The following is a 144,179-nucleotide window of genomic DNA, read 5'->3' on the forward strand; positions in this document are numbered from 1 at the left end:
TGATATGACAATAGAAAGTAAGCCTTTAATGGTGACTCACATATATTATTAAATTCTTACTTTCTATTGTCATATCATTGTCATAGAACTTTATACGTTTCTATGACAAAATTTATACCTTTTAGAAATTAAGATATCCATTGAATATATAAAGATGACACCCACCTCATTAAATTTAGATAAAGGTAATGCATACTAATTCCTTTTTTTGCTGCAAACCATCCATTTACATGTAATTTGTTTCGGCAGACCGATAGCATAATTACTTTATGTTTTCTAGAACTGCCAGGAATAATGTATACATGAAGAAATCATGCTTAAATATTAAATTCAAAGCGTATTTTTTATCCTGTAACTAAATGCTCTACATCAAGTATGTTTTCAGTCATTCCAATGAAATGGAAAAAAACAACAATCAAACAAATCCAAAAACCCAAACAAACACAAAAAAACACAAGAAACGGAGGTAAGAAAAATATCTCTTGAACTGAAATACACTCTAAACCACCGTTATATAACCAAATGTGTGTGCAAATGAACTGAAATACACTCTAAACCACCGTTATATAACCAAATGTGTGTGCAAATGATACGCGTACTATGCTTCATAATGATTTACACACTTATTGACTAATAAAATACGCTTAAACGACCCATAATTTAGCACAAGAAACACACTGGCAGTAACAAAAGTTATCATAAGAACTCCAGGACATATTTTGAGTTATCACAAGAACTCCGTGACATTTGAAAAATCGGGTATAAATTTATTAGCCTGGGCTTTATGTCTGCAACTCTGCATTATAATTATGTAATTATGTATAGCAACGAAGAAGATCACAAATGAAGAGGTCAATATGTACGAATGAGCAAGTAATTTGGAAATTTTACTCAAAACTACCAAATTTTTTTTATAAAAAGGCGATGAAAAATGGAATAAAAGGTTTTTCTGAAACATTATACAATATGTAGGGCAAGCTTAATTATCAAAGTTTAATTTAGCACCTCAAACTCCCCATTTAAAGTTAAAATGACCATTTTTCACGTGATTTCTCCAAGTAAATAGAAAAGTTTTCCACAGAAATCCGTAACGTTTTCCAGGAACTCCGTGACAGTTATCATAAGAACTCCAAACAAGTTATCATAAGAACTCCATCCTTCGTGTAACACTTCCTCCCCCGTGATAATGTTAAATTGAAATGTCCTCAGATAGTTTCCTTGATAAGAAAGAACTTACTGAAGATCCGTGATGTAAAACTAAATAAAGTGTACATATACCGTTGTTAAATAATAAAAAAGAACTTCCATTTATGTGTTAGAATGTCTGGACAGCACCCGCTCCGAAAACAAACTCTTGTAATGCTAAGAAGCCGCTCATGCGACGCGCCATCACACACGGACTCGACAGTGTTGGGAAAGTGTAAAAAGTTATTCTAGAAAATTTATAGGCTACTTACATATAATTCAAGTAATTCTAGACTCTTTTCTAGAGTTATTTTAATTACACTATCCCAACACTGTGTTGAGTCCGTGTGCCAGTGCAGACAGTTAAAATTTAAAAAAGAAATGTCAACAGGGCCTCTCCAATAAGAACTATCCAAGTTACAAATATTATGACTGTTATAAAACGTGACATAATTTATTTGAACTTAAATAATCTTGACTTAATTTTTTTTTTCATTAGTTGTCAAGCTGTGTTTTAATTGAACAATCGCAGGTGAATGGCCGTAGCCAGGTCATTTATACATATTATAGTGCCTACAAATATTATGACTGTTATAAAACGTGACATAATTTATTTGAACTTAGATAATCTTGACTTAATTTTTTTTCATTAGTTATCAAGCTGTGTTTTAATTGAACAATCGCAGGTGAACGGCCGTAGCCAGGTCATTTATACATATTATAGTGCCTACAAACCAATTAACTATTTATGTCTTGTCTAGTCAAAAATATTTTGACATGCTGTAGCAAGATTTCGCGTGTCAATAGGCATGCACGTGGAGGAACTGTTACAGGGTGTGGGGATGGACTTCTTATGATAACTTGTCAACAGTACTTCTGATAACCATGATAACTGTCACGGATTTCGTCAGAAAACTTTTGTATATACCGAAGACACTTTTGTCAAAATTTTTAGAAAGAGAGTTTGGGGTGCTAAATTAAGAAATGATGATTAAGCTTGCTTATCATATTGTATTTTTGTCAGAAAAAAAAAACTTTACAGTATAGTTAATTTTTCATCCTGATCTGTTCTTTTGTGATCTTCTTCCTTGCCTTCTTCCTTGCCTTATTTCTTATAATTACCTAATTATAATGAAAATTGAAAACATAAAGCCCCAGGTAACAAATTTATGTCCAATTTTTCAAATGTCCTAGAATTTTTCTGATAACTCTGAAGATGTCCCAGAGATCTTCTGATAACATTGTTCCTGTCAGTGTGTTTCTTGTTACGGCGCCTTTTAGCGTTTTTGTTTTATTACTCAATAAGGGTGTAAATCGTAATCTAGTACACTCATCCTTTGCACCAAAATATGTTTATATAAAGTTGGCTTCGAGTGTATTTCAGGTCAATATATATATTTTATTCTCACCTCCGTTTCTTGTGCTTTTCTCATTTTAAAGCACCCTTTTCTAACGCAGAGCAGGTCAATAATGTGCGAGTCGAATGAGCAAATAATTTGCAAAATTTTACACAAAACTGCCAGATTTTAAACAAGAGGCAAGAAAAATGGACAATAAAATTTTTTTCTGACAATATTACATTATGTTCATCAACGTTTAATTAAGCACCCCATGATCAAACTCTGTTAGCATTTTTGACGAGTGTTTTTCTTTGGTAGCCTTAGATATCAGGGTCTTTCAAGACCCTGGGTACATAGTAATAGTATTATACACAAGTTTTCCGACCAACTCCGTTACAGTTATCGGAATAAATCATGACAATTTATCATAAGAAGGAATGTCAGTTCCTAATTTTGCGCCTACTGTAGTACACAAAATAGATCTAGCACATTAATTGATCTCCTGTACTTACTGTACTGTATGGTATTTGGTGCATCATCAGTGCATGTATTTGGTTTAATCTTGTCCCTACAGTATGGGGTACTAGTTGTTGACCTTGCTATGCGCTGTACTGCACACCTGTGTTAATTTCTTTTCAAACATACGATATCGCCTTTTAACACTGCAGAACCTAATTTATCATTTTTATGGCCTAATGGAAAAAACGCGGAAGTCCATGTCTCATGTGATCAGTCACATGATCATGGATGACGTCATGCTGTCAAAAGCTGTGATTAACAAATAAAACACAAACAAACCACTAGTGGCAGTTTAATAGCGATTCATTTTGTTGGTTTGTATTTTATATCATATTTAACCTCTGAAAAGCAACACTTCTTCCTATTTTCCTTCTCCATAAATCCACAATCACTTTGAAACTCGCTATTTGTTGTAGAAAAAAGTGGGTGGGGAAATGTTTTATTTTGATCAAAATCGATCCTACAATTATCTACTTAGACTGTGATATCTTTTTACATAGATTTCTTTTCTAAATCTCCTTTTATGTTTTGCTAGGTTAATTTCGATGCTTCTTCCGTATATTTTGGTATACAGGACTATAGGCCTCCAATATGAATTTGCTTCTCATTTCATAATTAAACTGTTAAAATTCATGATTTATATGGTCCTGTTATTTGCTATGGCTTTATAGTTCATTCTGGGACATAATATTACAAGCAACAACTGACTAGATTTAATATAAGCAGTCTTATGAGTTATATTGTTGACCATTTGATGCCTGTATATAAAGTGTCTTAAGGCATATCTACGTACACTACCGTATTATAAAAATATAATATATATGTATAAATTGTCATGAATAATTTAATGACCATTTAAATACTAAAAGATTAAAGTGGCCTAGTGGTTAAGGTGTCAGCCTCGCAACCCAGGGATGATGGGTTCAATCCCTAATTGGTCACAACCATGTTTCTTCATATGTCACCAGTAGCCTAGTGCTTGGTTCCAGGAAGCAGACTCGAAAGTGATTAATATAAGTTGCAAGAACTTGTTTCGCAATTGAGCTTTGATAAATATGTTGAAACCAAACCACTACTAAAAGACTGTCAAAATATTATGCTAGTTGACTTCTTTTCTTTTTATTTACATTGTTTTACCACACAAAAAAAGTGTACCCTTTCACAACGATCAATAAGACAAAAAATTGGTGCATAAGCATAATTAGACAAAAAGATACATATCACCAGTTGCTACTGTAGTTCCGTTGTTTATGTCTGATTTGACTTTCTTGATTTGTTAGGTGTGTCAAAGACAGAATAACAGAAGCAAAGCTTTTTTGCGAGTCATGCATGCATGACTAATGGTGCGTTTAATTTTCAATTTTTGACGCTAAGAAATGTAACATATTAATTTTTATAACATCTACTGCCTTTTTTTATATATATAGTTATATTTAAACTGATCGTTTTCACATACCTCTATCAAGGAAACAGTTTGATATCTCAATATAATTTCTTTCATATGTAAACAGTAAACAAAAATTGATATACAATGTATGCATAAAATGTAGAATAAAAATGGTGATGACCTCTACATTGTAAGAGATATTTGATTATTTCATTGAATAACGTCATTTAATTTGAAAAAAAAAAACACAAACAAACCGCAAGACATACATCCCAGAACAGAAATGAAAAGTAAGGTAATCACCTTATAATGAGCAATTAATTTCAAAAGTGGTCAGTATGAAAATTTATTTTACTATCAACATAATACTGTTGTAGATGATATAGACACCATGTATTTCATTTAATACAAAGTTAACTGATACACTTGCCTCGTGTCAATTTTATTTTCGATGTATTGATGTATCACTGTCATTGACAGTTGTGCCTGATTTGTCATTATAAAATGAACATCTTGATAGAAGATCTATGTACTAAATTGTAAGTTTTGATGAATACTAATTAGCTTTAGGCAAATCTCATTGTTAAAACATGCAGTATTGAAACAATGCCTCTTTTTGTCCTGATATAATTACTTATTGTATGTAACTATGAAATCCATTGTTGCAAAGCAAAGACTTTTTTCCCAATTTTCTTTTCATTCATCACACAGTATTTATTTTGCTTTCAGTTTACTGAAAATTAAAAGGCATATGCAAAGTTGAGGAAAAGTTAAATCATATATGTTTTTGGCAATTTGATTTTAGAAAATGTTTAGATAATCAAACATACATGCAAATTAAAAGCTGATAAGAAAAAAGTGGATTTAAATATATTCTTTTATTGAAAAGTAGAAGGAACAAATAAGAAATATCATGGAGAGAGATATTATTAAAGAATTTAAAATTAAGAAAAATGCTGGCAAAATGAGAAGTGGCAATCCCAATCTAAAGGTAAATGGTATAACTGGAAAGTTTAAAAATTTATTATATACATGTACTTATAAATGAAATATGGCACATATTGATGAAATAAAATGTGTATTTTCATTCTCTGTATTTTCACTGTATACATTTATTTTTTTCACTGCAGTGAAACATTATTTCCATCTTAAATAAATAAGATGTGTAGTTTCATTATAAAACTTCATTTTTCAATGCAGTGAAAAAAAATTCTGTATTTTCACTGGTGTCTTGCCAGACAACTGTCTTTCTAAATTCAGGCAATACACAAAAATTAAGAGAAAGACTTTTGAATTGTAAGATCAAAAAAGTAAATAATAAACAGTATATTCAAGTTTTTCTATAAATACAGGATTTATTTTCATCTTGTCGGTTTGAAATTATCATATTTAACTGGTGGCTACCACCAATCATGAAATATTTATTTTTCATACCACTCTATGGAAATAAAATCCTTTATTTGTATAGAAAACTTGAATATCCTCTATTTATTATATATAATCAGAAGTATTGATGAAGTAAATGTTTATTTTCATAATAAGGCTTTATTTTTCACTGGACTACTTTCTTCTAAATTCAGCCAATACACAAAATTTAAGGGGAAGTCTTTCTGATTGTAATGTCATAAAAAGAGAAAAATGTATATAATAAACAGAAAATTCAAGTTCTTTCTATAAATACAGGATTTATTTTCATCTTGTGTGTTTACACTATTAATAGGACAACTTTAAAACTGTTGTGTGAGCATTATTCTAATACATCAATTTTTTGTTTTGTTCTTTTATATTAAAAATCAATAAAAAAGAATAAAAAATTATGATTTTTTTTTTATCACAAACCAATGCCGCTTTAGCAACTCTGTAAAAATTGCACAGCCAATAAATTATGTTTTGATGTAACATGACGTCTTTTGTATTATACAAACATAGTATTCAAATGGGCTAAATGTTAATGATGGAAAAATGATTTGAGTCGCGTCACGACAAAACCAACATAATGTGTTTGCGACCAGCATGGATCCAGACCAGCCTGCGCATCCGCGCAGTCTGATCAGGATCCATGCTGTTCGCTTACAAACCGTATAGCATGTGGTGAAACTGATAGCGAACAGCATGGATCCTGATCAGACTGCGCGGATGCTCATATATTTTTACTGCAAACAGTTCATATTATTACAGATAAAGGATATTCAAGATTTTTCTATAAATACAGGATTTTATTTCATAGATTGGTATGAAAATAAATATTTCATGAATGGCGGGAGCCACAAGTTAAATATAATAATTTTCATATCACAAGATGAAAACAGATCTTGTATTTTTAGAAAAAAATTGAATTTTTCTGTTCATTATACTTTTTCTCTTTCTTGACATAACAATTCTTAAGACGTCTATTTTAATTTTTATGTATTGGCTGAATTAAGAAGAAAGTAGTCCGGCAAGACAACAGTGAAAATATGGAAAATATGTTTCACTGCACTGAAATATTAAATTTTTGCAGCTTCATTACTAAATTTATTGGACTTGGTGAATAAAATAATAATATTATGCTCCCCAGAGTCTTGAATAACATAATTTTATTCAATCTCTTTAATGATTTCAGTATTGAACTTGACTTTTTAGCTCACCTGTCAAAGTGACAGGGTGAGCTTTTGTGATCGCTTTTCGTCCGGCGTCCGTCCGTCCGTCGTCCGTCATCCGTAAACTTTTTCTTTAAATGACATCTCCTCATAAACCACTAAGCCAATTTCTTCCAAACTTCACAGGAATGTTCCTTTGGTGGTCACCTTTAAAAATTGTTCAAAGAATTTAATTCCATGCAGAACTCTGGTTGCCATGGCAACCGAAAGAAAAAACTTTAAATATCTTCTTTTAAAAAACCATAAGAGCTAGAGCTTAGATATTTGGCATGAAACATCTTCTAGTGAGTGTCTACCAAGTTTGTTCAAATAAAAGCCCTGGGGTCAAAATTGGCCCCGCCCCGGGGGGTCATTGATTTTCCCTATATGCATATAGTAAAAAGTTAAAAAATCTTCTTTTAAAGAACCCAAAGAGCTAGAGCTAAGATATTTAGCATGAAACATGTTCTAATGGGTGTCTATCAAGTTTGTTCAAATAAAAGCCCTGGGGTCAAAATTGGCCCCGCCCCGGGGGGTCATTGATTTTCCCTATATGCATATAGTAAAAACTTAAAAAATCTTCTTTTAAAGAACTCAAAGAGCTATGGCTAAGATATTGAGCATCAAACATGTTCTAATAGGTGTCTACCAAGTTTGTTCAAATAAAAGCCCTGGGGTCAAAATTGGCACCGCCCCAGGGGGTCATTGATTTTCCCTATATGCATATAGTAAAAACTTAAAAAATCTTCTTTTAAAGAACCAAAAGAGTTAGAGCTAAGATATTTAGCATGAAACATGTTCTAATAAGTGTCTACCAAGTTTGTTCAAATAAAAGCCCTGGGGTCAAAATTGGCCCGTCCGGGGGGTCATTGATTTTCCCTATATGCATATAGTAAAAACTTAAAAAATCTTCTTTTAAAGAACTCAAAGAGCTATGGCTAAGATATTTAGCATCAAACATGTTCTAATAGGTGTCTACCAAGTTTGTTCAAATAAAAGCCCTGGGGTCAAAATTGGCACCGCCCAGGGGTCATTGATTTTCCTTATATGTGTATAGCAAAAACTTAAAAAATCTTCTTTGAAAAAACCCAAATAGCTAGAGTTAAGATATTAAGCATGAAAAATCTTCTAGTTAGTGTGTACAAAGTTTGTTCAAATAAAAGCCCTGGGGTCAAAATTGGCCCCACCCCGGGGGTCAATTGATTTTCTTTATATGTGTATAGCAAAAACTTAAAATCTTCTTTGAAAAAACTCAAATAGCTAGAGTTTAGATATTAAGCATGAAACATCTTCTAGTAAGTGTCTACAAAGTTTGTTCAAATAAAAGCCCTGGGGTCAAAACTGGCCCGGCCCCAGGGGTGTCATTGTTTTTAACTAAATGTGTATAGTAAAAACTTTAAAAAAAAATCTTCTTTTAAAAAAGCCCAATGAGCTAGAGCTTAGATGTTTAGCATGAAACATCTTCTTATGGGTGTCTACCAAGTTTGTGCAAATAAAAGCCCTTGGGTTAAATTGGCCCTGCAACATTGGGGGGGGGGGGGTTGGGGGGCCTATATACAGGTGAGCGACCTCAGGGCCATCATGGCCCTCTTGTTTATTTCTTACTTCATGCAGACAAATAAAATCTGGTTCAGAATTTATTTCAATACATGATATACAAGATATCATATCTGAAAATTATCTTGCAATATGGCCATGTACCTAATCATTCATCATAAAATTAAAGTGCATTACATATACATGTATATTTTGACTACAATTGTATAATATATAATTATTCAAAGTAAACAAGTGTCCTCTATGAATTGTAGAAACCAATTGCCATTTGTATTGTTTGCGGTTTAATACAGTAGTATAATATAATTTGAATTTTCATTTATATACACTTGGCTACATTAAACTTCATTTGGTTATATCATCATAAGATAGGCAAATGTTTATGCCTATAACCTTTTGGCTGCTAGCAGGAACTGAATATAACCAGTGCATGTTGCTATTCTGTTGGTACTTACAGTAAACTTCGTTTATAACAATATTCAGGGGTCTGCCAATTTTATATTGTACAGTAAACTTCGTTTATAACAATATTCAGGGGTCTGCTAATTTTATATTGTACAGTAAACTTTGTTTATAACAATATTGTACAGTAAACTTTGTTTATAACAATATTCAGGGGTCTGCCAATTTTATATTGTACAGTAAACTTTGTTTATAACAATATTCAGGGGTCTGCCAATTTTACATTGTACAGTAAACTTTGTTTATAACAATATTCAGGGGTCTGCCAATTTTATATTGTACAGTAAACTTTGTTTATAACAATATTCAGGGGTCTGCCAATTTTATATTGTACAGTAAACTTCGTTTATAACAATATTCAGGGGTCTGCCAATTTTGTATTGTAATATCCAGAAATGGTTATATTTGAGAGGCAACCAGTTTGAAAATAGGAGTCGGGACTATGGCAACAGCATCAATATACGTGTCATAGCGTTAAAAGCGATATCGATATCGTTATATGTAGAGTTTACTGTATTTTGAAATTTTACGTAAAGTGATGAATGGTTTTGTCCAGATTTACAAGTCCATTAAAAATAGTATGATAATATGTAATAATTGCGGACAGACCTCTTAATTAAGGTCAAGTGATCTAGAGCATAGTCATACATTTAAGTCAATAAGATGCATCAATATTAAACTTAATAATACTCGATCAACAAGGAAGCATGCAGGGGAAACAGTATTTAATTGTTTATTACATTGCCATATAATATTTTCAAATTTTTTAGAGATTTTGCATGTTGGGTATGGGACCATTCCCTTAAATACATGTATCTGGGAAAATAACTAAGTATTTTGTAAAGAAGATAAAAAAATCTTAGTATTATTGTTTTAATGTCTAACAAAAGAAAATCATTCTGCAGAATTTGCGGGTCAGTCCCAGCTGTTTTAGTAAAATTAAGTGCATAAGCATTGAGCATTCTGAATTTGAGAGAGTTTAAGCTCAAAACCATGTATGGGTGTAGTGGTTTGAGTACAAACATATTTTAATGTTGTTGAAGAATTGCAAAATATGCGCCTAATGTTCCTAAGGATCATAATAATTTTTATCCTAATAACAGCTTATTTAGACATTAACATGTGATTGAATTTATCTTAAGGTAGTCTTAAGGTTTTCTTACTTTAATGCTTTCCCGCCACAAAATTCTAACATTGGTCAATATCGTAATAAAATCGGTTATTTCCAGAATGTTTTTTTTCACAATCTTCGGTATCAGTTTATAACACAAGTGAAATAATCAGGAAATAACAGATTTCCTATGATATTGGTTGATGTTAGATTTTTTTTGGCGGGAAAGCATTAGAGTAAGACTACCTTAAAAACTATATATAGCGTATTATATTCTAACAAATTAATAGGTTGTTAGTGACAGGGCAGTGTGTCCAAATGGTTAACATGTTAGACTGGTAATTTTAAGGATTGCAGGTCACATAACAGTAATGGAATAATATAAATTGGTATAAACTAAGAATGTTGTGGGATAAAATAATGGGGGTATAAAATTGATTTTAATAGTGCATAGTTAACAATTTATGGTTTCTGCGGATGTTTCAAAATTCAAAATTCTAACAGTTCATGTTTAACTGTTGAATTCTACTTAAGCCAGTGCTAGGGGGCATGGACAGTAGTTTGAACTTTCCAATACTGTGCATGAACAGGCTCAATCAAATCCAGCCGTCAACATTTCTAATTTTGCCGTTTTGGAGTCACTTTAGGGATTCAATTTCTCTCTGTTTTACTGATTTAAAGTTTTTCATTATTTGAACATCAGTCTTCACTATGTCAATTGTATGCTTTATTAATTACATTATAATTTAATAAATTCATATTTTTCGTGGATAGATGAAATGTTATGGGAAGTTCCAAGCTGCTAAAGTAGTTCCTTTCTTGGGGATGGCGGAGTCGGGAAAGTTCGTTGATGAACAGATTTTGTTAGCAACAAGTTTGTGCACATCATTCCCCATACAATAGGAGTCGAATTTCTGATAAAGATGTAACTGTGGACCACAGAAGACGTACACGATGCAGATATGGGACACAGCGGGCCAGGAACGTTTTTAAATCATTAAGGACCACCATTTTATCGTGGAGCAGATTGCTGTTTGCTGACTTTTGCTGTCGATGATATGCAGAGTTTTAAAAATTTATCTATGTGGAAGAAAGAATTTTTATATTACGCAGGATATACAAGATGGTAATAATTTTCCATTTGTGATAATAGGAAATAAAGTTGATGTTGAAAATAGGGCTGCGTAAATGAGGAAATGGTTCGGACGGACTGGTGTAACCAGAACGGCAATTGCCCCGTATTATGAGACAAGTGCAAAAGATTCCACAAATTGTAGAAACTGCTTTTAAGCTGCTGTTGAACGATTGAAAGAAATTGAAGAATTGTTGGATGAAAAACCCCAACATGGAAACACGGTAGATTTGAGTCGGAAACCTAAACAAAGTGGCGGTTGTTGTAATTAATTGAAAAAATCAAAACTGTTAATCAACTAGCCCAACATTCTGTTCTTCTTGATTCCAACAAATGGTTCTTTCATGTTTTAGAGACATATTGTTTTAACTTTCTGTAAAAATGGTGTACATGTTTTTCTTACTGATTTTACTGTTTAATATTTTGTTATAACATGACTGTATTGACTGATATTTTGCCTATAATTATACACTGGTACAAGATAACAGTTGAGGAGTGATAAATGAAAAAACACTGATAAAGGGACGAGCTTTATCAGCAGTTCAAATAATTAATTGTTACCAAGCGCTGATATTTATAATTGTCACCAAATTTTTAACATAACCAATCCTTGATCGAAAAAAAATTTACTGTTGTCGATTGTTCAGAAAAGCATCTGTCTTTTGTTGTTGTTTTGTTGTTGTGGGTTTTTTTATGTTATCTTCATGAACTTCAAACTGTCATCCTGTACCTGTATATTTTTAAAAAAAAAAACTCTTGATAAATTTGTTACTTTAGCTAATGTTAAATGAATGCCAGTGCCAATTGTTGTACATTGTTCAACTGATCTTTGAGAATGAAATTTGAATTTTTGACTCACTTTATTAGCTTGTGTAGGGAGGGTGGAGTTGAGTATGAAACCATAAGTCCTGAGTTAGAACAGTTCTGTGACTGTTTTGCTATGGGCAAGAAAAGTTTTTTAAATTTTAATTTTTTTGGATTTATAAGCTTCTTAATGAATAAAAGCAGGCTAAAAAAAAACTGGTACAGAATTTAACTCTTTAACTTGCAAACCAAACATGATTAACCTTTGCCAAACAGAATACAGCCAGGTCGGTGGGATCTGTACATCACTACATCACTGCCACATGGAACTTTTCAATCTTCAATTTTTAGCTCCACTATTAGCAGAATAATGACGCTTATGCAGTCCACCATGTCGGCGTCAGCGTCCCTGTGGTTACATAGCTCCCATAACTCTGATTTGCTTTTTTTTTCAAAATTATGCGGCACCTTTTTCGACTTAGAATTTCTTGGTTAATTTTTGCAATGTAAGCTGGGTATCTCCCATAAACTTACTGGAAGCGGAATGGATTGAAACTTCCACACACTTGTTTTCTCTGTGTATCTTACATGATTGGCACAAGTCCCACAACTCTTGATCATTTCTTTTTATAATTATGCCCCTTTTTTCGGCTTAGAAATTCTTGGTAAAGGTTTTGCTGTAAGTTGGTATCTCCATAACTACTGGAGGGTTTGTGCCTTTTTTGGGACAAATTTATGCATACATAATAATAGAGCAGTTTGATTTACCGATAAAACATCTTAATAAACAAGCCCTTTGTACCGTTTTGGACAATTTATGTATTCATATAGGTAAGCATTATTGTACACTTGATGCAAACATCCTTGTGACAACTTTACGAATAGTCGAGCGTTTACTGTCCTCGACAGTTCATGTTGTATTATGAAATCAAAATCCTTAAACCTGGATGGACTGTTTCAATTCCAAATTCAAAGCCTGACCGCAAGTCCATTACACAAATTTCAGCAGGGTATTTGCTGTTCTGGTTTTTTTTGCTAAGTACTGCTTTAAATTGATGCTAAAACCTAGGCTGGACAAAAATCATGAAATTTCATTAAATACAACACTCTTAAAAAACAATATATGTTCCTTTCTATGCTTCTGCTTTAAAAAAAATAAAGTAAAAAGATGTTGTTTGTGTTGTATTCATGGACATGTGTATATTTTTCTGATAGATACAGAAGAGAAGAGCTTCATAATACTAAGCAGGTTTTCCATATAAAACAGGTTTTCCGCTTTATCAAATTGAAATTGCTTTTTCCATACAAAATAGCTTTTCCATAAAAGATTTTTTTTAGACTTTAAATACAGTTTTAGTTTCTTTTATCAATAATGTATTTTAAGATACTAGCTGTTTTGGCTCTTGGCCCCGTTCTTTTTACCAAACACTGACTTATTAAGTCAACTTGAACATCAATAGAAGGTTGATGCACTCTAGCCTGGGATTCAGGCGGTTGATATTTTTTTGCATATTCATAAACAAATGCGCTATTTCATACTGGATCGTTTTTTGAAATGTCAATTTGCCGAACAAGAAGCACATGAAATAATTGATAGACAGAAACCAAAGCTTAGTGATCACTATGAATTTTGGTTACTCTAAACTCATCTGAGCACAACATAATCAAATATGAACTGTTGTTTGCGACATTATTTCAATATCTTCTCCAAACCACTGTTTTGATTTGACACCAAACTTTAGCAGAATGATTCTTTTTGGTGATCTCCTTCAAAAGATACAAAAAAATCCAGTCTGTATACAAGATATTTCTCTGATCTTCAGATTTTCACCATTGCGATTTTAAACTTAGAGTGTGTGAAGTTTTACTTTGGATGACCTTGACTGAAACCCAGTGATCTACATACTATTTTGAAAAGGTTATGGGTCTCTTTTCTTATGACCATTTTGATACATGTTTTTTTCTAGAGAGGCTGGTATCAGCTATAGGGCGTTCTTAAGTGATTCCAATATTAAGTTGGACTTTATAGAGGTATTGCATGTTCCTGTTCCTGTCGTTGATCAGAACTTCTATGTGTATTGTCTTCATAATTGGCCACAACAAACCATTTTGGGACAAGACCTTCAAGCAGACCAGACTAAACTTGATCTTCATTCATAAATGTCCTTGACCTTTCAAGGTGAAATTTCTAAATTTTCTTGATTTTTGCTTTTAGTGACTAGACCTTATTATTGTTATTTTAGAATGGATTATCTTGAAACTTTATCACAACAATCTTCTAGGATAGATCTTCAAGTAAACTAGACAGACCTTGAAGGTCAAATTATTGAAAAAAAAATATATTTTGCTGTAACTGTCTATAACTATATTTATTATGAATGGATTGACTTCATTTTAAGATACAACTATTATTTAAGATACGAACCTTCATGTGTACAGAACTCAAATTGGACCCTCTTGGAGTCATTTATAACCTTTTACTTGGAGGTTGAATAACTGAATCTTTCAATGATTTTTGACAGTAACTTGGGTAATTAAATAAATGGATTATCTTCATATTTGACTAAACAAAGTTTTTGAAAAAGGAGCCTTCTTAAAGATAACTGACATTGAGCTTCAAATGACCTTGACCATCAATGGCCAAATTATTAAATTTTGATTAAATTGTCATAATTTTTAGCTCGACTTTTCTATGGAAAAGGGGAGCTATCCTACTCGCCCCGGCGTCGGCATTGGCGTCACACCTTGGTTAAGTTTTTCGTACCACCCCACTTTATTTCAGAAGTATTACAAGTATGGCTTTGAAACTTACCATACTTGTTCACCATCATAACCTCCATCTACAGACAAGAGTACATAACTCTGTCAAGGTTTTTGACAAGAATTATGGCCCTTTTTTGACTTAGAAAGTGTATTGAGCTTGGTTAAGTTTTTTGTACCACCTCACTTTATTTCAAAACCATTGGAGGTATTGCTTTGAAACTGACCATACTTGTTTACCATCACGACCTTCATCAACAGACAAGAGGACATAACTCTCTGTCAAGGTTTTTGACAGAATTATGCCCCTTTTTGACTTAGAAAATACATTGAATATGGGTAAAATCCACTTATTGCCTTAACCCCCTTTGAGATATTGCTTTGAAACTTTTAATGCTTTATTTCACATCATTACCCCCATCTGTACGCAGAGAAGGTAACTCTGTCAAGGATTTGTTTTAAAAAATTAAGGCCTTTTATCGACTTAGTTTTTTTTTTCTTTCTTACCAGCCCTCTTTTGACTTAAACATTTCAAACTTTGCCTGCAGTGTTCAAGGGTATCACACAATTCAGTAAAATAATTCTTCACTAAATATCTTAATGCTCATGGCCATTGTTCACTTTAAAAATACAGAGATTCTTGTATTGCCTTTTACTGCAAAAACTTTTTTTATTGGCAAGCAATAAAAAAGTCGAGCGCGCTGTCTTACGGACAGCTCTTGTTTTATTTATGTACGGATCTGATTTAATCTTGGACAAAACAACTTCAACCAAACAAACATATTGAATAATAAAGATGTGAACCTTGACCTTTAATTGACCTTGACTTCAAGCGTCAAATTTATAAAAATTCTTTAATTTTATCCTAAAGCAATGAGATTTAGACCGTGTGCTTAGTTTTAGATATAAAATTGAACTTTGATATCAGCTGACCTAATTCTTGATGAAGTGACCTACATGTACTTTTAAAACTTGGATATCAGCTGACCTAGATAATTTGATCAAGTGACCTACTTTATTTTCCCTTTGATGTAAAGCTATCAAATTAGACCATATGCACATTTTTAGATGTAAAATTGAACTTTGATTTCAGCTGACCTAGATTTTGATGAAGTGACCTATTTTCTTGGCCTTTGATATACAGCTTTGAAATTTTGACCATGTGCAGTTTTAGATGTAAAATGGAACTTATGGAAATGATTTATATTTGGACAAAATAACAAGTGTGACTATAGACATATCTATTGATTTTTTTAAAAAGGAATAACTTTTTTTTTTAAACCCCGGAATATTTAGTTATTGAACTGTCCGTCCATCCTTTTGTCCGTACGAGGTTAACCTAAAAGGCCAAGTTGGATTTTTCTTGAGTTCATGGTTTCATAATATACACACTCACTTATCAATACAAAGTACATGAGCTGGGCAAGTTATATAACTGTGGCTTCCATATTTACCTATCCAGGACTTTGAAAATGAATATGGTTAACATAAACCGGCAAGTTAGATATATCTTTAGTACTATCTATACTAATGGCTTCATCACTTACTTATCAGTACAAAGTACATGATATTGCCAATTATATAACTGTGCCATCCATTTTTCGGTGTTTTTTTCCCATTTTATCAATTTGAAAATAGGGCTGTGTATGGTTTTAAGCTATTCCAGCAAGTTGATTTTTTTAAAATTCTCCTTATTACTTCATTAAACCAGGTTTTTAACAAAAACTTCTGGTATCTGCTCAATAACTCGAGTTTGCTTTGGCCTTTAACTCATAAATGACCTTGACCTTCAATGTTTTATACTTCTTTAAAAACAAGAGGGCCAAAATCGCTCACCTGACCAATCGACCTCGTCCGAGCAATTACCTAGACAAGCATTCTGACCAAGTTTCATGACAGTCGAGTCAAAAATGTGACCACAAGAGTGTTAACAAGGTTTTTCCATATTTTGACGGTGTGACCTAGTAATGACCCCAGGTGACCCATATTCGAACTTTTCTAAAAATCATCAAAACAAACTTTCAGACCAATATCCAGGATATTTGGATCAAAACTGTTGCCACTAGAGTGTGAATAAGATTTTCTATTTTTCGCTCCTGTGACCTAGATTCATCCAAGATGACCCATGTTCGAACTCATCCGAGCAATTACCTAGACAAGCATCCTGACAAAGTTTGATGATGATTTAGGCAAAATGTGACCACTAGAGTGTTAACGAACAAATGTGGACGGACATTCAACGATCCTAAAAGCTCACCCTGAACAAGCTCAGGTGAGCTAAAAAGCAGAACGGACTTCTACATAAATTAATTCATTATACGTATTTTTCTCTTTGCGTGCAACAGTTTCAATTTTTCCGTTCTAGATCTATGTTCTTCTCTCCAATTTTTTTCTGCACATCAGCGTGGTTTGTGCCGTTTGGAGGCTGTTAAAAGTTGCCTCGTACATACAGTCTGAGATGATATATATCCGATCCTTTAAGACCGTTCATCACGACATAAGGGTTGTGTTTGTGAAGTTTTAAGTTGTTTCTATTTGACTTTTTTTGTATTTTCTGATCGCAGATCAGGAAATACAATGCTGACATTTTATCTCTGGCACAGAATTTCACGACAAACCTAACAAGTACTTCTCAAAACAGGTTAAAACTAGCGATGTAAAAGAAAGAAATATTTTTATTTTGTTACAAGTATCAAACAAATTACAACGCATTCAAAGTTGAAAAGTAGCGTTGGCTTATAGAATTGTCAATAAAAGCGCAATCACAAATTACGCGGATGAAATAAAATGCTATTTTTAGCGATGTCGATTAGCGTAGAATACAAATAAATCTGACTGTCGAGTAGTGGAATATATACATGTCGGACTGTTTTGGCGAGAAGATTTTCGCTGAATTATTGACAACAGGTTTATCGTGAACAAAATACCTCGAAATTGATAAGGATTACAAACCCGAAATGGAAATTCTAGATTTAGAATTGTTTGATTTTATTCAGGATTTCTTCTGTAAATTTCCCCGTATGGGGTAACGCCCTTTAGGGTGCGAGGGGTCGGGGGTTTTTTTTGTTTTTCAAGTTCTTTTTAAGGAAGTACCCCGGGATATGCAAGGATAATGTTTTTGTTTCCCATAAAAAATGAACATAAATGATTTTTTGATGCAACTCTTAGTCATGCAAAATTCCTTATGTATCAAACTCAAACTGTTGTAGTAAAAAATCTAAACGCATTCGCTGCATCTCGGTGCCCTGTAAGATGAATTATGGTATATAAAAATAAACACAGATATACAGTACGATTTAGATTGCTAAGATCAGAAAATACCAAAGAGCTTGCAGCCCTTTGATTTCTTTATGGATGGTATTGAGTAATGTTTAATCACCCGCTTGCTTATTTTTTTAAAATTGTCTCATGACAGCTTGTCTATGATATGCAGGCTTTATAATCTAGCTCTGATCTCCTTTCAAAATTCCTTTTGATTAAATTTTACTCATTTATTATCGTTTAGGACACACGCATCCTTTTAATTAGGGACCATATTCAGTAGGACACAGGCAGTCGGTGCGCTTCGATGTACATGACCACGCCCACTTATTTTTATACATAAAATATTATTTTCACTAATAAAATATTTTTTCACTCATAAAGTTTTTAAAACATCTTATTTTCAATAAAACAACAGAGGTAAGTTGTATTTTAAGATTTCATCCATATATACATGTACTATTGTACTATATAAATATAGTAAAGGTAGAAAGGTATACATGTCCACACGCACCGACTGCTTGTGATATAGGCCCGCTTTTCATTGAATGGCATTAACGTGTCACATGAAGTGTTCCATGATTACCGCCGTATGAATACATCTGCGGATGTTTCTAAATTCAAAATTTTACCATTGTCATGTGAAAATATTGAATTCTGCTCAAGACGGTGCCAGGGAGGGGGCGTAGACGGTAGCTTGCACTTGACAGTACCGACCATGAATAGGAGCCTGCAACATTTTCAATTTTGCTGTTTTGAACGTTCTTCATGGTTTCTTTCTGTCTATTTGAATACGGTTTACAAATATAAACCACATTTGTAACACTGCAATATAGAGGTAGCTGTGGAAGACACGACGTCTGTAAAAACTTCAATAGGTGTCACCCTGCCACCACTGGGAAAAATGGAACATTTAAGATGGCTTCCAAGAAGAACTCCAAAATTAATTATAAAAATTCATCATACTGAACACGACTATAAGTACATATTTAGATGAAATTCACGTATTTAGATGAAATTCACGTCCATTTGTGACATGAATTCTTTTTAAACACTATATATATCACGGTGCATATCCATATCGGTACCCTCTTTGCGAAATATGCTGAAACGGTACCCTATTTGCACATGCACAGGTCATTCTCTGCTAAAAACAAATCAGCGATGGATAACAATCCAGTTAAATTTCATTGTAATAAGGATAGGTTGGATGACACTTAGAAAACATTTATATCACGGAACACTAGAATGTTTTATTTATGTGCTGATTTGTCATGTGCCCGTTTTTCATGTACTGCAACTTCACAATAAGCTACAAAAATCGACATGTCTTGCCTCGTCCATCACCTCGACATACTTTTTGGGCTGCAATGAACCTGTGGCTTGATTATATATACATCATACATATTTAATATGTTCATTTACGTATCATCTTCGGTAAATGGCAGTATATTGTCAAAAATAAATGTAAAATTCATAAAAACACCCTACTTTCGGTTTTGCAGCGGCACGGGCTACCTCTCTTCATTTGAATTTTTATATCGCAGGTACCCACATAGGTACCCTCAAAGCACGACCTATGCTTTTATTTGCGTTAATGGTTCAGTATGTAATATTTACATAAAAGTAAGAAATACTTAACGATTAACGCAAATAACAGCATATGTCGTGCCTTGAGGGTACCTATATGTGTTAAAAAATGAGAGGGTACCTGTGATATAAAAATGAAGTTGCAGTACATGAAAAACGGGCACATGACAAATCAGCACATAAATAAAACATTCTAGTGTTCCGTGGTATACATGTTTTCAAAGTGTCATCCCTCCTTTCCTTATTACAATGAAATTTTACTGGATTGCTATCCATCGCTGGTTTGTTTTTAGCAGAGAATGACCTGTGCATGTGCAAATAGGGTACCATTTCAGCAGATTTCGCAAAGAGGGTACCGATATGGATATGCACCGTGTATATGGTAATTTCGGAAAATACGAAAGTCATCTCCTTTCTGATATGCAGGTCATTTTAAAATGACAGCGGTTTTGGTGGTACTAAACACACATAAACAAATTGTTAAACTTTACAATAATCCCAAAATTACATTACTGTTTCAATCATTCAAAATATAAATTGTCTCGTGCTGTAAACAAATTACATAAAATTACTCTTCTATCAGTTCATTTTCTAGTCTCAGGATTGCGCCCAAAATGGCCAAAATTGAATAAGGTCATTGCGGACTTTTTAATGTACATTTTTAAAGAAGTTTAATTACTTCTAGCAGCAGTTACTTTCATGGAATACTTGTTTGGTATCCGACAAATGTAAAAACAGAAATTGAAATGTTTGAAAGTAAAATGCAATAAGATACTATTAACTGCATTTTATTACATTCCAAGCCGTTATTGGGTCATATTCCCAATTGAAAATAGTATATCATTTCCCCAATCCTCAGAAAACAAGAGCCGGTTGAATCGGGTGATGCTCCCCGAATAGGATGGACACAGGAAGGTATACCTCTTGTAGTGTCAGAGTTATGTCACAGACAAAGTTCAAATTGTAAAAACAACCAAACTGTTGTGCACGACACATTGTCTCAATATGGTGATCATTTCTATGAAATAGTTGTAAAATCTGACTTTAAACAAGAGGGCCATGATGGCCCTGAGTCGCTCACAGGAAACAGCTGCTTTTCAGTGTTGGAATGTCAATATATTCTAATATTAAATTTGAGCATAGAATATATTTAAACAATAATTTGAAGAAATGTCATGACCTGGGGCATTTAAGCTTTAGTTTAAACGGGGCTAATCAAAGTAATATGAGCAAACTTGATAAAAGACTACCTAAGAATGCTACAAAGTTTGGTGATCATCTATCAATTATTTCAGTAGGAAATGATGTTCGAAGGTTTTTTCTATTTTTAGCTTTAGTGGCCCCTAAAAGGGGCTAATCAAATTAATATAAGCAAACCAGATAAAAGAGTACACAAGAATGCTACAGACAAAGTTTGGTGATCATTCATCAATTGGTTCTGAAGTATAAGATGTTTAAAGGTTTTTCTATTTTAAGCTTTAGCGGCCCCTAAAAGGGGCCAATCAAATTGATGTGAACAAACTTGATAAAAGATTACCCAAAAATGCTACAGACAAAGATTGGTGATCATCCATTAATAAGTTCTGTATGAGAAGATGTTTAAACATATTTCTATTTTTAATTATACCCCCGCACAACAAAGTTGTAAGGGGGGTATACTGGAATCAGCTTGTCCGTCCGTCCGGCTGTGTCCGTCCGGCCGTCCGTCCGTCCGGCCGTCCGTCCGTCGGTTTTTTCTTGTCCGCCCAATAACTTAAGATTCCTTTGACCCTTAGTCTTCATATTTGGCATGGAGGTTAGTCATGATTAGTAGATGACCCCTATTGATTTTGAGGTCACTAGGTCAAAGGTCAAGGTCACAGGGGCCTTGACTTCAAAAAGCTTGTCCGCCCAATAACTTAAGATTCCTTTGACCCTTAGTCTTCATATTTGGCATGGAGGTTAGTCATGATTAGTAGATGACCCCTATTGATTTTGAGGTCATTAGGTCAAAGGTCAAGGTCACAGGGGCCTTGACTTCAAAAAAAGCTTGTCCGCCAATAACTTAAGATTCCTTTGACCCTTAGTCTTCATATTTGGCATGGAGGTTAGTCATGATTAGTAGATGACCCCTATTGATTTTGAGGTCACTAGGTCAAAGGTCAAGGTCACAGGGGCCTTGACTTCAAAAAGCTTGTCTGCCCAATAACTTAAGATTCCTTTGACCCTTAGTTTCATATTTGGCATGGAGGTTAGTCATGATTAGTAGATGACCCCTTTGATTTGAGGTCACTAGGTCAAAAGGTCAAGGTCACAGGGGCCTTGACTTCAAAAAGCTTGTCTGCCCAATAACTTAAGATTCATTTGACCCTTAGTCTTCATATTTGGCATGGAGGTTAGTCATGATTAGTAGATGACCCCTATTGATTTTGAGGTCACTAGATCAAAGGTCAAGGTCACAGGGGCCTTGACTTCAAAAAGCTTGTCCGCCCAATAACTTAAGATTCCTTTGACCCTTAGTCTTCATATTTGGCATGGAGGTTAGTCATGATTAGTAGATGACCCCTATTGATTTTGAGGTCACTAGGTCAAAGGTCAAGGTCACAGGGGCCTTGACTTCAAAAAAGCTTGTCCGCCCAATAACTTAAGATTCCTTTGACCCTTAGTCTTCATATTTGGCATGGAGGTTAGTCATGATTAGTAGATGACCCTATTGATTTTGAGGTCACCAGGTCAAAGGTCAAGGTCACAGGGGCCTTGACTTCAAAAAGCTTGTCTGCCCAATAACTTAAGATTCCTTTGACCTACAGTCGTCATATTTGGCATGAGGTTAGTCATGATTAGTAGATGACCCCTATTGATTTTTGAGGTCACAGGTCAAAGGTCAAGGTCACAGGGGCCTTGACTTCAAAAAGCTTGTCTGCCCAATAACTTAAGATTCCTTTGACCTACAGTCGTCATATTTGGCATGGAGGTTAGTCATGATTAGTAGATGACCCCTATTGATTTTGAGGTCACCAGGTCAAAGGTCAAAGTCACAGGGACTTTGACTTCAAAAACTTTGTCTGCCCAATAACTTTAGATTCCTTTGACCCACAGTCTTCATATTTGACATGGATGTTGATCATGATTAGTAGATGACCCCTTTTGATTTTGAGGTCACTGGATCAAAGGTCAATGTCATAGGGACTTTGACTTCAAAAAGTTTGTCCACCCATTAACTTAAGATTCCTTTGACCCACAGTCTTCATATTTGGTATCGATGTTGATCATGACTATAAGGTGACCCCTATTGATTTTGAGGTCACTGGGTCAAAGATCAAGGTCACAGGGACCTTGACAAAAAATGCTTTTCTTCTCAATTGCTAAAGAATGTCCTGTCCGCAATGTATTGATTTTGACATTTTCACATTTGAAGCATGTAGAATACATAACTTAGCAATGCACTGGCTTAGTAACCTCAGATTTGGCAGGGAGGTTGTCCTTGAGCTCTAAATGGCCACTGTTGATTCTGATAAAGTGGTATGCGGGGGTATTCACGCCATGATAGTGGCAGTTCTAGTTTTAACGGCCCCTAAAAGGGGCTAACCAAATAAATATGAGCAAACTTGATAAAAGACTACCCAATAATGCTACAGACAAAGTTTGGTGATCATCAATCAATTGGTTCTGAAGTAGATGTTTAAAGGTTTTTCTATTTTTAGCTTTAGCGGCCCCTAAAAGGGGCCAATCAAATTAATGTGAGCAAACTTAATAAAAGACTACCCAAAAATGCTACAGACAAAGTTTGGTGATCATTCATCAATTAGTTCTGTAGAAGAAGATGTTTAAAGGTTTTTCTATTTTTAGCTCTGCTGACCCCTAAAAGGGGCCAATTGGAATGACATGAGCAAATTCTAGTGTGACTGTCACAAGAATGCTACAGACCAAATTTGAAGTAAATCTGCTTAGTAGTTTCAGAGAAAAAGACGATTGTTGACGCATGACGACGGACGCCGGACGCCGGAGCATCCCCCTTTGATACTAATAGCTCACCCTGAGCCTTCGGCTCTGGTGAGTTAATAACGAAGTTATGGGCCGGACAAGATTTTGCTGCAAGGTCCTGCTGTGACCGTGACCCAAATTTTGCATGCGACACGTCGATTCAATATGGTGATCAGGTCTGTGAAATAGTTGTTAAATCTGACTTAAAGTAACAAAGTTATGGGCCAGACACGATTTTGCTGCAAGGTCATGCTGTGACCTTGACCTCCAAGGTAGCGACCCAAATGTTGCGCACGACACTTCGTCTCAATAAAGTGATCATTTCTGTCATCATTTTCACGATCTAATGTTGAAAAATTGACTATCATAATCGCAATCGATCAATTTAGTAATAATGAAAATCGTTAAAGATGCATGCTTCCAGATGAAATAAAATATTTCAATAAAGTCAAGCATGAGAAAAATGTACTACATTTTTAGGAAAAAGTAAAAAAAAAGATTCAAGCTTCAAGAAATAATTTACATTTTATGTGCGATTAATGGCTGATTTTTCAGTAATAATGTACAGGTATATATTTCTACTGCATACTAACGCAGTAAAGACTTTTTTTGCATAATTTGACCTCTTTTTGTAATTAACATGGGATGTAAGTGCCGTTGATAATGTGCAAATTGTTCCGTTTGCATGGTAACTTCACAATTTTATACTTTATAATTAATTTTGAACTTTTTCATGAAAATCAACATGAATCTGAAGGCGTGCTGCTTTAATGATACCGAATAAAAACGACTTAAATCATAAAGACAGCCCCATTCTCTTTTATCAATACGGTAATGAAAGATTTCGAAATTATGGCTGATTTGCAGTTTCGGCATGTGGTGCCATTTGTTCATAAAATTTGTTTGTTTGTTTTGGGGTTTGTTTGTTTGTTTGTTTGTTTGTTTGTTTTAGTGGCATTTCTTTGACACTGACTAGGTCATATGGCGTCTTTCCAGCTTTACTTGTGAAGGATAGCCTCAGGTGCCCTTTCATACATTTTTTGAATTTATTTCAGGCACAAACAGACACCCGAGTAGAACCTCCGCTGTTACATAAAATAGCTGGATAGCTTCTTCACATAAGAGAATCCCTGGTGGGATTTGAACCCAAAGCGGCAAAGGGCAAGTGGTTCAACGGTTATCATCTAGTCAATGACAATTCTGGTATGACAGAATCCATTCAGAGTAAATTGTAAACCTGTTGTACCATTGGTAAACAAGTTAAATGTTGATGCTGCATATCAAAGACGCCGCCAAATGATGTGAACAGTCAATCAGCATTGAAAATCGTTCTCTATATTAGTTAAATATCCGAAGCACAAATCAATTGTTTCTCCATGTTCTTGGCATGTGCTCGTTGTTTAATAATAAAGTTGTATATTTTGTGAAAAAGTAGAACCTAATGCATAAATTCACAAAATAATGCCAGTTTTGAAATTCTTACATGTTTGTCTGTTGAGACAAAGACTGAAACGTCTGGTCGATTCAAAATAAATTGAATAACAAATAAAATTGAAATGATTGGTATACTTAAAATAAATTCAAGACAATATGTGCCGAGAATATAACCATTTAAATATTGGTACGAATTGCATAATGTTCGAATGATTTTTAGGACAAACTTTTCTGCAATGATCTTCCCTTACATGCAGGCGTTTGTTGTACTTCTTAACGGTTAAGTGAGAACCGCCTCTCTGATAGTGGGCGTGGTTTAGGCTTTGTAACTTGTAATTTAATGATTCGACAAGTGATATTGATCAAAGTTTCTATCCCGTCAACGAAGACTAAATGCTAGCATATGGAGCATAATAACAAATTTAATATGACAATTTAAGGCGGAGCCGAATTTCAACACAGGCGAAGCAAATGAAGTAAGTGACACTGCCTCAGTTGTCACCTCATTCAACGGTTATGTTTTAGAACGATCGACTATAGATTGGCTCATTGACACGTTATTTATTATGTAGATGATAAAAATAATATGATTTTCAAACATGGCACTATATCACTTCAGTTAAACGTTCATTCTAATCTCGTTAAACAAAGTCTTTATTAGTATTATTATTATTAATCCATTAAAGCTCTGTGACATGTTGTACATCATAAAAGCCATTTTTATTAGAAAATTTAAAAACAGTGTAATGTTGTTAAAACAAAAATAAATTACACAAAATCAAGTCTAAAATTTTCCCATTGCTTTATGGACAAATGCATATCTTTCAAGCGGCGTCTAATAATATTACGAATGGAATGTTGGTACTTTTACTATTGGACTCGCCCAGCAATGTTATTAGTTTTAACACCGCGTGTCCCTGTGATGATATAAATTAACACAACGATGTATTGTTAATTTTTGTTTACGTGTTTAAAGGGGGTACCAAAATCATATCCTTTATATTTGTACTTACTGTTGTGCTCATATTAACAAAGAAGTTATATATCCAGCACATGTTTACTATACTGTAGAGGTACATATATAATCTATGAGTACATAGATCATATTTTGTAATTGATCATCAAATGGGAGATTATTGCAACTAATTATATAGAGGATATTTGTTTAGTTCGGTGTAAGATCGGAATATATTTCACCGAGTGAGCACCAAAAGGTATATTTCACGAGTGGCGCAGCCACGAGTGAAATATGAATTTTTGGTGTTCACAAGGTGAAATATATTTCGATCTTACACTAAACTAAACAAATTTCCTTTTTATTACATGCAAAGAAACGTTTTAAAAAGACATAAAACCTAATACTGAATGAAAAGCGCGCCAAATAATAATACAACGTGACGTCATTTACGACGTCAAGTCATTAAGTTGGTACCCAGTACTGTGCACGCTGGTATTTCACTGAAACAACATAAGGGGCTTAAATTCAAAACGGTGAAATTATCAAACTGGTAATTTCACTGTTTCAAACAGTGAAATTACCAGTTTTTTAATCACTGATATATTTCTATAAACCACCGAAAAGCATGTAATAAAATATAACACTATTGAAAACGACAGAAAAAAGCCGAAATGCCTGTTGCTTTTCAGAAAACGGTATACTGTCTCTATTCCGATTTTGTATGATTCATTTGGAGAAAGGCATACGTTACTTTGTAAAGTAGGATTAGCAATATGAAAACGATATGCACATTGCTTGCATTTATTACATAGATAAGTGACAACATGCTTGCGGATGAACATTGGAATGCTTTGTTTTGTTGTTGTTGTTGTTGTTTTCCTTTGTTCTAAAATATTGTGATAAGATTGTGAAGATTTCTGTCGCCCAGTAATTACCAAATGTGCTAAAATTCGGGATATCTGACAAAACAGTCAAAACACGAAAAAAGTTTTCATTGATTTATTCTTTAATTCACCAGGGATAAAGGTTATTGTACTACATCAAGGTTAAGTCTAAAAACCTATCATAAAAACAAACCTTTATGCATAATGAAAAGAAAAAATAAGTACTCAAATGTCTTTTTTGCTAATAGGTCACAATAACTTGCCATATCGCCCAGTCTGTTTATTTTCAAGGCAGTGAATAATTCTGTACGCTGCATTATTTTGACCACATAGCAAACAAAAGACATTTCGGTAAAATTTTGAATAAACTTTAACCTTACATTTCGAACAATCAATAAGTTTGTCAAAAAATACAAATATCATAACGCCATTTAGGATTGCCGGTGACCTGTTAAATCTAAATCGTGTAAGGCCGTTGATATTCTGTCTCAAGTTTTGTTTCTTTTATTTTTAAAGAATTATTTTCTTTTTAAGAACAAATATTAAAAGTAAAACTTATTTCACCAAACTTTCGTTTTTATCTTGACAGACAGATAAGTTTTTCGTTTTACTGTTTATATACGGAGGCATTATTCAGTTGCGTAAACCAGTTAATGTTATAAACATTTATTTCTATGATAACCGGCAAAATCATAAACAAACTAGATCAGTCAGGATTCTAATTATTAATAGGTTTTTATTATTGAAATATACTGTTTTATAAAATATATACTTGCAAACTCCTTCCATGACGTAAGAATGATTTCTTATTTTGAAGATATCAATGAAGCTCATAGCCAATTTGAATAAATTTTACAAGAGGTACAGTTACAATAAAACAGATATTTATACAAATCATTTGCTTTCTTGTGGAATTTAGACTATTTGAATACCAAAACATGTTTGAAATACATATATTATTGTTTTTTACATATATTGTGCGGTCGAAAAAACAACAACCGTGAACTAAACCTATACATATGTGGTTGTGGAAGGCATGCATGATACATGCGCAGTTGGTGTGATTGAAATTGTCCACGTGACTGGCCGATAATGATAAAGGCGCGCAGCGGGTACGACAGCAGCAGCAGCAACCGCCATAAGATCCATGCAAATGATGTCAGCATTCGGATACATACCCGCAGGAACTGTCATCAGTGCATCATAAGTTTTACTTGTCGTAGAGATAGCAGTAGCTGCAGAGGAGGTGGCTATGTATGGAACGATGGCTGTCAGTTTTCTAGACGATGTAGACATTGTTGTCATAGTTGAGGCAACTGTCGTCGTAGTGGATGTTGTTGTAGTTGTTGTTGTTGTGGATGTGGATGTTGTTGTTCTTGTTGAAGTTCGGGTACTAAATACGGTCCGAATGGCATTGGCGCCACCTTCTATAAACAGAAATGCATTACAACTTGTATTGATTTCTCAACGATTAGTTCAGGAACAACATACACGTGAAAAGGACTCCACAGATTTTTTTTAACATGTCGATACTGGAAATTATTTTCCGAGATAAATGTTCATGTTTCATGTAGGAATAGACCCAAAAAATTAGATCACTTGCTCCTATAATTATTCTAATTATGAAAACTGAAAAGCGTTGCAACGCTTTTCACCTTATCTTGCTAAGAACAGCACATAAAAGAAATCAATTTTCAATTTATTTCAGGGTAATTTTTTTTATTCTTTTTTTTCACATCTTTCTGCTATAAGTGTCTCAGCTGATCTATGTAAGAAATTCAAATTTTATGTTTTCAAACTTTTGGACCTCAGTGGAGTTCCTTTAAAGTGTAGACTATAAAACAATTCAAAGAGTTGTTGTTTTAAATATTTTCCCGATAATAATTAAAATAATCATGACAATGGAAAGTTACAGGTTTTTATCCACATAAAAATGCGTAACTTTCAAGATCTCCTTTCATGTTAACGTTGTATTTTTTATTATTATAATGCCAGTAAACAAAAACATGCTCAAAACGATGTTACACATTAAAAAGTGCATAACATATTTTCTCAGAGTCTTTTAATATTTAATATATTAATTTAATATTTTTATATTGTATGAGAATAGAACCACCTTCATTGGAATATTAACATACTGGACGCGACAAAACAGTATTTAAGTCTTTGTCTTCGACCTGCTACGGTTTGCTTCAGAATCTTTAGCTACTTGGTTCCTCTCAAATCAAATCCTTAATAACCATTTCTAGTCTTAAAATTTGTTAAGGTTGTGGTGTTGTAGCTGACCCGGATCACGACAGTAAGCCACTTTGAATTAACAACAGCACAGTTCAGATACCGCATCGTTCCTGGGCAAGTTGTCAAGTAGTTTACCAGTACTAGCTGCCTTCAGTTTTGCAATGAATTTACAACTTCTGTACTTGATAGAGCAGAGGTACAGTAACCGTAGAAATGATTTCATAATCAATCACAATGAAAGTGACCTGCTCTGTTCGAGAATCGAACCCTAGTCTCTCGATTCACAGTCCAACGATTTACCTATTGAGCTAACCAGTCGGCTAAATATGTTTAGAGTACTGTATTATATGTAATAGGAAGAGCATCGAAACACGAGGCTATCTGATTTGTGCGAGGGGTTGTAGCCTCCGAGTATAAATCAGATTGCCGAGTGTTTTGATGTTCTTTCTCTTTTCTAGCTGTTGTCACAATATGAAACCTCAGAAACAGTAATAACCAATGAACGATTATCTGAATGTGATTCTTTTCTCTGTCGTCACAAAAAGTAACCCCCAGAAAAAAATGAGCCAATCAATGGGCGGGTAACTTATACCTGGACTCCAGCACTGTGCATGTATGTGTATATGATTTAATTCTGACACATTTTCAACAGAAAGGTCCCCCAACTATGATACATGACTACTCATACTCACGACAATTCATTTCATCATCACCCATTGGGCAGTCGGGTCGTCCGTTACATTGATCACGAGGGTTGTAACAGTGGATAGCATTCGCAATTCCATAACAAGGTCGTGCCCCTCGGCTGTAGCAATTGGCTGAGAAATATGAAAGGCATAATGAGACATTTTTAACAAAAAAGTATAGTCGGTTAATTAGATAGTAAGGTTGTTTTTAAATCTGATTAAAGTTTGCGAATCACAGTCAAGTTATTTCATTTTTTACAAAGGTAGGTACAATTTACATTTATTAAATATTTATAATAATAATTATAATAATTATAATAATAAACTCTCGGAAATTGTGATGGTAAAAAAATCTCGGAAATTATTACGGTAAAAATCACTCGTTAGCTGTTCAGTATCTGTCAAATACTGTTTAAAAAAGACATTTGACAGAAATAAGAAGAAAGAAAAAACTAGAAAATGTGAGCGTGTTTATCAACTCACACAATCCACGCAAATTTCCTCGACCACGTCCCAAGGTGTTACCATATTGGATATCATTATAGCCATAACCATAACCACCTCTCTTGTTGCTGCTACTGCCCTTGTGACTACCGCCGGATGATTTATGTGCTGAACATGTTCCCAGTATTAAAAGGGCTATGACTAGAAGGTTAGATACGTGCTAAAATATAAACGCATTAATATAAAAAGTATGAAATATAGCATAATATAATATAACATAATATAATAAGTATGTGATTTTGGCCTCTTTTAGAAAGAAAATATTCCCGTTCTTGTAAGATTTTATAGCTTTCGGACCGCAATCGTCATTTCATTTTTAATTTGTCATAATGATAAAAGTATTTCTCTTTTTAAAGACCCATTAAACCACCAAAAGTGTTGTTTTTATTTCATTTAAGTTTACATAAAACTTTAACAGTTCAAAAGTGGTACTAATTAACCATAATTGACGGACCATCTTTTGCTTCTTTGACCATTTCTTAAGTTAAAATGTTCAAATATTTTGCAAGGAAGACAAAATACAATTGTTCACATTTCACTACGTCAATATGACAAATTTATTTCAATTTCAGGACCACTTTTTTCACGTGATAATCATCTACCTTTCTCAAAATCCATTGTAATAATTAAATAAAGCATAAATTATGCTGTCATTTCTTAAGAAGAATATCTGAGGCATGCGCGCCTTTAATGGCGTTATTCAAGTTTAAAGGAAATTGCGACTGTTGAGAGCCTCGAACAAAGATTGATTTATAAATTAATACAAAGCAAATAAAATTCATTACGTACCTTCAACATAGCAGCAGAGCCCATTTTGACATACACTAGTTGCTGTGAAATAGTTTGAAAATTTCCTTCTTTATATAGTGGTTTATATAGACACATGTTTATTTATGGATTTGGTTTTTATTTCCTATCGCCTGTAGGGTAGTAGTTTGCCAGTATTACGTTTGACAAGTAACTGTGGAACTGTTGAAGGAAGTCAGCGGCTAAAATATACTGTTTTATGAAGTTGCGTTAAATATTTTATAGCATTTAATGTGGTTTGTGTTTTGAATAAGATACAAAATATTTGAAAGGATAGCTCAAATGAGCTTCAAATTGGATATTTGAACAAATGTAATATCATGACCATCATTTTTCGAAACATTCTAGTTCTACATATTATACAAGCATCGAAACATTCTAGTTCTACATATTATACAAGCATCGAAACATTCTAGTTCTACATATGATACAAGCATCGAAACATTCTAGTTCTACATATTATACAAGCATCGAAACATTCTAGTTCTACATATGATACAAGCATCGAAACATTATAGTTCTACATGTTATACAAGCATCGAAACATTATAGTTCTACATATAATACAAGCATCGAAACATTATAGTTCTACATGTTATACAAGCATCGAAACATTATAGTTCTACATGTTATACAAGCATTGAAACATTCTAGTTCTACATATTATACAAGCATCGAAACATTCTAGTTCTACATATTATACAAGCATCGAAACATTCTAGTTCTACATATGATACAAGCATCGAAACATTCTAGTTCTACATATTATACAAGCATCGAAACATTCTAGTTCTACATATGATACAAGCATCGAAACATTCTAGTTCTACATATGATATACAAGCATCGAAACATTCTAGTTCTACATGTTATACAAGCATCGAAACATTCTAGTTCTACATATAATACAAGTATCGAAACATTATAGTTCTACATATTATACAAGCATCGAAACATTCTAGTTCTACATATAATACAAGCATCGAAACATTCTAGTTCTACATATTATACAAGCATCGAAACATTCTAGGTCTACAGTTTATAAAAGCATTACATTTTCCTGCTTTATTTTAATTTATATCAGAAAAAAGTTTGTGGAAATATAGCAGAATAGTAATCCAAGGATCACTAGTCGCGTGGGTTCAACCCTGGTCAGGGACAAGCTGTTGTTTCATTGAGCAAGAAACTTTTCAACTCATGGCTCCGTACTGGTTGCTACCCGCAACGGATTCTTGAACTGTTTTTAAGCTACCAGCTTCCTACACAATCGAACTTAAAACATATGTACGAGCTTAAACAGTTATACAAACAAGTGTATTTTAGTAGACGCTTTTCAGTAATAAACCGATTGTAATATTTTTTTTATAAAGTGTCACCAAATTATTTCAATCATTATTTGTTATTCCGTTCTTTTTTCATCAAATGCCTATCACGCCTTAAAATGCTTATTTTGTCATACACCAACAACCGCACAACTAAATTTCTTGCATATCAGACTGGCGTTTCCGTGAGTTTTACCCATGCCGGAAATTTCATCTGGCATGGGGGGTGCCAGATGAGTCGCGTGCTTTACAATAGCACGCTTAGGATGACATCATTTTACCGTTATGAATGAAGTTGTAATTCATTCGCTGTTGTAAGAAAGTAGTTACCACACCGTATTATCTGAAAATTACCGATCGATACAGGTAGGTTATAAATTTGGTTGGTTTAATTATATTACACAAATACGGCCCATTTCATTGCTATAAAACTATTGTCTATTGAATGGAGATACTGTAAGGTAATTTTGGACTCGTTTTTTTCCTGTTTTAAGACTATTTTGAGCAGGTTAAAATTAAGTGACAGCCTCGAAAAAATCCGTGAAAATGTCTGTTTTCTGTTCAAAATATCTCAAGTTATAAGAAAATGGCAGGATTTCCTGTTATCAATATAGACGTTCATCCATTGGGGTCACGCAAGCCAGATATCTACCCCGTGAGTCTTTTCTTGAAAGTTTTACAGACGCTCAATCTTGTCCGGTCGAAGAAAAAATGCTGCCGTTGTAGGCAGATACATATAATAAATGCTGCCGTCGATGGCAGAAATACCATGAAAGTGGCTAACATTCTGACAGAAAATCAAGTTCAATCTTTTATCAATTCCTCTTTTCTTTGCGTCCTTTTAGTCGGAATTGACACGTTAAACTATCATTTCTTATATTTTCTCAAGATAGAAAAGTTATTAATGCGGTATGTGCATCGAAACAAGCTTTTAAGCAACATGCAGTTCCAATAAAAAAGTGATGATTTATTACGACAAAATTGCACTATAAATAGAGAAATGAACATGAAAAACTTCATTTTTCTATATTCATACATGTGTGCTTGATCTGTTGCATGCATACAATACTATATGTATCTTAAGTTTAGCAGCGCACTCCCTTTTTAAGACATAACGCCAATTGCATATTACAGCAAGTAACTTCTGTAAGTGGATATTCATTTGCTAGCATATGCCATTATTTTCTCGAGGTAATAATGTTCATCGCTTTATGACAAATAAAGGCTGAAATATACTTAATCGGCGCAGATTATAAGGTATTAAATTGATGTAATAAAGGGGAGACTATTAACCTCGCAACTGGCATCAGTGTATCATAAAACAATGTATGTTAATGTAAAATGGAAAGATAATATTATTGACAGTTCAAATATTTTCCTATATTATCAAGTTCTTGAAAAACACGACAACGTGGATTCATTTCTTTAAATTTTCATGTTTGTAATAGCGTTTTAGTTTGCCTTTGAATTACATTTACTATGCTAAACTATTAACAACAGTTCTAACATCACGTGCTCCCATTTAACTATAATTTTTTTCATTCATTTTAGTTGTAACCATGACAACTTATAAAGATGAACCTTTCGATGATTCAGACGAGGCAATGGCTCCATTAGATGGCTCGTTTCTTGATGTATCTTTAATAGTGAGATATTAGACTGTGACATTTGTGGAGGTTGCAAGACCAAAGTCTTACTGAAAAGACATCTAAGAAAACATTCCAGCGAGGAAACATTTGAATGCACAAGATGTACACAGTATTGGAGCCATTGCCTCGTCTGAATCATCGTTGAAATGTCAATAATATTATCTTTCCATTTTACATTAACATACATTGTTTTATGAAACACTGATGCCAGTTGCGAGGTTAATAGTCTCCCCTTTATTACATCAATTTAATAACTTAAAATCTGCGCCGATTAAGTAAATTTCAGCCTTTATTTGTCATAAAGCGATGAACATTATTACCTCGAGAAAATAATGTCATATGCTAGCACATGAATATCCACTTACAGAAGTTACTTGTAATTGGCGTTATGTCTTAAAAAGGGAGTGCGCTGCTAAACTTAAGATACATATAGTTTTGTATGCATGTAACTGACAGACACAACAGATCAAGCACACATGCATGAATATAGAAAAATGAAGTTTTTCATGTTCATTTCTCTATTTATAGTGCAATTTTGTCGTACTAAATCATCACTTTTTGTATTGTAACTGCATGTTGTTAAAAAGCTTTTTTCGATGCACATACCGCATTAATAACTTTTCTATCTTGAGAAAATATTAGAAATGATAGTTTAACGTGCCAATTCCGACTAAAAGGACGCAAAGAAAAGAGGAATTGATAAAAGATTGAACTTGATTTTCTGTCAGAATTTTAGCCACTTTCATGGTATTTCTGCCATCGACGGCAGCATTTATAATATGTATCTGCCTACAACGGCAGCATTTTTTCTTCGACCGGACAAGATTGAGCGTCTGTAAAACTTTCAAGAAAAGACTCACGGGGTAGATATCTGGCTTGCGTGACCCCAATGGATGAACGTCTATATTGATAACAGGAAATCCTGCCATTTTCTTAAAACTTGAGATATTTTGAACAGAAAACAGACATTTTCACGGATTTTTCCGAGACTGTCACTTTTAACCTGCTCAAAATAGTCCTAAAACAGGAAAAACGAGTCCAAAATTACCTTACAGTATCTCCATTCAATGGACAATAGTTTTATAGCAATGAAATGGGCCGTATTTGTGTAATATAATTAAACCAACCAAATTAATAACCTACCTGTATCGATCGGTAATTTTCAGATATCTGCCATCACTGCAGTGATCTGCCATCACTGCCGCCGGTAATACGGTGTGACGGTTGTAATGATATAAATTTCCATTGAAATTAAAGATAAAGAATTTAAAATATAACGGAATATGGTAGAATATGCAAGAAAAAATATCTGACATGTGTTTGCGGTTTGGATCGGAATCTCCTTCCCTCGGATATAACACTGGCTGGGCGACATCTCTGGATGTTTCTGCAAAAAAAATGTTTCGGCCTAAAGGCCTCGCCTTTTTTTTAGCACGAACATCCCTTGATGTCGCCCCAGCCAGTGCTATATCCTCTTAATTAACTCGTTTCATGTACTATAACTATTACATATTTTGATAAATTATCTATATAAGATCTATATAAGCGTGACCAAGTGTATTTTAACAATAAGGAATATGCATGCAACTTTGTATGGTAACTATTAAAGACATCACGCGACTCGTATCTACATGTTAACTCGAGGATCATTTTAAACCCAATATGTCCTCCCACCCAATGATCCTTAACAGAGACGTATACACCTTTGAAGTCATTTTCATAACTTTTAATTAAACTAATTGGTCTCAAACGTGAAAGAATGGTCCACCTCTGTAGAATTTCGTGTGCAATAACTTGGCTAAACAATCGACAATCAATGTCTAGCTAGACAATCGACATTCAGCTCAACATTCGATCTGTAATGATAATCAAAGTATTCTTAAATTGAATGTTGAGCTAGACAATCAACAATCAGCTAGACAATAAAAATATGCTTATGTCGAGCTAGACAATCGACATTCAGCCAACATTCTATCTGTAATAATAATCAAAGTATTTTCAAAGTGAATGTTTAGCTAGACAATCAATATTCAGCTAGACATTCAAATTTACTTATTTATATGTCGAGCTAGACGATCTATACTAATGATCGATGTTTTCACTAAGTGAATGTTGAGCTAGACAATCAACAATCAGCTAGACATTCGAAAAGTTCTTATGTCGAGCTAGACAATCAACACTCAGCTCAACATTCGATCTGTAATAATAAAAAAAGAATTATTCAATTGAATGTTGAGCTAGACAATCAACAATCAGCTAGACATTCAAAAATTTTTATGTCGAGCTAGACAATCGACATTCAGCTCAACATTCAATCTATAATAATGATCGAGGTTTATTAAAGTGAATGTTAAGCTAGACAAGCAACAATCAGCTAGATATTCGTCGAGCTAGACAATCGACATTCAGCTCAACATTCGATCTATAATAATGATTGAGGTTTTCTTAAAGTGAATGTTGAGCTAGACAGTCAACAATCAGTTTGACATTCAAAAATTGCTTATAAGAAATTTCTGAATGTCTAGCTGATTGATGATTGTCTTGCGCAACATTCACTTTGAGAAAACTTCGATCATTAGTATAGATTGTCTAGCTCGACATATAAATAAGTAATTTTTGAATGTCTAGCTGAATGTTGATTGTCTAGCTAAACATTCACTTTGAAAATACTTTGAATATTATTACAGATAGAATGTTGGCTGAATGTCGATTGTCTAGCTGATTGTTGATTGTCTTGCGCAACATTCACTTTGAGAAAACTTCGGAATGTTGATTGTCTAGCTAGACATTGAATGTCGTTTGTTGATTGTTCAGCCAAGTTATTGCACATTAGAATTTCAGCTGTTGTAAAAATGTATACACTTGAGTCGTACACCCTTAGGCGTTCGCATATTTCGTTATTTTAGGTTTAACATTACCGATATGATTTACATGTGAATATCAGAAAATATTTCTTTAATAGTCTTCCGTGTGTTTATACAATATTTTTTAGCAAATTATACATCAAGAAAAGTTTCCTCTGGGCCAAAAGGAAATGGTTAACCAAGGATAAAAATAGCAATCAAACCTCCCCTGTCTATATAAAACAACACTTAAGCGTTTTCTTTGCTCACATCTCTGAAGACAGAAAATATGGCGGGGTCGGTGCTACTAAAGGTAAGTCATATTATTAAATGTAACTTTAGTCAAGAAATGTGTAAAACAAGTTTGATGTTTTTCCCAAATTTAACTTTAGAATCTTATTCAAGGTATAAAAATGTAATAAATTTTGGACAAGTAAAAACAATGCTGAAATTAGACAATTATATATTGTTAAATCACTATCAAAAGCATAAGTTTCAATGATCAATTTATTTTCTTACTTCATTTGACTATGTCAAGTGTATCTAAAACATATTTATATCTTGATTTTTTTTCCAGTTATTCAAATACCTTTTCATTCTTTCTTGCTGTTTTTGATTATTTTTTTCTTAATTTCAATTAAGTGATTGTACATACCAATAAAAATCAAGAATTACTTTCGTTTCAGGGAAGTATATTTCTTGTACTAGTACTTCTTATTGTAAGTGGATCACTCGCTAAAGAAAGGAGCAAAAGCAGAAGCAGTAAAAGCGGTAGAGACAAGTGTCGACAAGAACTATGTAAGAGTTACAATTTCACCATTTTCAGATATAAATGTTAGGTCGGTTTAAAAAATGTTTTAGCTCGATTGTAATGAAAGCTGTACCACCTTCGAGTCCCCTCCCTCGAATAAACCATTACTGGTGCCATTTGAAGATACAGGGTCGCAGATAGATAACGACTCCAACAAATGATCCCTTGATGGAGGCACATACACCTCAATAAGGGGTGTAAATGATAGCCATCCAAAGTCAGCGACTCTATGGCATTTCCAATCTAGCCATGTTGGATGTTTTCAGGTGTTCCACTTTATCTAGCTTCATGTCTGTAAAGATTACTTTTTTTTAATTCAACATTCCAAAACATTTATATGAACATGGTTTTAACGACATCATATTTGAATGCATTCGATCTTTTTAACTATTGACAATAATTGTTAAAACTTAAAGCATATCTTAAGTTAAATGGTTAATTAGTATTTTGTAAATATTTAAAAATATTGGAGATTTTGGAAGAATAATGAACGTTTGATGAGAAACACTTAGACTATTTGTTGATTTCATAACCTATGTCCAGCTATTTATAATACTTACTGAATTGAATTGAATTGAATTGCATTGCTCTGAACCTGGATGGGACCGAATAATCAACTAGTATTGTCAAATATATTAGTGCTGTATTTTCAATATTCAGTAAAACATTTTAGCCCAAGTAGGGAAGGAAATTATGATCATGATTGAGGGTTGCCATGCAATTTCTGTTAAAACACGGTTTCTTTTACGCTTTTCCAGCTAACTGTGTGCGAGGCGGAGTCGCCTGCCAAGGTGGAGGATATGATATAAAGTGCATCCCATTTGAGAGACTATGTGACGGAATTGCGGACTGCAGTTGGGGCGAAGATGAGATCTACTGTGGTAAATATTTATCAATAACTTTTGGCACCCAAAATGCTTATATTTACGTTTTGCATAAACGTTTTTGATGGCACGTCATAACTTTCCAAATACATGTAGTATTCATTGTCCATACAGGGGACCCATATTTTACTTCTTTTTCGTTTTTGCAATTAGTGAAGTTTTAGTTATTAAGTAATTTGTATGAAAGTTGAAATACCATTATGTTTATGTTTTCATATCTTAATGACAAATAGTTCCATATTCAGCGCAACGCATTTCCGGTGATGCGCATCTATCAGATTGAAATGCTATCTAAACATTATTAAGCACGTTTTTTTTAAGAATATACATTTTAGAGGCTTTTAAACAAATTCATTAATAAACATGTTGATGTATTAATCACTTTATTTGCCGGAATGACCGTTGTCTCTAGTTTCGACATATATCCGTAGCTTTATAAAAGAATAAAATCCACTACAGTGCGACAAAGACAGGCGGTTTTCGCTTCACCTAAAATGCACGGTGGACATATAGAAAATTTTAATTTTCTTACGAAGTTATAAGATAAAAAAAAAATGCTGGTTCAGAGACCAATTGTTGTAAGCAAACGTTTACAATATTACATTTTTTTTAACGTTTAACGTTTGTAACGTCGCTTTTCATTGGCTAATCGTGACGTTTATGTTATTAGTTATAAAGATTGTTGACGGGTTATATGGCCTTATATAAACGGCTGTTTATAAATATATTGCAAATAGCCGTTTATATACGGCCATATAACCTGTCAACAATCTTTATAACGAATTTATAATACAGCAAGCATCATTATTAGAGAAAAAAAGTAAAATTTCTTCATGAATCGACAGCAGCCGTGTATATAAATATTTATTACCCTTCCAGATTTTCTAGCCCTTTTTGATTGGATATTGATCCGGGGGGTAATATACGCACTAAATTTCCCCGTTGGGGACCCAACGTTGTAAACAACATGCGCTGTGGCGATGCGCGTACAGTTCGATTATCCGCGGTGTAAATTCCAATATACAAGAACGTTTTAACTGCCAAATAAATAATATTTACCCAAATAGAATAATGTTAAATATTCTCATTAATATTGAAAACAAATATGACCTCGTCAAAGCTTGATTTAAATTACCAAAAACAGTCTTCAACAGACTAGTCCTTTTATCTTGTTTCCATTCGTTAGGTACCAAAGAAAATACGTAATGTATTTATGTGACGTCATGTTGTGGTGAAGGGGTACCCTAAAGGGAATCTTATTTAGACGTTTCATTTGAAACAGCAATAATTTATATTGTCATCGTCTTACTAGGCAGGGAAAGGGTAATAAAAGCATTATTTTGGTTTTAGAGTGATATATGTGGATATATTACCTGCCAAGATAAAATATCACCCTCGACTAACGGCTCGGGTGATATTTTATCTTGGCAGGTAATATATTCACATATATCACTCAAAAACCAAAATAACATATAATATAAACGTCACGATTATCCAATGAAAAGCGACGTTACGAACGTGCAGTATTATAAAGTTTTATATACACCGCTTCTGTCATTCTTTAAAGAAATCTCACTTTTAACACATGTACATGCATAGCAATAAATATGTATTCTTTATTTTCCAACAATTGCAATAAATTAAATACTAATTCATTTGTTTCTTACCGTTTCAGCGCCCCCTATTCCACCTGTACCATCAAGATTCAGCACTAGGACTGTAATAAGAACAACCACTACAACAAGAACAAGCACAACGACATCAACTCGTACTTCAACTTCAACTAGCACACTAACTTCAACTTCAATGAGTTCTTCAACAAGCACAATGTCCACTACCTTCACCCCTACATTTACATTGGCTCCCAGCAGCGTCTGGGCCACAAGTGTTGTAGTTACAACACTTCCGGCTAAAATGGTAGCAACAAGGGCGAATCCGAATGGTATTGTAGTGGGTGGATTTACTTGCTCTTTGGGGGCTGTCGCTCCCGCTGATCCTATATTGGCGGCTGATCGCTTTATTGTAAGCGTGTCGTCTACCGTTACTTTTTCTGGGTCCGTCACAGCGTCATGTTCTCCTACTACTACAACAATTTGGTAAATGCATGACCCGTTTGTGTACTGCAGCCAACCACTTTCCGATTCTTAAATATATGCAATTATATTTCCAACAACATATTTCCTTTTCGATTAGAAGATGTAAAAAGATGATAATAAGTTTGTTCTAATGTAAATTTAGTTACTACTTTAAAAATGTTGTGTACATGGTCTAACTTTTAAAATGAAATTAATATAAAATATATCAGTTACAAGTAACCATACATAAGTACATGTATTCGGTAAAAAACTGTTGTTTTTTTTTCTTCATATCTTCTGTTTGCGTTATTTTGGACAAGTACATTGGGTCAGTGTGACATACTAAAACATAATGAATATTGTTGACAAATAAACAAAGAAAATGTAACAAAGTCTTTTTATACGAATGCTTGTTTGCTGTAAACCACATTGAGTGTTTCAATTCATGATATACTGATACATAAATGAGCCGCGTCATGACAAAACCAACATAGTGGGTTTGCGACCAGCATGGATCCAGACCAGCCTGCGCATCCGCGTAGTCTGATCAAGATCCATGCTGTTCGCTATCAGTTTCTCTACTTGTAATAGGGTGTGTAAGCGAACAGGATTGATCCTGATCAGACTGCGCGGATGCGCAGGCTGGTCTGGATCCATGCTGGTCGCAAAACCATTATGTTGGTTTTGTCGTGACACGGCTCATACTAATTTTCAAGCTAAGAAAATCTCTAAACTTCAAACCATTCTATTACTGTAAAAAGACTGAGCATTTACTGCCATTTTCTGTTAAAATGTATTCAAATATGATATGTTATTTTTTTCACAGAAAGAATTGTCATATATATATAATCTTTGATTTTAGAGAGCGACAAAGAAATGTAATATTGTACACTTCAATTGCAGTTGCATATCTGACTTTACTTATTACTAAAGTTATCATGACAAGCCTTATTCTGGGTTACCAGCCATTTTATTATTCGAAGCGTATATTCCGGGAGTACATGTAAATTACACGTGCAATAGCAAAGATTATGTAATGTCCAACTCCATTGTATATCATGTTAAACAACAATTTTATTAAATTTTTCAAAACGAACGGAAACAGGTTTTTTTCTCTCGCTGTTTTTTTTTTAATTGTGTCTGAAAAGATCTGTTCAACGAATTCGAAAGAAAAATACCATTTCTTGACCGTATTGAATACATTATTCACAACATTTCTTTTTAGACCTAAATTAAGTTACAATGCAATGATCGCGACAGGTACACAGCGAGAAATAAAAACATATCTAAACATCATGAACTTATCATAAATCTGAGTCGATATATTAATGAGGTTTTCGTTGGATTTCATGATTTCTTACTTGGTCCCTCATAAAGGTTTGGGCAGAAAGGACAAATACGTTCTACACCACAAACTTGTCTTCTTCGGGCATACTTGTACTTTCCTTGACACAAAATTAACGAATAATATACATAATATACGCGTTTTATGATGATATGATGCAAGTCGTATACCGAATAAATTCAAGCTTCTGGTTGAACTGATAAACAAAATATCTGTAAACGTGTTTTTATATATTTTCAACATGTGTAAAGGGGTATACCTATGAAAGGATAGTTCCTCGATGTTTTATAACTTCCTTTATACTTGATGAATAAAGAGAAAATTAAACGTGCTTGAGTTTTCTTGGTCATTTGACACATAAATCCGCATAATGCCGCAGACAATATTCCATTTTCTTTTGCTTTGTCAAACCAAATTACAACAGTATTCTGTAGAAATATAATTGCTGTAAAATAATTCTGGCGATCAAAGAAAGTGCGAAATAGCTCAGCAGTGTCTGGGTAAATGAAATGCTATAATTTAAGGTTTTTATACGTAAGAAAAATATAAAGACAATGACGAGGCCATTTGGAATGTCTCGACTATTATTTATAATAACCTCGGACATAATCTATACCACGTGGTTGGAGATGTTAACGCCACAATGGCAATTACAGCAGCGTTTTACTGTCTTGTGAACTGGTTAAGGCCTTTTTCAGTTGCGAGAATTAGCGCCGCAAAAAGACTAGACTACAAAAGTAATTTGAAACAAAACACATTTTTTTTTACAAATGATTGCCAAATTTTGATAATTTAACTGATAATCTGCTGTCAGTATCATTAAGTATAAAATTTTTCACAGCGTTATGTCTCTTGAAAATAAAATCTCTGAATTTATAAATTATAAATATATTTTGTTCAGTTATCGTTAAAGGCCCATTATGCCTCAGATCGAAATGCCATCATTTTTATAACTCAGTTTCCAAACAATTACTCTTTTTGCCACATAGTAGAACTATTTGTTGCTACTTTGGCTCTGTCTGTAGGTTGTATAATTATAATGAATAAGTATTTTGTATGGAAGTCAAACTACTACTTTGTTTACATTTTGCTACCTTTATGACACATTACCGCACTTTCAGAGCGACTTATATGCTCTACATCCATTTATAAAACATTATTAAACACATGTTTGACATTCCAAGAGAATTGAAACAAGAAGTATCTTTTACCAAAGTAAAAATGGTTAATTTGCATGTTTTCCATGCCAAGTCATATAGAAATGTTAGCATAGCTTGCATAACAATGACGTTCTAATTTCTTGTATGGTTATTAATCTTGAAAAATTGAACACTTTAAGGTGTATTTGTTTCTAAATAAATCTGTAGTGCTCCGGATAGTGAACTCAATTTCTAACATCTACATCTACACAGTCGGTAAGGCATGTAAATACTTGATTAATATGCAAAAATATATTTGAGCCGCGTCACGACAAAACCAACATAATGGGTTTGCGACCAGCATGGATCCAGACCAGCCTGCGCTTCCGCGCAGTCTGACCAGGATCCATGCTGTTCGCTATCAGTTTCTCTATTTGTATTTTGTAATAGAGTTTTTTAGCGAACAGCGTGGATCCTGATCAGACTGCGCTAGAAAGTTAAAAAAGTTGCTTGTACATTTTACTTTAGAACTATCCTTTACATTTTAGTTTAGAACTACCTTATCATGACAAGAACTATCCCTTGAATTTCATTTTAGAATGACCAATGTGAATCCCATATGTCATTTTTTAATTTTAAGATAACCAATGAAAACTCTTCTTATATTCAGTTCTTCCATGCAAATTTTACCTGAAGTCAAACTGAAAAAAAGACCGGACTTGGGCCGGAAAAATATGGATTTCTGTAGCATATAACATGCCTTTAAAGTACGAGGGGTTCTCCAAAAATCCGTGGACTTTTTAAATATCTTTTGAACGTCAACATGTATTGTAATGAAATTTTATCAGCATACATTGTGGAATATAATCAACACGTTTTGAAACGAACAGTTAACATCGTCAATAAATACTGATTTTATTAAGCACATACACGGCACCCGGCGCACGGTTGAAAAGCGCTGTTAGTAATCGTATATTTTTTTAATTAACGTAGTATCGCATATTTATTGACGTCATTTCCGTTAATTTTTGTTAAAATCGCCAGAAACGCCAGACGACGATATTGTTTACAACGGGAAAACATTTGAAAAAATAACAAAAAAAAAACTAGAACTGTGTCCAAAAGGACACGAATGCCCCTACTGACAACAACTATATTGTATATATAGAGGATATTTGTTTAGTTCAGTGTAAGATCGGAATATATTTCACCGAGTGAGCACCAAAAGGAATATTTCACGAGTGGCGCAGCCACGAGTGAAATATGAACTTTTGGTGTTCACAAGGTGAAATATATTTCAATCTTACACTAAACTAAACAAATTTTCTTTTTATTATATGCAAAGAAACGTTTTAAAAAGACATTTAACCTAATACTGAATGAAAAGCGCGCCAAATAATAATACAACGTGACGTCATTTACGACGTCACGTCATTAAGTTGGTACCCAGTACTGTGCACGCTGGTATTACACTGAAACAACGTAAGGGGCTTAAATTCAAAACAGTGAAATTATCAAAGTGGTAATTTCACTGTTTCAAACAGTGAAATTACCAGTTTTATATCACTGATATATTTCTATAAACCACCGAAAAGCATGTAATAAAGTGAAAAAATCAACAAAGGGCCATAATTCTGTTAAATTTGGTCACAGCGAAAATTCCTTCCTTACTACACATTAAGGTTGTTCATCCCTGGAAGTTTTAGCAAAATCTGCCATCCGGTTTAAGAGGAGTTGCGTTCACAAGATTTCCGGACGTACGGACAGACGTACGTACGTGCCACAAGATTTCGGGACGTACGGACAGACGTACGAACGGACGTACGTGCCACTTAAATGGACTAAGGGGCCATTTCTTTTGTTATTTTCTTGGCATAAAAAAATATTGATGGACATTACTTTCCGATGTTACTTAAAAAAATAAGGTTTTAGAAAAGAGACATCTACGTTAAAAAAATCGTTACAGTCAATTATATTTGAGTTCTTCAAACCCCTCAAAGGGTTTTTATTATCTCGAAACCAAGTGCCTATGATTTTATGGGATTATACTAAACTAACGATGGGAGCAAACTCCTTGACAATCATTAATGAGAGCAATGATGAATTGTTTCCCTTTAATAGCTGCACATGAGACCTTTTGCACTGTACATTAGAAAAATTATCTAACGTAGGATATTATATTTTCAGATGTGTCAACATCGACATATTTTTCGCATTTATACATGTATATATACATATATAATTATTTATAATTAACATCGATTTTCGTTGGATAATCGTGACGTTTATATCAACTATATACAGCTTTTTCATATTGACAGGTTTTTATATCCCAAAATCGACAGGTTTTTTTTATAGGCCTACAGTACCTAAATTGACAGTGAAGTTACAAAAATAGATTTTGGAAAAAATTGGATCCATTTTAGAATAACGGCAGGTAAAAAGGCAAAGATATAAAATGCATGGCTGTTAAGGGTATAAGGGGTAAATACATTGTCGCACAGAACAAAAATTGAAGGTGCATGCAAACTCTATGATGTTCTTAGTTTATAAGTATACCGTACAACCGAAAAAGAAAACATAAGTTCAGAACAAAATCAACAATAACAACAGTAGCAATAGCCATTGAAAGAAGAATTTATAAGACTTAGTCTTCCGTTCTAATCTTTTTCTTGAATATAAAAAAAAATGTTTGATTTGTTTTGTATATGTGTATAATTATGTATATTTTCGGGAAATAGATATGTTTTAACTAAACTAAACTAATAGCAGACGATCAATTTGAGCCGTTCTAAAAAGTAAGTTTAGTGATTTAGTAAATACTTATAAATGAAATATCGAGAAATATTGATGAAATAAAGTGCGTTTTTTCATTTTCCGTATTTTCATAGTAAAATTTTTTTTTCACTGCAGTTAAACATATTTTCCAAATTTAGCAGACGATCAATTTGAGCCGTTCTAAAAAGTAAGTTTAGTGATTTAGTAAATACTTATAAATGAAATATCGAGATATATTGATGAAATAAAGTGCGTTTTTTCATTTTCCGTATTTTCATAGTAAATTTTTTTTTTCACTGCAGTTAAACATATTTTCCAAATTTTCACTGGTGTCTTGCCGGACTACTTTTTTTCTAAATTCTGTCAGTACACAAAATTTAACGGAAATCTGTCAAATTGCATTCTCAAACTCTCTTTTTCAAAGGACCAAAAGACGTCATGATGAAATATGAGAAAAGCTACTTGAAGACTTTAATTTATTGAAATCATGTGAGAAAGACTTCTTCTGAAAAAAGTGGTTGTTGCTGCTATTAAAGTGGTGTGTGGAATGCTGCTATTGAAATGATATATGAAATGCTGCTATTAAAGAAGATAAATGTATATAGCTACAGTCTGTCCAAATAAAAATGGAAATGAACTTTAGCCTGGTATGAATCAACAAACCGAGATCTAATAAAAGAATAAACAATTTTTGTAAATAAAAAAAGTCACCCTCGAGATTTATAATGATACTACTACTGAAATGATGCAAGCAATACTGCTATTGAAATGAGGCAAGCAATACTGCTATTGAAATGAGGCAAGCAAAACTTGCACTGCAATGATGCAAGCAATACCACTACTGAAATGATGCAAGCAATATAACTACTGAAATGATACAACCATTACTGCTACTGAAATGATGCAATCAATACTGCTATTGAAATGATGCAAGCAATACTGCTACTGAAATGATGCAAGCAATACTGCTACTGAAATGATGCAAGCAATACTGCTACTGCAATGATGCAAGCAATACTGCTACTGAAATGATGCAAGCAATGCCACTACTGAAATATTACAAGCAATATAACTACTGAAATGATACAAGCAATACTGCTACTGAAATGATGCAAGCAAAACTTCCACTGCAATGATGCAAGCAATACCACTACTGAAATGATGCAAGCAATATAACTACTGAAATGATACAACCAATACTGCTACTGAAATGATGCAATCAATACTGCTATTGAAATGATGCAAGCAATACTGCTACTGAAATGATGCAAGCAATACTGCTACTGAAATGATGCAAGTAATACTGCTACTGCAATGATGCAAGCAATACTGCTACTGAAATGATGCAAGCAATACTGCTACTGAAATGATGCAAGCAATACTGCTACTGAAATGATGCAAGCAATACTGCTACTGCAATGATGCAAGCAATACTGCTACTGAAATGATGCAAGCAATGCCACTACTGAAATATTACAAGCAATATAACTACTGAAATGATACAAGCAATACTGCTACTGAAATGATGCAATCAATACTGCTATTGAAATGACTCAAGCAATACTGCTACTGCAATGTTGCAAGCAATACTGCCACTGAAATGATGCAAGCAATACTGCTACTGAAATGATGCAAGCAATACTGCTAATGCAATGATGCAAGCAAAACTGCTACTGAAATGATGCAAGCAATACTGCTACTGAAATTATGCAAGCAATACTGTTATTGAATTGATGCAAGCAATACTATTACTAAAATGATGGCAAGCAAAACTTCCACTGCAATGATGCAAGCAATACCACTACTGAAATGATGCAAGCAATATAACTACTGAAATGATACAAGCAATACTGCTACTGAAATGATGCAATCAATACTGCTATTGAAATGATGCAAGCAATACTGCTACTGAAATGATGCAAGCAATACTGCTACTGACATAATGCAAGCAATACTGCTACTGAAATGATGCAAGCAATACTGCTACTGAAATTATGCAAGCAATATAACTACTGAAATGATACAAGCAATACTGCTACTGAAATGATGCAAGCAATATAACTACTGAAATGATGCAAGCAATACTGCTACTGAAATGATGCAAGCAAAACTATTACTTAAATAATGACAAGCAAAACTATTACTAAAATGATGGCAAGCAAAACTTCAACTGCAATGATGCAAGCAATACCACTACTGAAATGATGCAAGCAATATAACTACTGAAATTATACAAGCAATACTGCTACTGAAATGATGCAATCAAAACTGCTATTGAAATGATGCAAGCAATACTGCTTCTGAAATCATGCAAGCAATACTGCTTTTGAAATGATACAAGCAATATTGCTACTGAAATGATGCAATCAAAACTGCTATTGAAATGATGCAAGCAATACTGCTACTGAAATTATGCAAGCAATACTGCTATTGAAGTGATTCAAGCAATACTATTACTAAAATGATGGCAAGCAAAACTTCCACTGCAATGATGCAAGCAATATAACTACTGAAATGATACAACCATTACTGCTACTGAAATGATGCAATCAATACTGCTATTGAAATGATGCAAGCAATACTGCTACTGAAATGATGCAAGCAATACTGCTACTGAAATGATGCAAGTAATACTGCTACTGCAATGATGCAAGCAATACTGCTACTGAAATGATGCAAGCAATGCCACTACTGAAATATTACAAGCAATATAACTACTGAAATGATACAAGCAATACTGCTACTGAAATGATGCAATCAATACTGCTATTGAAATGATGCAAGCAATACTGCTACTGCAATGTTGCAAGCAATACTGCCACTGAAATGATGCAAGCAATACTGCTACTGAAATGATGCCAGCAATACTGCTAATGCAATGATGCAAGCAAAACTGCTACTGAAATGATGCAAGCAATACTGCTACTGAAATTATGCAAGCAATACTGCTATTGAATTGATGCAAGCAATACTATTACTAAAATGATGGCAAGCAAAACTTCCACTGCAATGATGCAAGCAATACCACTATTGAAATGATGCAAGCAATATAACTACTGAAATGATACAAGCAATACTGCTACTGAAATGATGCAATCAATACTGCTATTGAAATGATGCAAGCAATACTGCTACTGAAATGATGCAAGCAATACTGCTACTGAAATAATGCAAGCAATACTGCTACTGAAATGATGCAAGCAATACTGCTACTGAAATTATGCAAGCAATATAACTACTGAAATGATACAAGCAATACTGCTACTGAAATGATGCAATCAAAACTGCTATTGAAATGATGCAAGCAATACTGCTTCTGAAATCATGCAAGCAATACTGCTTTTGAAATGATACAAGCAATATTGCTACTGAAATGATGCAATCAAAACTGCTATTGAAATGATGCAAGCAATACTGCTACTGAAATTATGCAAGCAATACTGCTATTGAAGTGATGCAAGCAATACTATTACTAAAATGATGGCAAGCAAAACTTCCACTGCAATGATGCAAGCAATATAACTACTGAAATGATACAAGCAATACTGCTACTGAAATGATGCAATCAATACTGCAATTGAAATGATGCAAGCAATACTGCTTTTGATATGATACAAGCAATATTGTAACTGAAAGGATGCAAGCAATACTGCTACTGAAATGATGCAAGCAATACTGCTACTGAAATGATGCAGGCAATACTGCCACTGAAATGATGCAATCAATACTGCTACTGAAATGATGCAAGCAATACTGCTACTGAAATGATGCAGGCAATACTGCCACTGAAATGATGCAATCAATACTGCTATTGAAATGATGCAAGCAATACTGCTACTGAAATTATGCAAGCAATACTGCTATTGAAGTGATGTAAGCAATACTATTACTAAAATGATGGCAAGCAAAACTTCCACTGCAATGATGCAAGCAATACCACTACTGAAATGATGCAAGCAATATAACTACTGAAATGATACAAGCAATACTGCTTTTGAAATGATACAAGCAATATTGCTATTGAAAGGATGCAAGCAATACTGCTACTGAAATGATGAAAGCAATACTGCTACTGAAATGATGCAGGCAATACTGTCGCTGAAATGATGCAAGCAATACTGCTAATGAAATTATGCAAGCAATAATGCTAATGGGATGATGCAAGCAATACTGCTTCTGAAATCATGCAAGCAATACTGCTTTTGAAAAGATACAAGCAATATTGCTACTGAAAAGGATGCAAGCAATACTGCTACTAAAATGATGCAAGCAATACTGCTACTGAAATGATGCAGGCAATACTGCCACTGAAATGATGCAAGCAATACTGCTAATGAAATTCTGCAAGCAATAATGCTAATGCGATGATGCAAGCAATACTGCTTCTGAAATCATGCAAGCAATATTGCTGCTGAAAGGATGCAAGCAATGCTGCTATTGAAATGATGCAAGCAATTACTGCTACTGAAATGATGCAAGTAATACTGCTACTGAAATGATGCAAGCAATTCTGCCACTGAAATGATGCAAGCAATAATGCTAATGCGATGATGCAAGCAATACTGCTTCTGAAATCATGCAAGCAATATTGCTGCTGAAAGGATGCAAGCAATGCTGCTATTGAAATGATGCAAGCAAGTACTGCTACTGAAATGATGCAAATAATACTGCTATTGAAATGACGCAAGCACTACTGCTACTTAAATGATGCAAGCAATACTGCTATTGAAATGATGCATTTGTTTGTTTGTTTTATTTTACGCCTTTTCCAACAGTATTTCAGTCATATAGGCGGGTAGTTTCCTAACCATCATTCCTGGAGAGTTATACCAGTACTAGACTACCTTCCTCTTCGCTAAACTACCAAAGCATCTCCCGGGAATCAAACCCACGCCAGAGAGGTAACTGGATTAGAAGTCATCGACTCTAACCCCTCAACCATGAAGGCGGTTTGAAATGATGCAAGCAATACTGCTACTGAAATGATGCAAGCAATACTGCTACTGAAATGATGCAAGCAACACTGCTACTGAAATGATGCAAGCAATACTGCTTCTGAAATGATAGCTGTAAAAATGCTACTGAGATAGAATGATGTTACTGTTTAACTATAAATGTGAAAGCTGCATGCTTCCAGATGAGCCAAAATATTTCAAGAAAATCAAACTTGAAAAAAAATTCCCAAAGATTTTAACGTTAAAAAGAATCAAGACTCAAGTAATAATTTACATGTAATCTGCGATTAAAGACTAATTTTGCAATATTTATCACCATTTTACTGAGTTACTAACGTAGTAAGGGCTATTTTCGCAAATTTTGACCTCTTTTTGGTATTTTATGTAGATTGTATCAGCCGTTTGCAATTGTAAATTACCTTCTTTGTTCACTTTATAAAATATTACTTTTAAATAATTTTTCAGAATTTTCATGATAAAATTTGCATAAATCTGGAGGCATGGTGCTTTAAGCATAATTTGAATGATCAGCTATGAAAATGATTATTTTTATTTCTTTTATCACATTCTATTTATCATGTTATTGGTTTATGTTCTCTAATTAAGAGCCTACCGCAACGTTTCAGCTTTACTGGTGGAGGAAGACCTCAGGTGCCTCTCCGTGCATCATTTCAGGCACAAACAAGCACCTGAGTAGAACCACCAATGTTACGTAGGCTAGCTGGATAGCTTCCTCACATGAAAGAATCCAAAGTCCCTATCAGGATTCCAACCCACAGAGGTGAGGGGCAAGTGGTTTGAAGTCAACAACTGTAACCACTTGGTCACGGACGCCCCTTGAAAGTGAAAGTGTGAAAAATAATATTCCAAGAATTGACTGATTAATAACTATATTGCCGGACGTTAGAATTTTTTTGGAGGGAAAGCATTGCAGTAAGACTACATTAAGACATCACTATCTTAATAATCAATTTCTATAACACAAGACGGTTCGAAACAAACCAAATAAACTGTCAAAAGTCCCCTTTGTAACATCTAATAATCTTAAGGACTCTTCATTCACTAGTAAATATGGAAATACTATGGCGGTTTGACTTTAATCAAAAGATCTTCCTTTACAAGCAAATTTGGGAACACTATGGTAATTTGACTTTTATCCAAATGTTTTCCTTAAGGTTGTTGCCTTCAAACCACTTGACCTTCACTGCTGTGAGTTCCAATCGTGACAGGGAATTTGGATTCATTCATGTAAGGAAGCCATCCAGCTAGCTTACAGAACGCCTTTTGCACAACTCAGGTGTCCGTTCACGTCTGAAATAATGCACGGATGGGGGACTAGAGGTCTTCCTTTACCAGTAAATTTGGAAATACTTTGCTGGTTTGACTAAAACCCAAAGTTCTTACTTAACCAGTAAATTTGGAAATAAAATGCTGGTTTGACTAAAATCTAAAGTTCTTCCTTAACCAGTAAATTCGGAAATACTATTCTGGTTTGACTGAAATCTAAAGTTCTTCCTTTACCAGAAAATGTGATTATGCAATGCTGGTTTGATTTTATCATGATAACCTCAAAAGGTTTAAATGTAACAATCAATTGTATAATACATAGAATATAAAACCAAACTTTTGGGTGGCTTATTTGAATCTATTTATTCAATATTCTGAGATCATTGAAATATTTTCATGGCTTGCAAATCAGACAAATACAATAACAAATAAAATATACAATAAACTATACATTAAGCACCAATAGGCATGTCATAACATAGCATTTCTTTAAAGACATATCTCAATATATTGTCTTATTCTAGAACACCAGGTCTAGAAACAGTACAGTCACACCTGGGTTAAAAACTCTGAATAAAGACCATCCTGTAAATAAAGACCACTCTTTGACAAAGTTTCACTCATAAAAATACAGCTAAGTAAACCTCAAATAAAGACCACCTGTCTTTAAAGGTCAAATATTGTCACTCCTTTGGATGGCCTTTTTTCACAGGTTTGTCTGTACAAGATAATTACAAATCAATATCTTTGATACAGATTAACATAGTTTAAATAAGGATCCTAATATTTTCCTCATAATGTATAATTATACAAAGCTATACATGTTATTTATAATTAGTAGTATCAGGCAAATTTTAGTCAAGTTCACATAAAAGTAAGCATTGTTTAGTCTTTAATCTTTTTTTAAAAAAAACTTGAGGATTAAAATATATTTTTTTAATAAATCATCACATAATTTTATGTCATTAAAAAAATAAATAAAACAAAAACAATTATGTCAAATAAGACTCTCATACAAGCACATGCTATAACAGTATGATAATTTGTATCAATTTCATATACAAGTAACATATACAAGTAACATAATATTATACAAGTAACATATACAAGTAACTCCAGAAATTAAGAAATCTTTCAAAAAAAGAAAATGTCATCCAGAAAATTATGACAATTAAAACAAAATGTATAAACACATGTAATTAGCACTATAATATATTCTAATATTTTTTGCATATTTTGCCATTTCTAACACATTTTACATATGGCAATCCGGTTCCTTGATAAATAATGTATAAAGAAAATGTTAATTTTACAAGTGAAATATTGTCTTTCTATATATTACATCAAATAAACTGGTATTCTTCCTTCAACATTCTAATTTGTTCTATAATATTATCTCTTGTGTTTTTGATAGTTTTCTGTCCATACAGTTTCCATTTATCGCTTCTGTTAAAACATAGCAGCAACTTCAAGTTTCTCCTAGATGGCTTACAGGTAAGACCTAGAAATGAAAAAAAATACAATAAACTGAAAATGTTGAAAGTATATATAAGATAAATCTGTTCAAAAGATTTATTTTTCTTTCTGTGCAAGCTTTACTATTATCTTTATAGGCATATGTAATTTTTACAATTTAAAACCTTTATTTGTGCACTTAAAGAAAATGGCGATTTTCCAGAATGTTTAAAAAATTATCTCTAAAAAATGACATAAATTATTCAAAACATTGTACATATAAAAAAATTTCCACTGGGTATAATAATCAGTTACCTGCAGTATATGTCTGGTTTAATAGCAGTTTTATTTCTGAAGGTATTGATTAGTCTCCCCTTTGTTTAATTAAATTGCAAATACATAGGATTTTAATTAGAAATACTATGCCATTCCCTTTCTCTTTTTTCTTTATCAAGATAAAGCTGTAACTAAGGGAGATGATGGGAAATGGGAAACCAGAAGAAGAAAAAATCAATCCACTGTCAAATAAAATAAAGATAAGTTTTTTTTTAAAACATCTCCAGACAGACTTCATTTTGAGACTAGAATTGCTAACATGTGATTAAAAAAAACTGATTTTTTTTCAGATTATGTTTCCTAAGTTTCCCTTTTTTTTCTTGTCTTGATATATAATACATGTACGTTCTTTATTTCAAAACAATTTGGGTGGCAAAATAAGTTTTGTATAGAATGCACATCTTCATTCACATTTTTATACACTTGAAGTGGTTTGAATTTTTATCATAAAACAATAAAAAAACCAAGTTTGCATACCTGACTTGGTGTCCCTGTCAACCAACTCACTGTTAGTATGGGAGCCTACTAGGAGGTCAATTGGTGTCATTCTCCACTAAAAGCCCCACTGAAAATAAAAAGAAAATAAACATAAAATTTTAGATCAAGTATTCTGAAACTTCAGAAATTTATAAAATTGATATTCTTCTTCTGAAAAATTGAATTGTCAGACTATTGTCAGATTATTGCCAGTTTATTGTCGGTTTATGACTGACAAAATTCACGATAAATTTTTACTCCTTTACTATGATATTAAAAAGAGTTTCTTTAAAATTAATTTCTAAACTTTCAAATTTCAATGTCAGGGGGTCAAACTGCTGAACTTACGATGTTGGTCAAAGTTTGTCTTTAATTATAAATTATAAAATTAATGACAACAGGATTTAAGAAAATATTTAAATTCCGGTTAAACAGCAGGTAGACAGTGATAAGGCACATCAATATGTAATTAGTCAAGATATATAGTTATCCTCGACTTATTATCAGCTTTTGAAATAGAGAGGAATTTCCTCAAAACTGAGATATCGCAGTTGCAGGTATGAGTCAAATTCACCTAGCTGTATATACAAGAAGTTTATGGCAATGTTGCAGTAATCGCTGCTGAAACTGCTTAAAATCCATAATCATAGTATTCCAGACACAAATTATCATCAAAAATGAAGGAAAAACATAAAATTGTGTGTTTATAATTTGCGTAAAATTTATCTTATCTGTAAAGTATTGAATATATCACATGGGACAACTCATTTGTAAATATACATGACTGATTTACATTCTTGTTACCTTTTGCGACTGTGATCTTCCCGCGACCCTCTGCTGGTTCCAGTCATATTGCATATCCCTGTGTCCCGGCAATGTTGAGGTGCTCATGGAATGGCTTTGTAATGACACATTTTAGCGTACTAACTTGAACAAGTCACTGATTTTTTCAACAGCTTTGACCTTTTTGTGTTTATTTGCCATGTCAATTGACAAACAATTTCTTTTTTAATCTTGTAACATTCAAGTTTTTTATAACAAGATCAATATGACATCTGATATGTTGTCATTAATATAAAACATGTTTTAACACTTTGGTACATTTTGCGGAGAAATATTCTGATAAATTATTATCACAGATTATTAGCTAGATTTACGTGCAATATCGTCACAAAATTTCCTCGGACTGTATCGTGTAGCTTCCAGAAGTCGTAGTAGAGCAATTATCATCATCGTCTCTATGTAACATTACTACTGGTGTTTTGTCGAAAAATGAATGAAGAGCCGAATCTCCCGTATAATCCATCGGTCCTAACCCACCGTAATAAGCACTGCCAAATGATGATCGATTCTGACTCATATTGTTGTACAGACTCGGAATTTGGTCTAAATTTACCGAGCGTTGAATGTTTAAATTTCTGTTTAAAGCAAGGTGACTGTGACTAGATTTGTAGTCTTTGTGTGCTAAGTGGGGTTTACGAGTCCATGGCTGTTTAATATATGAACTGGCGGGCTGGTTGTATGAATCCAGCTGTACATTGTGGTAACTGTGCTGTGACTCGGGACTAGATATTTCAAATAATTTTGGATCATCTGAAAAAGAAATTGAAGAAAATGATTATAAAAGATTTAAAGTTTAAAGTATATAAATTTGAAAACTGTCAATTTTTTTTATTTATAAGATTTTTAGCTTTATTCTTGTTCTTATAAAAAAAGAAATTATATAAAAAAGAAATATCTAAGAAAATAAAAACCAAAGGTTTATATTAAAACAACATGGTGACACTATTTTACATGTTATCAAATCTTTGAAAAGGAAGTAGGTAAAAAATAACTCACCAGCAGATGGAGTACTGAACACATCATCTTCTTCACTACATCCTCGACCACTGTCGCTACCAATTGTCTCCCCTGAACCATCGCTATGGTGATCTTCGTGAACTATGGCTCCATACTGCAAATATTCAAATGGTTACAATATTACAATTATGCTTAAAAATATATTCTCTTTCTCTTGTTTTAAGAATGAAAATGTATTAATATAAAACTGAAAGATGATCTTAATTTATGAATAATTCAACGGAAACTTTTATATTATTACCATAATGTCAAAACTTAATGATTAATAATAAAAAAACCACAAATTTTAAGTTTACCTGTTGCTGTTGCTGCACCCATTGTTTTGCTCGACTCTGAAGCATTATTTGTTGTAACTTGATTGTTTGTAACTGGGCATTAGCCTCGTTTTGGAGTTCTCTAGTGTCAAGGACATTTTGCTGCATTTTCATTGGCTGTTGTTGAGTGCCAGCCTCACTTTGAAAGTCTTGTGAATGAAAGGTACCATGAGACAAGTCAGTGTGGGTAGAGTATCGTAAGGATGACTGAAAACAAAAAGTACATTTGTATTATATATTTGAAAAAAAAATACAAGAAAAAAACCCTAGTATACAAGTACAACATGTACATATAATATAAAGATCTTAAGTTACCTGGTTAGCATGGCGTATGATACAATTTCTCTGTATCAAATGCTAAACTTTCAATTTATTTATCTTCCTATGCTTTAAGATAAAGCACTTTAATTTCATCTCTATCTTTTGTTTACATATGATTCAGTATACATGTTTTTGACAGATCCTTTCAAATTATAAAATTACAAAACCTAAAAATTTGAATGTTCATGTGAGAAAATTGCTGTACATTATTAAGAAATGTATGACAAACTATACAGTATATTTGGGGTAGGGAGTCTGGCTGCCGTAATCACACAATACCAAGCTTATCAGATCATTCAACGGTCTATAAATTTTCTTTTCAGTTTGCGTATCGCTAAATAAAATTAAAAAAATCAAAGGGAAAAAAATTATTGCCTAAATTTTTTTTTCTGTAGATATAATCGAAAAGAATTTATCTCACGAGATCAGAGATTTCTGTTTAAATGTCTTAATTTTCCCTTTGTATTGGCGGGTATAATGTATAAAATATACTCCTGAATTATGAAACCAAATATTTTTACACTGATTACAAAGATTATGAACTATTAAAACCATGCACATTTCACTCCATTATACCTTTAGAAACTCATCTGCTAATTGGACCAAATTATGGCCAATTTAGAAAGAATGGTACAAGTTAATACACCAAATTTCATTCATCATGATTAAGTGCCAGCCCGAGTTAGTATCAGCAAAGAAAGAAAAGTGAGAGTAGCGTCAAAATGACCCTTTATGTGCTTTATTCAAAATTAAAACAGCACAATTATCGGGTTCATCAAAACTGAGCCTCCATTTTTTTTTCACCATTATAAACCTCCATTTCATTTCGAGATATTTCACGAAATAAAATTCGATATTCAACTGCAATTTGAAAACAGCGTGAAATGTATAACTCCTATTGTGAGACGTACTTGATTGTAATTTTAGACACCACATTATCTAAAGTTTGTTGGATAACACTCCTATTCATATATGCTTTTTTCAGGTGCAATTCATATGCTAATAATTAACTATTTAATATGGAAAGCTTCCCAACAAAAAAATTAATGCAAGCTTTTATCATTCTGTAATATGTTTTGTCGGTCCTTTTGAAAACGCTGCATAAATTAAGATTTAAATTACCATTTCTTGTACTGATATCCTGGTATATTTATTAGTTAGGCGTTATTTTTTTTTTCTTCAACTTTTAATTAAGTCCAGAATTGGTTACAAGCATTGAAACTAAACAAATAAGATAAGTTTATTGCTTGACACATAATCTTACACCCATTTACATTTGTACAATAAAAACCTGTTATTCAGGGAATTGATTTTCAGTAAGTAAATACAAAAGATGTACTCAAGAAATGAAAGCTATTATTCAATGTAAATATTATTAAGAGTTACTGACATTATTTGAATTTGTTTCCAAATTGTAGTTTCTAAAAATATTTACATTTATGTAGAAATTATTGTATAATTGTCAAATAGTCAAACTCTTTATACAAGTTAAGTTTACTTATTACAATTGTTGATTGTTTTGTTTAAACTTGCAATTTATTTTATTCAAATTATATGTCTTGAAAATTTTTGGACAATTCAGATATCAATTTAATGTTAATGAATAAGATCTTGTTCACATGATACTCAATAGGTGGCATGGCCAAGTGGTTAACATGTTGGACTAGTAATAAAATGATCGCAAGCTACATGGGTTCAAACACTGTCTGGGGCAAGTTGTTGTTTCCTTGAGCAAGAAACTTTATTCTCATTCCTCAGTACTGGTTGGTTCCAGAAACAGATTCGAAAGTGTGTTTATAAGTGTGTCAATCAAGCTAAAATTAATTTTGTATAAACCAAATGATACTCATTTATGTGTAGTGTAATATACAGAAAAAAATATATACATACCTTTGATGGTTTATCATTTGATGACATTGAAGTATTCCCCATTTGATACTGCTGATGGTAACTGAACGAATCATTGTTGTCGAGGACGAAGCTCACTTCCTTCTTTTTGATAAGGTCTTGACCTTCACCAGAACCGGATGATAGGGTATCGGCAGACAGAATAGTATGGTTTTGTGTAACTTGGCTGAATCCAAAATCAGAATCAATAGTATTTGTTGAATCGTCTGCTTCTTTCATTTTACGCTTTCTGTCCAAGGTACGCAGGACAAGGATTACTGCAATTATGGCACCGGATATCACCAAGGTCACAATCACCACGGCAACAGAAATTATGATGTATTTAGAATTGCTTGAAGCATCGTCAGGTCCGAGGAAAGTAGCATTAGTGTACTGTAGATTGATTTCAAGATTGGTAACAGTCTCAAGTGGAGGCTCCCCTTTGTCAGATACAGCGATGTCAAGACGCATTTCTCTGTTGGAACCGATATCAATTTGATCGGCAAAATGTAAAGCACCAGTATCTTTGTTGATTTTGAAGATACCAAGTTCATTTCCAGCCCTTATTGAATACTGAAGATCCTTGTTAATCCCATCATCAAGATCGTAAGCTTCAATGGTTGTTATATATTCGCTAATGAAATCGGGATACATTGCCGTTACGCTTTTATTTGTAGGTTTCGGAAATGTAACAATTGGGCGATTGTCATTTGTATCTTCAACAACAATAGTTACATGAGCCATACTGCTTTGCTGAACTTCACCGTGATCTGTCACAACAACAACAAAATCATATCTACTCTTTTCTTCTCTATCAAGCTGTTTGTTTGCTTTTAAGAGTCCATCAGAAAAGAGAACAAACGGGACATTGTCAAGGTATTCAGATTCAATGGAAAAGTCAAATTCTGCATTCACACCATCATCTAAATCAAAGGCTTTCAACATTGCTACATCAGTTCCAGTCGGCTGGTTTTCAGGAATTTTAAATCCATGAACTGTCTTGTTGAACATTGGGGGGTTATCATTCATATCTGTCAAGGTAAGAGTAACTGTAGCAGTGCCAGTAAGGGAAGTTGGAACTCCGTCATCAATAGCTAGAACTCGGAATATAACTATTGGTTCCTTTTCTCTGTCAAATATAGCATTGACCTTAACAACACCAGTGTTGCTATCCACAATGAATCGTCCCATAGCATCCTCATGCATGGTGTAATGAATAATGGCGTTTCTTCCTTCATCAGGATCAGTGGCAGAAACTTTCATCAATTCTTCATTGCCTTTGTTGTTTTCAGTTAACTTTGCATTATATTTTGGCTGAACGAAACTTGGTCTATTGTCGTTATAGTCTGAGATACGGACAATGAAATGAGTGCTTCCACTCATGACTGGTGTACCCTTATCGTAGCAAATTACTGTCAGATTGTATGCGTTTAGTACTTCTCTGTCTAAAATAGCATTCACCACAACTTTAAATCCTTTGTCCATGGGAACAACTGAGAAGTGACTGTTTGATATTTCACAGTTTACTTCTCCATTTAAACCACTGTCTTGATCTTCAACATTAACGTGAGCAACGAAACTTGTATTTTTAGCATTTTCCGAAATATTAACAAAGCCCGTATTTCCCGGTGAGATAAAACTAATGCTGACCATTGGAGCATTGTTTCCGTAGTCTTCAATATGAATTTCTACCTCAGCTTGAGAAAATAATGGCACTGCACCATGGTCCACAGCCTCCACGATAAATCTGTATGTCTGCCCAGCAACTGTTGATAGGTCGGATTTCACTTTAAGTTCACCACTTGTTTCATCAATTATAAAATATTCATCAAGAACATCTCTGTCTTTCTGGAACTCACCAATTCTATATGTTACCCTTCCATTTTCTCCAAGGTCACTGTCATTTGCTTGAAGGGTAAGAACCGTTTCCATCACGGCTAAATTTTCTTTGATAGAAACATTGTAAACAGTTTTTGTAAATTCTGGTGTATTGTCATTAATATCTAAGACATGAACAACCACTTTTAAAGTTCCTGTATTTGGGGTACTTCCACCATCTTTGGCGACAATTTCCAGTGTGTAAGTTTCTTTCTGTTCTCTGTCGAGGACCTTTTGCAAGACAAGCTTAAGCATAAAAGTTCCAACGTGATTTTTACTCACGATGAGTTCAAAGTAACCTTGAGATTCTTGACTAAGAAGGAGATGGTAGGATTGGATAGAGTTATTCCCGCCTAAATCTTTATCCACGGCTGGAAGAATATTGTATGATCCGGAACTGGTGCCTTCAGTAATATTTAAATGGTAAACGTCCATGGAAAACATTGGAGAATTATCATTTTTGTCTTCAATGAATACCTGAACGGTAACAATTTGAAAGTAATCATTATCCTTAGATTTCACCGCCACATCAAACACGATCTTGCAGATGACGTCATATTCACAAACACTTTCCCTATCAATCACAACCGAGGTAAATATATCTCCACTATCATCGTTAATACTAAATAACATGCTGGCATCGGTGGGCGGCAAAAAGGTATACAGTAAAATCGAGGTCGTGTGGTTAATGAATGACTTGCTTTCATCTGCGATATTTCCAACCCGTCTTCCACTTGGCAGTTCCTCTTCAATGGTGAACTTTATCATTGGGTTCTCGGCAGCATTCACTATGATGAAACTTGGTATGATGAATGTGATGAAGATTATGGCAAAACAAGCCATGGTTATGATGATTCTCCGCAACTGTCGCTGTTATTTCATGAGCAAATCGGGTTCACAACTCTTCTGAAAAAAATACAAGAAAAAGAAACAACATTAAAAACAGTGTTTTATAACTATTTTTCTCCTAAAAATTTTAAATACTCATGTAAGCATTAAATGTATGGTACAGTAGGCAACAATGCTTCAATAATTCCATACTAGTAAGTGTTATTTCTTTTCCACTTAAAACATGCTCTAAAATCATCTTAAAATACCATATAAACTTTATTGTAAACTTGAAACTACTCTAAAATTCAACCCTCTTTCTTTAAAACTTTAAAATATAATTAAGAAATTTGTGAGTTGATTTGAATGGTTTGTTTATACCAATTTGTTTAATTTAAAATCATCGAAACACATGCAAAATCTCGAACAATCAATATAAACCATTTACACTGCTTTTAGTTTCCCGTCAAAACTCATCACTTGTACTCGATTAGCATTCACTTCAGGTTTTACTAACTTTGTATTCAGAACCCAATTTCAATGTTTTAATAAAATCCATTACCACAAAATCACTAATGGTAAAAAATTCTTTTACCTCTTTTTTTTTTCTTTTCAAATAGATTTACTCCTTAAAAGTTAATTCATTTTTTTTTCTTCATTTCTGTACTGAAGTATTTTGTTTAATCCACTGAACAAATGCACCAATGAATTTATTTTGAATGTAACTGATGACTTAATCGGATGAAAATTTATAACAAAGTTTATAGCATAGTGTGTCTTACAAAGCACGTGTTTTTGAGACCAACATCTAAATCAGTGAATAAATACAGAAGTTTATTTAAACAGTTTCTCAGTTGGTCCTTACCTAATATTTTTATTCAATAAACACTATCCCTATTCTTAAATCCCCTTAAGTGTTTCTTGCAAAGTACACATACTATATTGTAATGGAATTAATTGTCCGCTGTGTCAAGTTTAAAATGCATATTTACAGAATTTGTATCCACTTTTATTCTCATTTTCACCAAACAATTCCCGCTGATGGTTTCATTAAAGCATACAGGCTTGAGTATATTTAAACAAGAATTTGTTCCTGTCTTGTTCAAAGAGCCCTCAGGGTAAAATGATAAATGCCGAACCTGATTCTTCAGTTAGAGAACTAAACCAAAAGGATCCAAACGAAAATCCAGATTATGCAATATGAGACAATATTTTCAAAGTGTGGCTTAAGGAACAAAGATTTAGTGCAAGCTCTCTGTAAAGAGGGTATTTCAATAGGTAAAACATTATTTCTAGACATAAAGATAGTAGAGGGATAAATATATTGATACCCATAATCCTGAATTCAATTTACACCTTGTGCGATGAAAGAATTTTACAATTTACTGATAAAAACATTGAAAATTTTCAGATAACATGTCGAAATCATTGAATGCTTGCTATTGCATAATATTAACATTATTTCTAAAGAAAGATTTTCATCATAAATGATTTAGACTGTCAAATTAAATAGATAAAAATAAAAGTAAATAACATATACAAATAAATGAATTTAAAAAAAAGTGAATATTTACCATTATCTAGAAAGAATTCCAAAGTTCATTAATTTTATTAAAATCATTAACTCCAAAATTAACTTAATTTCATGTTAACTAAACACCTTTAACCACTGGTTGTATTTAAGAACACGTTCCATTATATAATGACGCTGATAAAATTAATCAAGTGCACTTCAATCCCCACTTATGGTAATGTGACTCAAAATAAATTTAAACCATAGCGTGTGTGAGCAAAAGCTATATTATCCTCCAATGGTAGATTTTCTGTGGATGCGATGAAGCGTATCGCACGAAAACCAATACAGTCTCTAAAACCCCTTATGATTTGGAATAAAGAGAAATATTATTGACTTCTATAAATTGAACCACCTCCTTCCTTTTCAATTCTTCGTTGCTCCAAAAGGATTTTCTTAAATACCTGCGTAAATTTAGTTTTTGGATCAAAGACAGGTGTTTTCAGCGTCACTCTATCTTACACTACCTAATATCATTTTGTCATAAAAACTCAAAACAGCATGTAATTTATTACCAGTATTTACTGAAGGAAAAGACACAATCTTTATAAACTTGATGAATATTTAATTACTGAATATATTCAAGGACTATCACTGCAAAATAAAAAAAAACTTTCAAAAAGTTTAAACTAGGTTCCGTTATTGACAAAAAATCTTTAGAATTTAGTACATGTACACACACCAAATATTGTGTAAAAAAAAAAAATAAATAAATAAAATAAAGAAGCAGCAGTTATTATATAGTAATACATATTTACATTTTTTCAATTATTTTTCTATATATAAAATTATACAGTAAAAAATAGTGACATTTTTTTAAATCAATTTTTTTATAACATAAATTGAGTAAAAATGACTTACCAATAATTTTATCATGAAAATTTATTATACTATTTTATAAACAGTTTTTTCCAAATAAGTATAATAGTATACAATAAAATATAATATTTATTTTATCCAACAGAAATTTTAATTTTCTATCTATACATTTATTTGTTTTCAATTTATTGTACATCCAAACAGATGACTTGTTGTAAAGTACAATGTTTTAAAACTATCAAAACGTTTTTATTTATACTAAGCAAGAAAGACACAGGAAATTAACAAAAAGGTCATGCTTTAACACTTTTCCTTATCATGGGAAATCAATTGTTTTTCAATAATTATACCACCTTATCTACATGTTGTTTTACAAATTGATTTCCTGCATAGACTACTGTTGTTATATCTAATTAAGAATTATACACTGTGCTAATTAAATTAAATTGAATTACAAACATGTGACCAAAATTAGCAACATCCTGATTTTCATATCATAATTATAAAATCATTCAAGCTACCAAAAAAAACCTTTTTAATATTTAATAAATGACTAAGCATTTTTTTTTTGAAAAATTATCATATTAGTTCATATTTGAACATATAAATACAAGAATAAAGATAATAAAATTTAAAATATGCTATAATATTATTTTTTGGGGTTAAATTCAAATATTTTTTTTATTGTGTAGTATAAATCAATATATAAAAATAATAGAAATAAAGCAAAAATCATACAAAATACAATACATGTACATACCATAAATTATATTCCAATATACTTCAACTACTAGATATATTAAGTACTTTCAAACAGTCTCTCATTTGAATCAAAATAATTTCCACAATATTGCCTTAATTGTTGTAATGTTCCTTTTTCACACACTTAAGTTTTTATTCTTAATCAAAATAAGAATAACTGATCATCAAAGTCAAAGCAACAACTTTATATCTAGCATCATTCTTTAATCACTTTAATTATGTTAATATTGATTGACTTTAATCAAACAATCATGAACAATTTCAGCAAAATCTTTCAACATTTGCTCATCAGTGTCACAAAATCTTTTATGAGTCAAAATGTTCAACAACATTGATTAATATAGCATCGTTTTTTTATTTTTCAACATTATTTCTTTAAAATCTTTTTTGAGTGAATAAAATTTGATAGTATCTCCATTGATCTTGATCATTTGAGTGATTAAAATCTATGAACATGCTTCTGAATGATCCAGATGATTATCATAATTGTTCTTTTGAAATTGTTTGTTTATTTATCCACATCTGTTGACAATAGGTCTTAATCCTAAGACTTGATTTGTTTGTTTACGGAAATTATTCTTTGATGTTTATAAAACTATAACAGTTTGTCTTTGATTGGTGGTATTTATATCAAAAGACTTTATGGTTAATATCTTCATTAGTAATCAAGAGGACTTTATTTATTGTTATACCCTTTTTATATATATTTAGAAATTAGGGACCTAATAAAAAATAATCTTATTTAGTACTTAACCCACCAAAAGTATATTCTAATTGACCAAAGAAATCTAAAAATCAAATTATTAATGAATTGAAAGGTTTTTGTATAAAGATAAACCATTATAATTATGCTATTAGTTAAAAAGCATAAATAATGGATTTTAAGCAATACACTAAGTATTGAAAACTTCAAAGAAAATCAGATTAGGTAAATTGCAATTAAGGATATGTCTGGGGATAATTCATTCAAAGATTATAATAAATCTTAACAAGAAATTAAGTAAATATTTAGAATATACATACAAGGCCATGGATTCTCACCAAAACCTGTATGTTTGACAATGCATTTCAATGCAAAATAAATACAGGAATATGTAAAAAAAATCTATTTTCAGCATTGGTGACCTTGACCCAAGTGATTGCAGTCCATCCAAGGTATAACCTGCTAAATATGGAAGAGTTTGGTCTATAATATGAGTTACCTTAGAGGAACTATAGGAAAACACAATCAAACACCGAACTACGCAAAGACAGAGCCGCTACTTTATGTGTTTGGAAATCTATTTGGGGGAATGGGGGGTAAAAACTTAAAATTATCGTAAATCTAGTACTTTTGTAATATTCATACCGTAATAAATATTTCATTTCTTTTTGATAAAGCATTAAGAAACGTCAAAAAGAAAGATACAACAATCATGCCCCATGAATTTTTGTATTGTTTACTTGTGAAATTGTATTAATTTTGTCTCTTTCATAAGATTTGAAAATTACATATAAATTACATCAAAACGTTATTTCCATCTGCATACCTTATTATTTTCCTATCAATTTCTAAGACGAAGCAACAATTTTCTGTTTACTCAGGGAATTAGCATTGATCAATGAAATCAAAATTATTAATTTTCTTATCACCATATTGTACATGATGAAAGGTAAAGTATAGGGATGTACTTAATCTACCAGCAAGATAAAGTGACATTATGAAGGTCAAAGAACAACCAAAGAAAAAGAACTTCAAAGTTTGCAAATTTACCGTTGCATTTACCCCAATTTACCCAAATGTCTGGCAAATTTTGTTCAACACCTTGGACCTGGCCACGAAAATGAGAAATATCATTGTTACGTGGGTATATTAAAAACTGTAACGTAAATCATCAATTTGCAAATATGAAAAACTGTTATAAAAAATAAAACAGTTGATTTACCTTGTAACATGTTCAACATCAGGTTTTATCACTAATTCCTTTAATACAATACAGTCGCAACGCAAAGAATAACAAGCCGAGTGTTCCAAACTAACTCTCGATTTGTTACAATACGAACCAAACAGTTTGCCCTCTTAACCGAAATTCTGTATTAACGTTTGACAAAAATCCCTTACGCTGACATAAAAGTCACTTGAGACTTATCTTAATGCAAAGAAAACACAACTTTAAACAGATGTTTTGAAAAAAACATTTCGTAACGTAACACTCTCGTTAATATGGAAGACTGCAGTATCACATTATCATCGACATTAAGCGAAAAAAATCTTCAACAATAGATATCGGTAATATCATTTTCAAAATTTATTCAGGAGATAATTAAATCTGTCATCAATTCACGTAACACTTCCATTTGTAAGGAGACTCCCCCACTGCGGTACAGTGTAAACGATGACACTGTAGGCATTGTAAACGATATTTGTTTTCTGTTATTTGATGCGCTGCTGTTCACGTAATTTTTCTATAGGTAATATGGTAAACTAAAAATAACGTTTTTATAAAGCCGAAAATTATATTCTTCTGAATAAACAAAAACGGTAAACCAAAAAACTGTTATTGAATAAAAGTTCCTCTTATAGTATCAGTTCACACTATTATACTAATATTATAATCAGATAAAAGTATTTTTTATATTTGAAACATGTAACTGAGAAACTGCTTTGAAAAATAAATTTAAAGAAAATCTACTAGAAAAGTAAAGAGAAATACTGAAATAATAAAATATCTGTTTAAAATTGTTAACTTAAATGTACACATTAAATATCTAGTTATTCATATTATAATTAAATTATTACCTTCATCTAAAATCCATTATATTTATTCCAATAAGTATATTACTTTTGTTACCCTTTTTTTTAAAAAAATTCAGAATAAATTAACCTATGAAATGAATGATCTTTACACTTTAACTAAGACTTACAAACCTTCATACATTTTATATATATAGCTTTAAAAATACAAAATTCAAAACAAATTGATTACCTCAAAACAAAGTCTATATTTCCCCTGTCAATTTCTATATGCACATGTATTTCACACTTCAAATCTGTTTGTTGACAATTCTTAATTTAAGAATGACTGCCAATAAAATTGTCAAAGTTTGCCAAGGACGGACGTGTGAACGACAGTATCACAGCCAGACAAGATACAGTCCTGTCATCCGATGTACAGCTGATGGAACTGATTGTATGCTTTTAAAGTAAGACATAAACATCCAATGGTCTATTATATCAACAAACTGGAAATCAGGTACTATTCTGTATTCTCTAAAACTGCCAATGGACAATGAATTTCTGGCATCAAGATTAACCGTATAATAACAGACAAAAATATTAGTGTCAATTTGATTATAATATCTAATTTTATAGAGATTGATACCTAATTTTCACTTATTAAAGGTTTGCTTTATGTAATATACATATGACTTAGGCAATATTACATCCATTTTCACAAGCAATGCATCCTGCCCCTTTGATATCAATTGCAATTGTGCCCCAATTTTATCCTCATTAACACACCATGGCTTTCCTGCTAGAATCTAATATTGATGTCAACCAATACTGGAACAGTGTTATTATGATGTAACTAAAGTTGTAACACCATTATCACTTTTTCGCAAGCGCAAAGAAGAAAAAGGCGGGAAGGAAAAATCCACTAAGCGTCAAAATTTTCAAATTGGTTGAGCATGATGTGACAATATTATGATAGGCCTGCTGTGACAGTGATAGAAACCTGTTACAATAAAACTTCCTTTTCCTTTTTTAATATCTGGGTAATAATAAAATTCAAAATATAAATACGTTTAAACTTTTGGAGACATTCAGTGCGAAAAGAAAAACTGTTGAGATAAGTGTGTGCCAGAGCAAATCGTAATTCAAAACACTAATGTTTAACTTTAATTTAATAATCATTAAAATAATATATACATATTCAGTAACAAATTTACACATGTGACTGAAATCTACACCAAACGGGAGATACAGCAGACGCATAAATAATTTGCGGAACCCTGGCTTCAAATTATCAACAAGGAAACAATTCCTTCCGCTAAAATGCACAATAAGTTCTGGTTTACGCAGATGCATGGATAGAACTACAATTTCTTTCTTTGATTACATCATAAATTATCCTTTTAATATTTAGCGGTCACTTAAACCTACCACTTTCTGTCAAGCAAGCAGATGTTTAAATATATCATTATTATATAATATTTCATAACATAATATGTCAGTGGATATGAAAGTTGACAATTTTCAAATAAGTAGCTGAAAATGATCTGTTTATTAACGTTTTATATGAAATAAAAATCTTTAATTATCAGTTATTGTGTAGTGCTGAAATTTTAGCTTGCATGGGAAAAGCTTGGTAAATTTCTGGAAAATTAAATAACGAAGTAATAAAAGAATAATACTAAAATTATAGTATTCCATACTGAATAAAATTGAATTCCAATAAAATAACATGATGATGTTTTCCCAGGTCTTTTTTTAACTTACTCGAGACGTTCTCAAAATATTTGATAAGATTAAAAAAATTATAAATTTCATTATGTGATTTAGAAAATTAAAGATTTTGATAAAAAAAGTTACAAAAAAATGATAAAACCTCTAAACCAATTGTCAAACCATACCTTAATCAGTCATTACTTTGATAAATGCCCACATTAAAGGGTTCTGAGGTGGTTATTTTCCACCTAGGCCCCATCCTGCCCATTGCCAAAAGGAGCAAATAAATCAAGCCAAAAGTCACCGACGTGTGACAAATTTTTGCACATTTTGACCATTAACTAACCACAGGGCCCAATTCTAACAGTAGTTATTATTTAAGCATTAAATACTATGATTAACAATAACAGTCAAGAATTGAAGGCCCAAAGGGTTTCAGAGTTAGGTACAAGAATGAAAGATGTTTCAGTCATAACAAGGCTATGGGAAGAACTCTAACATTCTTGTTAAATGATGCAAAATGAACAGAATCGTAACCTGTCCATAACCTGTCCCAAGACTCGTCCACATCCTTCTACACGATTCAATTGAGCTGCTTTATATATTTGAGCTGTTTCACAGCAAAACCAACATAGTGTGTTTGTGACCAGCATGGATCCAGACCAGCCTGCGCATCCACGCAGTCTGATCAGGATCCATGCTGTACGCTTACCAACTTTATTACAAGTAGAGAAACTCAGATAGCGAACAGCAATATTAGACCCTGATGTGACTGCGCGGATGCGCAGGCTGGTCTGGATCCATGCTGGTCGCAAACCTACTATGTTGGTTTTGTCGTGAGGCGGCTCATATTTAGTTTTAACAGGAGACAAACAGAAGAACAGAACATTCCTTATCATCAACACAACTAGAACAGTTTTCTGTCATTTGAACATTACGATTATAACAGTTTCAGCTTAAACTTTAAAAGTATTTTTTGTCGGCATAACTGACTAGCAAAGCAGTTGATTGGCTTATTTTGCTCAACAACTCAGAACACACCAATAACAGATTCATACTTAAATAACTTTTGTCATTCTAATAAAGTAAATAATAATCTAAGAAAAATATGATTCACAAGCATAAATTTGGTTCCAGAGATCAGCATAAAGTCAAAAACTTGTTCATACTCATTACTAACTTCTACAAGTCACACTTTCCATACACATGCAATATTCATTTTATATTTTCATAATTTGTTTTGTAAATTATTACTTCTTTTTTTTCAGTCATACGTCACTCATAAATAATCCGTCTTTATAATAGAAACTGACATTCCCGTAACCATGCAAAACTTTCGTTGGTGATTTATAGATCACTTTTATTACCAAATCATAATTATTTTTGGTATAATTTAGAATTTTTTATATAATTAATTTTAGCATAAATCAAAATACTTTCAAGAAAGAAAACAAATATTATTAAGATATCATTACCAATTTCCCCTATCAAAACAATGAATTTTGCCATCAATATTCCATCTTCCAAATTTAGTACGACTAAAATTAAGCCCTACATGAATATTTAATTCCCTTGCCTTTTGTTAACAAGAAAGGACTGACAGAGAAAAAACACAACAACTTTATGACTATGTTATCTTAACAAAGGCAATTAAAAAAAAAATCCTTGTTACAGAATTAGAATCAGGGTATATTGACAATATCATTCCCCTAAATCAGTAATATTTTGGTGACAACTCCATTATTACTGACATAATGAAAGGTGATGAAAGAGTTATGGCCCTTAATATTGCTGGGGACAATAGATATTGACAGTTATCTTTATGCTCTATGGGTAACATCAGATAACCTGTGCCCATTAAGGGCTGTAAGATTGACAGCTTCCAAAAAAAGGGCTGACAGTTTATGTCCTGTGAACATGTGTACAGAATAGAGATGTGAACATCATTAAAATATTAGCTGTCAGAATTAAAATTGCAATGTTGCAATAGAATGAATTAATAACATAAGTTTAATCATATACATGTATAGAGAGATATTCAACTTTTCACAAATATAAGAGATAATTTTACTCATTGCAATTAGGGGTTATAAACCTGTCACTTCTAGTTGTTGTTTTTATTGTTGTTGTTTTTTCTTCAATTTGATTTGATTGAAATAATTATATATACATGTACATGATTGTATATACTGGTTATAAATATATTGGAATGCAAACATCATTGTTTAAATCAAGGCATGAATTTCATATTTGTAAAAAGAGTATGGAAACCCCGAAATAGCAACACTGAAAACATTTTATAAACATAAAAAATAGGGGAAAAATACTTTCAATAATGCAACCAACGTTATGCAGATCAACACTCGGAGAAAAAAATATCATTACAAAAAATGTTGTCAAATATCACATTAGGATAATGGTAATGGGCCTTTAATGAACATTGAAACATTAACACATTAACACATCATGTACTCTAAACATGCTATTCTTACATTCTTTGACCATTAACAATGACCACAGCTGGCCTTTTTTGTACAGTACAGAATGGCAACATTTACATATTGAGTATTATAGAAAATTACTAAAAAACATGGTTTGCTCTTCACATGTCCATTAGCTTAAGTAGATTCTGTTTTTGCCTTAATTTGTTTTCGTTCATAAAGACAAATGGAAATGCAAATTAGTTTTCCCACAATTTATTGCTTTGCTTTTTGTACAAAAAAAAACAAAAAAACACAAAAAACTGATACCTAATAATTATAATAGTCTGCATTGAAGCAATTTGAAACAATTTCAATGCAGATAAAATATTGTGTATGCAACATATCAAAACAGAAAAAAAACTTTTCAGTTTATATATATTCTTATTTTCTTCTTCAAATTTCTTTTAAAGTGAATATTGTCTTTGATATCTATCCAGATAAAACCCACTGAAGTTAAAATTTTGTACTTAATTGTAACATGATCTGTCCACGGAGAGCACGCTCAACTTTTCTCAGCACAGAATAGTTAAATAAAGGCAATCGAAAAAGGGGCATAACTTTCCAAAAAAAATTTCTTATGATTAGCTATACCTTTTTGAAATGTTTTTCTTTTATGACAATAAACATTTATAAAACGTTTGAAGTGAATAGCTTTATAAGTTTTTTGAGAAAAAGGACCTTCATAAAAAGATTTACGATTGCCGCCACCGACAAGAGAAGGTCATGACAATCACTCCACTTATTGTTTTTTCAAAAAGTGGAGCTAAAAAGAAATGGAACACTATTTCTGTCACCAACTATGTTTTTTACCTCCTCAGTGAAAATTTCCTCAAATATACATCATAATTAAGCCCCTTTAGATTAATTAATATTGAAACTAACATTATTCTGTCACACAGATGCCAATATCATTAATTCCCTTTACCTACCACTTTCCCTAATCCCTGTATTACCTAATCCAAACACAGCAGTGAAGAGCACTTGACAGAAACAACACAAACGGCCCACGATGCCCTATCTAACCATTGTTTACTCTGAGGAAAGCCCTTGTCGAAATTAAAGCCATGTTTCACTGATATATCACAAACTTCTTAATAAATAATCATGTTTGTTTAACCATTATACGGTAGCTAAGGTTTAGGTGGTGAGCCAACTGTTCTTTATCTAAATCTTCGGATGTAGAAAGCTAAATAGAAAACAGTGTGTTCACCATCATTTATCATACAAGTCAACATTTTTCACCTTACATTTTTCTTTATGGGAAGTGGACACATTAAAATTGAAAGAATGGAATGTAGAAAATTTTTGCACAGTATTATTTTAGTCTGAATACTATTTGATGCATTAAAACGTTATTTTCTCTCTTTAAAGTACTGTGAAAATCATATTAAATTATTTTGACTTCCTAATCTTTTCTTAAAAAATAAACAACAACATTTTTTTCAAGAAAAAACAAAAACAAAATAAAAACAACATCTTAACATTTTAAATTACAACAATATTCCATTTCTTCTTCTGTTTCATCTTCAAATTCATGACATTTCTTAAAAAAAAAATTTTTTTTCTATCTAAAAATCATGCCCATAAAGAAACAATCAGCAACTAATTTACAGTAGATACTTCTAAAACTACTCCGCAATTTATAAAAAAAATCAAACTTACCATAAAAGTGTAAATTATTCCCTATCAACTTTGGAACAAATATATGACTATTACACACCAACATGTAAAAGTATCCTTTCTGTCTATATTTCAGATATATATATATTACAAATGTCACATTTTCCGAATACAAAATCTTTAAATGACTTTTCCTTGTAGTACAATGTTACAGTATGAATGTCGGACAATTCAGTGTGTCCATCTACGACATTGGCTCATTTATAACCCTTTACTCCAGCTGTCCAAAAAATAATCACTTTCGCTTTAATACCAGACACTGTGACTATACACCAGTGGACCAACTTTTTAAATACAAGTTTACATCTATCTCTTACATTCATTTATCTGTAAAATCTCATTTCTTGATCTTTTTCACTTGATTTCTCATTTTTCTCATTTATCTTTTAAACTTTCTAGATCAGTGTTACATAAGAGGGAGCCTAAATCTTTTCAAAGATTACATCACCATTATTCCACCCCCTAATTGATTTCTGTCCACAGTGAAATTAAATCTACAATTGAACAATTTTGACTTAAAAGACCGCCTCTCTTTGATCTAGATCAGAATCATCTGTATCTTAAATGTAATCAAGGTTACATCTTCAACAAATTTATGGTTATCAACTATAAACACCTTATCTTTTATATCTTGAACTTTTAATTGCCTAAAGCAGTAACTTAAGTTAAGCTTTAAAAGTCAATTTAATTCTTAAATACAACTTAACAACTGACTTTTCACTCATGTACAGTTTTTATTTCTTCAAAGTAAAGTGTATAATTTTTTAAAATTTTGAATTTGAAAATTATTGCCATTTTCACTGGGTTTTGTAATTTTCGGCCAAAAAAAAAACCCCTGAAAAAATGTCAAATATTAAAGGGCTCAGATATTAAAAGGAAAGGTTAAATTTGATGACACTCAATTGCATCATTAAATAGTTAAAACAATTTCAATAATCCATGACAAAATTTAACCTGTAACCGTCCGCCTACTTGGTGTCACCAAATGTACTAAAGCCACTAGTGTCGACATATTAGTGCCATCTGATCAAAAACTGCACTGTTTAGCATTCTGTCCTATATATTTTCCCCCTCAAAATGATAAATGCTTTTTGATTAAAAGACTTAAATTCATTTTAGATATTTAGCTCTTTTTATAAATAAAATTTTATTGTCTTTGTATAATATGGTAGTCTGTCATTTTTGGGACAATCTGATACAAAAGATTCAAGTTTTCAACTAAAGATATCATACTTTTAAGATTCATCTATAAAGTTTAGTGGCGGCGTGGCCAAATGGTCAAAACCTTGGACTAGTAATCTTATGATTGCTGGCAGCATAGGTTCAAACCCTTGTCAGGAGCAAGCCATTGTTTCCAAGAGCATGAAACTTTACATTCATTGCTAAGTACTCCAATTGGTTCCAGGAACAGATCTGAGAGTGTATCAAAAAGCTTATCACAATCAAACTAAAATAATTCAGTAAAAACAATAAAGCTGTTTTTGAGCTATAGCTATTTAAGGCAAAGTATTTTTTCTAAGTTGAAAAGTTACTGAAATAATACTAATCAATAATTATATAAAGTAATATCCATGTATCAAGAAATCTTATTTTTGCAGTTTGTACAAAAATGGACTGTATAAAGAAAATGTGCAGTCTATGAAATTTGTAAAATTGTTAAAAACGTTTCTTATTTTGCTCTATATTGCATTTCCAGTATTATAACAATCATGTTAAATATTTCACTAAATTTCAAACAGGAGAGAAAAAAAACTACATGGCACCTTACTTTTACTTGTGTATTTTTTCTTTAAATATTAAGGGTATTTCAATAAACTTTTATAGACTAAAACTTTTTATCAAAAACAAAATTTACACACAATATATTTTGTGAGCGTAAGCAAACATTGGGCAATTTTCTCATATAAAATCATTTAAATTTATAATTGGTGAGAAAAAAAAAATCTTTAAACATTATGGGAATAATAAAATTATCATAAATTATATCATAGATGTATATGTGAGATAACATAGATAATAAAATATAGATGATAGGTGAAAACATTTATATAGCCTATAGCCAGTTACTGTTCTCACATTTTTTCTTTTCAAAGTTTGAAAAATATGTTCCTTAAACTCCATGGCAACAATATTTCTAGACAGCATTTTTGCAGAATTATGGAAATTTTAACATTTTTGACATTCTTCATCATTATTTCTGCAATTTTGACTTTTTTTTATTAAAATAACTTCCCCAGTCTCTAATGTCTTTCTTGACAGAGTATAGCACAGAACTATATTTTATATGAGCCGCGTCATGACAAAACCAACATAATGCGTTTGCGACCAGCATGGATCCAGACCAGCCTGCACATCCATGCAGTCTGATCAGGATCCATGCTGTTCGCTTACAAACCCTATTACAAGTAGAGAAACTGATAGCGAACAGCATGGATCCTGATCAGACTGCGCGAATGCGCAGGCTGGTCTGGATCCATGCTGGTCGCAAACCCATTATGTTGGTTTTGTCGTGACGCGGCTCATATCTACTTGTGCAAAGCCGGCAGTCCAAGAGGAGCTGATCAAAATAAGTGATGAACATGGACAGTGTAATCCCCATCAATGTATAAAAGGGGTGTGGTGAGATAATTTTAAGGGGCCAATCTGATGAAATCAAGAATCAAGAAACTTCCCTATCTCAATCTCCTGTCATCATATAAGATGCCCCTCACAAAAAAAATCTTGGTATTGTTCATCCTGATCCCTATCTAGCAAAGATGGGGTGTGGTAGGATGAAAATTAAGGGTCAAAATGATAGACTGATATATCAACATTACATTATCTGCATCTATACTGATGAAAATCTTATTTTTTGGGGGAAGTGATAATTTCTGGGGGACATTAGAATGACTGGAGCCAAAATTATGGATACATTGTGATAATGTTAGAAGTTTTGACAGAATTTTGCCTTAATGGTGTTAGATAAGTTGAGTAATTAATTTTGCACTGTTGTAAGAGTAGAGTCATAGTGTCTTAATAAGTTTAAGATAATCATCACAAAATAATTATGGTAAGTATATTACCATAATGTACCATCTGAATGCAAATCAGGTATTTCCTGCTGTATTTAATATAACTATCCACACAAAAAAACATTTGAGCCACCATTTGAACGACAAAACCAACATAGTACGTTTGCGACCAGCATGGATCCAGACCAGCCTGAGCATCCGTGCAGTCTGATCAGGATCCATGCTGTTCGCTATCAGTTTCTCTACTTGTAAAAAGGTTGGTAAGCGAACAGCATGGATCCTGATCAGACTGCACAGATGCGCAGACTGGTCTGGATCTATGCTGGTCGCAAACGCACTATGTTGGTTTTGTCGTGACGCAGCTCATTTTTCATTTAAGAGTGAACTAATATTATAAAGGAGATTATACAATGAGTACAGAATATCAACTTCTCACGAATATGAATATTACTTCTCATGAATATTTCAATGAAAAAAAAATTCTCTATTTCATCATAGACAATAAAGTAGCAATTTGTACAATTCACATTTGAAGCTCTTGTGAAACAGTCAAATATGACAACTTTTGTTTAAAGAAAGTTCACTAACTTACCATGTGGACAAAAAGGCCAAAAAAACCCCACTATTCCTTAAATCATACAAAGTTCATTTCCCTCCCTTATAAAGAAATATTCAAAACCGAAACATTAACAATACACAATGTTTATACCTTAATGACTTTTTTATTGACTTTAGTCTATTACTAAATATCTAAAACAATTACCCTGTCACAGGATTCAATTAGCCAATTAAGAAGGAAAGTGTCACAAAACGTTTTAACTGACAGAAATCGTGTTTTCCTTAAACCAGATCAGTTTGTTGGGTAAGTGACACGTACATTATAGAAAGTAAAAGAAAATGGTTAAGTAGATAATTGTAGTCATGATTGAATACAATTCATTCATCATATCAGGCAGCCATGAAATATGGGTATTTATTTACGCTAGTAATAAGTATCATTTTTATGTTTACGCAAAATTATACAAGTTTATTAATAAGTAAAAAAGTAAATTAGGTCAACATTAACATTCAATCCCTTCTTTTTTGAAGTTTTAAGTACAGTTTGTAAACCAGTCTAAAAATGCAGCAGTTTCATTGGTTAAGTTTGAATAGAATCATTGAATTAGCCAATCAGATGCAAGAATTAAGGACTGGTTCCTTCAATACCAACAGCTGCAAAAGATAGCTGGAATGAAGTAGTATACTGTATACAACAACTTCTCAGTAACATTTCAATTAAAATTTTCAACAACAGACCTTTTTAAAACACAGACAAAGTTTATAAAAACGTTTTGTCTTCATCAACTTAAATTGACAATTGATGAAATAAGAAATCAATATATCTTTTGTAACAGCACTTCAACCCCAACCAAAGAAAATCTTATCAACTGAAAATATAATTATGTGAATGCGCAAATTTCATAAATCACGAATTTATTAACACTATAAATAAACAATGATTTGTATTCACACCTAACAGCCAGGAGACTCAAATAAATAAATTCAAAAGGATGCACAATTTTTTTTTAAATGATGATCACCTGCTTGTGTTTTAATTGGCTTTTTACTGTACATTTGGAGCTGTTTGTGATATATTTTATTTATCTTAACACTGATGTGGGGAAAAAAGAGTACACCAAACTGGCAGTGACGGTCCTAGGAAGTATCAAAGACATTGCAATCTCTTATTAGAGGTGGTCTTTTAGTACCAGTTATATAGATTATAGCTTAAATGAGAAAAAATTAAAAGGCACAAAAAATTTACATAATTTACAGTAATGCTTCAATATTTTGCACCTGGCTTATTATTATTGGTATTAAAGCAAAAACGTTTTTGCCGTCTGTCTTCAAAAACAGCAAAAAATGGCAGAGCATGTACCATTAAACATGTATTCAGCAATTAAATTTTAATTATTGTCAATGCCATGTTTATCTGAAGTAAGAAACAATAACCCATTTACACAGTTCGTCAAAGTCCCGTTTTTGTATATAACCCATTTCATTTGGACTGAATACTTCCTATTATATTACAGAAAAAACCCCAAAACGTTAGGTCTTCAGTTACGTTTGTTTCATTTATACGAATTAAATTTTATCTTTGATTAATCTATGAGTCAGTGAGCAATTACTAACAATACAGTCTGTGACAGGTGATGTCAGTGCATGTATTTTAATCCCCGATATGTTTCGTCATGACCGCCAAAAAAAATAAAAAAATCACAATCATTAAAACATAATCAATCGACACTGGGACCAAAAATTGACCAATGTATAATTTTATAATCCATTTTGATTTTTGATACATAAAATATATTTGAATATAAAAAGTCATTAAAAGCATCCCATGAGTTTTATTAACCCCAAATGATTTAACAGATATAGAATCATACTTTTCCTAATGAAATGTTCTTTATATGTACAAAAAGCTCATATTAAAATGTCACATAATTTATAAGACTCACATTCAGTTAATCCAGCAAAATTCATTTCCACAGTTTTTTAATTAAATGTGAAAATGTTTCATGGGAGTGGCTAAGTGGTCAAGGTATCTGTATTGTCCTCAATCTAGAGATCATGGGCTTGAGCCCAACTTTGACCACCACCTCCTTTTATTGGTTTGATATGTAATAGACCCTTATACTATTTAATTTAATTTGAAAGAGCATGTTTCATATATATTGTTTAATCTCAAATGTTTTATCATGATAAATTTTCAATAGGATTGAAGGTTCAATTGAATGAAATAAAATGTTTTTCAGTATATTTATAATACAAATCAGGAAACAGGTAGCTTTACAGATTTGGCTATAAGCCGATGATTTCTAGACATACTGACTTTAGCTAATATATAACTTCCAGGCTGTCGGAAACCTTAACCGAAAACTGGCAAACCCAGGTCAGGCTATGACGCTATATTCTACACTGTAACTCTTAAAAACCATTAACTTCAAATATAAAGTCCGCCAAAATTAGATATCTTATACACCAGTGGGTGGGACATAAGATACCATACTTTACCCACAACATCGGTTTAAAACGCAATCCCTAATTAAACACAACGGAAGACACATTGTTTATCTATTGATAACTCGAGACAAATAACAATTTTTCTGGTCATGATTTTAAAAAGAACATCGGAGATGACTTTTAAAAGGAGACGAATGGACTTGACTGATAATGTACACCGTAGTTTGGGCATATGATAGTTTTATTTGTCATGGGGTGATGACTAAATAAAGAGACGTTTATATGGTGTATGAAAAATTAAGATTTAATCGACTGATATTAACTCCCAAGACAAAGATCTTGTTCAGATAGTCATCATAACCTGCTTGAGTAGTAATTTGAAAACAATTTTACAAGAACAATTCTTAAATGTAATGATAAATCATTTTGAAATAAATCAAACAAAGAATAATAGGCCTACAACTTTGATATTATTGACTGTTTTAACATAGTGAACAAATGAAAATGGTCATTAAAGAAATAACATCTTTTATGCTTTTCATCAAAACACTGCCTGTTACATAAGTCAGTGTTCAATTATTCAAATAAAAAAATAAGTTGTGAATAAATGTCAATCAATTTATAATTTGAAAAGTTCACTATAAAGAAGTCAAATAAGCTAAATTTATGTACAATTGACAGGCTCCAAAGAATACGACTAAAATATTGGTATACATAGTATAAAATCCATATTAAACACAAATTATTAATTCCCAAGAAAGAAAAATGACCTCTGATAATATTTAAACATGATCATATTATAACTTAATGTGAAAACCCATTTTTTGTGTAATTGTATGGTTTTTTGTGATGTTTTTTTTAGTCTCATTTATAATCATTAATAACTTATCCAATCTAATAAAATTTACACAGAAATCCATTATGGAAATCCTACTACAACAAACATCAACAACAACAATAACAACAACATCATCATACTAGATTAAACAAGAAAATCACTTACAAATATTTCTACATTTAAGTCCACTTGTTGTTAAAGTTCTAATACATTTAAAAAGTTGTCTCTTCAAACAGTTTCATAACAATGATTTGAAATATATTCTTAAATCTGGTATATAAATAAAACAAAAATTGCCCATTTCTACCATTTAAGGTCATATAACTGCCACCTTGATGTAATGGCAAACTTGAAAACCTTAATTAGACAGATAAGGGGCAAAGATCTCTTTCAGGTTAATGCAAAGAAAATTGATGACTTTATGGCATTTTGGCCCATTACACTGATTTTATATAAGATACAATTGTAATTTAAAAAACATTTAAGTGTAAGAATGATGTCATTTGACAGGGATTTGAAAGCATATATTAAAGATTAAAGTAATAAAACATCTCATTACAACACCGTAAAATTGTCACAGAAGTGTTAATATGGTAATCAGTTTCTATCCTTGGAAAAAGTGTTTTATGGGAACTGTTTAAGTGGACTTTTGCCATCTATACAAACTCTTAAAATGGAGAAATATTTCCATGACATAATATATAGAGCCATTTTAATCTATTAATTGTTAAGTTGTTAAAAGTTTAAATATTTCCACTGCTGTTGTTTTTCTTTTATGAAAAAAGAACCAACTGAGGTTTTTTGACATAAAACATAGTATATTTATTCAAGATTTTTATAAAATTTTATAAATATCCATACTAATATCAAGACTTAGTGTGCAAATTTTCAAACTTTTCGCTCGCTTAATTTTTTCCAGAATAATAATTTTTGAAGTGCAAAATGGCCTGAGAATGTAAAATATCTATAGTTTATTTATGCTTTCAGCTCAAACTGGACTAAGAATGGCACTAAACATCAATTTTCAATTAATTCTGAGTATATTTCTTTATAATTACGTTTATTAAATTTTTCTATTTCAAGTGCCCCGGATGATCTATGTAATAGATGTATTTCCAGGCTTTTGGACTTCAGTAAAACTCTTTATTTACTTCTTTTTTCTTAAATGTACAAATAATTTCAGTTTATTTAAAAGAGTCTTCATGATTATAATATATTTTGAACAGTATTCAATATGAATATATTATATTTCATTAATTAAATTGTCTGGTCATTTAGTAATTACTTTCTTTTTGCTTGAAAGAAATAAATCAATTATTCAAAACCTAAAGAAAAACTTTTTACTATCTTTAAATATTTATGAAACAGAAAGGTGAGTTTTGTCTTTTAATTTTATTATATAGAAGCAAGAGGGTAAAGACAAAACAACTGAAAATTCATTTTTAGCAATAATGCTATCAATGGTTTTCTATTAACTTTATATTTCTAGGAAAACCTTAAAAATCTTCATTTATCAAAGATACAGTCTTAATAAACCACAGTTTAATTATACCATAAAAATCAGACCTAAACCCTAAGGGGCCAGATATTTCTATTGATAAACTTTGATTTTTACAATAAAACTTGTCAGATCTATCAATAACAGTGTTCAAGATTTCCCAAGAGTCAATGGGAAGTCCTTTATTTTATTGACTTCATCAAAATACTCTTCAATGACGGAGGTCATCAATACTCTTCAATGACAGAGGTCAATAACATGTATTTTTAAGTAATTATTGTTATTATTTTGTATGACAAGTGGCTACTGAATGACTGATCCATGTTTTCACTACCCTCGTAACAGTATTGTTCAGCCTGACATTGTACATGGTGTCATCAAAAACAATATTTAAACTTACATGGATGGATAGACAATATACCTCCGAAAATATATACTAGTTTATGCAAATAATACACGTAGGAAGTTTTCTAAAAATAGAAAATCAAAATATTGTAAGGAGAGCATGATAATATAATGAAAACTAGTTCATGTATTAATTGAAACTTTGAATCTTTTTCACTAATACACCAATCAAAATTTTCATTAAAATTATATTTTCATTATGATTATTTAATCATTTTAACAAACAAACTATTTCCTGCAAAAAAAAAGAGTTATACAGTGAAAGTTGAGAAAACCGGACGGCTCTCGGACCGAGGGTTTTGTCCGGTTTTCTCAGCGGTCCGGTATTCTCAATGTCCCCCACAGCTGTTCAGGATCATATAAACCGAGCAATGACTTACAAAGGATGCTGAACGTATATTTGCATTTTCATGATTATGAGTAAGTATATTGCTAAATAAAGAAATGATAAAAATACTATACAATATGTTTTAATTGTTTTTGTCCCAATTATTGCATACAAATACATTTAAACGAACAGCAGTTACCTCATAACGATAAAGTCCGATTACACCCGCATATGTTTACATTTGGATAATGGATAATAATGTAACAAACATACATGTAGTTTACCTAGTTTGTTCATAATAATGCCCCAATAGTAAATATTGCCTATAACATATTTGTCAGATAAAGATTTTTAAAGTAAGTCTTGGCAAAGTTTCACTGTCTTTAATTAATTTAAATTTGTCACTTATAGACAGTTCTCGTCAACTGATTTTAACTTATCAATGCCTCGTGCATTTTGGCATTTATATAAAACGGTAACATCTATACCTTAAAATAATTCAAACTGTGAAATGAGACATAATTAAACAAATCAGACAATCATTGTTCTGCTACCGCTCAGTTAGCGTATTAGACACGTACACAAGGTTATTCACACCTTCGTTGTCCGGTATTGTCAGGGTAATTGTCTATATAATTGACTTTGTAGTCCCCTATCAACCGTCCGATATTCGGTTTTTACAGATTCCGGTATTGTCAATGTTTAATACAATAGTTTAAAGAAGGGAAAATTTGGGACTGAATTATTCGTCCAGTATTTAGAGAGTTCCGATTTTCTCAGCGTCCGGTTTTCTCAAATTTCACTGTATATATCTTTTGTCGAAGGGTGCCTGAGTATTAACTGCTCTTTACAAACTTTTTACCCCTACCCCATCCAATGTCAACAGTCCAGTGCAAAATGTTCCTACTCAATTTTAGCATAGGTATATAAATATTATTATAAAACCTTCTGACTTGGCTTAAATTCTCTGTAGATTCTTCATTAATTGCTCGAATATTGCCAAAATACATTTTTTCTCATAAAAAATGAACAGTTACAAGAAAAATTGCATTGGTGGTGGTGTTGGTAGTTTTCCCGAATTACAACAGTAAGCCACATTGAATTTACCAGAGCACAGTTCAACCACCACATCGTTCCTGGGCAGGCTGTCAAGCAGTTTACCAGTACTAGTTGCCTTCACTTTCGAAAGGAACTGAAACTTCTGTACATGTCAGAGCAGAGGTACAGTGTGAATGACCGTAGAAAGAATTTCATGATCAATCACAACGAAAGTGACCTGCACTGTCCGGGAATCGAACCGGGGTTGCCCGATTCACAGTCCAACACTCTACCTATTGAGCTAACAGTACGGCTGGGAAAATTGCATTTCTTTTTTCTCTAAATTATAAAGTACAAATTACAGTACAAAATCATATTAAATATCTGCCACATTTTAAATCATGCATGTCTAATAGAGACAAATAAACCAACTTAACTATGTTGAAATTGAAGTTGTTGTTATAATTTGTATAGGAAATAAAGAGCAAAGGTGTTGATATTATCTGGGATAAAAAAAAAACCCTCATAAAATAACACCATCACTGTTCTGCTAAACAAGAAAATTGATGTGCAAATTATTGGCTTTTTTTCAGGTTTTATATTTTGTCGTTTAAATATTTTATCAGCTATTAAATATGTCCATTATCAAGACAGTGGCACAGCTTCGGAAGCCGCGTCAAAATTCCGAGAGATACTCATCTACATGCATGAACAGTAATTCGAAGCTAACAGCTGTTTTAAAACAACCTTTGATGCTCATTTTAAATATCAAACATCGTTAAACAAATGGTTGATGATTTACTTAATATTGTCATCAGTATGGTGAATGTTTCAAATCAAAGCTTCATATTGCACACAGTATGGTGAATGCTTTTAAATGACAGGTTGCATTTAACTTTTCATGAAACTCATGATTTTATGTATATAACATACATGTAATACAATTCTGTTAAAACTTTCTCTTTAAAGACAATTTTGATGAAAAATCAAATTGAAATGTTACCATTGCTTAATTTTAAAGTATTATAGCCAATCTCAGGCTTCTACTAGAATTTAAAGCTTTTAACTGTTTTTACAACATTTAACAATCATTTTGACAGTTTAAAAAGCTTATGGCAATAGACTTAGTGGTTACCTGTTAAATTATAAGTGAAAGTCTTTATTTCAAGAAGGGAGCCACTTCTGACAGAAAATATTGCCCCAACAAAATGAAAGTTATTGACTCTTTTTCACATATTTCATAGAGACCTTATCACTAAAACCTTATGTTTAAACTTGATCTCAATTCATCAAATAGGTTTTTAAGTGCATCACCAGGTCCACTTCAGGCTCATAATGCAAATTTATTGAAAAGCTAATTGAAACTTCTTATCACTTTGTCAAAAAGAAATGACAATTTATTGTCCCCTAATTTATGGGCAGTGGACACCATGGGATCATTTTTCAACCCCCTTCTGTCAAAAGGGACACGCACAGCCAGTCTTTCTGGCTACAGTGAGGGCACTGTTGACCAGTATTTAATGGCAGGGTCATTATTTACACACTGGCAGGGGATGAATTGTTAAAATATGAAGTGATTTTTGAAAAGTTACAATTATGATTTTCTATTTAGTACATCTGACACAGAAAAGTTTTCCAATGTTTGTGTTTTCTTTTTCTATTGTCATCATAATTAAAGGGGCATAGGACATCATGCTACGTAGATACAACAACCTAAGGATGTGTTCCAAACCTTTTTACAAGAGCCTGTATTCATAAACATTTTAGGTCAAAACTTTGAACCCTTTCCTACCATGCTAAATATCTTAAAAAGACTGGTCCATCTTTCAATCTAGACAAAACCATTCATAATATCTTGGTAAAATTTCATATTTCTGGATAGAGAACAGTGCAGACCATGTTCAGACAACACAGATTTGCTGACAGATAGATACTTTTTGTTCCTCCAATATTGAAGATCATACTTGATGATCTTGGCCTGCACTGGTCACATGGGTAGAATGACTAGAATCTGTTGCTGCCCACAGGCCAAGGGTTCAAGTTGAACCATTTTTTTTTCTACTTAAAATAAATACAGTGGTTACAGAATAAGGGAAATAGTAGAAAAAGCAGAAAATAGATTTCAGCAATAGTAGTAACAACAAGGTAAATTTCCTCAATCACAAAAGTAATCAAAATAAACCACATCTTTATCCACAATTACGTTTGAATAAGTTTTATAGACTTATAAAATATGGAGTTTTCTATAAAATAAAACTTTACATTCATAAATATGTACTGAAAACTTTTGTGTTATTTAAAATCAAGGATGTATATTAGATTTCCCCTGCTTCTTGACCCTTAACCTGCTGCGGTTTGCAACAAATTCTACCTATAAAACCAGTGAAGACACTGTGCTGCTGCACTGTTTGCTATTCGATCAGTACATATTTTGAAAATTTCCCTTAAAATGATGAATGGTTTAGTACAGATTGAAAGATGGACATGAAGATTTAAGATATTCAATGTAGAAAGGGAGGTTCAAAATACAAAATGAAAAGCATCACCATCAGGCATTATAACTACAAACAACCGTACCTCTTTTTTTCCTCTCTAATCTTGCTGTCACAGCCTCATTTAGAATTGTCATCCACACTTGCTGTCCTACGTCCATCAGAACTATCCAAATACTGCAGACAAATTAATATCATAACAACAAAATATTTTCATAAAGAATTAAACAAGTCAAACTGTATCATATTTGCACTTTTGAAGTTATCAAGTCCAATTAAACATTTTACATTGTATCTGTAGGTATAAAATTAAGTTATTCTCTTCCATTTTGCTATAAAATCAATGTTTCTCAAAACATGTTTCCGCGTACAAAGGCGCAAATATTGTCATTGCACATTTAATTTTCAAGTGATTATTACATTTGTATTTAGTACTATTTACACAATTAACACTAATTGTAAGTATTCCTTATATAAAGTTTTGTTTGCATGTACTTTTCAATTCCACCACTGATGTTTATTTAATGCAAAGTTCCGTAACTATCAAATACCAGAATAGTTCAACATTTATTTGACGAATAACGATCAAATCTATGAGTACAAAATTAAAGCCATGATCTTACTAAAGTAAAACCACCCACAGTTTTTTTTCGGTTCAGAAAAGAAAGCACTAAGTAATCTAAAAATCAAACTTTAGAAACCACTTTGTTCCTGTATTGTTTCATTAAAAATTTGATAGCATCCATGCATTAAATAAGCTTCCATATCCATAGTATGTTTGCAAGGAAAATAATACAAAACGGGTTTGATATTACATGTTGTGAGCCCGAACGATTTGTTCAAACTTAAAAGGAAGAAACTAATACCTTGATAGCCGATTGTCAGGGAAGACGGCCATTTTTTCTGCAGGTACAGAACAGTTGCTACGGTAACATAATCCAGTAATGAATCGGTTTCTTGCAATAACAAGTTATTTTTTTATCGTACATCATTCTGAAATTGCGAACCAAGTACAAATTATGTCATGATTTAGCATCAAGATCACTCAGGCCTATAATCACAATTTTCAATTAATTCTGCTGATATAAATATTTTATGAAAATGCTGAAATTTCTAAAGGGATGCATACATCATTAATATCACAAGATGAAATCTGGATAAAAGATTACATTCTGTTATTTATTGAGAAATATCTAAACTCGAAGCCATTATCAAATGTAATTTATTTCTCTCATTAAACTCTTAAACTGAGAATTCCCAATATATTCTTGGGCATGTTATCAGACATTTTTATTTACATTACTCTATGAAAACATTCATATGGAGTTACATGTGACAATAGTCAAAATATATTGATGTGCCAAAGCTAGATTCTGAGATATTTTTGTTCTGGGTCAGAATCTCGCTTCAAGAGGAGATATTGCCCATACACAAAAAAGCACAATATCACAATGCCTAGTACAATTTGTTGGTCTACATGTGACAAGTATGCAAATGTGCCAATTTTTACTTATTCAGGGGCTATAACTCTGCTAAACTCAAATGACAAATTATCAAGGGGCTTAAATTCAAATGATGAAAGTTCCAAGACTAAAACAATTTGGATTTTCACGCTAATTTGAAATCTGTGTAATGGACATGGAAGCCTCTTTATTCTACTGTTTTGGCAGGTACAGACGGACAGCCTGGCAGTAGGATTGTGACAGCATACAGACAGATGGACAAGGACTTATCTATATGTTACCTCCTTGTATTGGGTGCAAATACAAAAGAATAATCTCTGTCCAACAAATGATTCCTTCCAAGTGTTCACCACTTACAACACATTCCTAATATCTCTGTATCTATTTGTTGAAAATGTACATGTTTCAACACAAAGTCAATGTTCTTTGTCAGTTTTAAAGTCAAAGTGATCCAGGTTAATGTTATTTACATTATAAGGCAGATCTGATTTTGGTAAAGTTTCAGGTTATCTTACCATTTTGAAGTCTCAGTCCCTGATTTTTTGAGACAAAAATAAAATTCAATAACACTTCAGTTCCTCATCATCTGTCAAGGTGACCTTGGGTCATTGTTTTAGCAGTTATTTCTTGGAGCCATCAGTCAGATCACCTGAAAAATATAAAATGATGTGAAAAAATGTTAAACTCTTAGGAAATGTTACAAATGTATAATGATGGTCTAACAATACATGTACATTGTTTTGGGTTTTTTTGGAAAATTTTGAAATTGTAAATCACTCTATAACTCAAGTTCTTGAAATACACATACACTTAACAGATCTTAAAAGTGTGTATATATAAATGGTCCCATACAATTGTGTCAATTTTGGTACTATAATGCTGAAATTTTCACCTCATTATACCAATTAAGCAGTAAGCAGTTGTATTGCAGCTACTGTGTAGCAGGAGACACAAAAATCATTAACAGGTCAAAACACATTTTTTATTCAAGGGTCAAATGGACAGACAAATGACTGAGAAAAGATCCCTATATGTTGCAGCTTCTCTGTAGCTTGTGTGACATAAAAATGCAAACCGACAGATCATCACAGGGACACGCGTAAATACACAAAACCAACTTTAGAGCTACCAATAAAACTACTAAATGGTAAAAAATTTTGTTTTACTAAGACCAGTTGTTTTCTACTGTCCTTTGTTACATTTAAGAAATAAATAATCAGATTAACCAAACTGTTGTTCTTGGTGAACGTACTAAAACTTCCACACATTTTCACATGCCATCTTCACAATAAGTACCCTTTATTTCACAATTTGTTCTACAAGAAGTGATAATCACCAATATATCGCCTTCTTATCACTAATTATTCTTCCATAATTTGGTTCCTACACATTCTTTTATGATGTTTTTAGTACTTGTATCATAAAAATGTTCATTACTTCTAAACAAAGGACCGCAACCATTGACAGAAACTTAATGAATTGAACGTTATGACTTCACAAGTAGTGGTTGTTTTATGTTTGTTTCCCAGAAATTTTCAACAAATTATGCAAATAATTGTCATTGTCTCATATGGTATACACAGACAATATAGGTCTTAAAACCTACTCATTAAACACCCTTGAAACAAAAGAAATTGATACTATTGTTGTATTGTTGTGAGTAAATTTCTCACTTCCAGTCATCCAAAATTATGGGCTATTACGTAATACAATAGCTGTAAAAAAGTTTGTTGTAACTATGCAACTTTAACTTTCAGATGGTAATGCAAGAACTGACCCCTAACCTAATGCTGGGTTTCTAATGTGGACTTGTTTGGCTACCAAAATTTTGGAGATATGAAAATGGAAATTTTATGAACTGGTCAGCCAACAGTTTAGAGTCTGATCAGACTGTACAGTAATTAACTGTTGTTTTTAACATGTAATCTTACAAATAGAAAATATTTTAATAGATTCATTTGCATCATTAGATTAACTGATTTAACTAATTAAAATTTTTCATTATATTGGATTTTTAGCCGTAATGAGGATCTTTGTCATTGGACAATATGAAGACAACTACTCTTCAGTGGTGGTGTTGGAAGTTACCCTCCAGTTCACTGCAACAAGCAACCTGAATTCACCAGAGCAAAATTCAGCCATCATATTATTCCTGGGCATGTGGTCAAGCAGTTTAGCAGTTGAAGCGCCTTCACTTTCACATTGAACTGATATTACATCAGTCTGTATATGCCAGAGCAGAGACAAACAGTGTGAATGACCAAAGAAAGGTTTCTATGATGAATCACAATGAAAGTGATCTACACCATCTGGGAATCAAACCTGGGTCACCTGATTCAAGGTTCACCGCTTTACCAACTGAGTTTACCAGGCGATGCCTAACTGCTCTTTTTCAAGCAAACTGAAATTTATCCTTTAACTAGCCCTCTTAATTAACATTAAAACAAAACAAGATGCAGTAAAAATTTGTGATACTGGTAAACAAATATAAAAATATGACAAATCCCTAATTTATTTGGGGTTAATTCTGTCAATAGTAATGAAAAACTAAAATTTTCCAAATACTTCCTTACTATGAAAGCAGCTACATACATGTATTCAAAAAAAAATTTCTCTTTAATCATCAGAAAAATAGCATTCATCTTTTTTCAACTCTTTTTAAGAAGCTGGTATTTCGGATAATTTTTTGACATGTATCAATGGGGGTAATTAAGTCATTGTACAAAACACAATGTTAGTGCCTCTTCACTGACCACAATAATACCAGGGCACGCTTGAGGACATACTCTTAAATTAGAAACGTCTTTATGTAATCCCTCAGCAGGGACACCATTCATGGTCAAGCACCTATTCGAAAGCTCTTGTCCCCTCGGCCATTGTGACTTCTGAGCTTGTAGCCAATTAATCAACAATCCTACTAAATAACGCAATCTATTTCTTAAAGGAAATGGTCATTACACGCTGACATTACCTAAAGGGAGAATGACTTTCCCCTCTTCAATTGCATTGATTGGACTGGGACACTATTATAGGACTGGTAACCTATAATTTTCACAACTTTAGAACCAGTCCAAAGCAGAAGGGTACACCATAATTATAGCCTGCTGAGCAGACTGGTTTTAAAGGCCCTAAAATGGCGGGTGGCTCAATTTTTGCAATTGAAAGTAAAGATATAAACATGAAATTGTATCATAAACACTTGGTTTTTAGTGCTGCTTATGTAATTGTTATGTATCAAATGGGCCAAAAAGGCTAAATTTACTAATGAAATGTCATGAAAATGGGCAATAATTCAAATAAAGCTGTGTCAGCTTTGAAACTTTAAATATACAAGTGTGTACTAAGATAAATTTGAATTTGTAAGTTAACCATGTCATTTTGACATTGCAAAACAATTTTCAAAAAACAGAAAACAAATTTAATGATAAAAGAAACATCAAAAAATCTATTTCAATATACAAATATAGGTTCAAAGAATTTGAAATTGCTAGAAAATTCTATCATAATTGTTCAGTTTAATTCATTTTAGAATATAAAAGGTACCAAAAGCCTGAAAACATACAACTTTATTTTTTTTTACATTCATCAGACTGCAGGGAACATAAACGCAAAAGACGTGTAAAAGGTATTAAACAAATAAAAACACATATTTAGAATTTACTGAAAATGTATTTTGTGCAATTCTTAGCCCCATTTTAGTTCATTGGGTCATTTTTATAATGAAAACAATTATTCAAGAAAAAAAAACTGATTAGACCACAACGCAAGCATTGAGCATGTAACATTACAGTTGTAAATGCATCTTTTATAATCACTTGAATGTATAAAAGTTCTCAAAACAGCTTTTTCTCTTGCAAAAAGTTTTGAAATTGAATTGGAAAGGCGTGGAAGTTTGCTTTTCTGTGTTTTCAGCCAATAGGTCTCCAAGTAATACAATGGTGTCAAATATTCAATATCTTTTATGCCATTTATATGTTGACTGCATTAGAAATAATTAATTCTTCCCCTCCACATGTAAAACTTCAAATTATAGCAATATTTGTTATATCAGGTAATTTCTTTTTTTTTCTCTAACGTCCTGTATTCATGTCGATTTTACCTTGATCCTCATTAGCTGGAAACATGATTGAACGATTTCCGACATTCCTGCCGTTATTTCTGTTGCCGTTTAATGAGTCGAAAAGGGTACTAGGTAAAGCAACGTAAACCATGAATGAATGCAAGTGTCATCTATAAAAGAATATCCCTAGCATATAAAATTGATTCAAATTACCTGCCCACATGTCCAACGTCCACTTAATAAAAATATTAATACAAGGAAGGCGTCCAAGTTTAGCCCAGTTTGAACCCTTAAGCCGCGATTTCCTTTCCATCTCAAATAGGTGACGAAAATTGAGTTTAAAAGGTGACAACAACTAACGGCTAAAGCTTTTTATGGCGATCTAATACACTGTAAAATCAACTTAAAGTCAATGGACAATTCATCCCTCCCAAGTTATTAATTTTCATGCCCATCTTTTCATTTTCTGTCAAAAAAGACCAACTGCTCGATTAAGATTGCCGATACATGTTATTTTCTCTCCTATCAAATGTATTGCATGTCAAACGCCCATTAACGGCCAAAATCCCTAATATGCAGAATTATTGTACACTGAATCATAAAGAAACCATTTACTGAATTAAAACCATCATTAAATAAATATTAAGTTTCACAGGCAAATGGACATTAGGAAATTATTGATAAAATATTTTTGCACTATAAAATTTTTGTAATTATTTTTGGATCAAAGAGGTCAGCTCGCGTTGTGAACTGGCATGCAACTGCGGTCAGATATCATCAATGTGGTATTTTACTCCATTTCATGAATGACGATACTTTTATAAATGAAGTATTTGTTTCTATGTTTACAAAATACAAACAAATACTGGCCATTGTGAGAATGTAAAACATTCTATTTGTAGAATGTATAAAAAAAAATTTGTTTTGTTATGATCAAAATTAAAATGACCTTAAAAAATGTTAACACTGTACAAAAGAAATCAGCTTTTTTTATTATAATATTTATTTATTAATAACTAAGATAATACTGGCTTGAAATTGTGTACAGGTCTTGCATAATATGTAATAATTTGTTTTTCTGTTGTCCTTTTATGCCACTTTCAACACATGTTTGTCATATCTTGGTGTCAGATCCACCTTAAACCGGCTTCAATGGATAACTAACCAGTAATTACCAGTTTCTCTGAAAGTGACCAACTATTTATCCACATAATAAATGGTCATTCGATTCAATGTCCAAGATCAACTGTTACAGAGAAATTACACTTTGCCAGAGGATTGCACCTGAGCAAGCCCCGGGTTAATTATCCGATGCTCTCTCTACAGAACTATACAGTTAGACTAATTTGAGATAAAGAACATACCGGAACTTCAAAGAACATATTCAGCAGCCAAGGGTATAAAGACAATGGGAGCAAGAAGACTTGGAAAAAGAAATTGGCAAAAAATACTGTTTTCATCTCTGAATAGCCTTCTCAATACATGTTGTTTGTTGAAAGAACAAATTTCAGAGAAAACTTCAGTACACATAATGCCACCTTAGTGTAGTAACGGAATAAGTCCTTCTAGATTTAATAGAAGTTAATCAGTTATTGCACTAATGGGATAGGAGGTTATTAACTTTCTAAAAAAGCTATTCCTACCTTAGAATTGTAATAGCTGAATTTTAGAGAAATTCTACATGTATGTCATGCAGATGATGATGCCAGTGTGGTGCATTAAGCTTCCATGTATATTAAAATTAGAAACACATGCAATAAAATGCAGTCCTATATCAAAAAATCAAAAGGTTAAGACAAACCTGAAAACAGGTGAACAATCAATCTATATTTTCTCTTGTTTCTCATATAAGGAAAAGGTCATAGTCATAAAAACCTCTGTTCAATCAAATTATCAAAACATGCACAGGTTTTTAGGTCAGAAACCACTAAATTAATACATGAAAACCTCATATTGTAATCACATTATAGTGTCATGTTGCCTATCAATTGTTTTATGATAAATGAGATTTTAATTTATTGTACATCAGTCTCCATTTCCCTCAAAAAGCAGTGAGTAAAACACATAGAATGGAGTATTATATAGTTGTTTATCATTTTTTTATGCATTTTTTATCATAATTTAGATCTATCATTAGAAATGACTCTTTAATTGCTACTTTGATGTTGGCCAAATGTATCATTTCATATAATGTTCTAATATCTTTTTTTTTAATTTTAAATACCAAGGTATTCAAAATCATGTGAACTGGTAAATGTAAAATTCTTTGATTATTTTCAGCATCTAATCAACTTGTTTCTACTTAGTTTTCATGTTGTTTTTCACTTATTTTCAAGATAAAATGCAATGTTTATACACCAAAACAAAATGTTATACATATACATAAGTATTTTGTTATCTTTAGCATGATAAATTTTTAGCAGTTTCATTTAGGAACAGATTTACCACAAACTCAACATCAAGTAACAGCTTAAATTTGGATAAATTAAACGTAATGGTCACTATTAAAGGAGTCAGAAAACCCATCGCAGTCTGAAAAGATTCTACTGTTTAGTACCTAATCAACTTGTTTGAAGTTATCAGCTCCTTGTGAAAGGATTGTACTGTTTTGATTTATGGAAAAATTAACCTACCATATAGGCAAGTCATTAGATATTGAAAACTTCTAAAACTACAGATACTGTTAAAAATTCAAAAACAAAACAAGTTCTATACACAAATTTAGCTGTGTAAGTCAGTCCTTTCACAAATTTTCCCACTTCATTTAGGAATAAGTCCTTAAACTTATGTTACAGTATAACCTCTATGGAGCAACTTCCTTTGGGAGACATTTATTTTATATTTTGGTTGTTATTTAGAGGTGTTGCTCTATACAGAGGTAATATGTAGATGGGAAGAAATAATTTATAATTGTTGTTGTAAAGAGGTGGTTGCTGTACAGAGCGCTCTACAGTGATTATACTATACTTTACTTGGCATGTTTGTACAGGTATTCTTATAGAGCTAGATTGCATCTATTATAATAATCTCTGGTAGTGTAACATTCAATAGCTAACTAGATATAGCATCATAACAAAATTGACATTCAAAGAATGGCATGTATTCAAACATGACATTAAGTTGCTTGTTCTATAACAAAACTAGGTATTAAGGGTCAATTTCTACATATTTTAGGAGACCGTCTGGTTAGCTCAACAGGTGAGCCTTTGACTGTGAATCTGGCAACCCAGGTTGAATTCCCAGACAGTTCAGATCACTTTTGTTGTGATTGATCATGGAATCCTTTCTACATTCATTTCCAAAGTACCTTTCCTCTTGCATGTACTGAAGTTATCAGTTCCTTGTGAAAGTGAAGGCAACTTGTACTGGTCAACTGCTTGACATCCTATCCAGGAATGATGCGGTGGCTGAAGTGTGCTCTGGTGAATTTAAGCTGGCTAAATACTGCTGTGACTCAGAGGGTAAATTACCAACAACCCATACTTTTTAAGAGAAAAAATACTTTACATTTAAAATAACTCCAGTTATCATACTAATGCTCTTTTATTGATAGAATTATACAAATTGCACCTAAGCATGGACACATAATTTACCAAAATATAGCAAATTAAATCATTATAAATATCAAGGAAAGATAAATTTACAACTGTTATTTCTAAAAATAGACCATTTCAATATTCTTTTATTAAACAAAAAATTTCCTTCTCAATTTCCTATTCTTAACCTCTGAACATTGAAATTAAGTTATCCTAAAAATCTAATCTGTGTGGATCTAAGAATCTTTATTTTGACAAAAAAAAATTAACAGCAGTTACGTTACTCTCAGGAAGTGCAAATTGTGACGATCACATCTCTATTTCAGATGTTACGGACTTTTCAAATGATTAACAAAGGGGTTTGAAATAATACCTGTACAATGCAAACGTAAATTTGTTTCAAATTCATGTACCTCCCTGTGTAACAAACTAATTAGATCTTAAATTCGATTAAATGCACCCTAGTTCATTAAATTTGAGTCCTTATTTGTATGAAAATATACACTACCTTGTGGTCGATTAAAACGTACTGCGGTATACCGAAATAACAGAAATGCTACTTGATTCAGTTGTTCAAAAGGAGTGATTTGTATACATTTTACAAACTATTTACAAATTTTGTTTGTAAAATAAAAGTACATTTCTGTCATCTTCTTTTCTTTCAAACATTAGTCATAAAAAACTGAATGCGGCATTGTTGTTTATTGTGTTTTTTTGTTGTTTTTTTAAATAAACTAAGACAAAACAAAAAAAAGGATATCTATATTTATATCTCCCTGTTTTTATTTACAGTGGTTAAGATAAATTATATGTTCTTAAAAAAAAGCTCCCTTGATTTTTTTATTACAAAGGTAAAGAAAAGTAAGTAACACAAAAAGATATCAGTAGAAAAAGGAAACGCTAGATATAAAACTGTTTTTTGTCGCACAACTTCACCCTCATAAAATCTTGATTTTTATTCACGTTAATGCTCTTAAGTGAAACAATTATAAAGTTAACAATCATATCAGCTTATCATATCTAGGACCCCCTTCATTATCGGACAACCTGTATGTTAATAGGTGTCAGATTCTTGGCGACCGGACCGAACTTACGCCAGAAACCCGACACCGTAACATTTTTATACCTTTTTCACACTAAACCTTCTACAAGTTCACTCATAATTAAAACAAATTTATTACCGCGATGAGTTTTTAATATGTAAATTAAAATGCCATAAGCTATGAAATATACAGTAGTCCACGATAAAAATGGAAAACCGTTGTTAAAAAGTACAAAATGAAACTTACTGGTCTTAATAAAACATGAATTAATCATAGTCAATAAATAAAATGTTAATTTTATGGACAGTAATAATTTAGAAGGAAACATCTTCCATTGACCATCCCATTGTAATGTTTCACTTTTACACTAGTATATCTCCTTCATTAGCATACATAGAAAATAAAACAAAGATGGTTGAGTGACAGAGAAACTGATAAATGCTTCTGAACTGCATCTTTTATATGAAATAAATGAAATTTAACTGCAAAAGATTTTGTCAAAGTAGATTGCAAAAAAGATATAACAAACAAATAAAGAACAAACAGGCTATTGTTACTTTTGTCTGTTTTCAGTAGCTCTTTCATCTTTCAAAAGTGTCATCTTATAAGTCATTTACAACAAAAAAATGACCTAAAAAAAAAAAGATTTATCTAATTCATAAATGTTATTTTGAAAGTGATATGTTTTTAAACATAATTTTGCGTTTGAAATTTAAAAAAAAATACAAAGAAGTGACTTTTTGAAATATTTTAAATGCAACAGCTGAGCTATTAGTAGGACAGCAATATGCTTGACTATTCCTAGTGCTTGGAAGTATGTTCAATTTTCAAAGTTAAAAAAAGGGCCATCATTCTGTCTAAACCAATGTTAGAGTTATTGACCTAAGACAATTACCTCCCAAAGAAGTGTGTGAATTTTCAAACCATTCCCTTTAGTAGTTTTTGAAATACCAACTTGAAAACAAAAACTAAACCAAAGTGTGACTCCTGGGTGAGTACAACAGCTCTCCCTATTCTTCAAATAGTCAAACTAAAATTTTCAATGGGGGTGGGGAGAGACTCAATCAATCTGGCCCATACAAACTATGAGTTGTGGTCATCTAGGAGAGCCAAATGCAGACGGACAGACAAACTGTCTCCTAAAAATACCCTTAAACCTTCGTTTGTTGGAGTATAACAACCTTAGAAATCTTCATAATTGAGCCGTGTCACGACAAAACCAACATAGTGCGTTTGCGACCAGCATGGATCATGTGCCTGTAATCCAGCTAAGACAATCGGCAGACTGTCCTCGTACAAACTATAAATAGATTTTATGACAACCCAATCATGTTATCGACACTGATCAAATTTAGAAATATTATATCAATATTATTGCAGATAATGATCAAATCACCCAGTAAACAATTGGTCAATATAAACAATGATGAAAATTATACTCAAAACATTAATATTAATTTCCATAAATTTTGCAATTTGTAATATAAAGTTAGCATTGTTTACGTTTGGATTATGTTAGGCATAAGAGATTTACAGGTGCTGACAGTACTGCCACTTTGCTATTGTTTATTATTACCCAACATATGGTGGTCCTTAATTACCCGAGTTTTTTTATTTCTTTTTTTTAAAGTCTTATACAATACAAAGTCATTCATATGCAACAGGCCTTGGTGATTTTGAAGAATAAAATGTTTGGGAAAGAGCCCAAGATTCTGTTAGTTCTCATGCTACTTCATCTAATGTGTCACAGTTCAGAACAGTTCATTATTTCGGGGAGAAGATGTGTAAGCCGCCGGGTAGCTCAGTTGGTAGAGCAGGGGAACGGTATTCTGGGGGTCCCGGGTTTGAGTCCCCGTCAGACTGCACATTTTTCTCACCCTATGACAAGACATTAAACCAAGACCCCCTGGATAAGTATTTATGGAAAAGAACCAAAGATTTATGGTAAAAAAACAAAGATTACTTCTGTATTTGGGAATCTTTGTACTCCTTACACTATTCCATTCAAAAGTTAAAAGGAGCTAGTTCAATATCAAAAGACAAAAGATTAAGCTGCCAAATGTATAGAGCCTCATCAAATGTAGGTATTCTTTGAGGAAATAAAACTTACTTAAAATCAAATTTACTAAAATAAAAGAAATGGTGACTGTAAAACCAGGAGTTCTTTAACCCTTATCATGCTAAATATGCTAAATGGACTTGTCTTCTGACTGAATCTGAACACTTGTTTGTTTTGTATTTGTTTTACTGGGTTTTAAGTCACACCGACACAGTATATAAGTCATATGGCGATGTTCAAGCTTTACTGGTGGAGGAAGACCTCAGGTGCCCTTCCACCCTTCCATAATTTCAGGCACCAGCGGGTACCTAAGAAGAACCACTGATGTTCCGTAAGCTAGCTTGATAGCTGCCTCACATGAAAGAATTCAAAGTCCCTGTCAGGATTCAAACCCTAAGTGGTGAGGGGCAAGTGGTTTGAAGACAACGACCTTAAACCTTAACCACTCGGTCACAGACACAACCATTTATCATTTTCATGGAAATTTTCAAGAAATGTGATGACAGAATAGCAAACAGTGCAGACCATGATCAGATGGCACAGGTGTGTTGACTGATCTTCAGGTCTGCACTAGTCACATTTGTAGAAATGCCACCTGGCGGCATAATATTAAACACTTAAACAAAGTCATATTATTATCTAAAGGTATTTAAATAAAATAAAAAGATCAAAACATCTTTTATAACAGGTTTCAAAATTCAGGAGAAAAAAAGGAGAAAAACAAGCTACTTTGTAAAGTCTATTCAGTGGTAAACGGCAAGAAAATAAAGAACTGTTATTTTCCATCTCATATTTCAAATAAAGGCAGGTTTATATTCAATTTAGCAATTACCAGAAAGACATGCATGCATTTACAACTACTCATTAAAAACGTACAAACGAACACTTTATAAATTGATTTCTTAACCTGTATCGGCAAACATTGACGAAAGGTCAGTCATTAATTCAACTATCAACCAATTGTGCTCAAGCCAGTACACACAGATGCTTGAAAACAAAGGTCTATTTTATGTTTAAAAGATTATACTAAAATGGTATACCCTACAATCAAAGAGTGCAGTACAGTAATTTAGTTGATGCAGTTAGTGAGTTTGAAAGAAGTTTTATATTAAATTAAGGTTAAGGTTATTTGGTAATTGTGTATATTTTGAACAAACTAATTACTGTATATATGAGAGAGGACCATTATTTCAAACTATTGCAGGATCAAGCATATTTAATCCAGAATAATGCTATACCTTGTTCAAGACATTGTTATTGTCTTCCTGCTCATCATCGTTATCATTACCATCATCGCTCATCTTATTTTGTTGCAATTTTGCATTTCTTCTGCACTATAGTCGTCATCTTATCTAACCATCATCTCTTGCTCTTTCTCCATGGATCTTTATCAACCATCAACAATTTACTTTTCACATTACTCTCTTTATCATCTAAAATTTAAACAAAATGATAATTATCATCTTTGTCATCATTTATGCATCAACATTATTATCATCAACACCAACAACTACATCATCATAATTATCATCATCATCATAATTTTCATCATCATCATCATCATAATTATCATCATAATTATCATCATCATAAAAATCATCATCATCATCATCATCATCCCAGACACCAATTAGTGTGACATGCAATTCAATAGAATTTATCAATCTTTTTAAAAGTTATAAAAACCCTTTGATAGATTTGACTATACTTCAATGACACACCATATAAAGGGAAGTAAGTACATTTTGAGACAATAAGACCACACAAGTTCTCCCTCTTTGATAATAGCATCACACTAGTTAACTAAAAATTCTGCTGAATACAAATAAATAAATTTCTCTTTATGAGGAATCCCCTAGTGGTTAAGTGGAGCCTTTCAACCCAGTGATCACAGATTCAAGTCTAACTAGGGTCACTACCATGTTTCCTCATAGCACAACAGCACTGGGTAGTTTGTTTTTGTTGTTGTTTTTTTGTTGTTGTTGTTGTTTTAAAGTAATTTTTATAAGTTGCAAAAATCTTGTTTTGAACAAATATGTTTAAACTAAAGGAATCTCTGAATACTTTATCTTTACTTAATACATTCAGATGAAAATACATTACATTAAAATACTTGATCATCTCGGATCAGGTGGCAATTCAAACTATTAAACTATTTAGAAAATACTAAAAACATGTATACAATGCTTAACCAAGGCTAAATTAAATAAATAATAAAGCAGCACAACAAAAGACTCATTATTTTACCATTAAGCTAGTAGAATATTTTATACATATAGAAACAAAGAACTTGACTTGTCCGGCATTGTCAACAAAGATTTAAATGAAAGAAGGGAGGTAACCTGGCAAAAAATGTCAAAATGAGAATGGACAGAGTTTTCTTACCTTGCATTTATAAAGTAAAGTATCAGTTTTATAAGTAAAGTGTATAGCTGTTTTTTAATATAATATTTCGTGTAATTAGGAAAATTGTACATTATCTAGACCAGTTTAAGAAAAGTTGCATAGAGGAAAATCATTGTGTTTGATCATGGTATATAGAGAAAGAGATTGAATCTTTCCATTTCATTTCTAGGAGGTCTTTAGCAATAGTGTGACTGAATTAATTTTCAGCTCAATGATTGTAAAAACACTGTGCACTTACTTCTGAGAATGATTGAACCTTAAGCCTTCTGGCAGCAGCAACCGATTCAACCTAAGTGACCACTGTAGATCAACAACAGAACTGTGACATCTGATCATGGTCTGTACATATTTTTAGATTTTCCCTAAAAATGATGAATGGTTTAGTCCATATTTACAGTTGGCAAGTCCATATATGATATTTAGCATGGTTAAATATATTTAATTACCAGAAAAATTAATGAAATATATATATATATATAATTTGTATAAAATTCATATCAAAATTAATGGATTTGGAAAACTTACCCTTGTCAGTCTTCTTTTTCAGTGCTGTAGCCAGGTCCTTAACCTTCTTAGAACTTCCCTGGTGCACTCTGGGCTATTTCAACAGGTATTTTACTGCAAGAAAAACATCGTATTGCACCTTATGTACAATTCCGCTTCAGCTACAAAGGGTGTAAATTGTTTAAAGGGAGGTAACTTAAAACATTATTATCACGGTAATGTGCAAAAAATTTGGTAGTGTGGCAGACACAATTTTTGTTATTGTGCTCTAGTTCTGATTTGATCTAAACTTTGAGAGACTGATCATTGGCACTTAGTTTTGAGATCATGAAGACCCTTTTGACCATAGAACTTAAATGTATCAAAAATTTATTTTTAAAGTAACATAAAGCTCGTTTTTTCATACCCGTCATCATGAACATTAATTATTTGTAATTAAGTTCCATGCCATCACAATCCTTTGTCAAATTGATATTATTTACTAATGATTTGTCAAAAAGGCCTCCCCCCCCCCCCCCCCCCCCAGAACTCGTAGGCCAGAATCCTGTCAGGGACTTTGGATTTTTAATATCAAACAACAACAAAAAAGCAACGGAACCAAGTGCCTGACTTATCTATCGAAAATTAACATAGGCAATCAACATCTGATTTGTATTTCGTAGAATTTTTCACCAGTAATTTTAAATACAACAAACATATCATATGTAAAACTTGTATATCTAGAATAAAGGGAGGTAAAAACGTAAGAACATTTAATTTTTTTTTTAAGTAATTACTTCCCTTTGTTTAAGAAATTGTTAAGATAAAGGGAGTTAAAAATGTAAAGTTTAAAGAAGTGCACATTACTTCCCCTTAACAGGAAAATTTGGCCAATACTGAAATGTTGCTGTTTGAAGCACTATGTTGTAATGATTTGACTAACTATATAGTCTCTGGATTTGACACACTGCCCTTTAAGTTGTAAATTGTACCAAATTTTTAATGAAACTATTATAAAATAAAATCTTACCAAAATTTTGTATGAATAAATGTCATTTTATCAACTGTATAACTCCCTTGGCGGAAAAAATGTGTTAACTTTTATAACCTTTTTTCTGTATGTATATCATACAAAATATATCAAAATTTAGGGTAAATAATTTTGTAATTTTAATATAATTCCAAGGGGAAATAATCTGTGCATTTTGATAGCATACAATGGTACAGTAAATAAATAATTCAAAAAATATAAATAATTTACATTATATTTCAATAATATCATAGAATATTATGAGAAATGAAAGGCCTCTGAATTATTGATCATGTATGGGAGGAACAGGTGCAAGTTAACGATAGGGGATATCGGGTGCAAACTAAGGTATAACTTCTTATGCATTTCCTCCAACTCAAAGAATTTATAAATAGGCTAGAATTGCAATGTATTAATATTTTTTTCTCTTTTTTCCCTCGGTATATACATGTCATAGAGAAGGCAAATGGAATCAGTAGTATAGTTAAAGAACTTTGTTTGGCTATGAAGAAGAACGAAACTTGTAACCTGCAGACCAGCTGTGAATGTCCTGACTGATGCTGAGAGGAGTGGCCCTTGAAGGAGAAAGGTACAATGTGAAATGGTGCTAGATTGAGCAAATCCTTGGCTATTGAACAATATTTTAATGGCCAAACTGAGAACTTGTTAACAACATAAATTATTAATATTCATGTTCAATAAGTGCATTTGTTTATTCTTTTCTTATTTTTTGGTAAGGTCTATCTTAAGATCAATCAATTTAACAGCTGTTAATATAAGAGGAAGAATTAAGACACCTCTCTGCACAAGCAATCTTGGTAGAACTATTGTACCTCCACAAGACAAGCTGGATGGGAAGCTTCCAAAATACAATGTACAATGTTCCTAAATGGACTCATATCCAGCATTTCAATCAAGAGTATGTCAATAGCCAGAAACTTTAATCCATTTGGGTTTTATTTTTTAAATCCGACTTGCTTATAACTAAATCACTGTTTTATTTATCTTGTATTAATTACTATTTTGTACTATTAAAACAATAGTCCTTCAATTTCCTTATACATCATTACAAAACCTACTTGTGTTACAGTCACACGCCTGATTAAGATTACGATCTTTAGGATACCATTACTGTTACTTAATCCCCAGCAAATATTACATGTCTTCATTATTTAATGAAGCAGATTGGCAATTTATGCCTTAATGTCTGAGTCACAATTTTCATGTGCAGTAGAGCTCAAAAATCATCTTGCAAGTTGTAGGGTATCACAAGCTCTCTTTAATAACATAACCTTGAAATTTCTATCTTCACATGCTATTGACTCCCAGAAATAAGAAAATCTTCACATTCTATGGACTCATTATATACAGAAAACCTTGAAATTTCTATCTTCACATTCTATGGAATCTCTGTATAAAGAAAAATTGAACTTTCTATCTTCACATTCTATGGACTCTCTGTATAAAGAAAACTTGAACTTTCTATCCTTCACTTTCTATGGACCATAGGGAAATTGGTTCAAGATCATGCAAATCTTGAATAACTCAATATAATTAATACATTAAACCATTTCAATGCTGACTTTAAGTAAAACAAATGTTTTGCTTTAAATTTTGAACAACCAGTAAGTTGGCAATTTGGTAGCTTTGGAGACTTCAGTATCAATGTAATGGAAATGAGTAGACAGGACTGAAAGGAAGTGAAAGTGCACACTGGCCTGGCACATACATGTATATATTTGTGGTCAACATGTCTTCCAACATCACCAAATGTGGTATTATGTAATATCATTTGTACAAATAACAACAAAAACTATAATATCATTTCATATTTTTTGGTAATTTTATTAGTTTCAACATTTACTTTGTACAAAACTAATACTTTGGTATGGTAACAAATAAAAACTTATGACATCAATTTGTACATAGCTATAACATTTTATAATCAGTAATCATACAATGTATTTGGTTTTGCGTCATGGTGTTATTTGTGTCATCTGTATACTATATAATAAATATATATTCTTTTCTTACTTATAATACATTTACTGCAGATTTTAAAATGGTTTAGGACCGGTGATCCCACAAAAAGTAAAAACAATTTTATAAATAAATAATCAGTTTTTTTTTTGGTGTTTTCTTTTCAGTCAATTATTATAATAAAATCCATTTAAAAACTTTATAATCAATGTATTACAAAGTTAAAACCATAGTTAAAAGGCAGACAAGTATCGTAAAGAAGGAAACATTATCAAAAAAAAAGATAACAAAAACTTGAATGATTCCCTCCACATGGACTACTAAGATAAACCTGACATACTCAAGTACTGATACTTTTCTGAGTGTATCAAAATTTATTCAATTCATTTTATTTTCTTCTTTAATTTTTTTTGCAAACAAAAAATCCCCGAGAAATAATTACGTACAATCATCTTTCACAGGAAGAGAAAAGCATGTAAATTTTCTTCAAACATTCTATTTCAAAATGAATATTACGCCTTTTCGAGAAATATAATTTAATTCTTACAAAAATCATTAATCAAAATGCATGGTTGATGCATCTTGTCATTTTCACAACCATTTATGTTTAAAATCATAAATTTTCACACAAAAAGCTTTCATAGAAAATTCGAATGCATCATTTATTTAAATTATTTTATCTTTTCTTAAAATTCAGTAAAACTCATCCTTTTACATTACATCATGTATTTAAAATCAAACATAACTTTATTGACTTAAGATATAGTAGTCAAACTACTGGCTTTCCAAAACAATCAAGTGGTTGTTGAACGATAAGATTATTTTTCATATTGCATTTTAAAATGATAAGTTATCTTCAAAAAATTGCATTTTATTTGAAAATTTTTCTTATCAAAGAAACTAAAATATAAAACATTGTTTCCTTTATTTTCCATGAGATTTCATTTAAAAAAATATTATCTGTGGGTTATTTTAATATTATTTTTTGGTTTAAAACCCCCAGATTTTTACCTACCAGTATTTCATTATTGTGAATTACACATGAAAAGTGTTTTCTTTTAGAAAATGGTAAATTTTTTTTAATGAAAGTGGTAAATGTTTCATTAAAATCAATTAAAAAACAACAGCCTTAATACAATACAAATTGATTATTTTTAAAAAGAAATAATGCAGATTTTTTTCAGCTGAAAAATGTAATGATTTTTCATACTGAAAATGATATAGTTTTAATCAAACATAATTCATAGGCATTTATTATATGAACACAATAAAGAAATATGGACCCGTCTTTTTTATACAGAGCAACAAAAATAGATAATTTTTATGCGTAGAAATTTTACAACACAATAATATACAATGTACGTATAACAAAAATTGAAAATGTAAGAAAAAAACAACAAAAGAAACATAAAACAACATAGTTTGTGTCTCTCGTCAAATTTATAGCACCCTCATGTTACAGACAAAAAGTGACTTTGCCATTTTCATCATTCATTAAAACAAGTGAATCTGCAATTTCTTCCATGCTTCCAGCTTACTGTTACATCTTTGTATAGATGTACACACCAGAATCTTTTTTGTGCATTCACAAAATGTTGAACAATCTTTTTTACTTCTTTAAAAAAACAACAACATAATTTATAAGAGAATTAACGAGCAAGAAATTACATCTCAAAAGTTTATGTTGCGAATCATGATGTTGCAAAACCACAATTATCATCCTTGAAATGTCATGGAATAAAATAATGCTAGTTTTTATTGTTCACTTCTTATCATTCCATCCATATTAAAAATATATGTTCACTTGGAAGTTGTACTAACTCTTGACCACTACAAGGTTGGGCCTGTTGTGTAACTTTTTGTGATCCTTCAAACCATTTCTGAACCCAGTGAGGCCTGAAAGAAAACAAAATATATTTTTACTTTCAATTCCAAGGTTTATATTTTAGATTTTTAAATAAATGAAAGTATAAACAAGACCTATCCACAGATGTGCTCCTTTTTTCTCATTGTTGGATATTTAAATAAAAGTAGCATAGAAAAAGGGACATAACTTTGAAAAAATTAATTTTAGGATTATCTGCCATTTTGAAATGACATAAACAAGTATATTAAGTTTGATGTTTAACTTTTATAGTTCTAAGAAAATGGGCTTTAAAGAAAAAGCTAATCAACACATATGCCTAGGCAAATGCCAAGGCAACACTTACTAGAGGGTCATGATAATAGCTCCACTTTTTTTCTTAGAAAAGTGGAGCTTAAAATGAACAAATTTCTCATAATACGTTGGGTGAATTTCAATAATGGGCATTTATTCTATTCAATTTCTAACTGTCCATTAAGAATTTCAATGTCAAGACAATGGAAGTGGGCAATCAACAGTGTACAGTATGGTGGGTGCCTGTCCTTGCTCTATATTGGTGACAGACAATTTACTGTTAACACTCAAAAGGCTGAATCTATAAATGACGAATATATTAATTTAAAATTTAAAGAAAGTTATTGTACTTTCTCAAAAACTTTACAATGGAAATGTTTCATTTCCAAAGACTTCTTTAAGTTATTTCTGAACACAATTTTGTATCAATTGTGTTGATTTATAATCAAATATTACTCAAAAGAGTTTTCTACAAAGAAAAGCCATTTAATTTAAAAATAAAATGCTACTTCTAGCATAAATACTGACCTTAAGTGGTGAAAGTTTGCAGTTTCTGAACTTCTTACTGGTCAATGTTCTACCAGCATTATAAGTCATCAACTCCAGCATTTCTAGGCCATTAACCGGATCAGACATAGAATTGCCCCTCAATATCTCTACAATCTGTATTTCACTATTGTCATATATATAATATAGTCATTCTATATTTATATTATATTTGAGATCTCTCATAAATTATGTAATGGCAGTTCCTATCACAGATATGGCAAATATAGTTCACTGATTTGAAGAATAAGAATTGAGCTTTGTCACACAAAATTGAACAAATTGTCAAGGTATTCAACCCTCAAAATCACAAAAGATCCTCTATGGAATGCAATGTGTAACTCCCTGACGTCGTAGTTGAGCAATCATCATCCTCTTGCGAATGTTTACGATAGTGGGCGTCACGCGCCAAGAAATATGCTAAGTCATTCTGAGCAATTACACTATTTGATTTGATTGGATGATTAGAATGAGGCTGAGTATGTTGCCATGACAACATATTTGGGTCAAGGACAGAAAGGTCATTGTTTAAATGAAGGGGCGCACTTTGATATTGTCTGTTATTTTGTAGATAGCTTTGGTTATTGTTAAATGATCCATATGGTTTGTATGTCCGACATGGAATTGGAGGAGGTACAGCACTGTAGTTATCTGCCCTTGATGGCACTAGTTTACTAGGAGCAGACGGCATTGATATTTTCACAGGTACAGCATAATCAAATATTTTCTGGTCATCTGAAAATTAAAATATGTATCATTATAGTATATTGTGATGTCAATACTCAACGACAGAAAACACCACTTCCTGTATGGGATTTAATTTCCCGCTTACAAATAAAGAAAACATCTTGTGACTCAGCCAAAGAGACATTCAGTTCAATATTATTAAAAGTCTTAAAATAAAAAATAATGTACACAGAAATTCAAATATTCATTGTTATATATACAATATAAAGGAATTACAGTTTCTGGTTTTAATTTGAAATAAAGCACCACTTATTGTTACTCTTAGTGCCGCTAAGTCAACCATGTCAGGCCTACATGTTTTGCTGGCTGCCATATTTTATGGTTTAGCAAAAAAAAAATTGTGACATTAATTTTTCAGCCTCAGCACCCTGATAAAGTAGCATTTTGCATGATGTAAATTGAGACAATTATATAAAGTGTAATGAAGCATTTTAATGACTGTCTGCAAACCTTCCTTATTTCTTTGTTTTCTTCCCCAAAATAATTAATTACCAGACACATTCCTTAGGTTCCATAAAAAAATAAAATTGTCCTGATTGATTCATGCCTCTCACGGAATTTGATTTAACATGTTTCAGTAAATTACCCAAGAAAATAAACATTTAAATGATTAACAGTTACAGTACATGTATAAAGATTTGAAAGAAAGCAAAGAAATAGACTTTGTCATTTTCAGAAGAAAAAGATTTATCTAAATTCAATTCATGATAACATTCACTTTTTTTCCTGTAACAATTTACATTTCAGAAATAATGTAATACAAAAATTGCATTTCTGCATTCCTTATTCTTAATTAATACAGTGTAACTCATGCAGGGTGGCCCTTTGGAGATAAATTAGTCTTTTACAACAACAACAACACTTTTTCAGGAAACAAAATGAACCTTCCAAAGGGTATCTCTCGGCAGAGGTTGTACTGAATATACATATAATAATCTTAAATTAATATGTGTTTATGTAGTAGCTACGATATTTTTATCGTGTTGACACTTACCATGTGACGGTGATGCACTTGTGACTTCCTCCTCACTTGCTCCTCGGCCACTATCCCCGCTACTAGTTTCTCCCGATGTTTCGCTCCGACTATCGTCAGGATTTGCATGCACAGCTTGTTGTTGTTGTTTAGCAATCTGGAGCATTCGTTGGATTTTAAGATTCTCTAGTCGGGTCGACACTTTATCATAAAGATCCTGGGTGCTGTCACTTTTCTCAAGTCGAGGGGGCTGTAAAAAAATAAATTTCAGTCTTATAAAAACACTTGACTTAAACAAACATCTTCAATTTTATAGCACAATATTTAACAAAATGAACTTGCCCACCTTCCAGTTTTGGAACTGTCCATAATCAATTATGGGAATCTCCAGGTGAAAATATGAAGTTGGTCAGTCAACAGTTTAGAGCCTGGTCAGACTGAATGTGAAGTGCAGTCTGGACTGGCTCCACATATACTGGTGGCAAAGGTTGTACCAGCAGGGTAAATTTTAAAGTGGCATATAAATTAAAATTTTATTGCTATATAATAAATCATTTGGCTATCATAGATAGTGTGTATTGTTTATGGAACACTTTTGTCAAAAACAAACAGAACAGTCAGTTATCAGGCTTAATAAACACTTAAATTAGTTTAGATAAAGAGGGAACAGATTTTGTGCTGAAACAAGTAATTTAATTTAGATTTATTTGTATTTTTTAGCTTTATGTTTCAGGGAATTTGGGTCATTGACAAGTTTCTTAGCTTTTCCATTAAAAAAACTACAGTTATTTCACTTTGATTATTTATGCTTAAGAGCAAATTTTTTTATTTTATTATTTATATGAAATCTTATAAAATTACCTTTTCTGGTGAATACTGTATAGGATTTGGGGCTTTGCTAACTTGCATATCTAGATGTTGGTAGTTACTCATGGAATCGTGGTCATCAAGTGAGAAGCTTACTTCTTTCTTCTTCTTGCCAATGTCCGAACCTGGCATAATAAAGTCTGTGCTAGATTCTCCTGTGTTATTCATAATGTACACCGTTTGTTTATTAGCGTACATATTATCATTTCTAATATTTGCACTTTCAGACAGTTTTTTCTTACGATCCATTGTTCGAAGAAGAAAGATAACTCCGATGATGACAGCCGAAAGTAAAATCGTCACTATAACCACAACAACAACAATAACGACAAATTTACTACTTTCACTTGTAATTCCTTCATAGGTGGCGTTAGTGTAGATAACATTGACTATAAGTTCAGCTGTAGAGGAAAGACTTACGGCCCCCCTGTCACGTACTTCAATCAACAGTGCTATCGATATGTCCTTTTCAATAACTACTGTGTTATCTGCAACAGTGATTATTCCCGATTTTTCATCAATTTTAAACAGTCCTAATTCATTCCCCTTAGTTATACTGAATCTCAGCGTACCATTTTCACCAGCATCAATATCATGGGCTTGAATATGTGTTACGATTTCAACGTCTTCTGTAGGGTAGTAGAGGGTCGCAGTTTTATTTTTGTTACTTTTTGTAGGGAATGTTATGTTTGGTCTGTTATCATTAACATCGTTAACAATTATTGTTACCGGAACAGTACTTGCCAAGGCAGGACTACCTTGATCAGTTACGGTAACATTAAAAACATATCTACTTTGAACTTCACGATCAAGTGCCCGATTTGACTGAATAACGCCATCAGTAAAAATATGGAAAGGAATTTTTCTGTCAATGAAAGTGGACGAAAGCGAAAAAGTAAACATTCCATTGGCACCAATATCTGCATCCGTGGCTGCAACTTCATTTACTGATGTACCAGAATTCAAATTTTCCAGTATTTCAAAAGTGTAACTTGACTGGGTGAATTTTGGGGCATTGTCATTCATATCTTCAATGGTCAAAGTCACTGTCGCTGTGCCAGTCAGCGGCTTTTCTCCAGAGTCTATAGCTAACACTTCAAATGTTACAACTGGTGTAACTTCACGATTAAAGAATGGCTTGGCTGTTATAACTCCTGTTACAGAATCAATCATTATTTTATCCTGGTTTCTAACCTCGTAGTGAATTCTTTTGTTAATACCTATATCTTTATCAGTTGCAGTAACTTGAAGAATAACTTTGTTGGTCATTGTATTTTCTGGAATCTTAGCTTTATAATTTCTATATTGAAATTCAGGATGCTTGTCATTAAAGTCTGTTACTCGTACAAGGAAACTTACGGATGAATTAAGAGGTGGATTTCCTCGATCAGAACAAACAGCGGTTACATTATGTAGGTCAGTCACTTCACGATCTAAGGTATTTGATACAACTACTTTATAGGCTTCTTCCTCGAGCTTCACAACATCAAAGAAACTATTCGAAACTGAGCAGTTAACTTGTCCATTAGCCCCCGTATCTGAATCTTCAACAGTAATGTGGGCAACAAAATATCCAATTTTTGAATTTTCCGAAACATTAACAAATCTAATATTCCCAGGTGAGAGTAGACTGAGGGTGATTTTTGGAGGATTATTTCCGGTATCGGTGACATAGATATACACATAGACCTGAGAAATCTGTCTCCACCATCCAATGCTTCAACAATAAAGCTGTAATGGAAGTCCGATTGAAAAACCAGCTTATCGATGGCCACTTTTATTTCACCAGATGTCTCATTTATTGTTAGGTCTTTAAGAACCTGCGCAGATGACCTTTCATTCATTTGATATGTAACAACACCATTTTCACCTATATCTTTATCTTCAGCATGGACTGTTAGAACAGTTGACCCTCTTGGTGTCCCCTCTTCCACAGAAACATTATATACTGCATGATCAAAAATAGGTTTATTATCATTTATATCAGTAACAACAATGTCTACAATCAGAACTCCGGACTTTGGCGGGTTCCCTCCATCTTTAGCCACAATTCTGACCTGATAAGATGGCGTAACCTCTCTATCCAGTAGTGTCTTCACAACAAGTTCCACCTTGAATGTTCCATCAAGAACTTTTTCACTTACTAATCTAAATGTGTCACTTGGTGTTTCTAGGTCATAGCTTTGGATACCATTGGTTCCACCAGTGTCTGGGTCATCGGCACTTGGGAGAGGGATCCTACTATCTACAGGAGCTCCTTCCGACACTTTGATTTCAATACGATTATCCGTGAACATTGGTGCATTGTCATTTATATCCTCAATAACGACTTTCACATTGATTGTTTGATAGAACTGTCCATCCGTTTTAGCAGCCACCTTAAAATCCAATTCACATTTTGAGTCACTATACGTCTGACAAATGGATTCCCTGTCCATTTTCACCATTGTGAACAGTTCACCAGTTTCACCATTCAAGGTAAAGTACTGAGCATACGTATTCATTAAAAAACTAAATCGTAAAGAATCTCTTTCGGCTTCCGGAACATTCAAGGTAACATTAGCAAGACTTCCTATTCTAATGCCTGTATCTTGTTCGTCTATAACTTTAAAGGTCACAGAAGGAGGAGCCTCTTGAGTGAAGGTCAAGGATACCAATGCCAAGGTTGTTAAGATGAGAGTGATCGAAGTCGCCATGGTGATGAACTGTTAACCTTTATTCAATCTGTCATAATTTGGTCCTGAAATTATAAATGAGATTAAATTTAAAATTCATTATTCAGTTAAGATTCACTTTTGGAAATATTCATAGACAAATCATTAAATTGGAAATATTCATAGAAAATTCATTAATTTGAAAATATCTATATTAAGCCATCATTAAATTTGGAATATTCATAGAATATTCATTAATTTGGAAATTTTTATAAAATTATCATTGAACTTTGAATAATCATAGAATAAATTATTATCCTTAATTTGGAAATATTTATAAAATTATTTTTAAATTGGGAATATTTGTAGAATATTCATTAATTTGGAAATATTTATAAAATTATCATTAAATTGGGAATATACATGGAATAATCATAAAAACATTCTTAAATGTAATGATAATGAAATAAAACATTTTACGGTTATATAACTATTGTACAATTTGTAATTCTGATACAGGGGCTTAATCACAGGGCATGAAGTCCATTCACAATCATTTTATTGACAATTATATGGGATAAAAAATGTGATCATAAATAAAAAAATGTTTTTCATTACAAAAAAAAGGAAACATTATTTAAAAGCTTTAAAGCAAATGTTTGAATCTGGCTTAACTTTCGTTATCCCATCTTGAACCCTTGAAATCTTATCATGTGTTCAAACATTATTGAATTGTTAAAATCACAAAATATCAGCGAGGGCTTCCCGTGCGGGGCATTGATCAGGAACAGTGAAAGTAGTGTAAGTTTTATGTACATAATAACCGGGAATAAAGAGCACGATGACAGCAAAAGATGTTTGCCAAGCCTTTAACTTTCAAACCTCCGACAATTTCGATACAAACTTTATTAAAGTTGAAGAGCAAGGCAAATAAACGGCTAATAATACGTGGAGATTATTATTCCACTTTCTTAGAGCTGATTTATCATCGACAACTCAAATATTTCTAATTAGTGACAGCCTTTTACACCTATAGTAGATTTGAAGTTAAATCTTTAACAATTTAAACGATAATCCAATCAGGACAATTTGTTGACATAAATTGTAGCACTAAATCCTAAAATCCATGCCCCCAGTGATGGCAGATTTTCATTTCATTTTGCACAATAAAACATTTTCCTACCTTAAAAATTTACATTTTCCTATTCTAAACTATTTTCAGGCCTTTTCAGACCTATCAATAATTAAACAAAACATAAAAGGAATAAAATAGTAAACTTCCAAAGAACTTCATTTTCAATACATATTTTATATGTAAATTATGATTAATGAAATGATACAGTGCAACATTCTAAAATCCAAAGAGAGAAAAAAGAGAAAAGAAAATGTACCTTTTGCCAATTTATACACATAAACATACAATGCACACACAATTTTATTTCCAGTTATAAATTCAGTGTTCACACTTCAGGACACAGTAGAATTATGGTTTATTAAATTTTATCTCAAGTTGACAAATAACGTCAAGTACTTTTTATGGGCCCTAAATTATTGCTGTAAAAACAAAGGGCCCCGTTATAAAGATAAGATGCCTCAAATGGCTTCACATTTAGAATTCCTGCCTTGTTTTTATGCTATCATAAAGTTGTCACACTAATTAAAGCGGTCATTTGTCCAGGTGTGAAATTAGTAAAGGATCACCCACTGCATGTCCACTATTATTAAAGACAGGGGGCAGGGGGATTAAGGGATTATCGGGTATTGTCAAAGTTTTGACAGGCAGGTGATTTATGACAAGATTATCAAATTGTCATACCGGTAATTAAAATAGCATCCCTAGGAGAAAAAAATTCCAAAAATCACAATCAATGAAACCATAACACATTCCATCCATTCTGATATGTGATAATTATTATCAAAGTCTTAAATGATTCATATAATATATACTCATTGCTTGATAAATTGAAAAAAAAAAATCCAAGAACAATCTCTAAAACTGAGATAGAATATTTTCGAATTTTTTCATTTTATTTCAAGATAAAATTATATTCAAATATTTTTAGTTTTTTTTAATCACTTTTTTGTTTTGTTTTGTTTTTTGATTCAACAAGAATATTGAATTATCTAACCCTGGACTGGACAACCTTAAATATTAAGAAAAATAATTTTCTAGATTTCAATAATTACAAAAAATTTCTATTTTAACCCTTAGCTTGCAGACAACAACTAAGTCTACCCATGTGATCAGTACAGACCAAGGTCTGTGCCATCTGATCATGGTCTGCACTGTTTGCTATTCGGCCAGTGCTTAATTTGAAAGTTCCCTTTAAATAATGAATGGTTTTGTCCAAATGTAGGACAAAACCCCACATTTTAAAACCAGGTTTTGTCCGGTTTGTCCAGAATGAATGATAGAGAAGTTAGCAGCAAGGGTGAACTGGTGTAAAGAAGAAAAAAAAATCAAACAACACACAAATATGATATTTTCTAACTAATTAAAACCACCAGACAAGCTGTTTCACTTATAATTATTATTTTTTTATCAGGACTGATATTCCAATCTCTCAAAGATTAATGAGTTTTTGTTGTCACAGGTATGATTGTCTGTGAGTGCACAGTTCAAGAGAGACAGTTTTAACTAGGTTGCTGATGATAATATTGATTTCAGCAAGGACTGCTACCTGTGTATTATGCAAGACAAGATAACAGAACCATATCCAAGCACTAGACTCTAAAACTACAATCAATAAAAGCAAGAATTTATAAATATCTCTTGTGTCACATACACAAATGCCTTGTAAAAATTATGAAAACTTTACATTATTTTATGAAAAATATGAAAATTTTACATTATTTTAAAAAAACTTTACATTATTTTAAGAAAATGTTACATTATTTTATGAAAACTTCACATTATTTTATGAAAACTTTACATTATTTTATGTAAACTTTACATTATTTTATGTAAACTTTACAATATTTTATGAAAACTTTAGTATTTTAAATGATGTATTAATGATGTATTATAATGTCTCAAAAAGCAACAAAGACGAAAAGTTATTCCAAAATTATACAATAAGTTTAAAAGTTATATCTGTTTCAATACCTGTACAAAAATACAAATTTACAAATTTGAAAAGCGATAAAGTTGATAAATACTTGTTAAAAAAAGCACAATAGCAATACTCACTCTATGATTTATAAAGACAATAACAGAAAAAATAATCCATTTTATATTTGTTTCAAGCACAGGGGCAATATTCTATGTACAAAATTATCCATATTGCAGAACAAATATCATTTTCTACTTTAAACTTAGTCATCAATGATTTTTTTATTCAAATTCACTCAAAACAAATCCTGTATAAGTTTTTATTAAGTTATGCTTGTGTCTATGTTACGTTATATTAAAGATGCTTTTAATACCGAAACAAATTTTTCAGATCTTTTTTCATCGTTGCTCATTGTCTTGATGACACTGGATCTGTTAAATGGTTAAACGATTAAACAATAACACAATTATGTCTTTTGTGACTTTAATACTATACTAGTCTTATCTTAATCCACAATCCATCAGATAACGTCTTATAAGATTACACAAATGACTTATCCTAAAAAGGCTTCATACGATACTATCTAACGTGGTGAAAATACGAAAAGATTTAAAGTCCACGATAAGACAACGTATGCATTGTATCATGAATTTATCATAATTAATTAGTCATACATTAGGCAGGTGTTAATGAGATAGTGGACGGCAGTTTGCGAGCATAATGTCACTCCAAGGCTGACCGTAAAACTGTTATGTTTGTATTTTGATGAATTTTAAATATCAAAAGGGAGCACTTGGAAAACGTCAACTGTTCACTAACAAAAAAAAACAAATTCGTACTTTTCACTGATCTTCTAACTTTAAAATTTTCTTTAATTTACTTTACACTATTTTTGAAATGTCTAAAATTTTCTTTCCACTATTAATTTTTAAAATGTATAAAATTTCTTTTACACTATAAATTATGAAATATAAAAAATTTACTTCACACTATTTTGAAAATTAAAAAAAGAATCAACGATTTAAAAAAGTATATGATATTAATGCAATTGTTAATATAGGCAATATGAAATAATTTTGTGGCTTTAATAGATTGCCCTGTAACAGATCTGAAGTATTTTTACCATGCTTTCATGAATATTCTGTCAAAGAAAAAAAACAAACAATATCAAATGATCCACTTGAGATACACATTCTAGTAAACTGTTGCGTTTACAAAAGCAAAAAAAACAAGAGGGCCATGATGGCCCTGAGGTCGCTCACCTGTATATAGGCCCCCCAACCCCCCCCCCCCCCAACGTTGCAGAGCCAATTTAACCCAAGGGCTTTTATTTGCACAAACTTGGTAGACACCCATAAGAAGATGTTTCATGCTAAACATTTAAGCTCTAGCTCATTGGGCTTTTTAAAAGAAGATTTTTTTAAAGTTTTTACTATACACATATAGTTAAAAACAATGACACCCCTGGGGCCGGGCAAGTTTTGACCCCAGGGCTTTTATTTTATTTCAACTCTAGCTATTTGGGTTTTTTCAAAGAAGATTTAAAGTTTTTGCTAAACACATATAAAAAAAATCAATGACCCCGGGGCGGGGCCAATTTTGACCCCTGGGCTTGTATTTGAACAAACTTGGTAGACACCTATAAGAACATGTTTGATGCTCAATATCTTGGCCAAAGCTCTTTGAGTTTTTTAAAAGAAGATTTTTTAAGTTTTTACTATATGCATATAGGGAAAATCAATGACCCCCCGGGGCGGGGCCAATTTTCACCCCAGGGCTTTTATTTGAACAAACTTGGTAGACACCCATTAGAACATGTTTCATGCTAAATATCTTAGCTCTAGCTCTTTGGGTTCTTTAAAAGAAGATTTTTAAGTTTTTACTATATGCATATAGGGAAAATCAATGACCCCCAGGGGCGGGGCCAATTTTGACCCCAGGGCTTTTATTTGAACAAACTTGGTAGACACACACTAGAAGATGTTTCATGCCAAATATCTAAGCTCTAGCTCTTTGAGTTCTTTAAAAGAAGATTTTTTAAGTTTTTACTATATGCATATAGGGAAAATCAATGACCCCCGGGGCGGGGCCAATTTTCACCCCAAGGCTTTTATTTGAACAAACTTGGTAGACACCCATTAGAACATGTTTCATGCTAAATATCTTAGCTCTAGCTCTTTGGGTTCTTTAAAAGAAGATTTTTTAAGTTTTTACTATATGCATAAAGGGAAAATCAATGACCCCCCGGGGCGGGGCCAATTTTGACCCCAGGGCTTTTATTTGAACAAACTTGGTAGACACTCACTAGAAGATGTTTCATGCCAAATATCTTAGCTCTAGCTCTTTGAGTTCTTTAAAAGAAGATTTTTTAAGTTTTTACTATATGCATATAGGGAAAATCAATGACCCCCGGGGCGGGGCCAATTTTCACCCCAAGGCTTTTATTTGAACAAACTTGGTAGACACCCATTAGAACATGTTTCATGCTAAATATCTTAGCTCTAGCTCTTTGGGTTCTTTAAAAGAAGATTTTTTAAGTTTTTACTATATGCATATAGGGAAAATCAATGACCCCCCGGGGCGGGGCCAATTTTGACCCCAGGGCTTTTATTTGGACAAACTTGGTAGACACTCACTAGAAGATGTTTCATGCCAAATATCTAAGCTCTAGCTCTTATGGTTTTTTAAAAGAAGATATTTAAAGTTTTTTCTTTCGGTTGCCATGGCAACCAGAGTTTTGCATGGAATTAAATTCTTTGAACAATTTTTAAAGGTGACCACCAAAGGAACATTCCTGTGAAGTTTGGATGAAATTGGCTCAGTGGTTTATGAGGAGATGTCATTTAAAGTAAAAGTTTACGGACGGACGGACGGACGACGGACGGACGCCGGACGAAAAGCGATCACAAAAGCTCACCCTGTCACTTTGTGACAGGTGAGCTAAAAAAAAACCATCAAAAATATTTACCCATTATTTAAATATGATATCAGACCGTTTTTGTCTCTTGATAAAGTACAGGTTGATTCAAAGTACAGATAATAAACAACAAACACAATAATATAATAATTAATCAGATATGGCAAAATACATTTTTCTTGTCAAAATTATCTAAGGTACATTTAGTAAATGCATAAAAACTGCAACATTTGATATTTCACTAGATTTTGAATATAAAAAATATCTCACCATCTGAAATGATAAACTCATCTTGTTTAATAATTCCCAGCTTGTATTTATATAGAAGTTAACAACTAATACATAAAACAGTTTTAACTTAAAGAAGCACACTATTATATTGTGACAATAATTTGTTTCATTTTAAAACTGACACTGTTTTTAAAGTACCAGGTTATTACGCCATGAAATTGCCATTTCACGGTACACAGTTGGAATAATTTACCAAACGTCAACATCAGTATCGTAAAAAATACCTACTTATGTGATATCTGAAGCATAATCTGTCGTTTTAACTCACTTTTTTGTATTAATACGCCTTGTTAAATGATCTACGCTGTTTTGCACGTAGAAAACGATATAAACGTTAATTTTTGAATTTATGTAAAAGCGTACCAGAGCAGTAAACTGTATCATCATTAAGTCTAAAATTTTGAAAATTAATCGGGCCTAATCTTAAATAGATCTCGCGAAGAGTAACAAATTCATCTTCCTTCAAAAAAGGATATACAAAATGTCTCATCTTTATCCGTCAAAATGTTCCCGAGATATTATTCATTTTGACGCAAATAATACATTATATACTGATATCCTCTTTGCATAATAACTGTTAGCGTTAAATAACTTTACTGTAACGATACACTTCAATCCAACAAGAAAATCGTATTAAGTCCAAATATGCAAATGTAAGTAAACAGTGCCGTTTACAGCGTCATCTCTCATTTACTATGTCTATAGCTTCCCACTGAGATGTTCCCGTTACAGGTTGATTTTTTTTTAATATATATAATACCCTGACACAGACAGCGATGTTGCTAGAATATTAATTAATATCGGAATAAAAACATCGTCGCATCTATACCTCAATACAACCATATTTGAATCCCTTCAATGCAGTAAATTCATTCACTTTATTCTGCTTAAAGACTGAAAATCGTTCAACACAGTGGCATCTTAATTAACAATGGAATAAATTAATATATCAGACATTGATTTTTACTACTCAAAACAATACATACATTGTATATTAATTAAAGGACAAACAGCAACATAAAAACCTGTTACAAGTTTCTCAACATTTTGTTGATATTTAAGCCAATGAATGGCCTTTTGGCAGGAAAAGGATGTATAATTTGTACGACATTTTAACAATTTAGTTTATCCCATTAAAGGACTAAAAGATGTTATACAGAACATCAGCAATCTGGTAAAACTGTTAACTTCAAAAAGTGAACAGCACTATTGACCTAAATTAACCATTTCCCTACTTCACATACTGAGTATCTGTGCAACACATTTGCAGTTACCTTAAATTTTCTTTTGTCTTAAAGATAATAGTACAACTATATAGATTAAAGCAGCACTTAAAATTGAACGCTTTTCAAAACGTGGATAAGATAATCTACTTGTGACCATAAATAGAACAATATACATGTAACAAAAGATTGATATTTGATTCAAAATAAGCCCGAAAGAAGATATTAATATAATTATCCAGTCATACTAAAACAATTCATTCATTAACCGATCAAGTCGAGAATGCTGTAACTTGCTCTTTAAATACATTGAGTACCCGTCATTATTGCGTTGAATTCTAAATCTATATCAAATGACAAAAAGTACATTTTAGGTATATTACGAGACTGCTTACATTGTTTATCATTTTGTTATGAAAAAATATAAAAAATTTTTCTTTACATAATTATTTTACATTCATATTGGTACATATATATCATTTCGTAAGGTAGGTAATGTATAAAAGGCCAACTCCGCTTGCCAAACAACATTACAAAGTTCAGAGATCTTTCATATATGGTAATGGGAAATGACAAAATCTAAAAAGCTTGTCATCTTTCAAATTCACCTTTGTTTTTTTCGTAGCATCGCTTTTTTTTGACAGCCTGTTCAGAAGTATAACATATATAAACAACTTTAATCTTTGTTAAAACTGACAGTTATGGTCCGATATGAAATTTTTATTTTGTATAAATTTTGAATTATAAATCTAAAACTTGGACAAGCATACATGTTTTAAAGACCATCTACAGTATATATGACAATCTGCTAAACAGACCAAGGCTGAGATATTTCAAATGATTTTTTGTTGCGTTTGTTTTTTTGCATTAATGTGAAATATGAAACTTATAGACATTTAAAAGTCGCGGTAAAGGTCGTATCAAGGTCACATTGAAAACTTCTTTTATCTAAGATACATTTCTATCTTAAAACTTATGTGGGTACTTGATCTCCAAAAGAGCAAAGAGAGAAAAACAAAAACAAAACAAAAACCACACAAAAACAAAAATGAACGTTTAACTTGCAGTCAAACTGAAAACGTTCCCTTTTCATGCATTAGGAACTTAAAACCTTTTAAGTTTCTAGAAATGATTCAGTCTAATAATATTATAGAAACATTCATGATTTTTGTCTTTTATAAGAATAATTATGCACACATATACAATCATGTATAAACAATTTATAGTGTAAAACAACCAATTCCAAGGGGGACAATCCACATATAATTGGTAAAATATCAACATTAATGTGTTTTGACATTTTAATTATGCTACATTATGTAAACTATTACAAGATTCTATGACTTGATTTGATCTGAATAACCCTTATTTGTTGGTGGCAACTTAATTTACTCATGCCACCAGAGTAGGCACAAAGTCCCTGTTGGGATTCGAACTTGCACAGCGCTGAGAGGCTAGTGGTTTAAGGTCAATGACCCTTAACCACTCGGCCATGGACACCCTTTCATCAATATCAAGACACAAGTAAAAGCAACTATAGAACTATTAAACATACCATGTAACAATCTTCATCATGTTTTAAAAAGTAAAAATATGCACATTTGAAAGGATTGACACAGGTTTCCCCCCTCCTAGTCAGTAATCTGTATTTTATAGTTTCCACTGAGTTTATGAGAATTCTCACAGAAGAGAGAAACACATAAAACTGGTAAAAAATAAACATTTTTATTGAATGGATTACAGAAACTTTAGAAAAGAAACTTTGTTTTCCTTAAACACCAGTTTCAGGTTTTATAGCCTATGCACCTGTCTCACTCAATTTACTTAGCCAATTTAATGTTTGATTTAAAACTTTCAGCATTTTTTTTATTTTGTTTTTTACATCAATTTGATACTAAAATTGTCCTCCTTTCTTTTCAAATTTTCAAATCTTTGAGGTCTTTTACATTAAAGTAAACAGAATTTAAGGAAGAAATTGCCCAATATTATTAAAAGTTAATATTCATAAGTGTTTTTTTTTACCTCCGTAGGTGAATTTAGTTTTCTACATACATACTTAAGTAAGTGTACTGAATGAATCACTTTACAACTGAAAAATTATGATATATTTAAATGCAACAAAAATAATAAAAAAACATTTATTAAAGCATCAAGCCCCCAGATTTCTGTTTATTTGTATAAAAATTTCTGATTTTAAATGTTGAATATATCAAGTTATTTTTTGACATAGCTTATAAACAGAAATTACCTGCAATTTGTCAAATATGCAAAATTTCTTTTACTAAGTAAGACAAGATCGAGGCAGAATTTTGGTAATATTAAACAATAAATTAGTAGTAAGTCATATTTTGCATAATTATATTCACTGTTTCACCTGAGCAATATTTAAGTTCAGTCTGGAATTTGAATATTTAAATATTTCATATATAAACATATAATATATAAATATCTTTTTTTTTTTCATGTTTGATTTTTTTCTAAATTTATATTTTTTTTGAGGCATGCTACTTTAATGTCTGCTCTGGAGTAACCATTTGCAAAATTTTTTTTTTTACAAAAACGTGATTTTACGGATAAATTTCATAAAGAGTAATTTCGAGAAAACAAATTGTTCAAAATTATTTCATTATCATTTCATAGATATACTGGGTTTGAATATCATAAAATAAAGAAAGAAAAGTGTAATGATACTCAGTGACATATAATACAGTGGAGAAAAAAAACAACAAAAAACTTCCTACTAAATTATATGTTACAAAATTCAGTATGAAAATTTTAATAAATTTTTTTAAATACAATTTTCAATCATTCATTATATATTAAGGATCATTATGTTGCAATTGCAACTATAAGAAACAACTCCCTATTGTCATAAGAAATAACATTATTTTGCAAAAAAATGTGATGCATTAAATAACTTAAAATACTAAAACTGTAAATAAAAGTTTTACCTATTTAATGTTTTTATTAATATCCATTCAATACTAAATCCACATTTTCATCAAAAAGAGGAAAATTCACAAATCTGTCCAGAAAAATAATTTTTATAATCTGTTTGCGATCATATATAATGTTAAATTCTGATGAAAAAAGAGGGGACGTGAAGCAATTTTTGTCCAGTAAGTGGCGGAAATATCACATGATATAAACAAGCATATTGTAAAACCATACAAATCCATTTACGTTTCGAGCCTTATCACAACTGTAATATCCAATTTACATTAATTATCACGACAATATGATTTGTATAGTAAACTTCACTAGAAATCTTATAAACTTTCAATACCGCGATCTACCTAACACAACGAGCAATGCACCCGTGACTTTAAACCAACTTTACGATTGGTCGGTTTGGTTACTGAAGACGTTTTTATACCAATGGCAATTTTTTTTTATCTGATGAACTCCGGTACATTTTAACATCCCCATCCCCGAGTTGAATACCTTTATGATTTTTGATACTCTTAAATGTATGACAGCTCTCTTAATGTGTTTAAGACGTTAGTGTCGCTTTGATCAAAACAGATTAGTGATTTATTTAAAATCTGTTTTTCAGGAGCTGCGTTATAATCAATAATGTAAATAGATTTGATACTACACCAACCATACACTGAATTATCCGCACTGAAATCGTGAAAAGCTGTTACGAAAATATCATTAAAACATGAATAGCGTGTAGTTTATTATATATAATGCATTCACTTTTCAATATTTTGAAGCCTTTCATGGCAGTTTATTAATATGTAAATAAATTTCCTTTTAAGACATGTGGCTACAAATTTAACACCATAAAGCGAGATTGTTATTCTCATATTTATTAAGCTAATGTGGTTTTGGTTTCCTGTTATTGCAAGACGAAAAAAAATCAACTCCTCCCGTACGTTTTTCCATTCAAGAGAGAGTTTATGTAAAAACAACCATTTTTAACAATTTTTCTTTTTTTGTGATCAAAATTTTTTTATTTGGAACAGATATTTTGAATTCATTCTTAAAAAAAATTAAATAAAGTTGTTACTTACTTACTTACTTATTTACTAATACATGATTTAAATAGCAAAACTAAAATTCTAAAGCCTGGATACAACCTCGACACGGAGAGTAACTGGGAACCATTATCTGTTACCCGTTGGCATCATTGTTTGTCAGCGTGTTTACGGATTACAGATAAGATTTGTGCGAAACTTGCAAACATATAATCATGACATAAGTGAACAGATAGAAATTTTGAAAAAAATCGTACGAAGTTTCACAGAAACTTTAAAACCGTATAATTTATTATTATAAAAACCGTACAATTTCGTCACAGCAATCAGTACATCGTCACGACAGTTAGGCTTCTTTTCAATTTATATTCTAATTTTCATATGATGCAGAAAATGATTTGCAGTTCTCTTTCATAAACTGTGCAAAAATAAATCCTTTAATTGAACGTTGCTTTCTTTACCTACTGAATATAACGTGTCGATCATCTCTTCACATATCAAAAGCTTGATTTAAGATATCATTTCTAGTAGACTGTAACGGTCCTAATAAACAAGGATAAAAACATAACGTAACATCATTTTTAACTAAGCTGAAGTATTTTTTTCTATCAATTTTCTCTCCTCTGTGAAATTCACACTGTTATAAACGTGTTCTTTAAGAAATTATGATATTCAAATTAAATAATTATTTGACACTTTCCCTGTACATTCAAAGCAAGATAAGTGCACGACAGGAATTCAGTAAAGCTAAAGTTAAATAAGAATGATTGTGGGTTTCTAACCTGAATGACCAAAGGGTTACAAGTCTTCGTTTTCTGATTGTGGGTTTCTAACCTGTATGACCAGAGGGTTAAAAGACTTTGCCTTCGTATTGTTTCATCGGACACTTCATTTGAAAATTCAGCCTTACAGTAAATGTCATACTTATAAACAACATACTCAGGAGCCTCCTATCCTATATGTCATACTTAACCATTTCAAAATAAAATGTATCAATTTCAACATAAATATTTTTCCAAAAACAACTCTAACCTTAGTTATTTACAAAAATAACAAAAACATTTCAAATGATGAAGAGTTATGAACAGTTATCAAACATGATTTAATCATTTACCACCTTGACCATTGGCCTTGCTTTAACCACTGACCAATCTCACATAACCAAATATTATTTCCACTTGACCTATTAAGCTCATTAAACATGATGACTGGACTGAGATTTTCAATTTTAAGGAAATTGTAGATTAGTATGACAAATAAAGTGTATCAAAGTGCCAAAAAGTTAATGAGACCCTGCCCCTCCCTGCGAGCTTTGAGTTTTATTCTGTCAGAGACTTTTAATTCTTCCATGACAAGATACTATCCAGCTACATGTAGCTTATGGAAGCTTAATGGGTTCTTCTTTTAAGATGTCAACTCATTCTTGAAATAAAGAAAAAAGTCTTCTTCCACCTGTAAGTTTTGGAGGTTGCCATATTCTCCCTTTTACTGCTGACGTGAATCAAAACTCAACAATTCTTGAAAAGTAAGAAGGAAATAAATACAACATGCACACCAATGCTGGCTGAGGTTTTTTTTTACTCTTATTATTCTCTTTAAAAAAAGAAATAAAAAAATAATAAGGCAGATCAAACCAGTAGCTAACCAGAATATAACCTTAAATTTCAAAATCTTTTATCCAAATATTCAAATAGGTTAACCACTTGTTTATTCAATTAAAGCTCTTGATTTATACATAGAGTGCAAGCTGGACAGAATTTGATTTAAATATTTATATTATGGATTTATTAAAGTGCCGCACTTGTCAGCTACTTTTCCTTATTTTGGCAGAGAAGTTTATAAACTGTCTGTTAATTGACTACGTGACTATCAAACCAGTTAATATTAAAGTAATGGGACATGGAATTAAAGAAAAAGCTATTTTAATACCAATTTGCAAGCATTTTGAAACAGTATGGCATTCTAAACATCAGCTCAAAAAAGAATTTAAGATTTTTCTAACATACATGTCTTGACTTTTTTTAAAAAAAGGTTGTATTCCTAATTAACATAAAAATGTAAGATAAATTATGATACTAAATTTTCAATGCTAAAAGAAAAATAAAGATGGAGATGATATTAAAAAATCATTAAAAGTTGCTAAAATGTAGATGTCAAGTTAACAGAAGCACTGACATACGCACAGATTATAATATTATAATTTTTCACTATCTTCATCTGATAATATTTTTTTGTTAATCATGTGTCAACTTTCATGTTTCTATCCTATACCTTAACTGTCATAATTTCATCAACATCAGAAAATTTATTCATTGACTTTGCCTCATTTACATGCAATATTGAAAAAAAGGACAATGCTACTCGTCTTCAATATTGTTCCATGATTTACATATTGATCAATAGTAAACATGTCAAAAAACATTCATCCTGGTTGGTTCTGATATTTAATATATGTGAACAATTAATACACATTCACCTTGTCCTTTGTAAAAAAAATCTTTAAAAAAGAAGAAAAAAGGAGGGAAAAACATATTCCCCAAAAAACAACAGGATATAGGAAAAACATCGGGCTCAATTTTGTGTCTCTTGATTAAATATGTTGATAACTTTATGATTTCATTACTAATACCATCACTAATATCTTTAATGTATTATGTCTAGAAACAAAAGCCATCTTCAAAGACAAAATATACAATAACGATAAGTATCCAATATAAAAATATGGTGCCCATGGTAACCCATACTGTAAAATAATACAAAACTATAAAAAGATGCGGGTGTTTGTCACGCTACTGATGTGACCTCATCATTAAGGCGATTCTGACCCCCGTATGATACTGCATTAGATGGAGGTGATAAATGTACACGCGAAACTAAAATACCAACAAGTTTTGTGTTTTTTTCCCATTGTTTGACAATGAGACGATAATGAAAGCTTCTCATCATATAATGATACTATACATGACATGGCTTAGAAAATAATTGTGTAATCGTAACAGTTGCATTTTAGCTTATAAAACTGACTGCAGTCAATCAAACATAACTCATTGTCAAACAACAATAGTACTTACAACAACTGCTGAAACAGCAACAAGAATAGAATGCAAGCAACAAGAACAAACGCGGCTAATACAACAACAAAAACAACAGCAGCAACATCAACAACAACCATATCTCATTAAACTCGTCATTTACACTTTATTTTTTCCCCCTCTTTTTCTGCATTAAAATTTTAAAATACCATACACAATTATATATACAGGATTGCATGATAAAACCATATAAAATTGACATAGAAAAAAATATCATTTTTGAAATTTTTCAGCACTTATAATATCACTTATATATGAGTAATACAAAATTCTACAAACCGATATTAAAACATATTTCACTGAGCCAAACAACATATATTGGTATTCGTCTTAAGTCCTTTTTTTAACATCCAACTTTATATAAAAAAAACACCTTCAAATTGTTATTTTAAATGAAAGAAAAAAAGAAACTGCGGATTGGAAATACAGGAAGATTCTACCATATACTGGTAATATAAAAACATAAAGATTTTGACATGTTTGCTGGCAATTCCCTGTTATGGAGTTTGTCAAAGGATTAGTTTCATCAGAGGTCCCTTTCATAAATTAATCCGTTTATCTGCCTGCTTTGACACCTTATTATCATCAGTATCAGTTAAAACCATTAAAGACAAATAGAAACAAATCCCCACTATAATCCCTCTAATATGACATTAAAGGATTCAGATGTTTAAAAGCTTTATATATACATAGATATAGCATACAATGTAGCATCTGTGATGAATAAGTTAAAACCAGTGTCAATATTTGATGTTTCTTTGACTTTTTGATGTCACTAATTGACATGAACATCTTTTCTGGTGTTTTTTTGTTGTTGTTTTTTTTCCTCTCTGTTGTTTTTGTTTTTTTTTAAAGGAAGAAAGAAAACAACAAACAGAACAAAACAATCAAAGTTAATTTTCAAATCAATTGTTACTACAAATCATATATACAGAAGATACATTATCAAATTTTGCAAATGCATCATTAATCTATAAAATAAATTTTGCATAAAAAAGGTATTAAAATATAAAACTAAACAGCTATCTTTAAGGGTGGTCCATTTAAGGGGTAAATGATATTAAGCAGAATATGCACATGTTCAGGTATATTACATGAAATGCAATCCTATTTTAAACTGCTTGTTTCATATTAAATTAGTCATGCTGGTTTTAAACAATTTGAAAAAATTATCAAATTTGCACTTGCCTTATTTGTATATCAGGATATATCCAAATTTATAAAGTAGCATTTATTAATTCCTTCCTTATGTTAAAGATATGACTCTCTTATTCAGATACATCAACAAATCTGCAGAATTGATCTTCTATTTTGTGTCATTCATTGATTCATAAAATAATCAATATAAAATCTAACACTTAATCACCCAAATAATACCAACAAATCTTAAAAATATGTCAACAAGTCCCAAACAGAGACAGGTCTTTGATGAAAAGAAACAAATAAATTTGAAGAAAGTAAAGCGATAGCTTGTTAACAACAGTTATATCACATTGTTTATTTGTGTCACAAACAAGCCTTGGGTTTTATTTAAAAAGACGTTTAAAAAAAAATCTGTCAGCGAAAAGTCAAAACCTATGATAAACACCATATGATATAGACGCCATTCTTATCCAACCTTTACCTATGTTTTTGTTGTCCTTAAAATACGCACTGTCGGTCTTCCGAGTTTATAAAGAAATTAGCAGAAGGCATGCTGGGATAAAGTCCCGCAAGTAAGTTTTAGCGGGCTTTAGCGGGTTTTGAGTCACAATACCCTCACCCCTTGACTGCGATTTTATCAGATTAATACAATAATGGTAGAACAGCGAAATGTCAACACCAATTTACATTGGATTTCTTAAACACTGAAAAACAGTGAAAGGATTTCAATGACGAATCAAAGATGGTTATCAGTAAAAAGTTTAATAAAAAAAAGGAAAGTTTGAACTATTTTAAGTAGATCATTATTACTGGTCAGCTTCTCTGATCTTTATATTGTAAGGGTTCTTTTACACAATTTTATTTCTTCGTCCTTTGTCCCTTTGCTTGTATAATAGCTATAAAATATAAGGCCAAAAATAAATACAACCTTTAAACTCCGCCTTTTTCTTGATATTTTTAACCATATTGTACTACATTAAAGTGGATTGGTCTACAATAGGCACACTTTCCATAAGTATTTCAAGAATTGATAAAAACAATAGAAATGTATCTTTTGAATATTCTTATAAAATATTGCTTGAAAAAAAAATGTTGATAAAGTTCTAAGTGATTTTTTATTAACATTTATATAATGAATAATAATATTTTGTTCTAGAAAATTGTATTATCTGCTATGTTAAAGATATGTAATATCGGATCATGTATCTCACACTTGCCATTAACATCACTATATAATTCTTTTGTGGTTTGTTTTTATTTCTGATACTAAATACTATCCTTGTTATAGTTTATTGAATTACAAACCAATTCACTTTAATATATAAACCCAACTAAATACTTTCAAGGTATAACATATTTACTTGTTTTTTATATTATGAGATTCACAGGCTTTTTTAAATACATACAAACTGAGTTAGTTAACAAATACAGAAAAATATCATGTATAAAAGGATAAAACACATTTGTCTAATAATTTTTAAGAATATATAAAAGAGTGAAAGTTTGATAAGTACATATAAATTCCATATTCTCTGTTAAGCTATATTCCTTTTTTTATCAACTTAAAAAATGTTCAATGTTAAAATGCAAGAGAAAGCATCTCATAAATATTTCTTGAATCTCAAGTCAAAATATTTATTAGCATAAACAGTATATGCATTTTTCTCTAACACATATGAGGGTCATCCTAATATCAACTAAGTAAAAAAGAAAAAAGAAACAAACAAAAACAAAAAAACACACCCAACTAATATAAATATTTATCAACAACAAAAACAATACCATATAATCCACAATGCATCCAGTTTTTCTACAGACTCCTTTTACAAAATTACAAGTCACTTAAAATGAACATCTTAGTCAATTTCTGTATACTTCTAATTCATTTACTAACTGCAACACTCTTTTAAAAATCCGTCAACAATATTAAAAATGACCTCTGCCGTTACGAAGATTAAATGTCAAAAACACTTTATAGCAATATGACATAAAAAATATGACATTTGAATACACTTAATCCTGAGTAAAACCCCAATAACCCTGCTGGTGTGAAGGCCGTTACCTACTAGTCTGTTCCCTACTGAGATCCAATAATAACTAAAATACCAGACCCCACTTGACCTCTTGCACTTTCCATTGTAAAATATTTCTAGTTATTCAACAATACACAATAATTCATTTATCTTTTACTATCTTGTCCACTTTTCACTCTTTTCCAGTAAGCCTGTCATTTTGTTGTCATTTTTTTTTCTGCAGGAGAATGTAACATAGAGATCAGAATCAGTGCCGAACTTCACGGGTCTCTTCAAAAGGGAGGTAACACTTAATTTCTACCCAATTGTCATGGCAACAATTTGTGATTTACAGGCTTAGCACTTCACAGACAGTTTAATAAAAAGGTATTTTCATCTTACTGTGTAAAAGTCACACCATCTCTTATCTATTTCTTTTCATCTACCTTATTTAATAATAGAATTTCAGAAAATTTACCTGACCAAAACAAAATGTAATACAATTAAAGTAATTTTCTGTAATTCAATTTATGTACATATTTAGTACATTTTCCCCCAAGGGTTAATTTTCTCATTCAATAACCATTGATTTTCTTAACCTTTTTTTGTAAAAAGATTATATCTTTATAACAGTTAAAAAAGGTTTTCAATTTCATTTAATGAAAATGCTTGGTCTTTCTATTTGAACCAATAAACAATATAAAATAAATTGTGTACGCAAATATTTAAAATATGAAAATAATACTATAAAATTTTTAAGATAGAATGCACCGTGTTTGCAAGGAACTTATGAAGAAGTACCAATAGTTGGATTTTGAATTTCTATAATGACTGGAACAGTTTTTCTTGATTAATGCGAGGCCCAGACCCTTGTATTTCGTATTGTTAAATATCATACTTAATTGTCACATATTATGTATTTGTATGTTGTCCTCATGGGCTTATGAACCTGATGAATTTTAAATAAATAATGTATAAATCATTACTAAATAATGAATGAAAATTTATAAGCTAATCTTTCTTTAATACAATTTAATAAAAATGGAGAAAAACAATTGTTCAACAATCTTTGTAGTAATTTACAAGAATGCAAAAAAATGCTTAAAGCTGCATGCCACCAGATGAACCAAAAAATATTTCTTGAGAAAAAAATATTGAATTTGATATTTTAAGAAAAATAAAAAGATTCAAGATTAAAGTAATAATTTCCATGTTATGTGTGATTTATGACCAATTTTGAAGTATTTTTTAAACGTATTTCTACTGCATAACTAACACAGTGAGGGCTATCTTTGCATATTTAATTTTTACCTCTCTTTTTTTTTTGTAATTTACCTGGGTTGCTAGTGCTGTTTGCAATGTGAAAATTATTGTCTTTGTTAAGTTCACAATATTTTACTTTGCAATACATTTACAAATTTTTCATAAAAATAAATATGAATCCGGATGTGTCCTTGCTTTAAAATGGGAAACGGACAAAAGCCCTCCCGTCCAAAAATGACAAGGCGGACAAAAGCCCTCCCGTAAAATGGATTGGTTAAAATAGTGAATTTATTAAATTTCAAATATTCAACGCAATATTAAAGTCACATAACAGGCACAGCAAAGAGATGGTCATCTCTTGACCAGAGGCCATATTACTGTCCATTATTGGACAATGGTAGACAATAATGTATACATCAAAGGCGTGAAGGTGTGCGATTTTCAAATAACTATTGATCACTTTGTTTGTTTCTCATTATAAAGTCACAACAGCTAGAGCAACATTGAACTATCTGATTTATTTACCAACATAATGGTGTTGAAAATCTTGATAAACTGTCAAAAACACACATTTCTTAATTAACTTGTAATAACATTGTCTGGTATCAAGTTATTAAATCCTTCAGCTTTTTACATCTACAATAATATTTAGATTTCTTCTTTTCTTAACTGTTAGCCCTACTAGCTGCAAATAATTCTGCCCATTTCTATCAGTGCAGACCAAAATCAGCCGGCACATCTGAGCATGGTCTGCACTGTTCGCTAATTAGTCAATACATTGTACTAATAAAAGATTTTGTGAGACTTTTCCATACAAACAATGAATGGAGTCCAAAGATGTCCTGGCTAATATAGGGCTTCCATTAGTGGAAGTTTGGGGGTCATTTACTCCTTGATTCTGGGCTGCCACATCCAAAATGTAATGCTTTTCTTTTTTTTATCTTTTATAATGATTATGTGACTTCCAGTGTGAGACATTTTGCAGTCTGACTTCCAAATTTTGGAATCTTTGACTTCAAAATTTTGGAACTCTAATGGAAGCCCTGCTAAGTTAGTCAATCAGTCGGTCAGTTAGTATGCATTTGTATGATACTGTGTATTTGTAGGTTACATTATTGTTGCTTCTGGCCATTTTACAGGTACCATAATAGTAATACAGATAACAACAGTAAATGGCTGATTCCAACACCTGATAAAATACTAGGGTAACATTAATATAAACATGAAAACAAAATCTCTTTGTCAAGGAGATGCGGGGTTTACAGTTAGAAAATGATGTATTCTGTAATTACGTCTAAAATCATTATAATTAACATAACTCTTTTTGCAAGATTTTCAGTAATTTTGAAAGTATGCAAATTTATATATAATTTTGTTTAAATGTTAATTCTAATCTCAAATTTTATCTCCAGATATGTAAATGAGGGATAGAAAAAGTTATATAAGAAGGTATAAAGCAGAAAAAAGTTTTGGGATATAAATTCATAATTTTCATATTCACATTTTTTGAAGCCATTTTATTAAAAAAAGAAAAAAAATGAAGAAGCTACAATTTAACAATATGTTTTTCTAAAGAATGACAGTTATATTTCAGAACTTGTGACTGGTTAATACAAATTTAACATAACATGATTTGCAAAAAAAAAAAGTAAAATGGTGGACTACATGTAACCCCCATCTTCTATGAAAAACAAAAATGTTTAATAATGAATTCTGCAAAATTTTTTTTTATAAAAATACAATTATTTCTGGCACATTGCATTTTAATGAGAACTTGTAAAAATCATTTTAAGAGATTAACAGGTTTTAATCAAATTAATCAGATGCTATGATTAATTCACGCAGTATAAAACAATGACTCAAAACAAGATGGCATACGACAAAATCATGCATTTGTATTTTCTATTGGCTGTAAAACTGTACTTAGAGATTTATAGAGCTTTTTTCTTTAACTTTATAAAAAGATAATATATGAAACATGTGTGCCTGGAAACAAATGCATGAAGCATGAATACTGACCACACAGTTGGACAAAAACTGACCATACTCAAATATAACAAATGATATTCATCAAACATTACACTATTAATTACTTTCTTCATTTCTTCATTGAATTGACAAGAAGTCCCGCAAAGTTTGCTGTCTTGATCGTTAATTCTTTAACTTTGCTGCATGGCGTGCACGATTGTTTCTAAGGGACAGCATCTGGACTGGCTATTTACTGCCCGCATAGTTTATATTAATTCACTCATTAGGGCTTCTATTTGCATTCTTTAACATCAAAGAATGCAATCTCGCAGCTCTTCAGAAATTGGAAACAAGAAATGGTCAAAGATTTACGAGAAATGCGACAATCATTGCCAAAATTAAGTCAATTGTATGCATACAGCTTCGGCCACAACCCTTCATTTTAATAATAATTTACACTTGCGGCTTAGTAATGGTCCAAATAAAAACATTATCGTATTGTGATGTGTGGGCATAGTGTTGCACAGATGATTTTTCACGATTTACGGCAAAACTGACAAGAAACGAGCTTTTATATTTCAGATCTGCATCTGCATTATAATGCATACATCATCATAATGTTTATAATTCAGACACTTAGAAAGAAAATAAGCTACACATGTTAACCTATAATAGCCTTGATGAGACCGATACCTGTTATTATATATTCAAATAGTAGACATTCTCAAAGATGTACGAGGGCTAAAAAGAGCCAATTTAAATAAAAAATGCATAAAAAATGCCTATTTACACGATAATATCTCATGGGGGACTGATAAAAAATAAAATACAATATCAGATGTATCATAATAAGGCTTTTGAAGAAAATTTCATTGAAGTTTATGAACAAAATAAAATGTGATACTGTGCCTCTAGAATCCCGGACAATCGCCCTCCCGGACGATTCCCCTTCCATATTATTTTCACAACCCGGACATTTCCCCTCCCGTTATTTTGGCAGAGCGGACAATTCCCCTCCCATTAATTTAACAGAGCGGACGTTTCCCCTCCCGTGAGTTTAACAGAGCGGACAATTCCCCTCCCGTTTTTCACAGAGCAGAACGTGACATTATACGACCCTTAATCATAGCCGCCACTGCGTATAAAATATCTATAACCATTCATATTAAAGATCTTAACAACAACTGTTAAAGATCGGAACTTTTAACAATCATTACTTCACAAAGGTGACATTATACCGCCTTTAATCATTGCCGCCGCTGCTTAAGATAAACAACTGTCAATAAAAAATCTTTAATCATTGCCGCCCTTAATTAACTGCGTCCTTAATTTTTGCTTTTTTGTTCTCATCAATTGTTCTTTTATTGTTTTGCCGCTGCAAAAATGTATTGACGAAATAAAGATTATTTAAAAAAATGCGTTTTGTTTTGTTTATATTCATGTATGAAAATTGGGGTTATACCATTCGCTCGTCCGCCCTAGAGACAAGCAAAATGTATTTAAAGCCGATTAAAAATACCTTTCAAATAAACAATATTATATAATATATATATTCAACAGCCACGGGAGGTAAATTGTCCGCTCTGACAACAGCGGGATGGGAAATGTCCGGGTTGTTAAAAGAACGGGAGGGGAATTGTCCGGGTTGATAAAAGAACGGGAGGGGAATTGTCCGCCGTAAAAAAATAACGGGAGGGGAAATGTCCGGGTTGTGAAAAAACATTCAAGTTTACTGGGAGGGGGATCGTCCGGGAGGGGAATTGTCCGTACCGTGCCTCTACCATAAGTTAGTATATGAAAAAAAAGAAGATTTTTGTGAAATACTGGGTCGATTACATTCTCATATCAAAAAGTAGTAATAGAAGATACTATTGCGAGCACTTAGTATAAAATGTCAAACAAACCTGCACGAAAATTACTAATACGTCAACAATTTAAAATCCTTCACTTGTTTCGATATTGCGTCTGCTAATCAGTTATCTGCGATGCAACTTCCTGTTCCTGGAAATAGAAAATGACAAACTTAGAGATATTGCAGACGGTCATTAAAATGCTCGATTTAACTTCAAGGAAGTCTAACGCCTTTGCACGCGAAACTGTTTTCCATCAAAGGTAGGAGATTAATGCGTCTTTTTTAATGTAGAACACAAAATATAAATGTTACATAATGATTCATAATGTCTTTGCTTTGAAGATTTATATATCTGAGGCATTTTATTACATCAACAACCGATCTTAAATAAATTTTTTTTTGAAAATTTACAATTCAATTATTAACAGATAATGTTATTCTACTCAACAACTGAAGATGTAAAATATTGAAATCAAACTAAACAATCCTTTTAAAATGTGAAGATATAGCGTGCTGAAAAAATCCCTAGAACTTCATATTCACATATTTACGAAATTTTTCTAAAAAATAATTTAAAATTATAAAACAGTCGTACCCGGCCCTCTTAAAGATTTTATCAAAATCAAGTATATAATCTTATAATTCCACAACACATACTCATATTTTCACTGAAACTCTTGAAAACTATCTAAGTACAGTAACAAATCCATGTACAAAATAGTCCCCACCTGGGTATATTCAATTCAATTTAGTTCTTCAATATTAATCCAACAGAAATTTTAGAACCATTCAAATGAAGCAACTTCCTGCGGTTGATGTAACAACCAGTCTAATGTCAACAGACGACCAGTCAAGTGTTGTTTACAAATGGATAAACCTCAAATGTGTCAAGAAGCATTCAATGTGAGAAGATTTTTTATTTCACTGTTTGTCCATCGTCTTTCAAGCAGAGGTCAATATTTACGATGGGCTTTACTCTAACAAGAAAACATTATTTCAAATTTGCTACACAATTTAGATTGAAACTTCAACTAAAATCTGCAAATGTTTCACTTTACCAACATATTGGCAAAGCAAACACCGCAATATCACTTAATTGTTTTCTAAAATGATAAAATAAACAAAGATACAAGCATGAAGATTTATGGAAGATTATAAAAATATCAAAGCAGACGGTCAAGAGCATTTTCAAGCAGAGGAAACAAACACAGACTGGTTACAAAATAAATAAACCCAAAGTACCTGAAATTAAGAAACAAGTATTTGATTTCCTTTGGGACTTTTATTTCATTAACCTGTACCTCAGACTTTGGATGATGAATGTGATATAACAAAAATAAGGATAGATATTATTTCAGAAGATTGAAAATACTAATTGGAAACCCTGACAGAGTGCAGTGTCATAGAAACAAAACAAAAATAATTAGACGAGGTTATTTATAACTTAGCGATGCTTATACTGATTGAAAATCTCCATATATGGTAATATTTACTTTTCTGTATCATACTGCTCTTTTATTGTGCAGCCTCAACATTTGCAGACGACACTTAAATATCAAATTGAAAGTTAATGTAACAATCTAAAATTGTATGTATCAAATAACAGTTACACAAACTTTCATATATATTGTTTTACAAAAGATATAAAAGACTTTAGGGTACAAAATTACAGTTATATGACCTAGTATAAACAGTTGCAATGTATGTTTTTTATATATGTTATTTATAATAACGTTTTATTTCCAATCCATCAATATGTTGTTTTTTTCCCCCATTTGTTCTGCACAAAGGATCAAAGAATTAAAGTAATGAATGTTTCTTACCAACAGTAAAACCAAAAAAAATTAACTCTGCGCTACCAGTCTGTCTCATATCAAAGGTTTCCAGCAAATTAAATTCATATTCAAAACGCAGTTAACCAGACAAAAGCCACGGAAATAGAATTATCGCCAACAGTCCGATATCAAACAGTCCGATGAACTGGTCACAATTAATTCAATTAACAGCTCTTCAAATATTAATCCATTAATCAAGGATAATACAATAAGAATTTTCAAAAATCTATATTAATTCAAATAATCTCCATTGTACCAAAAAGCGAAATTCTATATCATATTTATGATCTACAAAATTAATTGAAAACCAGATAATCGTGCAAAAGTAAGATACCGACATTTGAAACGGCTAAGTCATTGCCTTTCGCATGACTCTGGAATGAAAAATTGGTAAATTAAAAATTCATGAAAATTTCCAGAATTGCATTTAAATCACCTACTTTTAGTCAATCTACATTTATCACAATCTCATTAAGTTCCATTCAAAATATCCATTCACAGAAATAGCTAATTTACTGACCACTGGTCAAGACACATGAATGACAATGACAGTGCGTAACATTGACATCCTGTCAAATACTTCAAGAAAAATATTCCTCCGCCACAGAAATTTTTATTCCAAATTATTTGACATCCTACCACTAGAGACATAATTGTGACATTCTGAAATTGGCAAACTGACCAATTAAAACCAATCAGACCAGTTATCTATTGATACTCTATTTAGTGATCACAGCTAGGGGTTAATGACTCCAGACAATTTTATTGGTGTTTTATGACCTATGTTGTTCAATATTACAGGTGTTGGGGACCGGACCTTACACCGATTGATTCCATAAAACACTATTTTGTGTTAATTGCTTTGACTGATCAACTCAAAGTAACTTTTAAACTTATTTTTCAACAAAAAGTATGTCACAATTTGAATTCAAACAAAAGCAGCAGTTGAATACTAAACATAGTAACAACTTCTTTAAATCTCTAATCAAAATTTTCCAAAAGAAAGAAAAAATGAGGCACAAACCATTTATTACAAATTATACATAAAGTTTCTCTTTAAAATTTTAATTACAAATTTAGAGAATTTTTGCATGTACCCATAATCCTGAAATGTTCATACAAAAAAAAAAAATTAACTTACTGTTGTTGTTTTTTTAACAAAAAATAATTAAAATATTTAATAAGTCCAGCGTTTAATCACAGCAATACCAATTTGCTCCCTGCAGACAAGTTTTTAAATTCACTTTAAAAGTGAATAACTTTCTCTATTTTCCTCGCAAAGATTTCAATGGTCACTGCGGACTGTAATCATCTATTGAAAATCATCAAAGTTGACCAGTGGGCGAAAATATAATTACAATATTTAATAATAGGCTGGACAAATTTTTATACGATATTGTTCAATATTCAATACAGAAAGGCAAAATATTTTATGTGTCTGGCAACACTAAAAATTTGTGCATTTACGGTATTTTACGGGGCGCTGAACATTGTAATGTGTTGATATTAGTACAAAATTCGGAAGGCAATAAAACTAATGAGGCAGTGTGGGAGAAATTGATTTGTTCGCGTTTTGTTTTATTGATGAATATTAAGATGTCAGAAAAATATTTACAAATATTTTAATAGTTTGTTTATAAATTGACTCAGGTTAATATGTAGATCAAGTCAATATGCCCTTGAGGTTAAAACAGATGAACGAGGGGGCGAAAATTCTATAGAGTATATTGAATGAGTGTAGATTTAATACTAAATTTAGTGAACAAGTTAAATAAAATCATATTACGCAAGCCTCCGGTTAGCATAATATTGTTTTATTCCAAGTGTACAATAAATTTAGTATTATTTCTATGCGAAAATGATATTCTATTTATCACATATCCAAAATAAGTATAGTAGAGTTAAATCAGTAATTTTTCATTTATGCGCCTATAGCGTAACACTAATGTTAGAGCAGTCTTTAACACTGTTTGTATATTAACGCAAATGACGTCACACCAAAACGTTATTACACTAATGTAATATTATTTTTATCAAATGGCTTAGCTTAATAGTTGTGCCGCGGTTTCTGCAATAAAAGTTCTTATACATACATGTTCTTGTGCTATAATACTAAGACTACATAAACAGTAAAACTTCAAACAATTTGTTGCTCAAAACCAAAAACCAGTAAGTTACATACATATTTGCTATGAAATCTGTCCTATTCTTTGATCATTAGCAAAGAAAGTACCTATAGGTATGCCACTAGTATATTAATTTTGGAGTCAAGGAAAAATACAATTTTAGGGATTTTACAAACTAATACATTTTAATTTTTTACAATTCTTTTAACCCCTTTTCCCCTTTAATTTCTTAAAAGACTTGTCCATCTTTTTTAAATTTGGGCAAAACCATTAATATTTTTGGGAAAATTTTTAAAATTGGGGGAACCAAAAGTAAATGTAGAGACCTAATCACATTTAAACACAACAAGGGCCAAAACTTGAGTCGCACCTGCCCATGGGGTTGAACTTTGCTGCAAGCAGGAAAAGTTAAGCTTTTAATAATTTTTTTAAAACCCCATTTTAACAATTTTAAAATTTTAAATTTGAAACACTAGGTGAGCCACATAAGACTAATGAGCGATCAGAGATTTATGGTTATCAGTGTATTCAATGGCAATATCTTTTTCTTTATTTAATTGATCATTTTAAAATGTATCATTTTATTCCTATATGTTTTGGGCTTTTTTTCATATACTAAACATATGGTTTTGAGACAAATCACACCCACCCTTCAAATTTCTTAACATCAAAATGTAAACTAAACTTTATATTTATACCATTCAGAATACCATTTCCCCCACTACAAACAGATGTTTAAAGTATAATGACTGTATTAAAAAACTTATTTTTAAAAACACAAATTAAAGACAATTTCATGCCTCTACTGTTTAATGGCAAGAAGTTAATAAAATATTTGCCAAAAAAGCGGGTAATTTTCATACCTCATTATTACCATGGTTATGATACCAATCATACAAATTACATAAATTGTTGTAAAAAAAACATTCTTATGACTGCAGTCACCAATTTAAGTTATTTTCCGAATTGTTACTTTAAATACTTTGTCTACAAAACTGTTTTATAGTCATTAAGCTTTTACAGTAAATTTGTGACTTTTGATAAATATATTATTAACAAAACTGCTTTATATTGGAATTCAGAAAGAAATAACCAATAAACTAAGATAGATTCAATCAATTCTTCATTTGAGTTGCTTAGTAACAGATTTAAATCTTGTGGAAAAGCATTTTATATCAAGTGATTTCCAGTCTTTATTATTATTTCTTAAAGGAGATCCTCGTAATATGGCCTTTCAAAGTGAATTTATGAACTAAGATGAATAGAATTATTATTCTAAATTTCTGGAGGCACTGCTCAGCAAAGCAATTTAAAATCTTTGTTAATGAATTAATAAAATCAAAAGACGCTCAGTCTCTGATATCTTCATGTTTCATCTTTCTTCAGGTATATCAAAGATTGAAACTTTCTGATTGAAAATTTGTTAGGTTGACAAAAATCTTTTACAGTCAAATTCAAAATGTTATTATTTTTTTGTTTTATATCTAAAACATTCATTTCACTAACAAGATGCAAAAAATATAAAAATTAAACTATGAATGTAAGAAACACATAATATGCATAATAAAGAATAAAGATTGTAAAAAAAGCATAAAATTGGCAAAAAAGAACAGAAAAAATTCATAATCTTACATGTTCTAAATTAAGTCCAAAATGTCTGGATGTTAACTTCATATAATGAATCACTTCCAAGAAAACCACATTCACTATAAATCCCAAAATAATTTTTCTTTTACTTTTTTTGACTATCAAAGAGATTTCCACTCTTTATTAGTACACAAAATCTATTAACAACAATAATTGCGTTCACAAATTTACAACTTTATATATAGAAAGCAACAGACGACTGTCACTTGTTATTTTTTATCAGATCTTAATCCATTTAAACAAGAAATTATTATCTAATCATCTACATCTGAAATCCACTGTGTCTGTCTCTTCCTTTTTTTTCTTAGTCTACCAAAATAAAAGTATATTCAGTTTAATTGGTCAGAGGCTATTCTACGAGACAAAAGAACGAAGGTATCTACGTGCAATCAAGCATCTATCCGATCATGATTACCCCAGGAGCTGTCAACGGGTCCCGTAGACTGCGTTAAGTAATTGTCCCTTACAGCCATATTTGAGACAATTATAAATCACAACCAGTCAATTTGACACGGTGGACCGGTCTCGGACATTGTAAATTGTCACCCATAGACTAGATGAACACAACAACTAACATGACCAAAACAAATATCGGTGGTCATCTACGGTCAATCTGATTTTGTCTATGATTAATGAGTCACAAAATCTCGACTGTCAAAATGTTTATATCATCTTTAAAATAATGTTTTTCAAAATAATGACCCAATCAACATGATCATTGAAAGTCATTAATTATGTCATCTGTAGTTATCTTAGACAATATTTGGGTAAATTGAGACGAGATTTTGAGAAAAGATTTTAAAAAAACTGACATTATGGAGGAGACTGATAAAGTTGATAATGTGTTAATATCAATAAAAATTTAAGTCTACGGTGTGAAGTATTATCATATTAGGCATCATGATAAAATCTCCATTTTTCATGCACTTTGGAGTTGTTGTTTTTTTACTCCTCTATAAACAAATTTGTCTGCTGCATTGTTAAATTACCATCATCCAGTACCCTGTTTTACCAGGAATATCTTTTTCTGGACTTATTACAGATTTGTGACTTTATTTGTGACAACTAACATTAAAGCATCAAATTGTTGTTTTTAAAATTATGGAAACCATTTTTGACTTAAATACATCCTTTACTTATATAAAGCATACTCAATATATTTCTTTTACTTATAGTAAAACACAACTTATTACCGTAACTAATTTTATTGCTTTCACTGTCTATATTACTAAGCTTTAGTAAAATATAAAAGTTGGATCTCCATGGTGACATAGTGTGGTTGCTCACTTCATTCATGATACATGTAATATATTCCTGAATAAGATGAATATTTCTCATGTGAAGAAGTTGTTTTCACCATGAAAAGAAAGTTCTGTGTTCCTCAGTATATAACCTTCAATATCTCAAATTTACAATGTCAAGGTTATATTCGTATGTGACTTTAAAGCTTTGTTTGTGGAGGAAAACATCAGATGTGTGTGATGGTCCTCAGCACCCAAAAACCAAACAACAAATCTTCAGCAGTAAGCTTGTTCAGGAGTGATTCATTACATGAAACAGTTTTAAATCTTAATGGGATTCAAACCTACATCAGTGAGGGGCATAAATTGTAAATTTATAGAACAAAAAGACTGAATATATATTATTTCTGTCATTTTAGTATATATCATAATGAAGAGAGTAAGGTATTTTGGTTTATATGAGATACACAAATCTCATGCTGGACTATCACATGTCAATCATCTTCTTAATTAGGGTACACAGAGACAGCTCCTGTCCTTACTGTAACATCTTACTATAAATAACATTTGTCACACTAGTTTTACTACGTAAAAAAAGCAAAAAAACATTATCTATGGCCTTAGAACATTGCCTTATATGGCCTGCAGACTTTAAATGAATTGAAGAGTGACTTAGTAACAATGACTTGTCCAGCCCATAGATTTCAGGAGCTTTATTTCAGTTAGATCAATAATTTTGAAAATATAACTTTCTCAGTTCTATTTTATTGATGGCTCTTCTTATTTATTTAACACAAATCTTAATATAACTTTTTTTATACCGGCAAAATAGTCCTACGTTGAAACTAGCTGTAACAAAAATATCAGTCTAAAGAATATCAAAAGATAAGCAGTGTTAATCTCGTCTGTTAAAATAATCCCCTTTGACAAAATTTGAAAAAGGGGCATAACTCCAAAACATAGCTTTCATAATTATGTCCGCACCTTTAGCAAGTTTTCCAAGTTTCATGTTGATAACTTTTAAAATATTTATATAATGGTCTACATTACAGATTTTGCAGGACAACAACAACGATGACTACAAAGACATGGCAATCCCAATGGTTTGACTTTTTCTTCAAAACAAACAACACAAGCATGCAGAGAAAAATTTCCACTAACCTACAATAAGCAACCTCAGGATATGTTCCATATATAAATAGTTGCCATGAGAAAATGATTAAAATTCTGAGCTACCTCAGCCAAATAAGGACAGTCACATTGTATGTAATAATACTAACATAAATTTCATATCCCAAAATGACACAATAAACATTCAGCTTCTAAGACAATATTTGCCAGTCAGGTTTAATCACCTTTTTCTCTGTCAATTGAAATTATGAACTTCAGTACAGGAAATGGATTCATCAAATCAAGGAAGAAACTTAATGTCCTAACATTAGCCAACTCATTAATGATGACTTTTACACTTCAGAAATTTCTCATTTGCATGCCAAAAAGACATTGGAATCACAACAATTATCAATTTTACATTGAGGTAGTAAACAATTGCATTTACATGAAGCTACATTATATTTACATGGAATTTTATGGTAAAACAATATAAAATTGTATTTACATAAAGCTAGAATATATTTACATAGAGTATAAAAAAATGAATTAACATGCATATAATGCTAGAATTTTATTATTTCACAAACCAATTTTTTTTTATTGATAATCCAATATTCCTTGCAATGATGCAATATAATATAAGGTCCAAAACTTTTTGTAAATTCATTTATTTCTGTTCATTATAAATTTTCCAAAATCTGTGTTTATAATTAAATAAACATGACAATTCCAAATTTTTTTAAAATTCAAAATAAAAATATGAAAATTGAATAACAAGTTTTGGTAAGCAAAAATTTTTTGCAACGAAGCAACGAAAATATACGAAACTTTTCCTCAACAAAAACAATGTCTCATGTTCATAAACCTGTAGTGTGCTTGTTTTAAAAACAAACCATGACTTTGGAAAATGCATTTGTCAATTTCAATATCTGGGCTTCTGGCATGGTGAATTATTCATTGCAGCAATATGAGGAGGTTTTGTATTTCTTTGAAGACAAATGACAGTTTCAGCTTCAATGAAAAATTTAACGAGCAAAACAATATCCTCTAAAATGTTTACAGAATTTTCAATAATCCAATTTGGATATGTGAGAAACCTGGCCCAAGAAAACTATACAAATGTGCTTGCTTTCAGAATCTACTCATAAATAAAACAATGCAACAATGTCCTCTATAAATGCAATAATCTCATTTATAAATTCTTCTCAATAATGTCATTTATTAATTCAACAAGGTCATTTATAAATGGAACAATGTTATTCATAAAGGCAACATTGATATTTAAAATAGCAGCCAATCCAATTATGAATGCAACAATGTTATTTATAAAGGCAACTATGAAATTTATAAATGCAACACAGTCATTTATAATTTACAATGCCAACAATATCATCTACAAGGGCAACAAT

At 31.8% G+C, this 144,179-nt stretch overlaps 4 protein-coding genes and 1 pseudogene across 8 annotated transcripts; 2 read left to right on the forward strand and 3 right to left on the reverse strand.

Moving 5' to 3' along the window:
• The first annotated feature begins 10,506 nt into the window (after positions 1 to 10,506).
• LOC132739623 (ras-related protein Rab-9A-like) lies at positions 10,507 to 11,601 on the forward strand (annotated as a pseudogene).
• Positions 11,602 to 27,065: 15,464 nt separating this feature from the next.
• On the reverse strand, positions 27,066 to 31,331 carry LOC132739614 (uncharacterized). The gene is made up of 4 exons (XM_060727359.1): positions 31,183 to 31,331; positions 30,373 to 30,553; positions 29,896 to 30,021; positions 27,066 to 28,392 (listed from the first exon to the last, which is right to left on the reverse strand). The coding sequence occupies exons 1-4, from the start codon at positions 31,276 to 31,278 to the stop codon at positions 27,977 to 27,979; spliced, it is 819 nt and encodes a 272-aa protein (XP_060583342.1). The 5' UTR covers positions 31,279 to 31,331; the 3' UTR covers positions 27,066 to 27,976.
• Positions 31,332 to 37,187: 5,856 nt separating this feature from the next.
• On the forward strand, positions 37,188 to 42,460 carry LOC132739615 (integumentary mucin C.1-like). The gene is made up of 4 exons (XM_060727360.1): positions 37,188 to 37,327; positions 37,701 to 37,812; positions 38,584 to 38,706; positions 40,385 to 42,460. Exons 1-4 carry the CDS (start codon positions 37,304 to 37,306, stop codon positions 40,807 to 40,809), a joined length of 684 nt encoding a protein of 227 aa, XP_060583343.1. The 5' UTR covers positions 37,188 to 37,303; the 3' UTR covers positions 40,810 to 42,460.
• Positions 42,461 to 52,632: 10,172 nt separating this feature from the next.
• LOC132739616 (protocadherin-11 X-linked-like) lies at positions 52,633 to 73,486 on the reverse strand. 5 transcript variants are annotated; one of them, XM_060727366.1, is made up of 7 exons: positions 73,373 to 73,486; positions 58,942 to 61,722; positions 56,713 to 56,937; positions 56,396 to 56,510; positions 55,361 to 56,149; positions 54,557 to 54,644; positions 52,633 to 53,789 (listed from the first exon to the last, which is right to left on the reverse strand). In XM_060727366.1, exons 2-5 carry the CDS (start codon positions 61,657 to 61,659, stop codon positions 55,725 to 55,727), a joined length of 3,483 nt encoding a protein of 1,160 aa, XP_060583349.1. In that variant the 5' UTR covers positions 61,660 to 61,722; positions 73,373 to 73,486; the 3' UTR covers positions 52,633 to 53,789; positions 54,557 to 54,644; positions 55,361 to 55,724. The 5 variants fall into 5 exon arrangements, with proteins under 5 accessions (XP_060583349.1, XP_060583347.1, XP_060583346.1 ...); XM_060727364.1 differs by lacking the exon at positions 73,373 to 73,486 and adding an exon at positions 66,724 to 66,873; XM_060727363.1 differs by lacking the exon at positions 73,373 to 73,486 and adding an exon at positions 64,797 to 65,175.
• A 30,419-nt stretch (positions 73,487 to 103,905) lies between these two features.
• On the reverse strand, positions 103,906 to 123,137 carry LOC132739617 (protocadherin gamma-B5-like). The gene is given in 6 exon segments (XM_060727367.1): positions 103,906 to 105,962; positions 106,753 to 107,505; positions 108,512 to 108,740; positions 109,352 to 111,055; positions 111,058 to 112,097; positions 122,447 to 123,137. Coding segments are annotated over 4 exon segments (3,357 nt in total). The 5' UTR covers positions 112,054 to 112,097; positions 122,447 to 123,137; the 3' UTR covers positions 103,906 to 105,962; positions 106,753 to 107,077.
• Positions 123,138 to 144,179: the final 21,042 nt, after the last annotated feature.

This window comes from Ruditapes philippinarum, unplaced genomic scaffold (assembly GCF_026571515.1).
Source record: "Ruditapes philippinarum isolate M1 unplaced genomic scaffold, ASM2657151v2 ctg948_1_1_1_1, whole genome shotgun sequence".
Taxonomy (NCBI): Eukaryota; Metazoa; Mollusca; class Bivalvia; order Venerida; family Veneridae; genus Ruditapes; species Ruditapes philippinarum.

Coding starts and splice junctions, on each gene's coding strand:
- LOC132739616 (XM_060727366.1), bottom strand. CDS start 61,659: ATGGCTTGTTTTGCCATAATCTTCATCACATTCATCATACCAAGTTTC. Junction 56,511..56,712: donor GGGTGCAGCAACAGCAACAG/GTAAACTTAAAA, acceptor GAATATTTGCAG/TATGGAGCCATAGTTCACGA. Junction 56,150..56,395: donor GTTCAGTACTCCATCTGCTG/GTGAGTTATTTT, acceptor TTTCTTTTTCAG/ATGATCCAAAATTATTTGAA.
- LOC132739614 (XM_060727359.1), bottom strand. CDS start 31,278: ATGTGTCTATATAAACCACTATATAAAGAAGGAAATTTTCAAACTATT. Junction 30,554..31,182: donor GCTCTGCTGCTATGTTGAAG/GTACGTAATGAA, acceptor TTTATATTTTAG/CACGTATCTAACCTTCTAGT. Junction 28,393..29,895: donor TGATGATGAAATGAATTGTC/GTGAGTATGAGT, acceptor TTCTGTTTATAG/AAGGTGGCGCCAATGCCATT.
- LOC132739615 (XM_060727360.1), top strand. CDS start 37,304: ATGGCGGGGTCGGTGCTACTAAAG. Junction 37,328..37,700: donor CGGGGTCGGTGCTACTAAAG/GTAAGTCATATT, acceptor CTTTCGTTTCAG/GGAAGTATATTTCTTGTACT. Junction 37,813..38,583: donor CAAGTGTCGACAAGAACTAT/GTAAGAGTTACA, acceptor ACGCTTTTCCAG/CTAACTGTGTGCGAGGCGGA.